Below are 144179 nucleotides of genomic sequence, written 5' to 3'. Positions count from 1 at the left end.
GATAGCAATGAGGGGGTCAGGCACAGTTGTTTCTCATGACAGCATGTTAAAAATGGCTCTTTCCTGGATATTTTTTTTTAATTCCTCTAAGAGAGGCAGGCAGCAAACATGACATAATGCACACCAAGGCCTGACAGCAGACAGGATGCGTTGCTGTTCTCCATCACTGCACGTGTTTGGTTTTGTGCTGCTCCAACAGCTGCGTCCTCTCTGTCTACACATCTCGTGTCAGATTAAAGAAAAATCAATCTGAGAAAGAACAAAAGTGCCCCCTCACACACAAATTGCACACTGATGGGAGGGGTGTGGTGTGCAGAGAGGCAGCACGCTGTGAGAGCTGTGGGTTTGGAACTGGACATTAAATGGCCTCCACCTCCAGCAAGGCAAACTGGAAAAGTGAATGTACAGCCCAAAGAAAAGCAAAACCAGAGCCTTCTTCAACAGGGTCCAATAACATTAAGTGGGATGAATAATGTGAACAAGAAGGAATTTGTGTTCTAGCTTTCTGCTCAGAGAGGTCTCCTTTGATTTCCCAAAATGGGACCTTGGTAGGGTTTTTCTCTGTCCTCCAGGGGTAAACTTCATGCAGGAAACAAGTTGCTAGGTGCGTAACAATATTAAATTGTTGCTTCCATAGAGCCATTTCAGTATCTTTTTTCTACTCCATTTTGACACCATCCCTTGTCAAGGCTACAACCATGAGAACATGATGACAGAAGACATACCAAAACCTTTTGTAAAGATTTATGGTCACTTTGAAGCAGAAGAAAAGCATGAGAAGCCCATCCAAGTGATCTTTTTGTATCTCCTACAACAAAACTGCAAATTGATTTTGCCAGAAGATGAGTAAGCTGTTACAGCTGGTGCTGAGGTTTTGCAGTGTGGAAGTGGCCCTCATTGCAGGGCTCCAAAAGCCACCATGAGCCATCCTGGAGCCTGCAGAGAAACCCTTGCAGATGTGGGACCCTCCTCAGCACCCAGGGGAGCACATCAGTGGATGGAGGAACAACTGGGAATAGCATTCCACAGCCAGAAACTAATCCTGAACTAGTGTAAAGTGCTGAACTGCTGCTAACTGTGTGTGTCCTCACTGTGTTGGCCTCTCAAATTGTGCTCCCAATCCCATTTATCGGATGTTGGTCTTTCCAGACCCTCGTATCTTTTTGGAAAAGCTGCAAAGGGCATTCAGCTCTTGCTCTCAGCTCACTGGAATAAACTAAATTAAAAGAGGTGTTTTAAAAATTAAATTAAAAAGGGTGTGATCAGCCTTCCCAGCTGCAGCAGTGTGTACCCACAGAAATTATCTCCTGTTCTTTCAGCTCCAAATCCAGGGCTGCCTTACACTTATCACCTTTTCTTTTCCCCACAGAAGGAATTTTTGAGCACTCCATTTAGCAAAAGCATCACAGAGAAAGTCTGTCTATAAAACCCTATAAGCAAACCCTCAGAACTCTGTACAGCTTGAAGAAATTCTCCTCTTGCCAATACACTTTGTATAGGCAACAAGTGTTTGTGTGGACAAGGACTGGGAGTCACACTGCACTACTAGCAGGCTCAGGTTAATTTACTTATGCAATACTTTTTTTTTTTTTTTTTTAAGATACTCAGCTTCCTTTAAATAAAGCAGAGAAAACAAATAAAAACACAGTCCAGATGGAAACAAAGTCTGTTCCTTCTTCATTAGCCAAGCCACAGACAAGTTATAATTCACATCTCCCTTGAGCCTCATCATTACCCAAATTTGGAAAACAAGCATAAGGGTTAGGGGGTAATGGTGGGGGGGTGGGAGGAGGGGGTGCAGCTCCTTTGCCAGCAAATTACACGCTGAATTTCTTTGCTTTTAATTGTATCCGAAATAAATGAAAAACTTGTTGTGGTCCAAGTCATGGGATTCCTTAATCAAGAGGATGGAGCTGGGCTTGCAAAACTGAAATCCCTGAGGAAATGGCTTCACTACTGAAGGAAACAAGTGACTCAGAGCCACATCCTCAGGCTCCAAGCTTTTCTTGTCATGGCAGGGATTGCCCATACACAGGACTGGGAGCCTCAGACACTCCTGGTAGGGAAAGTTCTCAGGGCTGAAGGGTAATATCACCCTGAAAAATTATTATCTTATTATTTAAAGTTATAAAAATAATAAAGTTTTTGTTTGTTTGTTTTTTGTTTTGTTTTGTTTTGTTTTTTGTTTGTTTGTTTGTTTGTTTTGTTTTGTTGGGGTTTTTTTGTTTTTTTGGGGGGGGGGGGTTTAGGAAAAAATATATCATCAAAGGATGGGTCTCTAACAATGGCTCCAGCCTTCTTAACAATTAGAACTGTTAAGGGTGGAATTGTATCTTATTTGCCTGATGAGCCTCATTTTTAATGCGATTAGGCAGCCAAGGTTTGACAGACTAGACTATCAGAGAGCCAAAGAGCCAAAGGGAATTTGCATATATTAGAAAATAATTGGAATGGCTGGGAAAAGTAAGAACTAACCTGACCTAAGCCTTCACTCAAATAGAATTGTGTGAATAATTGATTTTCCACATTCCTGGCTGAAAAAAAAATAAGGAAAAAAAAAAGTTCATCAGAAAGAACAGGTTTTCTAATCTGTGACAAAAAAAATTAAAAACCACCTGAATGTACAAAAAATATTAAAATTAAATGCGCATTTGAAACAATACAGTGAAGCATTTGATTTAAAAGGTAAAATATTTGCAGCCAGAATAAGCCAGCAAAATGAATATTTTTAGGGGAAAAAACTTTGGACTGAAAAATTTCACACATCTTTAATCCAGGGGAAAAAAAATGGACACTCAAACGTTCATTTTTTTCCTTCGCAGAAAAAAAGAGCAGATGCTAAACCTATTGTTTTCCAGTAGTTTTAATGACACTCTTGTCAAGGATGTATTATCAACTGCGAGATTTCCAGTCAAATCCAGAGAGTTTGGAAACACATCCCACATAGCAAATAGCAGACATTAAAATCTCTGTATCCCACATCAGGTGAAAATATCTCCCAGCTATTGGCCACTCCTCAGCATGGCACCCGCTCTTCCATTCCTGAACTTTGAAAGTTCTAAACATCTTCTGGATTGACAATAAACTTCACAATCTTCAAATGGTAATCGTTAGAAGAAAAAAGATCCATTTCCTAATTGTGTTTATGTACATTGTTCTGCTTTCCAAACTGCAGCCTTTATGCTCATGTCTAGGACACGAGTCCCAAAATATCAGGAAAAAATGGATTTTGGCAAACTTCCTGCTCTCATCAGAGCCAAAAGGCTACCAGAAGAGGAGAGGGGAAAAAGGGGAGTGGGTCAAAGAAAACAGAGCTGGTGTCAACCAAATATACGGAAAGGAAGCACCTGATCTTCTTTACAACACTTTAGTTGGACCTGAGATTTTACATTTCACCTTCTTGTTATTCCAGGACATAAATAGAAGGTAAATCCACTTTGCCAGACTGTTTCTACCTTAACTCTTGACTGACTTCTGGAGCTAAACTGAAGCATACATTATTCTGCTCATGCAGCTTAACTCTTCACAGAGGTCAGAGGAGCTCATACTATTAAATAATGCAGGCTAGACGATGCTGACTTAATAAAACTCACGTGTCATTTTGTGTTGAAATTGATTTTCTTACTTGAGGGCCGCTTTAGCTTGCAAATCAAAAGTGTCTTGTGTTGGTGCTTTCAAAGGGATGCTGCTGCAGCCCAAGCTTCCTTCAGAAACAGAGATTGATGGGCCCAGCCTGTGCTGGGTCAGTGTCTAATGGCCTCCTCTCAGGGGTCTGAATTATTCATAAGTGCTGGAGCATCTCACCATAACGTGTACCAGAGGATGTGTCATAGCTGCAGCATCAAACTGCTGCTCTGCATTTTGCAGGCAGAGTTTCCTCTCTCCCTCCCTCCCTCTCTCCCACTGCAGATCCAACAAACATCTTTTCCTAACCTCAAATCATCCCTAGGCAGGTGGACCCAATTTCACTAATTTCATTTGGATTCTTCACACAGTTATGTAGTCTCATTTTGTAGCTTGTTTCATCCCAGGCTTCTTAAACAGTGGCTCACCTGTATCCACCTGAGCTCCAAACTTACTAAGATCACCAGACCATTCCACAGCAAAGTGAAGAATGCATTCACTGTTCTTAAAAAATAATCCCCTCCCCACTTGCCCCCTTTCATCTATCAACCAGTAAATTTTCACTGGTTCATTTTCAGAATTTAAAAAAAAGGCTTCCAATTCACACATAGGATCCAGTTGCACAAGAAGTGAGACTCTTGCCTCACAGGCTGTAATATCCATGAAACAGGAATACTTTTCTCACCTTCCAGCCCTTTTCCTCTGGGCTCTGCCCACTGCCAACAGAAGAGCTGGACTTTAATACACAAATCCTACACCAGCTGTAGGCAGCTCTGACTATCAAACCATGGCCTGTTGGCTCAGGAAATAAGCAAAACCCAAACAGAGCAAGAACTCTGAAGGGGAAAGCAATTAAACCACTTATTCTAGAATTAATTATGTTGCACTACCATGTATTTTGTGTAAAAGGTGGTGAGTTCAAGCCCAGGAACATGCAGAGTGGCCTGGGCCTCCTGAGAGGTTTGCAGGGGGTGGAATGCAAGGTACTTTGCTACAAAGCCTGCAGGTATGAGACAGGATGGGAGAAGGAATTCTGCTCTCATAAAAAGAGGCCAAATGTCACAACCTCCAAACTCCTTTAGAATCTTTGAGGAGCTAATGTGCAAACAAGTGAAGGAGCCTTTCCTAGACCAGAGATGGACTGGCTGGAGAAACTTGTTTCCCTTCCCAGCTTTGCTGCAGACTTCAGCAACATGAGTTTGGAAGAATAATTCTGAATTTCTGCAGAAAATTTCTGAAAATTTTTCCTTTTGCCCTACAACACATCGCATCCCAGCTCTAGAGCCACTCTCCAGCAGGTGTGAGTGAGGTTTGCAGCAGCTGAGACATTAATGCACCTTTGGTTCCTCACAGGTCCTGCAATAAATCCAAACCTCATTCAGAGCAGTGAAGGAGGCAAAACAGCGATGACAAAACAGGAATCGATGTTTAATGCCATCAATTGCAGCAATGACATTATGTAATTGGAAAAAAGCAAATTACAGAAGACAGAACAGATCATAAGTCCTTCCTCTGATGCTCCCCACTGAACTTTTGGTTGATGGATTAGTTATGTGCATAATTGCAGCCATTTAAATTCTGCAGAGCTGAATCTTTTCGGCTGCAGCCCAAATTAGCCTAAGAAAATTCAACCTATTAAAAGTAAAAAGGAAAACAGGAATAGATATTGAGGTACAAATTAGAAAGAGGAAACTACTTATTCAGAGAGACCCAGCAAATTAACTTTCCTGTGTGCTGAATTGTGCTTTGCCTGAATTTGAAATGATAACTTTGAAGCCGAAATGAAAACCCCCAACCTATTTAACCTACTTTATCTCCACCAAGTGAAATCCTTTGCAATCCCTTCCCTGACCCACCAGCCAGGTGAGCAAAGAGACTCCAGCACAAGCCCTGGGTTGAAGAACCTCATTAGCAATTCATATTTCAGCATTTCTAAGTTTCTGTTTATTGTCCCCAGAGTTCATTCTGGATGCACTAGGCCAACCTCATGAATTCATGAATAGACACAAAAGACTTATGGTCATCATTAGGATGTATTTCCCTCCAAATAGCCCCTTTTTAAATGTCACTAATCTTCCTCAGGTCTGTAGCACAGAGCACCTAATTTGCTCAGGAAGTTTGGGAATGCAGAGTCCAATCAAAGGCAGCATGTTAAGTGTACATGCTTGAATTTTATGAAATCTAAACATTTGCAGAGTCATTTATATTCCACTCTATCCTTGTGACCTTCTGGGCTGACAAGGAAAAAAACCTTTCCCAACCAAGAGAGGTAGAAAATACTGATTTCATTTACACAGTTTAAAAAAAAAAAAAAAAAAAAAAAAAAAAAAAAAAAAAGGAAAGAACAAAGATCAAGCTAGAAATTCCACTTAATAATACAACTTTTACTAAAGCTATGCCTGTGTTTAAGATGTTTAAGATGTGAAGCTGCTTCTTGCTCATTCTCTACTAAATTTGATTTAGTAATTTCACCCACTCTTTTCTGCTGAGGGGTTTATATTTGATGGGTTCAAGTTGTCACCTAACGAAGTACGTTAAAATTAATCAAAAAGATAAAGTGAAATATGTATATTTTTGAAATTAGAAATCCTGAAATAAATTACTGAGCAGGCATAGGTGATCTATAAGGAAAAGATGAAAGAGCACAGAGTATGAAGGGGATATCAGGCACAGAGGGAACATGAGCAGGGTGTGCAATGAGGCAAAGATGCCAAAGGAGGAACAGCACAAAGAAAAATGAAAATACAGAAAGATAAATAGTAGGGTCACAGACTACCCTGAGGGGGAAAGGAGCATGAAAAAAACAAACAACCCTTGTCAATGTGAAAAGAATAAGGCAGAAAGAAGGTGGGGAGAAAAGGCTTCGGGAAGATCAGAAGAAAATCTGACAGAGTGACAGGAAAGGGTCTCCCACCTGGCAAGGATGACTCTGTCATTAAATTAATGACTAAAAAAATGAGAGTATTCAGAAGGGCTCTGAAATTTCCAGGAAGACACTACAATAGCTAATGCAGCTGAGCCTGGGAAGTGCCAAGGGAAGCCTCTCTGTGCAGAGTCAGGGCAGGAGGGATGAGGGAGCAGACTTTGGGGGGAAGAGGCTGGGGGGGATCACAGCCTGTTTGTGCATCCTCAGCCCCTCTGCCACTGTCACCACACCTGCAGGGAGCTGTGGGGGCTTTTGTACCAGTATCCTCCCAAGGAGAAGGGATTACAGCACCAAGGGAGAGAGCAAAACTCATAAAGGTGATGGCAATTCCAGCTCTGCTCAAGGCAGAGACCCCACGGGGCAGAGGGACAGTGGGACAAGGCTGGGGACAGCCTCAAATGCTGGGGCTGCCACCTCCCAGACCAGGCTGTGCACTGCAAACAGGTTTCCTTGAGAGCTGCAGGGGAAGGAGAAAGGCAAGATGTAAAAGGGAGGCTGTTGCTTTCTCTGCAATACAGGGACATAAAAATTTCCCAAGGAGAAGATTTGTTCTCAGAACAAAGGCCTGGTACATCACTGTCTGCAGTCAGAGCATAGCAATAGATGAGAGCTTTTATTTCTTATCAGGTGCTTTTATTTTGTTTCTAATTGCAGAAGACAGCTTGGATGCTTTCAGCTCAGTGTCTCAGTGCAACAGGAAAGCTGCACCATGCTGTACTGTTCTCTCTTAGCTGGGCAGGGATTTTCATGTCATCCATTATTCACATCACAACTTGCTGCAGTGATTCCAGGAAGACCTCAGAAAGTGCCCTGTTCTCCTGTCAGGAAGAGAAAGGGAATATGATTTCCCCATACAAGGGCTCAGGAATCTGGAAAGGCAAACTGTGCCTCCTCCCTGTGCACAACCCCGTGTTTTACAGCAGGGACAGCAACAGCAGGACCAAGACAAGCATTTTGAAATTTAACTGTGGCATCAGGCAAAAAGAATCACATCACTCACAAGTATTAATCAATGTAGGGTAAGAGACAAGCTATTTTCTTTGCCACACTGCTAGACAGGAATTTGGGAGTGGAAGACCCCTGTAGACATCTCCCCATAAAGATGAGACATGAGCAATAAAATGACTTTGTCAGCCTTGCTCTGAAGGAACTGAGGGTGCTGGTGCCACTCACCCATCAGGGCTGACAACAGGGGCTTTAATTGATGTGGCAAGGTGGGGATGTGATCACAGCTGCCCCCTCACCTCCCTCTGCTCTTGTTTCTGACCCTTTCCCCCTGGTTATGGCACAGATCACACGTGACCTTAAAAAAAAAAAAGCAAAGAAAAAAGAAAAAGAAAATGAAAAGCCAGCACACAGGCTTGCATTTGTGTTTGGGATACACTCGAGAGCTCCCAAGGAATCCTGTGCTGCAAGGCACAGGCTCATTTAAAGGGGGAAAAAAAAAACAAACCAAAACAAAAAATACTCTTCTTACTTTCTAAGATATATGTTTCATAACCTGACTGTTCCCTAATTAGCAGTTTAATTAATTTAAATTGACAAAAGAAAACAGAGTGGTGGACAAAACTGAATATAGGCTACTTCAAGTCCTAATTTACTTTAACTTTTCAAGAAGTTTTCCTACTTTGCACTTCCTGCACCCACTTTTTCCTACATTCCCATTCTGCATTTGGATCAACTCCATTTTCACTGAAGCAAAATTCCCTTTGGCTTCAACAGAACCTGACTTTAAAGAGGCAGAAGTCTCTGTTTCTCTCTCTGGCTCCAGGAAGGTAAAGACTATTTTTAATGCTGCTTTTGTCATATTTGGCTTGTGATTTTTCAGGAGAGAGGAAAGGGTCCCAGATGAGGAGTGGATCTGTATTGACTTCTGCAAGGAAGATTTGGGCCCGTAAATAAGTGACATTTTAATTTAATGAGAGCATGGAGAAGTTTTGTGTGCTGCATTGTGGCATTATGCATTTCCAATCACTACAACCTCGTTCAGCTCTTTTAGGCAGGACATTTATTGCTCCTTTTTATGGTTATTTGTAATGAAAATGTTACCCACGAAAAAGTTATACAAAAAGGAAAGAGCAAACATGGAAATACACACAGGAGAGCCAAAGCATCACAGCACAACTGCTCCCACATCCAGCTGTTCCTGGGTTAGGGCTCAGAACCCCACACAGTTCACACTTTCAATAGACAAGATGGGGGGAAAAAAATCCATTTTGGGAAATAAAAGCAGCAGCACTGGGAAATAACAGGGATTCCCACACCTGAGCTGCCACCAGCTGGGAAGCTCCACCCTGGGCTGTGCTGCTCCCCAGGTGAATTTGATGCCTCAACCACCACTGCCAAAACAACCTCCCTTATTTGTGATTGACTGGTGCAGCAAAGCAGGACCCAGCCTGCAGGTAAATCCTGCAAAGCCAGCTCCAGCTTTAAGGTAGTAAATATTCAGCAGGATTCTGGAGGTTCTCCTGATTTTTCTAGTAACTTCCTGGAAGACACAGATGGGTCAAAGGCTCATTTGTGTGAGGCTCATCTCCACACAGAGTCACCCCAGGACATCAGCACAGCTGGGGGAGCAAAGTTCCCTCAGGGTCACCCATAACCTGAAGGTGAAAGAAGGATTTTCCTGTGTTTTTTCCCAGAGCTGACAACGTGCTGCTCAGTTAGAGAGGAGGAATCCTTCAGCAGAGGTACCAAAAAATAATCCCCTTCCTGAAAAACAGGGCAGAGACTCCACAGTTGTACCTTGGAACATTTCTTCTAGTTCAATCATAAAAACAATAAAATAAAAATATCCAAGCCTTCTACAAAAACTGCTAGAGGGAAAACAGAAACTGGCTTACAACAGAATAAATCCTTCCTCTCACAGACAATATTTCATTATAGCAGCAGCAACTGGCCCACTGCACAGGATTTGATGATACTTGAAATTATGAACATGGCACAAAAGTTCACAAGCTGATTAACACAATTACTATTCATTTGATCCTGATTGCTGCAGCAGGGACTTCTGATTAACTCAGGCTCTCCTGCAATTTCCCTGGATTGTCTTCCGTGCTTTGAATACCATGGGGCAAATATCCCAAATGCATCCTGGTTGTTTTACTTGGTGTGCAGCGGCCTCAGCAATCCCAATTAATGCATTTATAAGCATCTATTTAGTTCTGCTCCCCACAAGCTACACGTTCATTAACATCCCTAAGGTTAACTATGTAAGTCACACATGTCCAGTCTCAACTGGAGGTTTTCACCATCTTCTCACATATATTGTGCTGAAAACAGAGGCTCAGTTTAACCACAGAGAAGGATTGAAGGTTCCAGTTAGGAAGAAAAATGAGAATTTTCTCTGATGTTAGGGAGAAGGAAGGCAAAAAATAAAAGGAAATATTTCCTTTGCATAGCACCAAACCTCTCTTAGTTTGCAGATCCCCACTACTCATATTTCCACAGAATTAAAATAGAAGAAAAATAATCAATCTTCATATACCATCAGATAATAAACAAATTCCCTCCATTTTACACCCTTCCCTACACCCACAGATGTTTCAGATCCAAGGTTTTGCAGTTCCAAACACCTTCTATTCCCTGCAAATTAAATGCTGAGCTCTACTCAACAGCACAGAAAGAACAGGGACCTGAAAAAATCTTGGAGATGAGATGCTTCAAGAGGAAGAAAAAAAATGGTGTTTCTCTTTATTTTTCCTTGTTTCCCCCTTCCCTAAGCCCCAAGTTTTGGGTGTGATGATATCCTGCAGCCACTGTCTGTGGAACTGGAGCAGATCAAGACAGGGATAGAGGAAATGGTGTCCTGATAGGGTCCTGGAGCATCCCTAGTGAGAAGGGATACAGAAATTTCTCACTGCCAGGGGAGCTGTTTTATTGAGCCTACCTGCAGTTAAGTTCAGGCATGTGTGATAAACCCTATATTTTAATATTCTTACCCTATTCCCCCCATGGGACGTTACTGCCTCCAAAACTGCTTCAGCTGAAAGCCCAGAAAGCTTCAACTGGCTGGAAATCTCTTGACAAGTACTAAATAATCACACTACAAAATAACAGGATAAACGGAATGCTGTCTTCTTGGCCTTGTGTATCTGGTGCTTTAACAACAATCACATTTTGCCTGCAGCAAATCTTGTGGAAGCTAAGTAAGTATTGTTTTATTGTGACCTAGAGAAAAACTATGTTTAGGTTTTAGAACTGAAGATGATCCTTTTTCACAGCAAAAAAAGGTAGTTGGTTTTCTGCCTTTTTTAAAAAATTTTGTTTTATTCTCTGCTCTGCATTATTATCACTTCAAACCTCCCAAATGCAGGTGTGTGTTTGATTCCAAGGTCGTTTCAGGCCAATCGTTTCACTTAAAACTGGCTTAAAAGAACAAAATACCCTCAGGTAGGCCAGCTCCTATGAGCAGCTGAGGTACCAGATCCATCCATAGCATTTCTATTTGGAGCAAAAAACCTTGCAGGATTATTTTCCCTATCAGCTTTTCCTTCTTCTAGGTAAATCATGTAGCCTATCAAAGCCATTTCTGTGATCTCCCTCAACAATGCATTTGAAGGCAATATCAAAGAATTGCTGCTGGTGTTACACATATTACAGTAAGCCCCCGATCGCAGATGTTAATGCATTTTATGATTGGGAATGTTGTCTCAAGATAAAAAACGGGCAGTCTGTGAGAATCAGCAAAAAACCCACTTAATTTCACACATGTATGGCCACTGACGTGTGTGCAATGAGATTAGGCGATGCCCTTGTCAGCAAACTTATCACAACTTTCTCCAAACAGCAAATCTCTAATTAGTTTATCCTGTGGCTTTGCAGAGGGTAAGCATGGCTGGAGAAGAACAAACCAGCTGATTTCACAGGAACATGCTTGCTTAGCCACTGCAGGAAAGTAAATGCCGCGTTGAGAGAGAAAAGCGCCTGAACGGAAAGATTCGTCTGGTTTGTTTCAGCAAGGTTTGCAGATTTATCTAGAAACTTCCCAAATCCCCAGCATCTTAATAAACTGGAGGGGGACTACATGCTTGCCAGAGGCTGCCTCTTAATTTAGATGCTCTGTTGTTGAAAAACCTATTGAATTTTGCTACTTCCTGGTCCTTTTTCCCATCCTGTGGCATCATTTTTATTCAAGCGAGTTCATGTTGTTTACGCCTGGAAGAGCAACAGAGGAATATCTGTAGCATCCTACTTCTGAGGAAGCTATGGCGGGGGGAAAAGGAAGAGTCAGAAAAGAAAGGTTGAGTTCATTTCTGCACACAGCACAATGTCATTCAAATTAGAGGAGAAAAGCATCTTTCAGGACCTTCCAGTGCCATCAGACCTGGGGAGTGAAGTGCACGACTGATGGTGGATCAAAGTGATTTGAACAGCCTTTTCTCAAAGAAAACTTCCTGGAGAGAGGATATAAAGGTTGTGGTGGTTCTGCAAATGAGTTTTTAAGGTCCAGGGTCTACTGTCATCACAGCACCAGGAGATCAGAGCAGGGCCAGCAGCCTCAGTGACCAGCAGGAGCATGAGGAGAGCAGAGAGATAACCACTGTAAATTATTGAGTGAACTTCTACATGACAGTCACACTGAGTTGCATTAAGAATAAAGTATGATTTTGCTTTGATGCAGAAAAAAAATAAAATTTCTGCTCTGAGTATTCATTTTAAGAGTGAAAACCATCTTGAATAACTGTTGCATTCAAATGTGAAAAATCCATCCTTCAACACCGTAGAATCAGCTCCAAGAGGCCACTCATCTGCCTCCCTTCAATTTCATGTATCAGTTAATATATATCAGATAAGTGACTTCTAAATTACTTCTCAGATCCCTGCATTTTCAGATGCAAACTTATTCCCTATGGTCTCCCTCTTTTTAGTACATATAGAAATCTATAAATAAGAGACATAATAGGGAATTGGAATGGAAGCATTAACTGGGCTATTTATAGTTTTATCTACTAAATAGTGTCCCAAATGTTCTGATTGTCCTAAAACCACCACCTCCCAAAAGCCCCAGACCTTCACCCCCATTTGCTGCAGCCTCCTCAGGTCACCTGTGCAATTGAATCCTGACTTTTCTATACAAAATGAAATTAAATACATTTTAAAATAAATTTTTAAAAATAGTAAGTACAATAATATATATATTTTTAAATCCAGTTTCCGCCCCCCCTCGAATTCCTGATCCACTCCTGGAAGCATCTCTTGGATATAAAAACTGTATATGCAAGGAAGTATAATTTTCTCTAGTATCCCTCAGTCTCTACCTAAAGAATCACTTTAAATCACAGTGAAGCACACAATGACTAAAGATCAAATTGTGTTTATTTACTCATTGTAAGATTATTTGAAAGGTATATTTTCTTTTCTTCAGCATAGCAATCTATTTTTTTTTTAATACACTGACAAATTATACTTCTACATAAAGAATTTATATCTCTTTTAGAACAAAGTACTCATAGGTTCAAAAATTTCTATTCTAATTAAGAGGGAAAGAAGAAAAAAAAATCACCTTCTGCTTGACTCAAGATCATGAGAAAAAACTTCAGCTGTGTCCAACAAAAAGGTCCTGTTAACAGTTTGGAAGCTTTAGCATAGTATTTGAGAGGACCTTACATTTGGCATTTTTACCCTCCAAAAATAAGGGGGTTTTAGAGCAATAATGTGCTCCTGCACATCCAATGAATTTAAGGGAAGACAAAGATAGTGACACAACAAAGTAACATCCACAAACACAATTTAATTGCATTTTAAGTACTGTAGTAATAAACCAAGTTTAACTGTAAGATACTGGAATATTCTTCACATATTGTCTATACCCACATCGCTCATGTAATGGTTCTCTGGAGGAACTTCACTTTTTTATTATTATTCCAAGTCATATTGTTCAGCACCAAGGGAAAGAATATGTAAATCAGAAACATAAATGCACCAGTTAAAGCTGCCAGATTGAAATAATGAGGATGTTACAGCAATGACACAGCTACGTTTTGATATTTTTTAAAGAGCTAATTAAGGCTTCCTAATTACCCCAACCAGTGAGAGTACTACCCTCTTGAATTGCTGTGAGTAATTAAGTTAAAACAATTTTCAAAAGAAAAGTAATATAAGCTTCAGATAGTTTTTGAATACCACAACAGCAGCTGATGGATTTTGTGGGAGAAGGAGCTGTCCTGGCAAGAGCTTCAGCTCCTGAGAGGGACACACAGGAAATATCATTTCAACAACCTGGGGAAGGTGAATGTGGCATTTGAACACAGATTGAGAACTGGGTTTCTATTCAGTTTTCACGAACAGAAAAAGTAAAAATTCAACCAGTACCATAAAGTCACCAGTGGGTTTCTGTGAAAATATCTAAAGTACAAAGTTTATTCTCCATATGGAGGAATTTTAAGATTAAAAGGACACGAAGAAAGACTCCCGCCCTCTTGAAAGACAGCAACAAAGGTTTCATAAATACCATCATGTTAGATAAGAAAATGCTCTAAGCAGAGCATTCAGAACTGTCACAATGGAACAGAAAATGCCACAGGGAGTTTGACTTGTCTGAGTTGTGCTGAGGGAATTAAGGTTTGTCTAAGTGTGCCTAATTTAGAGCAGCCAGGTCCCACCTCTACACTTGCATGAGCCAAAGCACCACATACATCCAAACCATTCCCTTCATCCAGGGTTAAATACTCATGGTTACAATCCAAAGCCCTTTCTGACTCCTACAAACCACAGAAAAACCCTTCAAAGTCCTTCAGGGAGGGGAAAAATACAGAATATTTTAAATTAGCTACTTCTTAATGAAAGTTAGAATCAGCACATCGGTGAGAAACTGCACAACCAGACATTTGTATCTGTGACATTTGTATCTGTGGCTTCTGCAGAGCACCTCCAAGTCCCTGTGCTCTCTGCATCTCTGTGCACCAGCAGCAAGAGCAGGGCAAGGTTATCGAGCCATAATTCTCACAGAAAAACTTACCCCAGGTCACACCACGAGTTCTGCATGGAGCCAAGCAGGGAATCCAGTGCCACCATGAAATCATCCTGCTTCAGTGCCTTACAAATGTCTCTTCTTTTATCAGGGCTGCTGTTTTGCTTCATTTCTGACTCTGCTGCCAGCCCACACCCTTTGCCATGTGCACAGCACAGAAGCCAAAAGGCCTCATCTCTCCTAAAGACATTTCTGGGAAGATATGTTTTCTTCCCTAAAGCAAAATAAATTTTACTTGTGAGTGCTTCAGCTCCTGCCCTGAAGCAGAGGAATAACCTTCTCCTCTACCACTCAATTTGTAAGTCTTCCTGCTGCCCTAGTCCCAGCTTCCCTGAGTTACCAGGCTCATTCACCAGGTGGTTTGGGTTGCTCTGAAGTTCAGGGCAGCAAAGGCTGATGTTTTGCTTGGTTCTGAGTATCATTTTGAAGGCTCAGGAGAACATTTTCCCTGCAGCTCACTTGCCAGCTTCCTCTGAGCTCAGCCAGAGGGCTGGTGTAGGAGATGGTCCCTTATCCTACCACTGGCTGAGCTTTACTAAAAGCTATTTAGAACATAAAGAGGGGGCATGAGACAACTAGAGAGTGTTTCAGAGTATTTGACATGGGATTAAGCCATGTAGAACAATTCTGGCAGGAAGAAAAGTTCTAAAATAGAAGATGGAGCTTGGGAGACAATGTGGAATATGAGTTTATAGACATACACACAGAGACCTTTCCCTGGAGCTTTCAGAGAAGCTGTGGGCTGTGAAGAGCCCAGCAGAGCTCTCTACCAGAGGGATGTCACCAGAAGACATCACAGAATGGTTTGGGTTTGAAGGGCCCTTAAAGATCATCTAATTCTGGCCCTCCTGCCATGGGCAGCGATAATCTATAATATATAATACCTGTGACATCTATGACATTGACTGTACAGAACTCACATACCTCATCCTGACACCTGCTCCTTTTGGCATATCACTGCACACCTCTGATGAAATTTGATTAATTGATGGGAAGTTTCTCACTGCCACTCCTGCTCTGTCGCAAACACTGTCACACCCAGCCCTCATGCTGAAACCAAGGACCACTGTATCATGCCAGCTCTGTACCCAGGTGCTGGAGCAAAGATTGTCACAGTGATTAGCAGAATGAAAAATGTGAGATCCTGCTGTGGAATGAAAAAAAAAACACCCAAAAGTTTGCCCTGTAAGCAAGGAACAACTTTTATTTTTGTGTGCTGCAGCAGACTCCAAAAGGTCTGTTTTAGGCCCAGGGTATAAAATATAGGAGTCAGCTGCAAAGAAGGAATTAAATCCAATTATATCCCTCCTTTCTCATATACCTGAGAGGAAAAAAAACCCAATAAGCAGCCCTGCACCAGTGACTGTGCCTCGTGCATGTTGCTATTCCAGGGTTGTTATCAGCAAAGCTTGAGTGTCCAGTCACTGCAGTGCTCATAATTGTTTTTATCCCCTTGAAAACAACCTGGTTAGGAGCAGAATTAAATTGATTTGTGAACAATGTTTACCCTTTTTTCCTCGCCACCAAGCAGACAACCAATTAATGGCATTAAAAATTAATTAACGGGGAGGCCGGTGCACTACCTGCCAGCCTGACAATTGTGTGTGGTGTTACATGTTCTGCTCTCTGCAAGACAAGTACCTGCAGTTCTGCTTGAAGTTTCTCTTTTGAAAAACTAGAGTGCAGCAAAATTGTGGAAAATGGATTAAAGAAAAACAAGAAAGAAAGAGAGGTTATGGGATGGTGGGTTTTCAGCTGTTACTTGCCAGTGCCTCATTTGCAGGAAAAGGTGCAGAGTGCTCAGTGACTTTGGGAGCGTTTGGCCTAAAATGGAGTGGAAATGTGGTCTGAAGAGCTGGGTGTGTTTGTGTAAGTTGGAAGGAGGGAGAAAGTATATATTAGGCATTTTCATACACACATACCCCACACCTGCTCTTGACAGCTTGTTCCATGTTTCCTATCAAATGTATAAATAAAGTATATACATTTTACTTATAAACCCAGGAACACAAGCCCTGCCAACTCTCCATCTGTATACTCAGACACAAAAGCACAGACACAGAGCTAGAAATTTTCATGGATATACAGGGATATACAGGCACCCACTCAACATTTAAATCCTTCCCATCCTGTGAAGTTGCAAAACAAACCCTTCTTTTCCCCTGAGGTAATAAGTCTGTTAATTATATTTCTTGCTCTGCTTTTCCTTTTTATTTTCAGACCAATCTAGTTTTTTTCTTTTTCCTCAGATGTGTGCTAAGTGGAGGGTTTATTGGGGTTTTTTTGCTGCTGCAGGATGTTGAGAAAAATTTGCCTAATTTTTTTTTTAAGTACTAAAGGGACTAAAAGCAAAATCAGATCGTGCCTCCTGCTTTCCTGCTCCAAATTTTCTATGCTGACTTTGTCCAGTCTAACAGGTTGCAATTCTGTCTCTCTTTCTCTCTGCTTTAACCCAGTCCACACTTGCTCAGAGCTGTTCCCCTGAGCACAAAAAGCAAGCACAGAAACAATTCTTGCTGTTTGAGGTGAGGGAGACCAGGTCCTGGCCCACAGCCGAACCCACTGCAGCTGCTTGGCACAGCCAGTGGAGTGGGTAGTAGAAGTGATTAAGAAAAAAGGAGGGGCACAAGAATTTTGGGCAGGATGTGAAATAGCTGAGCAGTGCAGCCAAAGGCTTGGTAACCCACTGCAAGCCAGCAGCAAAGTGATCTGAGGGCTGGGATCACACAAAGCCAGCTTGACCCACTCCTGCAGGGGAGGCTCTCATTGTACAGAGGGTCTTGCAGAGACTCACCATCTCCACATAAAAACCATCCTGTGCAGCTTGGAGCCTGGCTCCAAATCTTCATTCCTCTTTCGCTTTCCCCCAGCCATGGGACACTCATACTTCCCACACAGGGTAGACTTGCCTCAAGTTCTGCTTGAAACACGATTCCCCGTTATCTTCATGTTTCCTTGCTCTGAAACTTCCCTGCTCTCCCTGTTTGCTCATCTGGTTCCTCTCTCTCTCTCTCCACCAAGGCCTTGAGGCTGCACCAGAGCCCAGAGTGTATTTTGTATATGTCATGTGTCAGATGAGGAAATCACAGTTTATTGCAGTTTTGGGCTGAAAGTGGCTCTGGGAGATGCTCTCATGCCTGGAGGAGAGTTGGGACCCAGTGCAGGTGCTTGTACAGAGCTTTCACTGACTCAGGCTGGCAAGGTACAGAAGATTCCTCTGTTGGAGTGAGGGCAATGACCTCAGGAGTCAGCACAGGTGACTCAGAGGCTGTTTCAACATTTTCCAGGAACACAAAGAGAGAAAAACAGCAGCTGCCATAACAATTTCATTTTTCAATTAAGAAACACATGCATCGATCCAGCTACAAGCCAGAGGACTTGAACAGGGAGTTGGGTGACATCCCATGGCTGGCATGTGCCTCAAGGGAACAGCACAGCAGCCTTCTCTGGCTCTGAAAATCTCAGTGCAGACTTGAAACAAGTGTCTCTGAGTGTAGGAAAGGGACTCCAAACAGAGGAAGGTGGATTGATAATCAACCTCTAAGGCATCACAGATCTTCCCCTTCTACAGTGGGACACCTTCACCAGCACAACCATCACCACAGAATGGTTGGGGACCTCAAAGATCATCCAGATCCAGCCCCCTGCAGAGGGCAGGGACACCTTCCACTAGGATCAGGGAGCTCAAAGCCCCATCCAGCATCTCTTCCCACTTTGGTTTTTTCTGGCTCTGGAGCAGAGGAGCCATCCAGGCTTTCTGTCCTCTCTTTGTATTCATCAGCTGGAGAGATAAAGACAGACTCTGATGATTGCTATTAATTATCAACAACCTTGTGTTCATTTCAAGACCTTTTTCAGATTTGACAAGAATCAGCCACTGCTGATGTGAATGGTGTGAGGGTCACCTGGGCCGAGGGAACCTTTATCACTTTCTCTCCCATCTCCAGGGAGATAATAACAGCCAAGATTTTAGTTTAAGCTTATTAAAGTGCCCAGTTATCTGTTTCAGCATGGATAATTTAATCAGACAATTTAAATATTTATGAGGCTGCACTTTATTGTCGACGAAAGATAAAAATGTGCTTTAAGTGCTATTCAGAATAAGAATTATAAGGATGATTAAAAAAAGCCATTGCTAATGACACTTGATATTATTATTGTTAGCTCCTAGGATTACTGAACCATCACAGAGGACTGCAAACAAGAGCCCAGGAGCTGGATTGAAACCTGTTTCCTATCTCTGTCCATGCAGATCTTGTGAAGAGATCCAAGGCTCAACACATCACCCAGGCACACAGCCCAGAACTGTATTGTGTGCACTCAGAGGATAAAGCCAGCCCAGCAGAGGAAAAATCATTTCAGCCCCTCCTGCCATCATTTAAAGACAAAACCCACAGGAGTGACCCTGGGAAAGGAGCATTGCCCAGACAGGACCCACAGCTGTGGGCTGCAGGTCACCAGAGCTGCAGTGCAAATCTGAGAGTCCAGCCGTGCCTGTAACACCTCCCACCCCTCTCAAAGCAGCCAAAAAAAGCCACTTACACACACTTTCAACCAAGGAATTGGTTCATATTCACCCTGGGCCCTCAGGAAGGGCTATTTAGCACAAGTTCTCCATTACAAATGGAGCCTGAGCATTTCCCAAGGTGAACAGCTTCACTCCTGGAGGAGCAGAGACTTCAGAGTTTCTGCCAGAAGAGACTTTCATCAGCAGGGTGTTCACACATCACACACTGAGCACATGGGCAATGCCCATTGATTTAAAACAATGGTAGAGCACATTATTTATCCGAGGTCAGAGCTTCTGAACCAAACATTTTGCTGGAAGCAGACCCATTTTAAAAAAGAATTAAATTAAGAAAATGTGTGTGGGGAGAGCCCTGCTTTCTACTTCACTGGATTTTAATTTTTTCTAATCTTTATGACCATTAAAGCTCAAACAATTTGAAGGCATATAAACCCTGCCTGCAAGCTGAATACACAGAAAGCAGTGCAGCCTGCCAGCTACTTTTGTTCTGCCTCACCTAATTTCAACATTTTTAAATTACATTCACTCCCTTTCCTAATGTTCAGATCCTACTGGGTCACTATTTTATTTATGAGTGCTGCTATATAAGCAGGTGGCAAAAAGATATTTTATTTATGAAATATAAATAAGCAACAAATCTGAATTAACGGGTAGAAAAGCTTTCACTTTGGGATTTTTTTTTTATATTTGAGCTCTTATTGATGCTACATTGATGTCATGTATCATCTTCTCATATAATTCATGGGGTTGGAAGTGTGACATAAGTGGAAGATGGATATTAATATTCCTACCATTATTTCTACCTTCCCTCCTAATACTGAAGACTACCACTTCCACTAGAACAGAACAGACAATAAAAGCCATTTGAAAACAGCCTGTCATTTATTTTATTTTCATTATTTTACATCAGAACCAACAATACATATTCTCTAAAAATTTTGGTGGCATGGCAGGTAATATTTCCAGCTGTTCATTAGCTTAGGTTGGATTTTGGGGAGGGTGCCTGGTGTTAATTTGTTTGACAAAAGACATTATTAAACACTCAGTACAAAAGGTATTTCACCTTTTATTCTCACTATTCTCTGTCTCAAAAGCAAACCAGATACCTCATCCTGCCTGTCACACACATGCACCAGGTGTCCCGTGCATAATTATGCAGTGTTTCACAGAAACACTGAGCCTGAAGGAACTTTTAATTCTTTGGAGGTGGAGAGGAAAATTCTCTTGTCTTCCTGATCAGATGAGGAATCCACTTTCAAGAAGGAAGGAAAAAAAAATCATTTTTTAAGATTTAAAAGCTTTGACTCATTTTCCAATCAATCATTTTCATTAACAAGTGCCTCTAAAATGCTGCTGCTACAGAAAAATATTTCAACCTGTCAAGGGCTTTCTTTCCTTCCTCCCTCCTGCACCCAATTAAGGCTTCTCCTGCAGTTATTCCACTGTCTGCAGAAGGCTGAGCCTTTTTCAGACACATCCTTCCCTGTGGAGAGCTGCCATTTACTTGCAGCTCTGAGACACTAAACCACAACAACTCCTATTTAAAAGCTGTGAAAGCCCTTTTGGAGGCAGAACTAGGGAAAACACAGCCCAGCAAACCAGTTGTTCTGTCACATATTGATGGGATAAAGCTGCACGAAAAATTGTTTTAAAAAAATAAATTACTGAAACCAAATTCATGTAACTTGTTGAATCAGATACTAATAAATAGATATTAATATACAACAAGCTCTCAGTAAAGACAATGAGTTTATGTCTTGTATTAAAGCGAAACTGAGTCCCAAGAAGCCCTTTCCTAAATATGTGAAAAGTGAATTAGAGGAGTATTTTCAATGTAGATTAATTCAAAACTTCCTTCTAAATTCTACTTTGCTTGTTTATTTACAGGTGCCTCATTGTGTGGTTCCTGATCCCTTAGCAGATCCTATTATGCTTTTGAAACAACTTGGGAAATAATAAAAGATTTTTTGGGCAGTGAAAACTCATGGAAGTTTGCAAGATTTGGTTCCACCAGCTGTCATCTCTCTCCCTCGCCCCCAGCTTACATGGTCAAAATGTTGAATCAATTGAGAATTTATTATTTCCAATTTAATAATTTCAGTAATTCTCTCAAACACAGCAAACCACTGAAACTCTCTCTGAAACCTCACAGATGTTCCCTTGGGTCCAACAAATACTCCTCACACAGCCTTTCTTCTGGCTCTTCACCAAACCTTAGCCCCAGGGGCGATATTTGGGGTCACCATCTCCACAAATGAGGAAAGAGATGCTGAGGAACAAATCCTGGCTATCCCTGAGACCAAAAGGGAGCAAATCCAGCCCTTCCCTTTATTCCAGCTCCTGTGCAGAGCCAGGGTCTGTCCCAAGCCAGCAAACTTCATGTGGTCTCCTTGCACAAGCAATGTGATTTCCCACCCCAGGTGAGGCTCTGTGAATGTGGAGGTGAAGCGATGCTGATACAAAAGTACTGGAAGATCTGATTTAATATTTCCATTACTATGAGTGAGATAATAACTTGCTTCTGGGTAAGGAAAAGAAGAGGAAAGGGCAAAGCTGGGGTTGACTCTGATTGCTTTGTACATGTTCCAGCAGGGCCTGTTGTGATAGGACAAGGGGCTATTGTTTTTAATTCAAAGGAGATCAATTTAGAACAGATGTCAGGAATAAGTTTTTTAGAATGAGGCTGGTGAGGCACTGGCTCAGGCTGCTCAGAGAGGTGGTGGATGCCCCATCCCTGAAAATATTCAAAGTCAGATAAGATGGGCTCTGAGCAACTTGATCTAGTGGAAGATGTCCCCAGTCACAGCAGAGGGCTTGGACTAAATGTCCTTTAAAGATTTCTTCTAGCCTAAGCAATTCTATGATTCTATATTTTTAAAAAATAATAATTAAATATATATACATATTTGTATAAGCAGCTCAGGAACTCTTCCTCTCCCACCTCTCATCATTCACAAAGTACACAAAGTACACAAAGTATAGAGCACTGAGACCAGTGCCCTTATGCATAATGGAAATGAGGCATGAATAGGAAAAAGACAGGTTTGTCTTCTTTGTTAACAATCTACCTCTCCCCCTCAGAGGCAAGATGTCAGCTAGATAATTTATTAGAAAATATCACCTTAGTGTAATACAGTATGTACTGTCCTTTGGGGGTTGAAAATCAAATATCCACTTGTCACTGGCAAGGTTGATTTAATTGATACATATAACGATTCACCCGCTCGCTTTAAATTTTTTAGCAACGTGGGCTGGATTTTTCACGGTAAGAAGAGGTGGGGTTTAATTCAGATAACTGGGAGCAGTTACCAGAGTGGCATTGCAAAGGTTCATGAGCTTCAGACCCCAAATGCCCCAAAACGAAGCAGCACCTCCCACTCAGATGGTGGCTGCAGCCACTGGCACCTGTTTGCCAGCCCATGGGATCTCCCCAAAATCGGCAGCAGCTGGTGAGTGTCAGGCACTGAGGAATTCCTCCTCTGCCCCATGGCCAGGGAAACAAGGGCAACAGGCCACGCTCCTGAAACCTGAGATTTCAGCCAAACCCAAGGAGGATTTTGAGCCCAAGTGAGACCTCCCACAGTGTGCAGAGCACCGTGTGCTCCACACCAGCAGGGAATTTGGACTTGGGGATGAGGGATGGGGATTTTTTAGAGTTTAATGAGTTATTTCTTAACTTCCCAGTAATCACTATGGCATTCAGAAGGCAAAGGCACACAGCCTAAAGCACAGATCACCCATGCCAGGGTAACCAGACCTCCCAGAGCAGAGTGTGCCCACTTGGTTTGTCCCATAACCCAGGAGGGCCCATCCTTGGGGAGCAACAAATGACAGAGAGGTCACAGCAAAGCCTTCCTCTTTCCAGGGATTTACTCATTCCCCCTACCCAGGGACAAGATGGATGGGGGGAGGAAGCTGTGTTGAAAACATTTTCATGAGCAGGTGTCTTCCTGCCGGCAAGATGAGTCTGGACTGGAAAAACTCCTTCCCTTCTGCCGTGGGCAGGCATAAAACTATCCTGGGTTTCACCTGCAGAGCTGGAGACCAGCAGAGCCAGTGCCTGGATTTGATCTCTGACCAACACAGAGACTAAACTCGGGGACTGTATTTAGCAGAGTCAGGCAAACCAATATCTGTAACTTTCTTACAAATGTGTATTTCAGTTAATCAAAATTAATCTGCGTGTTTCTGTCAGTGCCAGTAAGTTGTTTTGATGGTGGAAATATTTGGTTTTGAAACAAAATTAAAAATCCATACAAGCTGAAACAAAAGTGTTTTAAATATGCTTCTTTTTTTAGATGGGAGTGACCTTCATTTTGTATTTTGTGTTTAAAACAAACAAAAAAAACCCCCAAATATTTCATTTCAAATACATAAAACCTTAGACTTGTTTTAAAACAGTGTAAGGCATTTTTATATAAGGGAGGGAACAGAAAACCCAAACAAATCCATTTCACAGTAACCCACAATGAAATGTATCACTAGTTTTCACTTGGCCAGTGACCTTGAAAATCATAACTCCAGTTTAGGGTCTGTCTGTCTCTCCTCTAAGTGACAGCAAATGAATCAGATATGTGTCCTGGCACAGAATTAGAACTACATCCTTTTGATACTACAACTTTTACAGACACTACTTATACAAACTCACATTCTTATGCTTCTTGAGGTAGTGATTTTTCTGATGGTGTCATTTCCAACCCGTTGTGTAACCAACTCCAGCATTTAACTGGTGCACTGTGTTTAAGGAGGGAACCCAGCTGCATTGTTGGGCTTTTTTACAATCTCTTTCCAGGCTGCATCTGCACTGCTAATGAATAGTGACATCAAACACATAAATTAGACTGTAGGCTGAAGATAATTAAATTGAGAAAGTTGACAAAAATAAACTGTATCAACTAAATCCCCATTTGCAAATTATTGTATGCAGTCTTCAAGGTTTCAGCAGAACAATGGATATACAAGGGGAGGAATACAGCAAGGTTTAAATTTCACAGGGATAATTTGATATTCTATTTGTGCTGTGAGCAAGTCATGTTGCATCAGATCAAATCCTGATTTCATTTCATTGTGAAAAAAAATCTATTGTTGCCACTCTTTCCCCTACTTCTTCATTATGAGGATGTAATTTATCGAAGTGCCCCTGAGAGTTTGCAGCAGGGAATGGCTGTAGCTTTATATATTTCAAATAGCTTCTTTGTTGCAGAGTGCTAGTAGTTAATAGGAAGATAATGAAAATATGGAAATTAAATTAATTTGGTGCCAGGGCTGAAAAGAATACTCCCTTTAATTTGCAGTACAGCAAGGTTATGAACAAAATTTGAAGGAAGAAAAAAGGAAACGGGATTGCTGCATTCTTCTAGGAAAGCTGGTAGGGTGGGGATTATCCTGCATTATCCTGAGCTTGGAGAGAAATCAAGTGTTTTGCATATCGCTTACTAATGGTAAGGATCTAGATTTTGGATAGCATGGGAAAAAATGTTAGTTAAACAGCATGATATGGGAAGGCAAGATATTGATCAGTGACACTCCGAGGAAGGAAACCAAAGTTTGAGTCAATAAAAAGCAAAAGAAGTGCATGGATGGCCCTAAACCCCAGCAAGATTTATTACCTCTATGAAACATAAATTCTAATTAAAGGCAAAGTTCTTTCTGGCTTTTTCAGAGCATACCTAATTAGCCCAGGGAATTCAAAATTCATTATTGGTGCCAGATACTAGTTTCTGAATTAAGAAGAACTTTGCAAGACTGTGTGGAGTCTCGTTTCTGGGTGTGAGCAGCAGTGAAAGAGAAAGCACATCCCATGGGATGCACTGGGGTGTCAGCAATTCCTGCTGGTCAAGGCCACTGCAGCTGGATACCATCCTACACTCGACATGATTCCCTTCACTGGGTCAGCACAGAGCAATGAACTCAATCCCAGCAAGTCAGCTAACCCTTGAATGAGCCTGCTCCATCCCATCACAGCATGATGCTCCAAGACCCCAACAAACTTAGATGTACCATTTAAGCCCCATGATGAAGATTGGACCAAACCAACTCACCCTCATAGACATCAAAGCACGTTTCTTGCTTGCCCAATATGATCATATTGCTCATTGAGGTGCTCAGCACAACATTTCCCTCACTCTCTGACTAAATAAATATCCTGACGGTTTGGAGAGAGATATGACACACCAGCTTGCATCCTTTAGGCTTCTGGCAGGCAGTTTACTGAGTGCTAAGTGAAACACTAATCACTCAGGCAGACAAAACACCACTGCTATCCAAAATCATGTTTTTCTCACTGTAGACACAAACCAGCTATATTAAACCTGTAAATATGACAATGATCAATAATGCTGTGAGTTCATGTCTGCTCCCAGCTGCTGTTAGGAGCCAGCTCCTGCCTGTTGAGGCACCTGTGGCTGCAGCCCCCTCACCTCAGACACTTTGGGTATCCTCTGCTGCTGTCACCTGCTGACACCTTGCAAACCATGGGTCTGAGTTGCCCAGTGCTGCCCTTCCCTGGATTTATAGTGCTCACATGCACCCATACCTTTTATAGAGTCAAACATTATGAACATGCCAGGGTTTCTAAAGCTGGATGAGAGACTGTCCAAACAACTGCCTCGCAAAGATTTCTTCCCACAGTTCCAGAAAATGAGAAATGCAGCAGATTAAGCTTGACAGCTTCTTCTTTCAAGTGTGATTTCTCTATCTTGTCTTCCCCACAGGCTTCCAAGAAGTGATGCATAAATATGAATAGTAAAGAAATCTCTAAACTATGCCAATAGAACAAAAGGAATATGGAGATGATAAACCATTGTACTTCAGAAGGAAAAGCCAACGACTTCCAGCCAAGTTTTCAACAGGGCAACAAACAGAGCAATTTGTTTCAGAGCTTCAAAGGGGACATGAGCTCATCTCAAAAAGCTGGCCTTGGGGTGAGGGAGAAATCCCCTCTTCCCTTATGGGCACCCAACATGGTCCATGAGCACATCTGGGACTTCCCATGGTCGAGGCAGGATGAAGCACCAGATGGATCCACATGAACAGAGAGATGATTATTCCAACAGGAATAATCATATCTCTGTTCGCAACGTGGGTAGAAGTGCAGGATAGAGAGCAACATTCAGCAGAGCTGCCTGTGTCCAAAGGGGAAGGACAGACACCAGCCCCCAGGCAGCAGGAATCTGTCACCACCTTCAGGCACAGTCCCAGGCAGGAGACAGCACTCGATGGGACAAGAAGCTGAAAAGTTAAATCAAAGCAATTAGCAATTAGTGACTTTGCTAAACTCGGCCAGGATTATAGAGCTTGTTATTTCCTGATAAGCCACAGGAACAGCAGGACCACAAGTAGTAAACACGACTCTGTGGAAAGGGTACAAACAGCTATGAAAATGTTACAGCAGTTCTTTTGTTTTTTTTTTTTTTTTTTTTTTTCTTTCTCTTTCTCTCTCCATGATTTTAATCCTCATTTCTTAGAATCTTCCTCAGAATAGTTTCAGTATGAAGCAAGGATTGGCAGGAGCACCTCTGTACTTTTTCATTCCCTTCATGTGGAAGAGCTGCTTGTACAAACTTCATTACACATTGGTGGAACAATTCTGGAGTTTGCAGACTAGAGAGAACCAGTGAAACCTTGACTCCATCAAAACTAATTGCAAAACACTTGTTGCTGAAATAAATCCTGGGCCTATCTCAGAAGTAAAGAAAAAAAAAAAAGTTAAAATTATGGCAGGAAACCGCAGGGCAGAAATCTCATGTCTGGGAACATCACATATCAGGAGAAAACTCATGCGAGGGTTTTATGAACATTAACACTTCTGTCACGATCGTTATAATGAGAGAGTGAGACTCTGATTTAGTTAAATCAGGCAAAGATATCTATCTGGTTAGCATATTCGTGACTGCAGCACAATATATTTCAACACTGTGGTTGCAAAATAATCTTTATTTTTTTTCCATGGGAGATTACTCAAACCGCGATAATGCGTTTTTCCAAATTAAATAGATAACTTTACAGACTGCTGGGTAATAAAATACAAATAAACATGGAAGACATACCTTATTAAAAAATTAGCTTGTCATTTTTCAGCCTCTTCTTTTGATTTGCAAGTTAATAAAAACCACAGCCAGTTGCCATAGGGAGGATAATTAATTATCCATCTATAAAATTAATGTTGGGGGGTAAGGAGGCTTTCATTTGAAATATTCATGGCACATATATTCCAGCAGTAGAGATGGTGTTAGAAGTCTCCCACACGGTCTGACAACTAAAACAAGTGTAAGTTGAGTGGGTTTTTGACTGAAGAACAATTCTGATGGTGCTAAAAAGTGGTCCAAAGAATGACTCAATTTACCAGCTCTCCTGCCAAATGTAGCCACATGTCCTCCTCTGGAAGGACAAAGAATTGCAGCGCTGGATTCAGACAATGAGAGCTGCAATCCCTGTTCTCCACCATGTTTCTGAATGGGGCCAGTGGCAGTCCCAGGTCTCCCTGCAGCACATCCAGAATCATCCAAGGAACCTCCTGCTGCTCACACGGACACCCCAGGACCAGCTGCACCCAGAGAGCCCCTGGGAGTCCCCTCCAAACACGGCTGGGTGAGCACAAGACTCCCAGAGATGTATCTGGGCACCAAGTCAAGTAAATCTCTGTGGTAGATCCCAAAGATCAGCTGAAGAGAGGTCAGTGAGAGAATTCAGTCCCCAGCCCAGTATTGAGTTTCCCACCCAGGCAAACCAGGAAGCCAGAAAAAAAATTAATAAGAGGAGATAACAATGTCCCCAAATGCTGTGTGAATATTTTAAAACCCAATATTTATTCCAAAGTAGATTAAGGCAATTTTAACTTTTTATGAATGCTTCCCCCCAGAAGGTTTGAATAATCCACTAATGTGGAGATTTAGTTAATTTGAACCATTTTCTCCATACCCTTTTCAGAACATTACCACGTCTTTAAATTTGCTCTGATGCTGCTGGTGAGAAAGTCGATAGATGTGGAGTAGTTCTTGTGACTGAATGTACTCCCACATCTACTAAAAAACTGACTAAAAGTCATATATAATTAACTCATTATCTCATAGGACAGCAAAAAGTTGCTAAACAAGTAGCTTGGTTTTGAAGTCTTATTTGGACCAGATTTAGACATTAAAATAATGTGAATATTTGTCTTTCAAAATTCTTCAGATATTATTGTCATGAATTTTGCATCACCATCACAGAATGTACTGAGGCCACCCTGGCCTGAAAGACGTCACCATCCAAAGGCAAGAGATGACAGGAATGTGCAGAAAGTGGAAAAATTACAAGGAAACAGCGAGATCAAGATGATGACCATTGCATGCACCTTCCACAGACCTAATCATTATCATCAGGCAATGGGGTAAAAAGCATGGACTCCAAGGCTGATAATGGCACTTCTGGGGAGGGGGGGAATGATGGTGGCTTTCCTCCAAGAGTGAAGGATTGCCTGAGAGAAAGGAGCAGAAATGTGTGATTGAAAATGTAATGAGCAGGTGATGAAGGCCAGCATTATGGGCTGATTGGAGGCAGGAACTTTGATCTTGTTGATACAGACTGCAAGATAAGTGGGGAAGAGTCTGTGAAAGCTCTGGGAAATGAGGAAAAGCCATTTGGAGGATTAGAGAGAGAGGAATGAGTACATAGGTAGCACAGTCACAGTGATATATTCAGTTCCTATAAATGAGCCACACGGCATCTGTCAAAGCCAGAGGAAAAATGATGTTGCTGAAATGAAATAAAAGCTACCACCTGGACATGAGTTTTATTTAAACCAGTAGATAGAACAGCCTCAAATATTACACAGGACGTAGACAAAAATGTAGATGTAAGACTTTCAGAGCTACAGGAATTTAAACATTGCTTGGATGGGAGACATCTGTAATGAGCAAAAACATGATGGTGATGTTTCAACCATAAAGGCATTTGGGACTGTGAGTTAAGAAAATTTCAACAATCTTGATCTGATGTCTAGACATTCACGAGGAGCTGTTGGAGGCCCATATTTTAGTTTGGCAGGAAGGTCTGCAGAAGACAGTTGGACGAGCTGTCACCCAGAGACAACAGCATCATTCTGTCCATGCTTTCCCTTGTGTGACTGCCTTTTCCTGCCACAGAGCTGCCTGTGCCCAGACAGAGCCAGCCAGAGATGCTCTTCTCCCCATCATGTTTTCAAGCTGTCAGGGCTTCACTTTGACAAATGTTCCAGTGGGAATAGCATCACGGTGTCTCACAGTAAGAATAACTGCAATCATCTGTGAAATGCCTTAGAAAAAAAACAAAAAAAAAAAAACAAAAAAAAAACAAACAAAGCTCTGCTGCACTATTTGGGCTCCTTCTGGAGAGGACATCAACTGCAGTAAGAGTGTTATTAATTATATCTCATAAAAGAAGGAGAACTACTCTGGATGATAAAATGTTATTTTTTTCCTGTAGTCTCATAATTTCACACTATTTTAAAAGTAAATAAATGAGGCTGCCATTCTGAGAAAGAAGCCACAGTTTATTGCCATAATTAAGCCTCTATTTATCACAAAACTTCTGGTTCAACCTCCCCTCACACTAAAATTATGTTATAAATAAGAATCTGAAGATCCAAATCCCACTTAACTCTGCAGTGATTTATTTTGCTAAACTGCTGTTACCTGAGGGTAGACATATTTTAAATCACACTGAAATAATTACTAGGTCCTTGTGGTGTTTCCTGAAGTTGGAAGCAAAACATAAGGGTTGACATTTGCTCTACAGCAGGACAGGTAAGAGCCCACCACAGCTTCATAAGTGAGAAATTCTCACTAATCTGGAGCTGCTTGGGCAGGTTAAGTGAAGCAGAAGAGAAAAACTGTGTGTTCCATCACTGATCCAATGGGTGACAGTGTCCAGCCTAGAAAATACATTGCCCTGGGGATGTTTGCTGTGACAGTCTCCATTTTTGTCTCTAAAAGGGCCTCTATTCATTTACCAAAAATATTTCTGTGCAATACCTCATCCCTGATTGCTAAAGTGGCATTTACAAAATGCCACGAGTCCTGGAGGAAATGTGTCAGGATGACAGCTTCACAGATGGAAATCTCCTTTTCTGACCCTTAGGATTCATATAATCTGGAAAACAAAGACACTAAGATGAGGAGGATTTGGAAGTTTAAGTACCTGATTTGCAAGCACAATTAGGTATTTACATTCCAGAATATCACAGAATTTCAGCCTGCAGACAAAGATAGTTGCAGAAAGAAAGGCCTTGTAGAGACAGATAACAGGAGGCTAAAATTTGTACCACTATTTGGCAAGACTATCAAAACCCTCTGCCCAGAACAGTATCCACATTATCATTTACTTCTGCTACCTCTGAAATCCATGCCCAGATACTTTGATCAATATTTTTCCCAGGTGACAGTTGCTAGATCCAGCTTAAGGAGAAATTCATCATTAACAATGTTGCCCATGATTATTCATTAGTTTCTTCTGCAATAGCTTTTCCCATTTTCCCAGATTCTTCCAGCAATGATGTGAAGGAGATGCCCAGCCTGCAGTGACCAGAGCCCTGTGATATGAACCTACTCCCTTGAGAAATAAAAAAGTAAAAACAATAGAGTTTATATGGACAGCATCACTAATCATATTGCTCATCTGCTGCTCCTCTCACCACCATAAAGGATTTTTCAAGGACATGGTGAAGGTTCATTAGCAAACACTGCATGAGTGAAAAAACCCAGGAGCCCACAATTCATCAGCTTGCACTTACACTGGGAGCAAACAGAGGTCTTCAAATATCTGCCTCAGCTACTCAATCAACAAAGGATTTACTTTAAAAAAAAATAAATTAATTTGCAGGACACTGGGATATTATCCAGCAAGGACTGTTCCGCTCTGCTGGATTACAGGGTGGCTGTCCTTGCTCACTGACCCCTCACAGCAACACCCTCTCACCTTCTCTTGGCAGTAACTCAGCAAGACAGGCCCACATTGAGCACTGGTTAAGTCAGACAAGAAGAAATGGAAACATTACACTGTGTTTTCTGGACAAATTAAGATTTCACTCCTGATTCTTTGCAAACCTGAACACCAACTACTCCACTCACTCTGCCCTGCATGGCCAATGGATATGGAGAGATGTGAGCAGCAAACCACAGTCTCCCTCAAACGGGATGGATGCTCAGCACTGCAGAGCTAGAACATTTAATTTCTTATCCATAGGCAGAAAAATCAGCAGAGAGAGCAGCTCTTCTTCCCCACCTTCACCTCCTTGGCAGAAGGGACCAAAGGAGTCTCATGCTGGACCATGAATTACTCTTCTGACTGAAGAAACATGGAATGAACCAGGGCACTGACTTAAAAATGTCTACAGGGACTTACCTAGCAGTGATTTGGTTGGGGTGTATCTAAAAATTTAAGTCCATAATTCAATATTCAACCTGACCAAGGAACAGCTCAAAAATATTCCTTCTATAGAGGCCAAAAACATACATGCTGTTAAATCTACAAATGGCATTCCCCTGTATTTTGTTTCATGACAACAGATGCCACTCATCCTCCCAATTCTAATAGCCAGAAAGGGTTACAAAAAGAGGGATAAAAAAAGATAAAACATTGGCAGAATAAGGTCTCAGTTTGTCTTGCATGGGTGAAAACATGGCTGAATTATTATAAACCTCTCTATCTTTTGTATTTCTGAAAGATTTCTATATTACATTCATGGCTGTCCATTTCAAACAATTTTTAAAGTTTTCTAATTATTATTATTATTACTATTAAAATAAATCAACCTGTAGATGAGAAAATCCCCCTGCCTCCACGGTGTTGGATCAGATTTTAAGATGTGCAATTGAACAAATGACTAAACTATGTCTGTATCTCAGCATTGTACTCTCTGAGACAATAATTCATACACAAGTTTAATCATAAGATAATAGAGTTGTATGGGACCAAAGCAGTGTCATTATATATCAAAAAACACTATGGAGAAAAATGAGATCCCACAGTTAACATGGTTCCCTACACACACACCCCCCCCAGGAAATATCCATAAAAAGAATGTTTTCTATATAGGAAAAGAGTACCTTATATAAACTGGTTTAAAAAAAAATCCTCAGTCCTCAAGATTTCCAAAAATCTTACAGATTTTTGCTGAAAACTAAAGACCCACTTCATTTCATGACAGGCACTAACAAGCTTGAGCTCCTTCTTTATAAGTGTCATCAAACCCAGAAATATTGATTTCCAGTTTGGACAACTCATGTCAGATACAGCACTGTGCTTTCATGTAAAATTCATCAGAGAAATCATTGCAGCCTTCTGATTAGGGTCTATGTATATCTGCCTACTAATAAGTGAAATTACTTATGTCCCTCAGAAATATAAATAGTTGTTGACTAAATATCAGCTTTTAGTAATCAAATGCAAATAATCTTTTCTCAATATGAAAATTGTTGCTGTTAATGACCTCTGGCAAACCACCTATATTTGCCTGTTTACACATATACACTTAAAATGATCCAGAGTTTTAAGAAAGAGGTAGAAAGTGGAACCCGTAAGTTACAAATAGCTCAGTAAAATCTCCCTGAAAATAGACAAGATATAAGGAGAATTACATTGTTTGAGACCATGAAATAGCTGGGAAAATTGTGAGATGATTCAAAAAGAGATTTAAAACCTAGATATAATTCCCGAGTGATAGACATTTTGTTTCATCATTGGAAAATTCCAGGAGGAAAGAAACTGAGCTCACATGGAGGAATGGGAACACCTCAGTTCGGTACAGAAAGCTGATGTGAAATGGTTCACACAGATGTGTCAGCAGATCCAAGTTTGCACCAAGACAACATCTCTGAATGCATGATCTCACTGGCTATAAAACCACTTGCAATAGCGGGAGGGACAGGGAACAGGGAGGAAGGATGACTGCAGATTATCTCATGGAGATGTTCAGAAATATTAATCAGGTTCAGCTACCTCACCAGCCCCTCTGGTTTGCACTAGAGAGTTTTCTCAGTACATTAAAAAAAAGACCATATAACCAGAGGGGAATCAAATGAAGGGAAATTTGATTAGAACTGGAGCAAAGAGAGATGAGTGGCCTGTAAGAGTGTCCAGCCACAAGACAGTCTATTACACATGAAATTTTGCAGTGTAAAAGAGGCAAGTGGACTGTGTGAGATAGCAGGAGATAGGATCATGAAACCATCAGCAATTGTGTGCAGGTGCAGGATTAGGTAACCACCAGCAGTTGCACATAGCTGCAGGGAGAGGCTCTTTGTTCCTTATATTACCTGTGGTACCCATTATCTTTGGGATGAACTTGGCTAGAGCCCCAGAGAATGCAGAAGGTGCCATCTCAGCTAAATGAAGAGATCCTGTCTGTTTTCCAGTAGCTTGTGTATAAAACAACTGGTTGCTATTCCATGGACTAGCTCCTCTCAAGGCTGTAATCAAACCCTAAAGCATTTCTGGAAAGGAGAGATTTAAAAAATATACATAGTTTCAATAAAATTCCATGCAATCCAAAAATGTACTTGATGGGTCCCCATTCCTTGCTGGGTGCCCATTCCTTGCTGGTAGGCTGAGTTGAGGCAGCTGAGTTAAGGTTGGATGATGAAAACTCTCGTGAGTACCTGGATGAGCACAAAACACAGAGAAGATGGATTTTAAAAGGAGTTTCATCCAAGTAGAAACAGGAATTTATCTTGCAGACTCTCCCTGAAAATGCTGTTTCCAATCATTATTAAATGACTAGAAGGCCAATGGTAAAATCTGTTTTGTGAGCCCAGAGTTGTTTGCCACAAGCTGAAGTTAAAACACTTTGTGACAGAAGCAGCATTGCTATATCAACAGCCTAACAGGGTTTTATTAACACATCCACAGCCTCATCACAGCCTGAATCAATCTCAGCTCAATCAGATATTGCATATTTTATAAGACAGACCATCATGGAGAGATCACCCAGAGCGCCTTAGCAGAGCAAACAATAGGGCAGGTTTACAGGGCTGTCATGGGATTACTTTCAAAGAAATAACCCTAAAAGCTTGAGGGACTACTTCACACCCAAATCCCAGTGTGGAACACCATAAATTCCTTCCCTAAACTCCAATTTCAACCTAACCTCATAAACCAACTCTCACTCCTGCTCGTGTCAAGCACAGACAGCCAAAGAAGCAGTGCCACATGTTCTCTCCCCAACATTCCAGAATTGTTGAGATTTTTTCCAATTACTATTACTACATTTATCGTTGCTATATGTTGGCAGATTTTGCGGGTTTGAGGTTTTCTTTTTAATTTTATTGTCTTGTTTGGGTTTTTTCCTATCTGGAACTTGTTGTCTCAAGTACCATTTTAGTTACTGCCTGAGAGGGCCATCTGAATATGCAAGTTCCCAAAGCCAACTCCCTATTTTGCAGGTCACTCAGCCAAGTTTTGGCTATAAACCCAAGTCCCTGTGTGGTTGGGTTATTCTCCCCTTTTCTGCTCCTCTCTCAGAGCACTTCCCAGATGAGAAGAGAAGCTTATCCAGGAGATCTTTCCACGAGGTCTCTCCACCCAGCTCTTCCCTTCAGCTAGGGCATACTGCAGTCTGCTGCCAAAATCAGCAAGATGCAGCATGTGAAAAAGCACTGTTCATTTTCTAAGAGAATAACTGCAACCTGTATTTTCACTTCCTCACCCTCCTAAATGCTACAGACATCCCAAGCTTATCCAATCACACCTTTCCAACTACACTGAACTCTGCTGAAGGAGCCCACAGGAGGGTACACAAGAAGAGTCGTGTTCCACTTGAAATATCTGCAGGGCCTTGAAAATTTGATTTTTGTACTGAACTCTTTAGGAAATAACTATCTAGGATTCACCCATGGCGACGTCAAAAGACAGATGGCCCATACAAGAGCTGCAAAACATTTTCTCTGTGAACATTTATACTATAAAGCCTTGACTGTTTATTGTAGAGGTTAATGAAGCTGTGAAGAGAACATGGTCTTGCTGAGATTATTGCTTCTGGGCAACACAGAGCACCAGCCATTTTTAATCCTAACGAAAGCCATGACAGATAGACCAATTAAAAGTGTTTCCAAACAAGCTTTGAGACACAGGGCAGCTGTAACGTGATTATTTTTTCTAATCCCCCTATCCCACAAACACTATCTAATTGCAGTGCCTCGTAGCCTCTGAATTCAGCACTCTCAAAAAGATTTGCAGTGCACTGTTCCTAAATCAGCCCAGTCCAGTCACACAACTCAGGCTCATACAGAAGCAAAAAAATTCCCCATCAAAGAAAATTTGCTGCTTTTTTATTTATTTCTTGCCTCAGCAGACAAAGATTATTTCTGAGTGCTGTCTGGGAAAAGCACGAGTATTCAGAAAACTGCTGCTATCCAGTCCCCTTGGTAGCTCAATATTTTTCTTAAAACATCACAAAAGCTTTTTATCCTGCAGAGAGAGCCCATATGCATTCATGGCTGTGCACGTATATACACACACTGCTTGGGTAACTCTCCCATAAATATTTTCTCTGCTTTGGTATAATATCATACAAAGGTGCATCATAAAATTCTCTCTGAGAGAGAAGTTTTGTTCTCAAGTATATGGTTTGCCTTAGTCTGTCTAGATGCACAGAAAATCCAAAAAAAGGAGAGGGGATACAACCTCTATTTATAACAATCCTGGATTTATTATTAAACAAAGAGAGAAAGGAAAAAAGAAGTAAAAGTTTTTCCCTCTTAAATCTTCAAGTAACCATTCATATTCCTTTACAGATCCTTGCCTGGAGGAGCAGAACAGGCACCTATAGGACTCAGCAGAACAGGGGCCTCTACTAAATGCAGAAATTGGAGCTATGCCTGGAACTACATCATTCCCACCATCCCAGAATTACAGGCTAAACTCAGTACATAGATGTTGGTCAGTGAAAGGCAGGACAGTACATTCTCACCCTTGCAGATTCTACCTGCTACTGGTGGACCATTAGCACAACAAAATGCTTCCAATCCTTAACTGACTTTTTTTCTTGACTGTTCATTCTTTTGCATCTATTTTGCAAGTATGGGCTGCTCCAGATCTTACTGGAGAAGCAGAGCAGAGTTCAACATTCCTACTTTCAAACAGATATTAAATCCTGATGAGCATTAATAAATGTGAATGCGCAGAAATACCAAAAGAGGAACAGACAAACTTTACCAGGAGTTCCTGATCCGGCCTGACCACACCTGAAAATCTTCAGGAAGGACTTGAGCTCAGGGGGAGCAAGTGAAGGGAAATCTGTGCTTTGGAACTTGCCTCAGACTCCATCAGTGACTTTGAATCCAACAGGGCAAATCCTGGGACTTTTTCATCAGTGACATCAGTTCAGGATGTCACAGAGTCTATCACTGGAATATTCATCTCTATCCATCTCAGCTCCCCTGCTGTGCTGCTGCTATATTTTCTTTGCTGCTGTCAGTCATTTAGGTGTCAGTTTGCTCAGAACAGGACTGACACAAACTGCAGAGTTATCATTTCCTTAAAAGATTCTTTCTTGAGCTGTGCTGTACTTTAGCATTCCTTCAGCAGTGGCCTCAAATGATTGTGTTTTCCCACAGACTGGGAGACACAGCTAGAGGAATATCAAGACTGTGGAATTTAAACACCTGGTCTCCTCAATTCATGGATTAACCAATCATAGAAAAATAAAACTGGCATCTGAGCTGCACACTGCTGTTGCTTTGTGATGTATTTAACCCAAACTCCCTAATCTCATATTCCATTAATAGAATAACCAAGATCATAATTTGAGGAAGCTCCAAAGACAAAAGCTTGCTGGCTCTATGTACTAATGGGATATTATTTCAATGAGAAAATTGAATAGATATATAGAGAAAACCATATATACAGCATGGCATTCATTTTACATGGAGTTTTCTCAAGGAAAAAAAAAATACCTTTTTCTGTTGTTTTAGAGGTAGATTTTTCCATGGAAATATATTCCCTCCCTTCTTCCTGGCTCTTCTCCTCAGATTTTCTGGTTTTCTTTGCCCAAAGGTGTTGGCTCCTTCTCTGGCCTGGCCCTCTATGGGTTTCAAGATTATTCCAAGTTGTTTTTACACAGCCTTCTGGATCATGTTAGGAAAAGGTGCTTTAAAAACATGTTAAAATAATGTTATTTTTAAATGGAGTTCAGGACTGACAAAGGCACTGGGCTGACTGACAATCCAATTTATTTCTCTTGGGAATTCATTACCAGTGGGGCAGCCAAAAGCATGTAGAAAACTTTTATTGACATTTCCATGTAAATATCTGTCATTAGCTTTTCTTTAATACAACCAGGGTCCAAACCACGTGTGCTTTTCAGCTCCTTCCCATTCGAGCAGTGTTGGAACCCTGAAAGCTGAGAATTTCAGGCTTTCTGTGCTAAAAAGCACTGACCCTCAAGCAAGCACTACATTTGACCTGATGCTGTGGAACAGGCTTTCAAAATTGGGTGGAGGCACTGGGATTATGGGTGTGGAGTTTGAGTAGAAGTGTGTGATATCACAGGGCGCAAAACTTAGGATTTAAGGGTTTAGTATTTAGTAATCTATAGAGAGCAAGATGGAGGATTTGGGGTGTTGGGTAAGTTCTTCTTACTCCTCCTTCGTGGGTTTGGGTGGTATTTTGTAATTGGGTGAAAAGGTCTGCATTGCGGACCTTGGGTGGTCAGTTATTGGGTTAAAAGTAAAAATAATAAAGGTGTCATCTTGTAATTGGACAAATTATGCTTAAAAGACCTTGGAAAGAGATAGAGACAGAGCCATTTTCTACCTTGTCAGCTAGAGCTCAAAACCCATGAGACTGTGCTTTAGACAAGAATTCATAAATGTCTAAGTCCAAACACAAAAAGCTGCATCTCCTGTGCTTTAATCCCAGCTCTAACAGGAAGAAAATAAGATAAAAACTTCACAAAGCAGTCATTTACTCTGCACCTTGCACGTGTGTGGAGGAGCACCAAGGCCAGAGCCAAGCAGGAGAGGTTGTGCACGAGCTGCCAAGGAGCCCATTCCTTCCTGCACCAGGGCTGGGAGCAAAGATCCCGGGCACAGAAGTGTCTCCACACACACCTCTACACTTTGGCCAAACTCATTTGGTGAGGTTTTACTGAAACAGGAGTTTGATCATCACAGGAGGTGAAGTAAAGGATGAACTTGTGCCCTGCTGGCTCCTGCTCAGGGGCAGCTTCCCCTGCTTAGCCTCACAGAGTTAAGCCACAATCAAATCTTGGCAAGACAGGCTCAGACATGAAGACACAGAGCAGGAGGAAATCCACCCACAAAGAGGGTAAATGCCAGCAAACAGAACAGCCCTCACCAAGGCAATGACATGATGTCAACAGAATGTTGCCCAAACCATCCTTGGGTACATCCTTGTACTCCTGAGAGTAAACCTGGTCCCTCCTGTTCTCTGCCATGGGTTTGGGCAACCAGAACTGGGATGTCACGTCAGCTGTGACTTCAGCTGGGTTCCAGAGACACAAAAGGCTCAACATTCCCTAAAAGTCAAGTCCCAAGAGGAGCTGTGCAGGTTTCACAGACACACACAATAGCCACAGCAGGACAATGCCTGCTCTTGGCCATCAGCTCATCCCTGCAGAGGAGAGAAAAGCACAGAAATCCCCTTCACACCCCCTTGGGTTCTTCAAGGGTGTGTTTCTTCCTGACTTGCCTCCTCTCCTTTCAAATTACACAAACCCCAACTTCCTCCCTGGCTGTGTGTTCAGTGTGTTTTATTGTGCCTTCATTGTTGTGAATTGTTTGCTAATTTCTGGGCAGCAACTCCACTTTCCACGCCACTGGGATAATGTAAAGGAGGCAGAGATGATACAGAGCCTTTGGTCATTCACTTCTCAACAGGGGAGCTCATTGATTTAACTACAAAAGTTTGCACTGTGCTAAGAGCTCTGAATTTCCCCATACCACAACCTCAAACTTTTAAAAAGATTACTATCAACATTGCTATTAAAACACACTTTATGCTCTCAGAAGAGGAGAAATCTGTCCTAACACAATAAACTACTGATTGTTTTGAAAGCTTGAGTTGAAAGATATAGCACTGCTAGCTAGCCCCTGGACAAAACTTAGAGACCTAATAGTCTCTGAATTTCACATGCCTCATACTGAGAAAAAAAAAAAAAAAATACACTTTTTCAAATAAAACTGACCATTTTTTAGAAAACAGTTTACTAAGATACCAACACAGAGGGTAAGATTCAAGCCATGTGATGAAAAACTGGCTTCTTGATACTTCCTGAAGTTTCTTCCACTTCCTGATCCAAACTCCTTCAATTCCAGTACCATCAGAAGAAATATCTATCTCTCCCATTAAGGAGAAGCCATAAAAGCTCTAAAATGGAGCTTATATAATGCATGGTAAAAAAGATTTTCTGAATGTACATGGAGAGCATTCACAATCAACACTTCAAGATGTGACTTAAGGAAGGAACAACAACATATCCAGCTACAGTAAACCCAGAAAAAAGGGGTCTCACTCCCACAAAATTCCTTTGCATTGTTTCAGCAAAAGAGAGTAAAAATTGAAATAATGCAAATGTTTAAAACATAAATAACTACTTGGGTTATTATATCTTTTGGCTCCTGAGTGAATTTGCCCCACCACTGTTACATCCAAGATACAGCTCAGATCTCCATGGCTCCAGCCAGCTCCCCTTGCTGTTCACAGAGTGCACAATCCCACGCTGTCCACCCAAGCCTCAGCCAGCTGAGGACTCCTTTTGGGCTCAGAGGCAGCTGCATGGCCAGAATCTCACACAACACTTAGCAAGAAAACGTACCCCAGATAATCAGTGCATCTGACAAACAGGAAAAGGGTCACAGCTCTGAGAAATGGGTTCCCAGTGCATTCCCTTCACACACACAACCTTGTTCTCCCCAGCTGAACAGCTGGGAGCCAGCTGAAATATAAGAACCTCTCTCCCCCTCCAGACTGTGCTCTCTGTTCGGGGTTTAAGACAATTACACAGTTATTTGGTGTAAGAAAAGTCAGTCAAGGGGGAGACAAATTGTTTTATTTCTCACCCAGCTACATAATAGATTTCTAGGAGTGCTAACTCATCTGTCTTCCCACTATTTTACTTTCATTATAAGGTTGGGAATGGGAAGTCATTTTTCACGGGAAGGATCTTTAACTGGTTAGAAATTAAACTGCCCAAACGAGTGTGTCCTGCAGAATGGAACATCTGTTATCTGGGGCCCATGCTTTTGGTTGCACCTTATTTATCATCACAGCAGGTCCTTCTCCAAACATAGCCTCACTCACCAAGCCCCCAAGACACAAAGACGAGTGAAAGACATGTGACAATGAGACAAAAAGGTCCAAATCCAAAACTTCATTATAAAATAAGGCGGTAGAGTATCAAAACTGAGCAGCTGTGCTGAGAGAAACAAGACTGTCTCCCAGAGCAACCCCATCCTCCCAAGCTGAGTGGGCAGATGTGTCTTTCATCATCCCCAGCCTCTCCACCTCAGTACATCCTCCACTCAAGTGCTGCTGCCAAGCTCCTGTCCTGTGAGTAATAAACAACACGTGGGCATCCCCTGTGACCCGGTCCCAAGAGGATCAAAGCCATCAACACCTCCACAGCAGGTTCCTGTCCCAGCAGGATGGGACATTTCACCATGATGACTGTCCCCATCACTGGTGAACGTCCCAGGCCCACAGAGAGGACCTGAGCTGGAGAGGGTCTGGCTAAACGGCAGGATTTTCCAAAGTGCACAACTTAGTCTTCCCCAATTCTCCTTCTGAGCCTGCTCAGAATGGACAGGGCACTGTTAACATTTTTACTCCTGGTGTGTAGGGAATATTTTAATTTTTCTTGGTAATTTATCTATCTTTATTTATTTATTTTACTTCTTGGTACAGCAGGCAACTGAGCTGTGCTTCATCCTCTCAGATCTTCAGAGCATGCAGAGGGTGTTTCATTGTGACCTCACGGGTAACACTTGCTGCCATAATGTTGTGCAGGTCTCTGTACTCTGCTGCTGGCTGAAACAGAAAATTAGATTCTTAGGAAAAACAAACACATGGGGTATAAGCAAGGTTTCCCTGCAAGGATATTGCCACCGAAACCAATTTGCTCTAATAGCAAACTTAACCACTGGTAAAAAGTTGCAAAAATAATTTTTTTAAAACCACCCTCTTCAGCTGCTACCTGTGAATGTTTCCAGAGTTTTTACCCTTATAGTCAGTCTTCTGTTATGCTTTCAAATAGATAGCTCTAGGTTATTGATTTTCTTCAAAAAGTTGATGTTAGTAATAATCTGATTTCTCACTAGGGGATGAAATTTTAAGACTCATTCATGTCACTTCCATTTTTTTACTGCAACAACTTCCTTTAAAGAAGAGGAAAGCACTTCATCTACGTGCTCCAGAGGCAAAACATATTTCCAATACCTCTTTGCTTACATGTCATGCAAGCTCATCTACCCTCTCACCCACCACAGACCTTCTGTTTTCCAGTCTCAGCTGAAAACATCTTACAGAATCCAGTGGTCCAGGGCTGCTTCCCTCACTGTTTAGCAAGAGTTGCAGTAACTGGCATCTGCTATTTGAGACTAAAGCTCCAAATAAATTGCTTCTAAACACTAGCAGCACAATCACCAAGAGTCCCCATAAGTAATTACAAGGATTTTATAACCCATGAAAGAATTTTTAAAAATTAGAGGTAGAACCTTTTTTTGCACCAGAAGTTTGCGTCTTTCTTTTTTTCATAAGCAAAAGAATCCCAGAGAGATACAGGCTGAATTACTGGGACCTTTCTGTCTCCTAACTTTTTAATTAGTAGAATTGCACAGCTATGGCTTAAAATACTGTCACCCTGAGACTAGGGTGATTGACTTCAAATTTACTGAACGTGAAAGGTGTATTTACTATATAAATTGCAGGTCTGTGCACTTCTGAACGACACTTACATTCATCTGAATGTCACACATCAGACCACTTTATAAACACGTTATTTAAGACTCACACTATGCCAGCAAACAGAGGCAGAGGTTGAAAACCTTCTCTACTTCAATTGTTTCAATTGCTGTCTTCATCTTCTATTTTACATCAGCAAAAGCTGGAAATTACAGAGCACCAAAGACTCAGGAGCAGAGTGCAGGGCTGTGAGAACAAAAAAAAAAAAAAAAAAGTAATCAAGATAAAAGCCAGGATATTTATTGCCAGGAAAATCTATCTTACAGTAATGGAGAGAATTGTTTTCACAGGCCAACGACTAACTTCCGAGAACAAATCTCAGCTCAAATAAATTCACTGGTTTATACAAAAGTTCATAGCTTACACACCTGCACATACCATGACAGCTTCTCTTTCAAAAGGTACCTCAAATATTAGTCAAACACTGCTCAGTAAAACAAGAGGTAGGTCTTGGCCTTGAGCTATGACAACCTTTTATTAAAAACCTTTTCACATGTTAGTGCCCTGCTGAGAGAAGTAAATACCCAAGGACAGAGTTGACCACTATGATGTTTCCTTAATATTTCTATTTTTCATTCTGTCAACTTTTGGCCATTAAAATCAGTGTATACACACAAACAACCTGAATAAAACCCACAGGTGCAAACCTCTGTTTCTAAGCCCCCTGCCATGGGTGCCACCAGACCAGGTTGCTCCAAACCCCATCCAACCTGGCCCTGAACACGCCCAGAGAAGAGGCATCCACAGCTTCTTTGCTGTTGCAAGTGTCTATCTAGGCTGTAAAATGAATGAATATTCTTCAGGCAATGCTTCTGGGATCACTGACTTAACTCACAAACATTTCTCACGCTGTCTCTAGTGCTCAAGCCAGCTTTGAGTTGGTTCATATATCTGCCAAAGCACAGGTATTGCCTTTGCTGGGGGGACTCATGAAATTCATTACCACGACCTCGAGGATTTATTAGAATTTCTTTCATGAGGTCAAATCAATCAGAGAGATTTGTGTGAGTTTCCACCCTTTGAGCAGCACTGGGGGTGTGGGGGCCCTGGCTCAGCTCCCCCTGCTAACACAACAGAAACCCAGTATCTGATCTTCCTAAAGGAACTGAGTCATGGTTTCAAAAACCCCATCCAAGCTTTACTGCTCACACCTGCACCAAACACTCAGAGGTGTGTTCTGCACACATACCTTTGCCATCTCCTCAGCATCTTACTCAACACACATTTCCCAAAAGTGCCCAACTGGCATCAGCACGTTCCTCTGGAAGCCAGACCGTGCTGCAGGGTGGGGTTATCCCAGGGAAGACAACTCGTATCAGCTGAGAAACTCAACTATATTTATTTACCTGCTTAACTTTGGGCACCCTATAACTCTGTGTCTTCATCTGCAACAACCTGATCTGTTAACTACATCCCTGTGCTCCAACCTGCTAGGAAAACTCATTTTTAGTTCTTTCCCACTAAGTGCATAATCAGATCTTTGCCTCTACTGTGTATAGGGATGGGTGGAGTGGGGGGAAGACTGAAAGAGGGGATGTATTTTTTTTTTAAGAGGTGTGATGTGATTTTTATTGTATGACTATTCACCTGCTTTCTGTGACCTCCTAAGCGTATTTAAGAGGGAATTTGACACTGCGACCAAACATGAGGCTGGGGGAGAAGTCAGCTAACAAAAACCACATGTGCTCAAGCATTTTGCTTTGCCTTGCTAATATTGAGGAGATTTGTTTTGCTCGGTAAAGCACTTGAATTTCAGCTCAGTCCTGCAGGGAAAAAACTAATCCTCGAGTTATGGCAATACAGGCAGTTGATATGGGGAAGGAAGGAGGGGGCCAGAGAACCACGGGAAGGAGAAAGGAAGGATTCAGCATTTTAGCCTGACCTGACTCCAGGTTCACACGAGAAGAGGTGAAGCTGCAGCTGTCATGCCAAAGGGAAATGCAGTCATTTATAAACCCAAGGAAGTCTCCTGGGAAAGAGAAGTAACGTTAAAAAAAAAAAAAAAGCATGCCTCATGACTAGAGCTAAGGGCAGGTTTTTCCCACCATGTGAGAGACCCAGTGCAACCAGACCAAACTCTGGCACTACTCTCAGAGCAATTCTGGCCAAACTTCCTCCCTGCCCCAGCAGGAGCAGATGCCACCAGCCTTTTCCACATCATCTGTGCAGAAGACCTCCTCCAGTGTGAGAAGCTCCATCATCAAAGCACACAAATCCATCCCTTTGCTAATATAGAAAAGATCTCATGGGAACAGCTACTGTCCAAAGTGGCTGAAGGCTGAGAAAAAAACCCCAAATTTTATTTTGACTCTCCTTCCCTCCCCCCATCCTGAGTATCACTTTCACTTGATGTTTGACTCATATCTGCTTTTGGTGAGCATGTGAAAACTGTTGTCCGTTCAGCTGGATGGGGAATAACCACTATGAATATGGATGATCTGATATTGGTACCTCTTCAGGTATTTCAGCACATCTCAGAGGTGAGAGAGTGAAGCAAGACTGAGTACTCAGGAGGTTAACAACCACAGCAAACAGCAAATCATTCAGAAAAGCATTTGATCAACGCAGAGACAGAAAATTGTATAGCAAACTGGTCTGTGACCTATAGGGCAGAACAACTCAAATTGCAAGAGGGGCTCGTGGGGAAGGAAGAAAAAAATACAGCCAGCAGGATTCCCAGGCTAAAATAAAAACTACAGCTGCCAGCTGGTTTGTTCACATCGAATATCCAAACTGGGCTTTCTGCTTTCTCTAAAACTCATTTCACGAGGAAAAATAAAATCGGGATAAAAATAAAATTCCTTTCTTACGGCAGCTACTTGGGTTCATGGTTTCTGTGACCTGCCATTGAGAAAGATGTGATGGGAACGCTCCTCCTAGTGCTAAGTGCTCTGGCAGCGAGTGCTTAGCCTGGCAGGGGAGCCCAGGGTTTCACCAAAGGGCAAATTATATCCTGCTAATTGAACCAGCATAGTTTTAGAATCTCCCCATGAGCCTGTCAGGTTTGTGCACGGGCAACTGTGAAGATCTTAATGGACCTGGGAGGTTGAATCAAATAGAAGGACCAGGCAAGAGCAGAGAAAATGGGACACAGCGGGAGGGTATCAAATCCTTTTGGGTTAATAACGCACCTTCCCGGGATGTGAAGCAGATGCCCAGAACTCGGGGCTGTGTTAGTTAATTACCGTACATGAGAAAAACCCAGCAAGGCTCCCAGCACACACAAAGCTTTGGCAGAAAGAGAGGAGGGGCAGGGGAAGGAATCCAGCCCTCCCCGTGCAATGCAATTAATACATTTGCTGCAGCTTTGTGTCACGTTCCCTCAGCAGCACTCAGCTCCAGTTGTCAGCATCTGTCTGGAACGAGCTGCTCCACGCATGGAGAGGCGAAGGGATAAGATTTCAGGAAGGGCTGAAGTCCACTGCTAAGGGATTCGTCCCATATAAATTGCTTGTCAGCTACAGCTGAAGCACAATGTTGGCTGCCCTTCTCCTGGTGAGTAATAACAGGACTTTGCAGAATGCAGAGGTACCTGACTTCCATGGAAACCAAAGTTTAGTTCTGATCTGATGAGCAGCTCGCTCAGTAAAATGCAGCTCCACTTACTTGTGAGAGGAGGGACCAACGATGAAACATAAAAGGGGACTTAAAGGAGTGTCTCTGCTTTTGCTCCTGAATCATCTCTGGTCAAGAGTACTCTGCAAGAGTACAAGCAGAAATGCAACAGCAACACCTGAGTGCTGGTAAAAATCCTGACAAAATCAAGTACGTGCACAGAGAAGCAATTCCTTTTTCTGAGCGTGAGGAATCAGAGCAGAAAAAAACAGATAAATAGGATTTATTTTTTTTTTTAATTGTCCCAGATGTACTCAGTAGAGGATCTGAGGCCCAGAGAAGCTAAAGAACTTGCTTGAGATGAAATAAAGGCTTGGAAGGTGGATCTAGCATACAAATTCATGTTATTTGAGCCTATTCAGTACTCTAACCCTGCTTTCTCTCTCACATGGTAACTCATAAGTAGGCTTGGGTGTATACCTCATAACACCATTTATTACATACATACATCTTCCAGCATAGGCAACCCAGCTCCTTGTGGGATTTGACTCCTGTGTTTAATTGGCAGCCCTGTTTGTGGAACCAACAGGTGCATTAGAAGTGAACAGAGAGCACATTCTCACATCACAAAATATGTGCTGCAAACCGTGTTATGAGAGACTAAGCCAGGGAGCAAACACAAAACCATCCAGCACCGTGCAGCCCCTCCAGATGGCCAGGAGCCCAGGGAGGAGCTCAGTGCCCTCCCAACCTACAGCCTGGGATGCCCTCAGGCTGCCCACACAGGCACTCGAGGAGGGCTTGAGTCATTTGCACCATCTTTTCTTTACCTCTCACACCTCTCCTCATCAGTGATTAATCCCAGGGAATGAGTAACAGGGCTTTCATACTGGATTCACTTCGGCCACAAGAAAAAAAAATAAAGTACCAGAAGGAAGAAGCAATTATTTGGAGAAGGCTGTGGCTGATGTGGAATATCATTGGCCAAACATTGTTCCTGATTCTTTACTCCTTTCTGTTTGGTTTGAATGAAGGCAAGGAGCATCTGATGCTACCAGTCTGTGCAGACCCACCTATACCTCAGAAGATGTAGGTTTGTGATAGGGACTGGAAAGAAAATTGTCTTTTAATTCTCCAATTAATTTTGATTCTGTTACCTAGTGCAAAAATCCGGTCTCATTATGGCTGATTCTAAACCCCTTTTTAAAGGAAGAGCCACATTAAAACAGCTGAAAAATTCCCTTGTCCTCACCTTACCAAAATGATTTTTTTTTCTTTTTAAATTTGCTACAAACAAAGAGAATGGTTCAAATGGAAAGAATTTATCTCCATCGATTAAAAAAAAAAAAAAAAAAAAAAAAAAAAAGTCATGGAAAGCTTTGGGTCAAAGAAAAGGTGACGTCTTCAAACTATGCATGTGACTGACACCTTCTCTTACCAGACCCAGATGGGAGTGATGCCTACAGGAGTGTTTAAAATTAGTCTGGATAACAGGACTGCTGCTACTGTTGTTGGGAACTGTCCTATAGCCAAATTTATTTCACTCTCAGTATGTTTTTCCTGATGTTCAGCCAAAGTCTGTCTCTTTGTTTCATTGTTAAGAGTGCCTGTATCTCTGTACCACTCAGTGCCTCCCTCCTGGGAGTTTTTTACCCTCCATAATGTATAGTTTATTTATTGTGACTAATGTATAGTGTATTTACTGACTCTTCTCACAAATGTAATCATGGCACTGGGTGAAAAGGGTTGGGAGAGGAAGATAAAGCTTAGCATGTGTATCTTAAGCCTCATCTTTCTCTCCAACAGAGAGGTACTTTCTCATCTGAAGACTAAAGATACCCAGTCTGACACAGCAGCTTTTCAACAATCCCAGGAGGCAAAACAACATCTCATGAAACCTGGGACTACATCCCACTCCAAAGGACAAAATGACACACTCTAACAGGATTTTACCCTGTGCAGGACTCAAGTCAATCGTTTTTCCCTTGAAAACAAGCTGCAAATAATTGGATAAGCAGTCTCCTATTTCCAGGGTATAGACCAACATACTTGGAGTTGCTCCAGCTCTGCTGCTGTGATAAACTCAGTTTATATTATCCCTTCTGCACACACGGCTCACAAAGAGAAATTGGATTGCTAAAAGCAAAGTAAAGGTAAATACCAGTTTTGGAAGTTCCACTAGTGCTATCCAGGATTCCTCCCCACTCAGTGGTATGTTGGTTGATTTTTAGTACACATTCTCCTCTTTGCTGAAACATCCAACTGCTGTTCAGGAAGACCCAGTTATGGAAAAGAAAACCTGCCACAAAAATACACAGTAAATACACACAGAAACCATTTTACAACAGCCTCAGGTCAGTCACACCTTCCCAGGATGGAATCATCCCCAGCTGTGTTATGGTTGTCCAAACCACGCTGCTGGTCCCAGTTAGACAAAAACTCCTCAAGGCTTGAATCGACCTCATCTAAGTTTGTGCAGATGCCAGAAGGTTTCTCACATTCAGCAAACTGTTTCCCTTGGGCAGAAGTCTGACTACACTCTTCATCCACCACTGCAGCCCCCAGGGTGGGTTCTTTTGGGGTGGACACCATTGTCTGTCCCCAGGAGCTGTTCATTCATATTGACAAATACTGATTCAGTCCCCCAGGCCAGTCTTCCTGACACTGGCTTTCAAGAGGGCCCTAAGACAAAGCTAACATAAAAAAAATATTTGTGAAAAAGAATGTTATCCAATTGCCAGTCTTCCAAACATTCAAACCCTTTCTTGAACAAACTTTTGATTTTTTTTCCCCTCTGACTCAATTAGAAAGCTGCACTCATTTTTCCCCTGCCTTTAGCATCTCCCTCTGGTTTCTCCTTCCAAGTTGCAGCATAATCTGGCAGCCCCTATTAACAGGAGAAAGGAGCACACTCTGTGATCTTACAGGGGTTTGGACCTGTGATTACTCTGAGCACTGCTACGGAGAAGCTCTCTCCAGGTGTGTTGTGCTAGACACAAATGCTCTCTAAGATAGGGAGGACAGCTGGTATTTAAAGTGCTTAAAGCCATAGGATGGCACCAACAAATTGGTCGAACAACCCAAGGATGAGGCACCAAGAGAGGTTTGTAGCAAAGGTGGAAGTCTCCTTTCTGAGTTTTGGGAATAACTGCCTATATAGAATTATACCTCACATGCCTCCATCAGCATACAGCAGCAGGTTTTTAATTTCTGGCTTTTTGAGAGGAATGCAGTTGATTTTGGCTCCTCTGTTCTGTCTGCTGGGTGAGGAACCTGAAGAGGAGCTAAACCCAGCCAGTCTGGAGCAGCCACCAGATGGGCCAGCCCCAGAGCTGCCTTCTGCTGGGGAAGGCTGCATGTCCTATGGAAATCATTCCTGCCAGGCTGCCCCAAAGTTGTCTTCCAAGATCCATACACACAGAAAAACTCCAGGAAGGTGCCTCAGTCTAGCCAGGCTGTTCTGGATGCTTTTAAGTTCTCCGTGAAGCCCTCAGGGCAGTGGTAGCCCAAGGATTGTCCAGCAAATGGGACCCTTTTATGGGAAAGTCTAGACTTCCTAACGACCTTGGAAAAGCAGCCAAGTGCTCCTCCACCCAGCCAGTGCTGCCTGCAGGCTGCTGTCTCTGTCCCACTGCCTGGGGAACCTTCTCCTCCCATTGCTTCATATTCTGCAGCTGCTTTTGGTCTTCAATGCAACAAATCACTTTTTTCATAGACTTTCCTCCTGTGATACTCCTTATCTCTTTGATTAACATAATAGTCATTCATATCTCCATCACCAAACAGGTACCCTTGGAGGTACCACACTTCATGCTGTTGGCCAAACACATTTATTTTCTTTTAAAAAAATAAATTCAAGTAACTAATAAATTTCCTGAGTAGTTTCTTAATGCACCTTGCAACATTTCCTCTTTGCCAATATTAGCTACACAGCCAGCACAGCTTCCACTACTGCTCCCCTCCTCACACAGGCCTCAGACCAACTCCCACCACTCCCCCCACATACTCCTGGTAGGTTTTATTCCTCTTTCACCTCAGCAGCACACTAGATCCGTTTTCTCAGCTCCAATAGGAAAACTAAAAAAACTAGAATGCAAAAAACCCCTTTGCAATCTTCCCCTCAGCACCCTTGAACTTTCATTCCCTATCCATGGGCTTCTAACTCAAACCACACAGAGCAGACCCATAGAATGGTTTGGGTTGGAAAGAACCTTAGGGATCATCTCATTCCAACCCTCTGCTATGGGCAGAGACACCTTTTTCTAGACCAGCACCCCAAGGTGCTGTGGATGTGTACAGGACACATCCTCATACAAACTCCTCTGCACTGAGTGGTCCTGACCCAGCTTTTAGGGAAGGAGGACACTCTCCCTACTCTCCTGGCTGTGAGGCTGCAAACCTCCACACACACATTCCCTCTCTGCACCTTTAAACCTGCTGAATGGCTCAGTTCAGCCCAGGAACAGAGTGTTTGACTCCAGTAGAATTTAATCAGAGGCACAATTCTTTTGGCTCCTCCAGCACTGACGCACAGCTCTCTTGCATTATGTTCCCTAATGAGGGCCACCTGAAGCCCAAAACGATGTCTGAGCACAAAACAGTGCTTTCTTTTCATCATGAGCTAACAAAAAAAATTAAAATAATACTCTGAGTATTTCTCGCTCACAGATAAACTTGGCCATGGCACTAAGGAAATTAAAGCAAATAGAGCCAGTCTGTCAACTGGAACACTCTGCCTGCTGCCTGCCCTGGCTGTTACTTTACATGGGCCTTAAATTAAATGTCAAATAGTGTTTGGCACAAGAGCCTTGCGACTGCCCTTAGAGAAAATCTGACACCTTTGCTAACTGTTTCCCACTTCTCTCTACTGCTTGGCAAGGAGTAGGGGAAGTACAGACTGTCTTGCTGCTCTCTATTTTTTTCTCCTCTATTTTTCTCCACAAAGAATGCATGAAAATAAAGAAATTTTCTTCTGGTTATTCAAAGCGACTGCAAGGAGTGCAGTGTTAAGTGACATCAGGCACAATTTGGGGCATTTCCTTTTATTTGCCTTCCTGGCACTTCCACCCCTGTTAAGCTGACATAAACATCAGTGCTTTCTCAACTCTACCTGCTCCTGTTTCAGTGCTTTTGACTCTGAGTTTTAGAATCTTTTAGCAAAACAAAAGCTCAACAGCTCTACCATGTAACATCACCCTGTCACCTTGCAGTGCCAATACACCTGTGCCAACCTGGTGAGTTCTCCTGCTACAACTTTACCAGCACCTGGATGTTCCTTCCTGCTCCATGCCCAGGAGATAAGCCATGCACTACACACTGGAGACCTCCCAGGAACTGGCATTCCCTAACACTGGGTTAGGACTGGGCTTTGAGACAGCAATTGGGTTATTATAACAAAACAGCAGTGACAACTGAGCCACAGCAATTCTCCATGGGCACACACAGAGCCAAAGGGAAATGGAAATGGGATTGCACCCAGCTGAGACCACCCAGGCTGCCTGCACCATGCCAGCCTTTGTGTCTGTCCCCTCTTGCCATTCTCCAGGCTGAGACGCCAATCCAAGCAAACTTATCCATCTGCAAGGATGCAGGATTCCCTCTGTCCCATCAGGAATTATTGAGGAACAGAAAGTGTTTAGCAGGACAACAGTTCATGGAAGCAGAGCACCTGCTGTGAAAGGACAAAAGCAAAGCCAAGTTATCATTAAGTGTCTGGATCTTGTTGCCTTGTGTTTGTCTTTTACAGCAGAATTGTGCTTTCCTTCAGGGTTTGGATGGTTCTGGTGTGTCTCTCCATGATAAAGAGATAAGTGCCCATGGCCACAGACTGTGTAAGTATATATACATATTCTAAATTCAGCTGAAGACTGAGTACACTGTTCCTCATACACACCTGGAATCCAGTTTGGGTTCACACACACTTCATCTCCACCCTATTGCTTTAATCCCTGCAGAAAGTTCCTGGCAGCATCAGTGAGGGTTTCAGCTCTGCCTCTGTGCTCTGGGAAGTTCACACTGAGCTCAGAGTGCTGCTGCAAGGGCTGTGAGAAGATGAGCCTTTCCCATGGACTTGTTACTATTCCATGTCTGCACCCAGCTGGAGCTCAGGAGCTGCAGAGAGGAAAAACAGGAACCAATATATTTATTGTTTTAACCCCTCACCTCCCAGAAAAAAAAAGGGAAAAAATAGAAGTAGCCTGTGGGCTGAGGTGAATTCTGGGCAAAGGCTGAAGGGATGTGAAGGGAAGGTGGTGAATGGAAAATATGAGGAAACAAGAGAACCAAGAATAGGATCACACTGGCAGGCAGAACTTACATGATGGTACTGGGTCTGTCCTGAATTTGTCCTTGCCCCTGTGGAAGTAGAAAAGATTGCCAGGGATGGGGAGCACAAGGGGCTCCTCCTCTTTTGTGGTAACTCCTTCATCAAGACCAAACCATGCAAAGCTTGTGCCAGTCAGATGTTCAGGGGATGTGTGAAGCTGAAGGTGCCTGAAGACAAAGGCATAAAAGTAGCTCCAAACTCTGCACTCACCTGCAGCAGGGAAGGCTGAGCTCTTGAACTAAGCTGAAATACATTTGTTTAGTCAGCAGTGCCTTTCATCCAAGCAACTTAGCTGATATGCACAGTGTGAAGTACTACTACACACTCCAAATCATAAGCCTGATGCAGAAAAATCAAGTGACAATTATCCAAAGTTTCCCCAGCAAGCTCTTGGAGCTGATGAGGGAGCACAGACTGGTAGACACTTACCACTTGCCAGCACTTCACTATCAAAGGCAATCTCAAAACCCATTTCTTCTCCTCAGCAGTTTTTTGCTATTACAGAGTGTCCTGGGTTGCAGTGTAGGATGTACACAAAGTATTTATTCTATCACCATCTTCATGAACTGTTGAAACCAGGTGGGCTAGTGTTTTCCCAAGCCCCCTGCCTTTTCTGCTAATGGCCCATTAACGCCTTTGGGGTGTTTTTCTGCTAATGACTTCTGAGGTGTCTCCTGCTAATGGCCCATGAGTCACAGGTAACTCCCTCCAGGGGTTATCTCTGTTAATGGGCCATCAAGGACCCATTTCACACTTCTCATGCTATTGTGAGGTGCTCTGCCAAGGGGGAGGAGCCAAGCATTCTCACCTGGATATAAGCTGGGATTTGGGACAGTGCAGTGGGCACTTACCCACTGGATTCCCAGAGGACCAGAGCTCCCACACCTCTCTACAGGATCACTGCTTCAGGAAGAGCACTTCACCTGGACTGCTTCCACCATCTTGCTCAGGTTGTATTCTGACCCTGTCAGTGATTCTTTGTGTTATTGCATTTATTTTATTTTATTTTTACCTTTTTACCTTTCTTCTCATTAAATTATATCTCTGACTTGGAGCCTCTCACTTGTTTTGTTTTCAAACCACAACACAGAGAGAGAGCACAGGATCATCAAGCAGCACAGTGACAGCTGACTGGAAACACAGTAGAAAATAAGTATTTTCTTCTTCCTTTTTTTTGCTTCCCCAGGCAGCATGCAGCTCTCTGTGATGTCCTCTGCTGATGGGTCAAGCAGAGCAGGAAAAACCCTCAGTACTTCCTATGCAAAAGGGAAGCCTAGTGGGATAAAAGAGATGCTCCACTTTTTCTCATCCTTACGTCTCCTACCATATTTTCCAACACATAAGTCCTTGTTCTGAATGAACTCCTGAACTGCTGTAAGGCTCTGCTTAATTTCCTACATGCCCCCAAGGCCTCCCAGGGCTTAAAAGAAGAAGAAAAAAAAAACCTTTAGAAATTATCAAATGTAGTGGAGGGGAACTTCCATCCTGTGAAGCAGAGTTATTTGTAAACTGCTGTGCAACCAAAGTGCTGCCTGGGCACAGCAGGAGCTGAGGGGAGTGTGCCATGAGCTGTGCCTGGTACATTCAGTCTGAGCCCTGTGTGTCCACTGTCCTCACCAGCTGACTGAGCTGCCAGCACTGGGTAGTGTCCATCTAATGGGAGAGAACAGTCTCATCAAGAAGGGGGTTAGAGGGGCAGAGCTGTGGGAGGGCAGCACAGGGTGGTATGTAGCTCACCTTCCTAACTGCAGTTGTCTCTCCATGGAAAAAATCCTCTTAACTCCAGATATTTTGCTCATCCAATGACATTGTGAGACATTTCCCTTTTCCTCCAAAAATCAGTCTCCATCCAAAATGCAATACAGGAGCAGGAAAGACCCCTCCAGCACCATCCCCTGCAAGCCCCATTGCTCCAGGATCCACAGAGAACACAGCAGTTTTCATACCACATTTCCATGAGAGCAGCGAGTGGTGCTGCACAGACAGAGGGTCATCACTGGAATGCAAGTGTGGGCAGAGGAAAGTTTGGAAAGGGAAAAAAGAATGCCTCTCCTGCCATCAACACTGTAGCTGACAGAAGGGGAAAACAGGAAGAAGGATGCCAGCTGTTTTGATAGCTGTTCTCAGTTTAATGTTTCCTCCAAGGTAAATATACTCTCCTAAAGGAACAAGATCATAATTGGGCCTGTGAAAATTTGCCTCTCAAAGCATTAGAAAACCCAGAGTACTGTACCACACAGCCAGGAAAGAAAGGCAAAGATAGAAAATGCTGCTTGAGGGCTAAAATATATTAAGACCTGACAGGAGAAGAGACATCTCACACAGCCAGGGAAGAGTCATTGGAAGAAGAGCCAACAACAATTACTGAGGTGATGTCTCAGTCTGTAAGAGAGGACTAGAGAAAAGCCTGGAGAGCAAGCTGACTCGTATTTTGCAAGAAAAGCCTCAGCCCTGATCGTGTTTCACTTGCTTCACGGGAGGGTTGGCAACCCACAGCTGGGCCAGACTGGCAAAGATCCACCAGCATTTATCCAGCCTTGCCCACTGGCACTGGCAGCCAAGAGCCCCACCATGGGGACTGCAGGCATTTACTGCTGTGCAGGGCCAGCCCTTTACCACTGCAACAACAGAGAACCTCAGAATGCACATTCTCTCCTAGCACCTATGGGTAGCAAAGGATTTAACTGGAAAATGCTAATCCCTTTTAATAAGATGACCTTTATGGTCTGTACTTTGCTAGTTTTAATGAGCCCGCCTGCGAGGGTTGATTGATTTACTTGCCTGGTGCTCTTAGACTCAAATTTATTATAATTAAGTTGTTAGTTAAAGAAGTTTGCCTTGCTCGCCATGCCTGGGACCTCAGGTCATTATTATTAGACTCTCACATGCATCACCCCCATCATTCTGCATCTAGAAATTAATGAGAGATTGGCAGTGCAGCTCCCCTCCCCTCCCCGGCCCTGCCGTGGTTACTTTGGCAGCAGAGGGGCATGAGCAAATGGAAAGGCAGCTTGGAATACGGGTTTCTGTGCAAAGAGAAGCGCCTGACTCACAAAACCTCTTGGAGCAGAGCGAGCAAAGGTGAGGGCAGCCCTCCAGCTGCAGGCACTGCCTGCTTTCATGGCACCCCAGGGCAGGGAGCTGACTGGATGGTGATGATGCACAGAGCCTGGGCAGATTTCTGCGTGCTGGATGAGGGAGGAGGGCTGGAGAGCCATGCTTTTATTTACCTAATCAGTAAAACAGCTGTTTCCCCCTACCCCTGTCTAGAGAATAATGGGGCATTATGCTCTCAGTGCAATAAAGGGGCTGTGCTCCCACGATTACATCACATTGCCAGGCAGAGCCAAGGATGAAGCTCAGGAAGCCAAGGATTCAGCTCAGGAGGAGCCAGCAACAATGGCTGAGGTGATGTCTGCAAGGTACAGACCTGGGGAGGACACAGGACAGAGACTGCTCGTGTTTGGTGAGCTCCACCAGAGGCCAGGGGCTGGCAAACAAACCTGTTCACAACTCCCCCTGCACTCCAGGGATGCAGTCTCAGAGTCTGTATCTATCAGGGAGCACCTACTGTGTGTCTCAACCTTCCTTTGAGCAACAAAATGTCTTCATTTCTCCACTGGCACTGTGTTTCTTTCACAAAGCACACAGATGCACGAGCTTATTGCTGCTGGGCTCAGCCTGGAGCTCCCTTGCCATTGAGAGTGTGTGACATCCAGATTATAAATTCCTTTGGACACACACTGTATTTTTGCTGCTCTGTTCGAAGTACCCCTACCCTAGTGCAACCTTAATCAGTGATTAGATTTCTCAGCCATTACAGCAAGCAAATAACAAGATTTCATTGTTAAGAAATAACAATAAATAATTTTCCAGAGACATTTACCCATCTTCCAACCTGGCCAGACACAAGCCAGCTCCAAAAGTGAAGTTGTGTAACTGGATTATGCAGTGCCCTCTGCAAGCTAATAAATTCTGCTCGAGTTAACTCTGGCCACGTGGCATTTGGCCAGGTCAGCTCACAGCAGGTCAGCTCAGAGCTTGGGTCGAGAGAGCTCTTGCAGGGAGGAACAGGCTGGGTAAACCCTCTGAGCACACTTTGAAGGTGGATTAAGCCGAGGCACAAAAGGGTTTGCACCGTTCACCCTGTGGGAGCCTGTTGAGGGAGAAGGACAGAATACACATGAAGTGTGTGCTAATGTCACTGTCTGACAGCTCCAACAGGAGTCATCTGGCTCACCATCACCAAAACATCTGGCTGCATGCAGAGAAGTGGCCACATCAGCATATTTTGACACAGAACTACCAGCAACAAGGTCACCATACCCAGTATCATCCAGAGAATGAGAGGACCCTTGAAAGCAGGAACAACTCGAGGAACAGAGCAGCCAGACCAAACTGCTCTATAAAATTCCTGAAGGAATCAGATCTGTGAAATTGCCTGCGAAGGTGAGAAACTCAAGGAGAAGCCCAAGCAGAATTCCCTTGGTGTGCTTTTGGTTTGGACACCCTTCTCTGAATGAAGCAGTCAAGATCTCAATCCCTCTTCTCTTCTAATCCAGTCATGGGGCTGCATAACCTTTTCTCTGACCCTAACTGAGGCAATGTTTTAATGAGATGCTCTGGGCCATGGTTAAGTCTGCAGACATGTTTATGCACCCTTCGTGAGGAGACGGAAATGATGGGAATGAGTCATGACAGGTGATGGAATGATTCAACCATCCATCCACCCGCTTTCCACCAACTGTATCACTTCTGAATGCAATAAATTGCCCATATAAAAATAATGGGCTGTTAAATTCCAGGGCATCTCTCAAAGTCACAGACTCCTATTTCTAGGATGGTATTTTCAATAAGCAGATTTATTTGAGAATTGGAAAAAAAATGCTCCCTGGCACATTTAAGCCCAGTGCAAGCACTAGTGCTGCTATTTAATTAATTAGATTTTAGCTTTATGGACTCCCAAGTTAGTCCAGCTCAGAGCAGGCAGAGACCCACAGAAATGTGTTGCCAGTGAGGTGAAGTTCATAATCAGGCTTAACTATCACACGTGTTAATGGCTGGAAAAGCTGTAACTATTAGTTCATTTCTGTGCTTTATGAGATGTATTTACATGTTAATGACTATAACAAGTACAGAAATCTCTCTGAAAATTAAAACATTCCTGTAGAGAGGCAGTGAGGTCCAGACTGACAGTGTGCTAAGGCCAACAAAGTCATCAGAAAAAATGAATAAATGTGTTACAGTCACTTATGTGACGAATATTCTGGATTTCAGTAGCTTTTATGGATGTCTCTGATTCAAGATGAGATTTTGTGACCATGCTATAAAAAAGTAGTCACGAGTTATTAAATTTATCCTGACTGGTTATTAAGGACTGTGAACGACAATCAAGGGAAAGTACTGGCCCAAAATTTTTTGGAGTCAAGGAGAATTCATGCATTTTCAAGGGAGGAAGAAAACCTCCTTGATGTTTATAAATGGGAAAATAAAATCCAGACCTATGGCAGGTGGTGCTCCAAAATCCTCTATACCACACTTGAAGTATGTTTTTCAAGTCCTTTGTAGTGATGCTCCAGCCAATGGTTGCCCACTTTCTAACTCAGGTCAGCTCCTTGTTTTCCTGCCAGGAAAAAACATCAAATAGTGCTGTTGTATTTCTTTAAACAGCATGTCCTACCCAAGACAAAACAGCAGGAAAGCTCAAAGTGCACCTCGGTGCCTTCTTTAATGGCTTCAGTACTCCTCACTCACTAAGTGCAGGTTCACTGAGGACATGTCTGTCCAACACCTCTCAAAATGCCTTAAATCTCTCAGCTTATGTCAGGGCACAGTTTAGTCCTTACAGTTATTTCTTGGGTGAAAACTTTCCATTTCAGGGGTGGCTTTCCCCTGAAGCCAACACATGCATCTTCCTGCTGTCCTCACCATCCACCACTGTCTTTTTCAGGTCCAGGTCCAATTCAGCAGCAGAGATTTTCTGTTGGTTCCACCACTGATGCAAAGGCAAATTTCATCTGCAGCAATGCTTGATTTCCATTCTGGAACACAGATCCCTCTGCAAGCCTGAACCATCCTCCTTTATAAGATATTTTCAAAGTACTCTTGAAATCCCTTTAATCTTACCCTGCTCTGAAATAAAGTCCATGATGTCTTTCCCTGCTATCTGAAGAGCAGTCTCGCCAAGAGGGTTCACGTTAGTCTCCCACAACACATGTAACTGATTTATGCTTTCAGAAAGTTGCTGTATTGATCTCTCTACTGATAAAAGAAAGCATGTTTAAAGACATTTTTTACTGCTGACATGACTGCACAATAAGCAGAATAGGATAAAAAACTTGTTCTTCCTCGCTAGCAGACAAAGAGAATCCCTTGACTACTCTCACAATGGAGAAAAGCAGATCCTAATGTAAAACCAATGCATTAATCATGTTTGATTAGGTAAACAGCAACTATGCTACTGTGGTGGCCACATGTCATTTGTAATATAGACTCTCTGGTCTGGTTAAATGAAAACTAAATGGGGCTAAACAACTAACTCTGCTGTCTGCTTTCAGGCACATCCAAGGGGGGAAATTCTGCTAAAGACAGTTGTTTATGTTTCCATCCTACATGAAGTTAGTTTATGTATTTGTGTTTACACATAGCTAGGTATGTACATTAATGATGGGCTGTGTTGATTAAAATGTAGGGTTGAGCTGACCAACAAAATAAGCATGGGGAGAGGAGGGGAGGGTTGGATCCCAGCCCAGGAAGATCTATGAGGATCTCCCTTGTGCAAAATAGAGATTGTGCCAACTTTGTGGTCAGCTGCCTAAACCATATTCCCCCTTTAATCAATGCATTTATTTTAAATTCCCCCAGCACCCTGAACTGCCCAATTACAGCTCTGACTTTGACAGATCAGACAGACTCAGTATCTAAAGCTAACCCAAGCCAGATCCAAACCCAAGCCAGATCCAAACTCAAGGTGGGCATGCTCATCCTTCCCTTTCTCCAGGTTTTTCTCCATGACCCCCATGCCCATGGCAGCAGGACTCCCAGCAGAGCAGTGGATCCCAGTTCACACTCAATTCTGTGGCTCAGGAACACCAGATATCCCACCTGCCTCTCCAGCTTCCCACTCTGGCACCCAGACTTTGGGTCAGGGCTGTCACCCACATTCTCCCAGTGTGCCTTCCAGCCCTGGGGCAATGCCAAGGACTCCAGTCCACCGAGGTCAATGGAAATTTTCCTTTTGGCTTGAAAGAGTCTCCTGATCCTCAGGGGTGGAGATGGGAAAAGAAGCCAAGTTGGAGAGATGCTGACCAACACAGGAGCTTCTCTTCTTCCAGAATCAGCTGCCAGTCCTTCAGAGACTCACCCATGCCCAGATTCTCTTTTCCTATTACTCCATCATTTTTTCATACCCATCTATACTGTCACCTAAAAGCTTATAATTTTAAATTAAAAGCCTATAGAATTCTTCCAGATAAAATTCCTTACTTCCCTATAAAAAACTGAGAACTCTGGAAGACATTATTGTTGTAGTAGAAGATGAAGCCATTAATATTCCAATAAATTCACTTTTCCTTGAAACTATCTACCCTTTTTCTCTATTTTGACACCTGAGCATCATCTTTGGCAGAAAGGGGAAAATGCTGCTGTTCTAATTAGGAATTAAATTGTGACTACTGTACTCTGATGTAGATAATTACAGATATAGCAAAGAATTATGAATCAAGAACTCACAGGATAAAAGATGAACGGAGGAAAAGCCTTTCTTCAGAAACTGAAGGATTTTTTTATCCACACATACTGATCTTGATTACTTCTACTGCAGTGAAGGGAATCCACACTGCCCAACCCGCACAGCAGTTTAGCTAAAGAAATCACTTTCAGCTTCAAAACCGTCTGAGCAGAACAACAATCATCATATAAATAAATAAACCTCTTGGGGCTAAAGCTATCTCAGTTTTGGCACCATTGATAGAGAATTTCAGCCTCTCTAATTTTCCACTCTAAATTGCAAGTTTCTGGCAATTTCTCTCATCTTCATGTGCGTTCAGTTAAAGACGCCTTGAGATAAACTGCAGGATTTCTGTGAAGCATTTGCTCAGCTCCCCCTCCTATCCCTGCCCTGCCAGCATCACCCTGGGAAAGGAGCTCTGGTATCAGGCTGAGAGAAAGTCAATAGCTGACAGCAAGGAAATAATCTGAGCCATTGATCGTCACTTCAGCCTTCGGAGTCAATACAAACCAAAGGGAAGACACATGCGTATAAACACACACAAAAGGGAGTGAATATATTAACTCCCAGCATGCTACAAAGCCTAGGAATGGCTAATGTGATTAATGAGCACAAGAAACACCGAAAAAGGCACCTCCAGAGAAGGAAGGACTTGCATATCAAGCCACGAAAAATATATTCTGAAAGGCAAGAGTCAGAGAACAAAGTGTTCTTCCATGAAGGCCAGGTTTTCTATCTGAATGTCTAAATTTATATGCATAGGATATAAGAATAAGTGTCTATATACCCTCAGAGATGGCCTATTTCATGTCTGCCTAGGAGAAAAGGTGGCAAAAAGTCAGTTTTGACTGATACTCATCCCCTGAGGAAAGCTGAAGTCTCTTAGCAAGTTCCTCACCAAAAAGCATTCAAAAGAAAAGAGTTCAGCACTGAGAAGGGATGTTATTGCACATTTAAGCTTGCCAAGGATGCCCTGATCCTTGGCAACAGATTTTTCCTGGAAAACAACTACATCACTCAAAACAATGTGACTCACTTTAAAAGTTATTCTTCATTCTATCATCAAACTCATCTTTTACAACTCTGTTTTGCAGATTGGTATCTAATCCCATAGTGAGGCCTTTATTTTACACAGACCTCATCTTTCTATCAGATTTTCACATAAAATTCCAGTGTGCCATCAGAAGATGAACTACAACACTGAGACTATTGACTATATATGAGATATTCTTCATAATTAATCCACAGAGCACTCTGAAAATGAAGAGTCTCAAGGATGTATTATGGTCAGACAGTATCCACCACCACTGAAGAGTTTGACAAGAATAAGGCAATATTGATGAGGTAACTCTCAACTTAGATACACTCATATTTACTGAGAAATACCAAAATTTATAATTATTGGAATGATATAAAGCATGCTAAAATCACATCCGTAAATCTAATATGCATTGCCCAATTATCAGACACACAAGCCTCCAGTGCTCAGGGTCCAGTCCTGCACGGAGTTTCATGGTCAGACATAGATCATGCAACTCTATGTTCTGCTCTTTCTCTTCTTAACCCCAGATTCCCCTCACCAGGACAGTCTCTAGTGCCTGCACATTGCCAGATAAATCTGGACACAGCCTTTCTTTTGGAACAGAGATTCAATTAAATCTCACTTTCCAAAATGACCTGTGCATGCATCTGTGTGCACCTCACCTGTGCTACAAATAACACCTGAAATTGGAAAAGATCATGAGTGATATTCTTGGCAGCATTAATCACACTGCTTTATTGACATCAACTTGTATTATACTGATCTACACCATCTGGTCCCAAATCTAATTTGCTTTTCACTGCTGACTTGCCAGTGGTTTACTTTCAATATTTTCCTGAGCTAGTGGAATGAGAAAAGACTGTTCTGCTTCAATTTTAATTTGTAGTCCGGCTGCCTCCTGTCAGCTTCACTTCTGCCATTCCTACCCAGGATAAAGTTGCAGCATTTCTTATGCAAACAAGCCTTACTTCTCTCAATTAAAAGGAAAGTAATGCTAAAGAGAATGTGCCATTCCCCCATATTGAGTTTGAGGGAGAAGGATAACATCCCAAAAGTCTGGGTTGGGACACAACTTCCATGCCCCTGATCTTGGCAGCTGTGGGTTGTGTTTAACTTAGACTCTGTTGAGCTCTGTGTGAGACAGATGCCATCTGAAGGATCTTTCAACACCCCTATTGCTGTTTGGGGTTGAACCTTATGGAACAGCTTGATTCCAGGCACCAGCAACCCCCTTCTGAATCTCTGTCCCATTACCCCACCTCTGAAATGGCTTCTAGCAGCAGCCCAGTTCCCTGCCTGCTCATTTTCCAGTTATTTCAGATCTATGAGTGCAGTATTGGTTGATGGACTCCCAAATTAATGCCTGCCAGTTTATCAGCCCTGGGGAAATTCTATCCATTTTCTGCTGAACGCAACAGTTTTGAAAATGGTTTGTGTGAAATATTACTACCCCTTACACATAAAGTAATAGGATTAGATCTTCCTATGCATATTTGAAGAGATTATAAAATAATTGAAATACATTAACTCCATTTCTTTCAGCATTTTTTACCAAAAATCAACACACCTTCTATTTACAGATTTTATAATTGCTAAATCTAAAGGTAGACCTGTTTTTCAAGGCTAACTCAACCTTCTTATGAGTCTCCATCTTCCTTTGGCTGCAGTTATGTGAGATGACAAGTTTATGATCCTCAGTGCATTCCAATTCTCCTTCTCTGGGATATTATTAGCCCCTTTGTTACAGAGTCTTTCCTGTCAAAATGAGCTCATAAGAGTTTGAACAAACTGGATCATCTTTATTAAAGTGAGTTAAAATCAGGAACAGCCCCATGAGGGGCTCTATGGAAACCAGCAAGGGATAGACACCTCTTCAGCTCACAGAATCAAACTTAGAAAATGAGTAGTTTTGTGGGGGTCTTAAAGCATGATTCATCTCCCAGTTCCACCTTCTGCTTGCATGGGATATTTTCCATTTCATCACAGCCTCCCAAGCCAACCTCTGCTCCCACCAGTCTGTCCTTGCAGCAAGACTCATTTAAAGGATGGGTCAGAAAGGGCATGCCCACAACTACCCTTAGAACACTCCAGTCTCCAGGGCTGGGAAGGGGGGTTAGACCTGGCCCAGCAACAAGCTAATTCTCCCACCCACTGCTGGGGTGATGCTGTGCAGGCAAGACAAGCCACAGATAACACCTTCTAAGTCCAAATAAAAATAGGAGGTTGAAATCCTGCCTGAGGGACCACCTCTCTCTCCAAAAGAGCATTTACAGGCTACCCAGGCATTTCAACATGAATGGGCTCCTTGGCTGCTCCCCACCTGCTCAGCTGGCAACATCACTTTGAACTTAACACCACTTCTGTGGGACATGAAAGACTGAACGATCACATCCCACAGTGACAGAACCTGATAAGCGGCATCACTGACTTCAGTTTGCCTTCAGCTCAATTATTCATGCCCCAGCTAAAATAACTCCTAATCTTTGGGGCATCTACTAACTAAGCATTACCCAATAAACTCTGACCCTGTTACACTGCACTCCAGGGAAATTTATTTCTGACAACAGTTTAGAACCATCAATGTGTTGCCTTTAGCCTTTTAAGTTTAGAAACCAAACTAAAGCCTTTCTGAGACTACAGGGTATGTGCTGCTGTGATTTGGAGTGAAGGCAGAGAAAAGCAGGTCAAAAATCCCATGTCTGAAAGGGAAAAGAAACACTCCCAGGGAAATCAAAACCCAACACTGAATAGCAATTAAGTGAAACTGGTCCATCAGTTTTTTCTTGGCTCAGGCTAAATCATGTGTGCCCTGAACAACTATATAGCAACTACTGAGTAAAGCAAACCTCACATTAAAAATTGGGTTCTCCAGAATAATTTGCAGCCTAATTAATTATCACCTTCATTCAGCAAGGTACTTAAACAGCTGAGCAATCCCATTAACCTCCCTAGGACTACATAGAAGATTGATGCTGGGTGAATGTGTGTTGCTAGACCTTGTGAGGGTTTTGCAGCTAAGAAAAAGTCTCTAGGTTATCCATCCATCTCTCTTGGCCCTCGATCTTGTGAATATATGGGCACCCACATATCTCTGTGCTACAGTATTGCCCTTCCAGTCAAGTAGAATAGATGTCCCTCTGTCTCCAGGTGAGGAAGAAAGGAAGGAAAAATGGATAAAGGAAAAACATGTGGCTGAAAAGATCTCAGCTGCTCAAGAGGTTTATCCAGCAGCAAGGAAGATCTATGGGCTTTACTTGTCTCTCCTAGAGGCAAGATTTCATTTTTAGATTAAAGACTTCAACACCCACTTGCTGTACGTGAACAGCACATTTCTCCCGTGGCTAAAATTGATAGTGTGCCATGTGCTGTAAAAGGTTAGCAGCAGCACTATTGTAATCCTTGGCCACAACTTTCATTTCCTTAATTTGCTGACACAGGGTAATGGAGGGCTGTGCTATATGAGAGAATACTAAACAATCTGAGTTACAAATTTTCTCTGAATGTCTAAGCTGACCTTTGAAGCTTTTAATAAAAATATAATTTAAAGAGGGAGAGAAAAATTGTTAACATGGAAATGGAATTACAGGAACAGGACCAAATTCATTCCTTTGACTTGGTATCTGCTCATGTTTGATGTCAGCTCTATAATTATAGATCACAGCTTGAGTGAAAAAGGCATTTGGTTCCGTGCTAAAAGCAGGCCATGTATAAATGGTTTATTAACTGGAAAGGAATCAACAGTGCTCAAGTGTTTGGGGACAGCACTTCATTAACAATATGAGCATCCTCCCTCTCACACAGCCCTGACTGCTCATTTTGGGCTGTTTTACATTACTCTGTGAGAGCACAAAGGGAATTCTGAAGGCCATTTTTATTTATATCTACTCTAGGATGCCATGCATTGCTGAGAGAGGTGAAATGTGGCTTTTGTGTACATGACAATGTGGCCTGTGGTATTTTAACAGAGAAAATCTTTAAGAGGAGCTGCCAGGATGAAAGAGAAGAGTTCCTTCATGCTTAGGGACATAGTTTCCTGGTGGACTTGGCAGTTCTGGGTTAACAGTTGGACTCTATGATCTTAAAGGTCTTTTCCAACCTAAACAATTCTGTGATTCCATGATTAATATTCTCCAGAGATCTCGGGGCAGACAGTAGCTGACATGGGTATGCTTCCTCCAAATCCCTGTCAGTTAGCAGTGCTGCTTCAAGCACAAGGGAAGTGTTTTATGTGTGTGTGAAATAAGGTCAAAAAACAGGAAAAACAAAGCCACTCTTGTGACCAAAAGAAAGGGAGCCTCATTTTGGGCAATAGGGAAAAGAAAGTTGATCCTTAACCTGCAGGAGAAGCTGACACAATAGAAGATTCCTTGCAGTGAAAACAGATTTCTGCTCATTCAGAGAAAACCTATAAGTCAAGATGTTGGATGAACCAAGTTACTAAGAAAAGCATACCCTGGCTTTGAGAGGGAATAACAGCTTGAGAGTCAATATCCCAATCCCTTCCTTAGAGCCCTTTCAGTAAAGGCTAAATATGATCAGCTTCATTCCCATCACAAATTTTGCTGCTGTTCTCCAGTAAGAACAAAGCCAGGAAGGGAAAGGAACACATGTAGGACATCACTCAAGCAAGGGTGGAAGCACCAGTGGATTCCCTGATCCAAGGCAGCAGTTAATAGCTGTGTTCAGTCATTCCAGCACAGAAAGGACTCACCTCCAGAGCAAAAACTCTGTGCTAGGAAAGGTTAGCTGCTCGAATCCTGCTGTTGGTCAAACAATTCCCTCTTGGATCACTGGCTACAAGACCCAGCACCACTATCCTAAGAGTTTGGAATATTTTCCTCCCAAATCCAACCTGCTGCAGGAGCAATAGAGAAAAACAACTCTAGGGGAGTTACTCACAGACATCCCTAATATTTGCCTTATGGAAGTCCACATTTTTCCACCTCTCCCTAGAACACCATGAGATGAATATGGTGGCCCTCAGCTACAGCAGGTCAAGATACTTGATGCAGAGAAAAACCCCTGAAATCATTCCAGTCCAGTGACCTATTGCAAGGGAGATTTTAAAGCTCTGCCATAGTACCTAAGCACACCACAGCTTGCTGTAGAGCAAGGCAGATTTCCATGGTCCAATGGCAGTTAATTTTCTGAAGGTCAAATTTTACATGTTTGTTTTGCCGGGTGCCCTGTGCAATACAAAGGCACAGTTATATTAATAGCTGACAAATTAAAAGCTCAGCTCGTTCTGAGAGACTGTGCAGGGCTTTGCTCTATTTCATCCAGAGTGACATTTCATCCCAGAAAAGGCCAGGGCAGCGTCCCAGCACAGAACATCTGGTTGGCAAACACAATGGAGCTCAGCACCTGCAAACACGCTCAGTGTTTGCTTTTGCAACTATTTGTTCCCCCATCCGCAGGAAAAATATGTTTTTAGGCTGTCAAAGTTCATTCCTTGCCAGGGGAGTCTGGTGTGATAATGCAGCCCGTTTGTCTTGGAAAGTCTTAATTTCTGGGCCACGCATGGCTAAGCCAAAATTTCTGGAAGGTGAAAGGGGGAAAAGAAGGTTTTCTTCCCTCTTTTTTTCCTCTCTGCAATTTTTTTCCTAGTTTTTGCAGCTTTTTAGACATTCTGCTGAATGTCTAGTGGGATCAGACTGAGCCAAACAGCACAGTTAAAGAACAGAGATGGATTGCAGCAAGGTCTGTGGTTTAAAATCTACAATCCAGGGGCTAAGGAAGTACAAACAAACTAATAAAAGCAGAAAATTATGAAATCCCGGCTTTAACTGCAAGCAAAATTTCTTAATTTAGGGTTCTCCTAATGGCTGAAACCACCACCACCTGACTCTGGGGGACAATCTCTCCTCCTGCCAGACCCTTCCTTTGGAAAGGAGAAACTCCAGGATCCCAGCCAGCCTAAGGTGTTAGTGGGGGAAGGAGGTTTTCAGGAGGAACAAGGCTGAGGGAATCCAAAAGTCCTATAAAAAGTCCTGCCAGACGGGAGGTGCAGGATTATGGCTGAAAGTTTGAGATACATTGTGTAGGCTTTGGTCAGCTGGCCAAATTCTCCACCACTCCATATAGGCTGCAAAAATAGAGCAGGACTGATCACTGAAAAGTCTACCCAGCAGTCTGGAAGAAGCTCCCAGAGGACCAGACCTGGCTGAAGATGTGGCCAGCACTGTGATGTGTCACAGTCTGGGGACACCAAGGTGGGACAGAGTGATGAGCCCACTGCTGGCAGTTCCCAGCCACATCAGCCAAAGACTGATCCAACCAACTCTTCCTTAATTTTATTTTCTGTGTTGTAAGAAGCATTTACTTCCAATGAAGAAATAATGAACAAACAAACCTAGTTTTTGTCCTTTTAACATAAGACAAGCCACATCTAAAAGGCCATTTCTCCTCCTACCCCACTTCTTTAAACCTGTAGGAGCTGCTGACATTTTGTGCCACTGAGCACCTGCCTCAGTGGTGGCACAACAGCATCATTATAAAGGACATTTACAGGAATAAAAAATCCTATGCAAGATACTCCTCCTGGCACAGCCATTCACTGTGTGGCCTTCAGCAAAACAGTTCAGCCCTTCATATCATAAGCTGGAAAACTGAGTGAGAAATATGAATCCCACAACAAAACAAAACAAAACAAAACAAAAAAAAAAAAAAAAAAAAAAAAAAAAAAAAAAAAAAAAAAACTAGATGCTACATTTTAGCTGAGATTCTTAATGGAAAAAAATGTTAAATAGGACAAAATTTCTTCTTAAACAGGACAAATTTTAAGGTACACCAAGAAGGCAAACTTGGCAAAGCCTTCACTCAAGAAGAATCCAGCTGATAAGACAGAGCTATTGAACAAGAGCTCAGGTTCAAGAAGGTTTTTCCTTTTCTCTTCATTTCACATTATCTCACCTCCACCACCCCAACACAGAAGCTGCAGCCATGTATGAATGACAAGGTTTCCTCACATACACAGGTGACACCTGCCAGCACAGGGGGGTGAGTGGAGCTCCCTGCCCCAGCTCACCAAAGCACTATCCCATGGTTCCAACCCATGGCATGGCATTGCCTCTGCTTTGTGTTGGGAGCCTGAGCTCTTCTGTGTGGATGGAAAATGAAACAGAATTCAAAAAAAAATGCTTACTGGGGTTGCCAAAATGTCATTTGAAATCAGATTCATACTGCAATTTGCAAATACTCCCCATCTCAGTAGCCTGTCTTAAGCACTCTTCTAAATAATTGTAGATTAAACAAGGCACAAGTCAGAGCAAAGTGTCAAATGAGTTGTGACATCTATTTTTAATTAAAAATAGCAGTAATTGAAATGTATTTCGCTCCACTGAAATATTCTGGGCTGGCAGCCTCCGGGAAACATTCAGCACAGGCAATGAAAGAGCTCAGAGTCGTTAAATTCTTACCTCCTTTCTGGCCTGCTCCAAACCTTCCCAACAAACCACATTGTTACAAACAATGAGAAGATCCATTTAATGCAGTCCTTGGACATCCCACAGAGGCCAATGGCCAGAGTGGCCATTAACGGGCAAGGACAGGAGAAATGCCTTTTTAGCCTTCTTTGTAACCTCTCTTTGTCTTGCCCCTGCTATGTTCCATTCTTCCCATCCCCTCATCCCCCAGAGGCTGGAGGAACTGACTTTTCAATTTCCAGCTCCTTCCTGAGCATATCTGCTGTTTGTCAAGCACAGGCATTAAAGTGCAACATTCTTTTGTCTTACCCTAGTGAGCGTGTTTCCGAGGTTTTATATGAAAGGTAGGTACATGTGTGCTTAATACAGTCATTTTTCATAGCAAGAAAGACATCATAAGTGATTAACATAAATCAGATATCATTAATTATATGGACAGACTCCCCAAACTACTGCTGAAAGAAAGATGAAGAGGAAAAATAGTTATCCCTGTAACAGAAATGAGCTAATGATGTATATTTCCTTCTTGTAACATTTTTCAAATTAGAAGTTTGCACAGAATTGCTTTTGACCTGTAATTGAACCATCTTCAAATTCCCAGGGACAGAAAACTTAGTTAAATTCTCAATGCTTCTTCCCTGTATCACGAGAAAGCCAAGCAGCCCTGCTCAGCCCAGGAATTTACATGCTGTAACACAGATACAGGGGAAAAATTGACTTCTCCTGATGCACAGGATTTACAATCCAAGCAAACCGGAAAAAAAGAAAGCAATTGTAATCAAAGTATCTTATCTGAAACACAGTCTGTTGATGCAATGAGGGACATAAATTTAAGAGTTTCCACTCCCATTTGGTGAACTGATTGCATTTAACCCTTGAGTTGTGCCATAAAGTATAACACACAAGGGAACATCACTAAGCGGATAAAGGACTTAAAAACAGTTCCAAATGCTGTGATAAATATTTAGATTATTGACTATAGTCTCATAGCATAATAAACCCACATATTTTAGGCTAATGTAAGTGATTATCTATCTCTTCTCTACTATCCACAGATCCTTGAGCAGAGAGGTGCTATAGGTATTTTCATTATGTACCTATGTGAGGGAGGGTTGCCAAACAGTCAAAGAGAGCAGTTTTCCAAGTTTCATAATTCCCTTAACCTGCATTATTTCCACTTGTGATTTTAGCTCTCAGTCTCCCAGCCAGACTAAAACCCAGCCAAACATTTAAATGTAAACTCCTCAAGATGCCTCATCTCTGTTATTTTCCAGTGAGGTGTGGAAATTAATAAACTCCTGTTTCTACTGGAGCCACGCAGAGAGAGAAAGCTTTCATATCCCAAGCCTCAGGCAAAGCCACCAGAGCAAGATGGAATTACTAACAAAATCCATGGGCCAGGAGACAAGGTGAAGGCAGAAGATCAGAGCCCTCAATGCTCACTTTGATTCACACACTCTAAGGTCAATTTTTTTTTTCCCCTGCTGTGTTGGACACAAATGTCAGCAGATACTTTGGCATCGCTGGCACAACAGAATTTCACTTCTCTGCAGCTGCAGGATGGATTCTTGAAATGATTTGTCTCCCAGAGCAAGTGTAATTACCTTAATAGCCTTTAATGCAAATGGGTGGTGAGGAAGGAGTTCATCACCAGCACATATGGTGTGAGGAGGTTTCTGTTAAAAAGGCTCATTTAGGAGAGTAACAGGAAATGGCATACAAAAATATACAGAGGTAGCATAGAAACCAAAAACAGGATAAAAATGAAAGATGAAGAAGCAGAAATCCCTGACATCACTGGTGTGTTTATCCTTTCCCAGTGGATTCATTCTAATAAATCTCTTTGCCCACACCTCCCAAGTGATCAGTGTGAACTTTTTGGGACAATGTCATGTTGGCCAGCCCAGGATGGGAGAGAAGTGGCCAAAATCCTGCAACAGCAGCTGAGGCAGCTTCCTTCAGCCAGGAAAAGAATAGTGTCCATTGCCTCTGGCCACCTCATCCCCAATCTTCACCTCAAGCTCTCAGTGTGGACCTGGAAAATCCTATGATGATGCCCAAAAATACTGGGGCATAATCCCTCCACCACTTCCTTCATGGGAATAAATAAATTCATATGCTGAAGGGTCAGAGATCACTACAGATCCTCTCTGATAAGGACATGAACAGGTCTATTCAACTCTGAGTAATGAGCAAGCCAGAAATGTTAACTCCTCCTCCATTCCTCACTAATGCAGAACATTTATCACTAAGTGTAATAATAATGAAAAATCATTAATTCCACTGGCTGCAGAAACACTGGAGTAACACAGATGGTAAAAACATCATTTTTCTCCCCCAGGCTTGTTACACCTGCAAGCATACCAAATTTAAAAACAACGATGGATAATATTAGGTCCTAAAAGATATTCTTCTGATTCCATCTGCACAAAGAATGAAGCACTGAGCAGGAAATTCACAGTTCTCCATTGTCCAATGGCACAGGAAAAAGATTAAACAGGCCCAGCAGTGAAATGCTACCCAGGCCTGTCATTTGACCAGGAGGGAATTCTGATATTTACAGTGATGCTTCAGGTCTGAGCTTTCCATCCCACTCGGCTCACATTCCTCCTGAACTGCCTGCCTTGTTCCCTCCAGCTGAAAGGGCACTTGCTAATCTATTTATGCAGGGCTGACAATGAAAGCAACCAGATCTGCTCCGAGAGCAAACAGCAAAGGGCTTTGGGACTGGAAGTCCCTCTGTGGCACGTTGGATGATGCTGGAAGGCATCTGCAGGGCTGGCTGTGCTGGCAGAGCTGCTGAGTGGGGATGGCTGGCTGCCTCCTGAACGGGAGCCAGGCACCATCACGGGTGTCTGCTGCTAACAAGACAGCAGAGGATCCTACTGGGGCTCTTGTCAGGCTGAGCCCTGCACACAATTCATCCCTGCAGCAGCCTCCCAGGGTGCCTGCCGGGTGCTGAAAGGGCCTGCTGAGCTGAGGGTGCCCAGAGAAAGGAGGGGAGAAAAAGAGCATGATGCTCTGCTGCCTGGCACTTCAGTTACATCTTCCTGTGCCTCCAGCTGCTTGTAAAGTCAGGGTGACACCACACGTTTCAGAGAGGTCCAAGGAGCCCACTCCTGCCTGCAGCTGCCACAAGCTCTTTGGACGCCAGGTCATGAGCAATACAATTCACCTTCTGCATGGCTTGAAGCTCCTGCACAACATTTCCTTATGCAATACATTTAATTCAGCATTTTAATGTGTTAGTATCAAGGAATGGAACCTCAAATAGGACAGTAAAGAAGGGCAGGGCCAATGGGTACCTCTGGTTGTCAATAAAACCAAACTGCAGCAGGCGCCTGGGAAGCCCAGAAGTAACTTCATGGCAGAGAACATGAAATATAATTTCCACTTTAGCCAATTACCCAGTCTCTCTGCTCACAGGGGCTACTGGCACGAGTCTGATGTCACTGACACCCAACCAACACACCACATTCCCACCCAAAGTCATTTCCAAGGAAAAATTACTGTACAGTGTGTTGCAGGGATACAAGAAGAGAAGGAAACAGCAGCTCCTCAGGATATCTCAGGGTGACAGAACCATTGTTGGCCAGTTGTAACAACACAAGACCAATTCTGAGAGGGGTTTTCCTCTCTCTTTACACTTGTGCAACTCAGCAGCCCACACAAAATTAATTGCACACTGGACATACACGTGGCAGTTGCCTGCAGCCAGCAACTCCAGAGATTATTTCCAAACTGCACACTCACATTTGCACACATCAGGCTTTTGGCATGGGACCTTAAGAAACTGGATTGTTAATATCTCAAGTTCCTCTGAAGAAACCAGGAAAACAAGCAAGTTTAGAAAAATAGCAGTGAATTTTGATCGGTTTTGCAGGTGTGAAGAAAACATAACACAGAAAAAACCCACTAGGAGGTGAATAAATTCCAGGCTGATACAGAGGAAAGCAAAAGGAGCTTTCTGCCGTGATTAAAACTTTCCTGCAGCTCCAGGAAAAGGCTTCAAATCTCCTAAGAGGAAGTTCTCTCCCCAGCTTTTTCAAACTTCTCAGGTAGTTCTGTTAAATATTGTTTTAATAGTTCCAAGTCCAACCACAGCCAGAATTTAACAAAACAGGCCATATTCAAGGCATTAAAAAACAAAGAGGAGAAAAAAATAATCAACACACTGACTGAGGTTTTCAGAGGCCTCAAGAACAAAACCAGAAGTGAGCAAAAAGCCCTAATTCCTCCTTCCTGAAAGAACTACAATTAATGACTAGTAGTAAATAATTAAACAACTCAAGACCTAGAATATTCTTTAAATGCTTATTCCAGGCAGGGGTGATGTGGATGTTCTGGGATTACTGTGCTGATAATGGGAACAGGTGAAGTCATTGGCCAGCAGAAGCAGCCCATTCCTGAGGAACCTGAATGTTATCAACAGGGTTTCTGCAGCCACATCTCAACTGCTCTCAGGAAGAGACTTCAGCTTCAGCACCTCTTCAAAACTCACTTTGGGTTGGAGTCTTTGAGTGTTTAACCAAATCTGTGGGAAACAACTGACTCCAGTATAAAATGGGAGCTGATTTCTTCTTAAGAAGCCTTTTCAGCTGGGAATGAAGAAGGAGTGAGACACTTGATGTCTCTATTTCAATTCATTCAGCCATCCCAAATAACAAAGGAGGTTCAGGGAGAAGAAAGGGGGGAAAAAAATCAGCCTTTATGAAAGAAGTTTGAGTTACATCTAAAGGCAGTCTCACCTCACTTCCCATGGTGCATTACTGAACCATCCCCAGCTTTATGAGGTATTGACAATCCAACTCTTTAGTATTATTTACCACTGCAAAGTCAGCAAGGGCTTTAACACCAGCTCAAACCACAGACTATAAATAAGTTCATCTCAAGGGCTGGGTGGAGTACTTTCCTTTCCATCCCCAGCACCTCTCTCTATCCACTGCTCCCATGGCCAGGGAAAAGAAATGCTTGGGATGCAATGCAGACTTTGGATTTATGCAACAAGAACCCATAACAGGGAACAACCCCGCCAACTTCTCCTTGCAAATCTCTTCCTTTGGCCCACCGAGCCCCTAACAGAAGCATCAGTAACCAAAAGCTGTGAAAAAAAAATATTTTTGTTTTAAATTTAGTCACCTTTCACTTGTCTTGGCTACCTTTTCCCACACTGCAGCCTTTTCACAAACTGGTAACTAGAACCAGTCAAGCAGCCACATTTCAGAAGTCTCTTGAAATCCACCTCCTTGGCAACCCAATAGCTCCCTATTGATGGGAGACCAATAGGAAATTGATGTACTCGGCCTAACCTGAGGAAGTGCAGAACAGGGAAGGCAATGGGTCATTTCAACTTGTCATTTCTTGGCCTGCATTTCATTTCTGGAGTTAATTTTATATCACACAGTATCAACAGGTACTGGGAATTTCTTAATACCACCTTTCTTCACCCAAGCTCAGTGTTCTTGTAGAGAACACATATAAAAATAGGTACATAGAAGTTCTGTATTAGCAGATCCACTATATGAGCCCCTGCTTCATTTCACCACATGGCTCCAAGCTCCAGTTAAAGTGCCAAAAGATTTTAACTGGTTGCTATCACGGCACTAAGGCAGAGCCACTTGTCTAAATACTATTTTTTTTTAACCTCAAGAAAGCAGCCCTTACCTTTTCTCTGTATTTTCCCTGATTTTTGAGCTTAATCCCTTTGGATCTTCACAAAGGTCTGTGGGCCGACATCATACCTAACAAGCTGCCTGTGGAACAACATACCAGCCCAAAAATTTGACATGAGAAAACAGGACCTAGAAAGGCAAACCACTCTTCAGTGCTCAAAATTACCTTATATTTGCACTGTGAAAATAAAAGGAATCAAAGTGTTTGATACAAGACAAACAGCATCTATAATTCACTAGCTTAGGTCAAGGACACACTTGTTAAAGAAAATCATCTCAGAAAAATGTTTGTCTCATGCCAGATCTTTTCTGTAAGAGGAACAACAGGTAATTAAGGCTTCTATTTTCCAGCAAAGGTGACATCAGATTTACTTTAGCTCCTAAAAAAATCTAGTGTTCTTTCACTGATGCTGGAGTTGTTTCACTGTGACACATACCATACTCAGCCAACATGTCAACAAATGCAACACAGCAGCTGCTAATGGAACTTTATGTGTTATCTTTTCCTTCAAGAAATCTCAGTCTGACTTTGTTTGCCCATCTGCTTAAAAAAAAAAAAAACAAAAAACAAACCCCAACATAATTACCACCTACTACAAGAGCATCCCAAACATTGTCCATTTTCCATGCTCCTGAAGGAAGACCTGCCTGGGATTTGAAGGACAAGCTCCATCTTTGTAGTGCTGCTCCACAATTAACCCTATTCCCTTCTCTGCTATAAGCAGCAGATCTGAAATACCATGGAAAGTCCTTATATGAGCGATCAAAAAAACCAACTGGACACGTCCTCCACCCTACACAGACTTCTGCTCCAGCAAGGCTTCTCCTGCACACCTAAAACAGGGTCACAGTTTCAACCACTGCAAGAAACAGTTTGGTCCTGGCCCAAATTCCACCGTGTCAGAGAAGATAAAATTATCCCAGTACAAGTCTGTCAGCAGGGTTGCAGCTGTGAGAAGAAAGATTTCATCTATTCTGAACCCCACTAGACTCCTCCCAGCTGCACTTGTTTTATTTGGGCACCAGTCAGAGATAAGAAGTCAAGTTGAAATCCAGAGTATTTCTATATAATGCAAAGGACCAAGCTATTTCCCCACGGGCGAGGCCAGCAATCAGTTCCTAGCACATTATATTCTCATCCATAACCTCCAGATATTTTATTGGCAGGTTGGTTCCATCTTAGGAATTACAGGAAATGGAAGAGATTGAGAAATGCAACATAAATTAAAGGCATATGGCATTTTCGTGGAATTCATTGGAAAGACTCCAGGAATGGCCCAGGTCCTCTGAGCTTTCCATGTGGTGAAATGCTGTGTAATTCAAATTTGGGAAATGCCATCTATGAAACACCAGGATGAAGAGCCAAGGGTTATTCACTCTGCAAGACAAACCATTTTATGAGCTTTTTGTTAGGGAGTAGGAATTGGAGGGCTCAGGGACAAATCCTTCACGGAAAAAGATTCTCCAATCGAGGAAAGCATCAAGGATGCACCTGGCTTCTCAAAGGGGCCCAGATAACATTTTATCACTTTCTGCCTCAACTCAGAGATTGAGTGGATATACATACGAAAGAAGAGAATATTTTCGTTGCTGTTGATTAATGTCTTCATAGTGTTTTAAAACCTACAGGAAAGGTGCTCCAGATTTTTGCAAAAAAAAAAAAAAGTCCCCCCAAAAAGCTCCACAAACAGAGAAAACAGGATCAGCATCTTAACATCAACTGCTCACCATCCACTTCTAAACAAATTCAGCATAGGAAAAACATGCAAAAATATTCTAAGGAAAGATGGATCACAAGTTCAGCCTCAGGAGAGACTGTTCTGCCCAGATTTCATAGTTTGAACATAAGCTTTCCTTCGATTCAGTTCTCTCCACCCCCCCACCCCCCCAAAAAAAATCATAATCTCAACCAGTTTCAATGATTTTTGTAAAGTTTCACACCTTTACACATCAGGAACCAGATTTAGAAAAGACCCTCAGATTCCACTGGCCTCCATAGCTTTGATGCAATCAGAGCTGTTGAGAAGCTGCTTGTCCCCATTGTTTCCTCCCTTTTTCTCTTCATAGACTCAGAGGAGCATAATCCTGAATTGATAGCTTCTCCCAATGCTCAGGCCATGATTTATCAGTCCAGGAGGCTGCAGTGGAGAAGTAATTGCATTAGCACTGCCACTGATAAATAGTGCTTCCTTCAGACTTACGAGCCGCTGAGGGCTAATTACTCCTCAGATTCCAGATTCCGTTTGGCTTTAATCACAGGGTGAATCATCTCTTTCCAAACATGGCAGATATTAATGGTGGCACACTTATCCTAATTAATCTTCCACGGGGAAGGCCTTTTCTTTTTAATTAAAGACACGAAAATGTGCAAAAATGACAAAAGAGCATGTGGCCAAGTAAGGACAAGAGTCAAAGCACCGCAGAGGATGGTGAGGATTGTTTTCACAAGGAGATAATGTAATGAGCCATATTCATCCCTGGCATCTGGATTTTGACCTTACTAAGCTGACACATTGAGACAAATTCATCTTCAACACTTCAGCCAAGGGAAAGTGGTGTTGATGAAGGAATGGAGGACCAATTCCAGCACCTTGGGCTCTGTGGCTCAACCATTTATACTCAATTCCCTCAAAGACCTACAGCTCAATAATGAATGAAGATACGGAAAATCCAGAACATCAGCAAGTTATTGGGTGGGCTGCAGAAAAAACTCTTGCTGCCATCTCTCTAAACATAAGACAAAAAAACAAACACCAGAGCTTGAGACATGGCAGAATCAAAATTTCAGTCAAATCTAAGCAAAAAGTCATGTTTTAGTAAATGGTTGCTAGTTCTGATGAGATATACTTTGAAATATCAAACAAGTTTATTGGATATATTATCTCAGCTCTTAAAAGTTTGCTATTGGGAACACTGCTCACAAACACAAGTTCAAATGCCAGTCAGCCTGCAGTGAACTGGTTGCTGAAAATATGAGTTTCTTTCAAAGGCAAGTTTCATACAGGATTTCTGAGGACAATATCTGAAATATCTTCTCTGAAATACATGTTTGTGTAAATAATTGAGGATCCTGTCTAGGTGATGATGTTTTCCAGCATCAAGAATTCCTTTGAATTAAAGGTCTAAGGGGATCTATGCTCATGGTACAAACCCACCTTTGGGTAGACACAACTTCTCTATCCCGTATCTCAGAGAGGCTGTGGAGAAAAAAAAACAGTCAAGAATGGCAAGGACAACTCATCAGTCAGCCTTATTACATTATTTGGAGTCAATTGTCAGATTGCTTGCCACCCTTGAATGGTCAGTTGATAAACACTCAGCCAGGATCTGCACAGTGGGGTTACAAAGAGGCAATTATTCTCACAATGGGAAGAGATAAGAAGGTGGGATAACATTTTCTTTGAAATTTCTCAGAGCGGATTTACCGAGGAGCTGTTTTGCTCTCAGAACCTCCAGTAATTTCAAGGAGACCCTTACAAAGTGCTGTCCCTGGGGATTTCACCTACATTTGTACCTTTTGTCTCCCTCTAAGCAAAAGGCCATTTGGGCTGCATGTGCCTATGCTGCTCTTTTAGCCGACAAAGAGAAGAAAACCATGTTCAAAGACCCCCTGAAAGGAGACCGAGGTGCGAAACAGTTCCTGCCCTAACCTGGCATATTTTAAATATCAGAGCTTCAGTCCAACCTGAGGTTCGTGGTGTTCCCAGGCACTGAGGAAATGCACCTACTGGTACATTAAGTGAGACTGCAGTCGATACCTCTAAAGTGCCTGTTTATGCTGCAGCAGAGAGCTGATAAACAGCCTTGCTTCTAGTTTCTCTTAATTTAGAATTCATTACGTCTCTCTTTCAATGAAAGATAAACCAATAGCTGCCCTTGACAGCTGTTTTCTTTGGGGTCATTCTCTCTATCCACCCATCTACTCTTTCTTCAGGGGGTTTTGCTCGCTGTAATGCTAGCTCTATCAATTTCATTCAATTCTTCCAACACAATCTACAGGGACTGAGCAGGACAGCAAAGCCAAATGCATTTAACCATTTGGGAGCCAGGCATCAGTGTGAATTATGATAGCTAAAGGAACTGTGGCAACAGCAAGAGCTCTATCACAATGAGGAGCATGAGTAAATGAGAAGATGATGCCAAAAGGTGAGACACTCAGCAGGATGCCAGCTGGATTGACTTGAGAGGCTTTATTTTAGCTCAGCTAGTATTGCACCTGGCTGCAAGCTCTGCCAGGGTCTCAGCTGGAAATTCAGTTGTGTTAGTGAGCCAGATATACACACGGGACACATCCAGTCTTTTTAGAGTGATTATTGCTTTCCAGGACTCAAATTTATACTCAGGAAAGGACAGATATGATTGCCTGAAGGGCCTGAGAAGTCCCTGTTAGATCAGTGGTTCATGTAGTGCAATCTCATTTCTCCAGCAGCAACCATAGAAGATGCTGTTGACAGAATATGGAGCCTGTGTGATCCCTTTCCTCAGCAGATTCCTCCAACTCCCACAGTCATTGCACAAGGGACCTTGAAGAAAACATCCCTGCCCACTCCTTTTAGTATCCAGTCAGAGAGCAGTTACTTATGAAATTCTCCTTCTCAAGCCTGCTGAGGTTATTTAAAAAGCTGCTCAGGTGGGAAGCTTATGAAAGAAGGTAAAGATGAGAACAAAGAGGGCAGTGGAAGATGAGCAGCTTAAACTACACCATCCTCACTCCTAACTCAGTAGCACAGTAAAACGTGTCCTGGTGCCAAAGTCTGGAAAAAGAGTGATATTGTACAGAGGGTTCCCAGGGGCCTGCTGAGGATTTAGTGTCTTCATTCCTATGGTGGCACCACACAGCTAAGACATTTAGACTATAAACACCTCAAAGAGGAAGCAGAGGCAGTAACTTTCATACTGCCCCCCTGTGAAAAATTCAGTGATATTCTTGGTAGAACTTTCCATGATACTGTAGGAACGTAGTGACTCCTCATTTTAGGAGCTGCCTGTACGATCCACAGGTTTCTCACATTGGTCCTCAGCCACTTATTTAGCATTACAAAAGATGGGATACAAAAGAAATCCTCAAATTACTTTTTTCCTGTTCACAGCTGAGTTTATTTCTGCTCATGTGCTGTGGTCAGCATTTGCTCACTGAAGCTACAAAACCTTCTATCTGCAAAACCCACAGTTAGCAAAAGGTGACTACAATAAATAAGTGCAGAATGGCAAGAACAATATCGACAAGTCTTAGATGGTCAAAGTCTCAAAATGCTGATAGCAGCAATAGAATTGAATTAGGTTTTTTAAGTGATCAGAAAACAAAGTGAGCATCAAAAGGCTTCCAACTATACCAGAACTTAGAAGGAGAGTGAGCTAGGTCTTACAATTTGTTATTCTTCAAGCTGAAGTGACTTCAATAAAACCACTATAGGCTTTCTAAGCCGTTTTGTCAGGGACATCCCAGAACTCCTTCCTGTCATTCCTGTAACAGTTTATTCAAGCATTTTTCTCTGTCTGGTTGATTTAGACTGTCTGATACTGGCTCAGTTCCCAGGCCACACGGTTCAGAAGTTTCTAGGGGCATGGTGGACTCCAAAAATCCATTCCATGACCTTGCACCAACAATCCCATGAAAAGTCTTCAATGTCAAGGGGTAGCAGCTAAAAAAACTGGAGGAGCAACCTCTGAGCTAATCCTGGTGAAGTTTCTTTGGCAGCCCTCAGCTCTGTCCCTGCAAACTAATGTCTGGACATCATTTGTCCAATCTGGGGCCATCAGCCAGAAACTGTGGCCAGAAGTCAGTGGGAAATAGAAAACAACCATTTCTGGCCTACCACTGTCTCTCCACCAGTGGATCCACTTCTGACATTACCAAACTGGAAATATTGGCCAAAAAAAAGAAAAACTTTCTGCCCCCTCCATCCTGTCCCCCAAAAAATGAAAGAAATGGCACCAAATTTTAGAATTGGGGATGATAAATCCACCTCAGCAAAGCAGAAGCCTGCTATGAAGAAGCAACACATGGGGAAAATGAACCACTAAATGAGCCAAACCTGCCCTCTCCCTCAACCAAAAGGAAGCAGCTACTGTTTCTATGGTGAGTGGGAAAGACATCTACTGCAGTATGGCACTGGAAGGAGCCCACATTCCCTGGCAGCAAAGCTTTCCCCTCTCTTCAGCTGTAATAAAAAACCACCTCTCCCTCTCTCCTTACCAACCTCTCATTAAAGGTTCAAATGATCCCCAAGCAGAGAAATGTAATTAGGATCCAGCTCCTGGGAACTGCTATCAGTTTGCTCACACTGGCTGGGATATGGCTGAACATTTCCATCCACCTGCAAAGCCACGATAGAATTTCCAGTGGCTTTTGCCACTGTACTGCATGGTGGCTCCCAGAGCACAGGAGAAATCCTGCCTGCCAGCCCTCAGCACAGCCCAGCTCCCACTGCTCTCCTGATAATGCAAACTGCCAGCCAGCAGTTTTAATTGGAAAAGCAGCTAGGGTGGAATAAAGTCAGGATTAACCCATTGAGTCACCCTGCCCCATGTCCCCACAGAAATAAACTTGTGTAGAACCTCCTTTTGCTAACAAGTGCCAAAAAATCCCAAAACAGCAAGAAGAAAAAAAAAAGACAACCAACATTTCACTGTGTAAACAACCACAACACTGCAAGAAAAACACTCCTGTTTTAAAGGCAAGTGGTGAATGGTAGCAAGGGCTAAGGGAGAATTCTTCAGCCCTCCTCAGTCATCCAGATGGAATAAGCCTGGAAAGCAGAAAGCTTTTCTTTCCATTAAAGCCAGGCTCTGTGTGACCTCAGTCATGTCCTTTTGCCTTCTGGACCTCTTTTTCTATCCAGTGATTGAGGAGTGGTTGTTCAGATAAAGGTCCCAATGTGCTTTCAAAAATACCACATCAAATGCTCAAATCATTAAGAAAAAAAAGGCTCCTGTGCTGTTTGTCAGAGATCTAACCAGTCCACACCACAGTTCCCTTCTGGTCTGTTAATCTGGTTTTTCTTCCCATTAGAAAGGAAAATGCATTCGGCCATGTGTCTAATGCAGCACCATTGTTGGGAACTGGGAGCCCTGATGTTCTCCAGCTGTGACATCTTGCTCCCATGACATGGATTTCATTCTTAGTTTCGTTTATCTTTGAATCCTTGTGTCAGCTTTATTCCTCATGTTACTCCACGAGCCTGTCCTGTTATTTATATTATTGTGTGATCAACTGCTGCTCTGTCATACTGATATCCAAAGGGGTTTTTGTTTTGAAAGGGTGGGCTGACCTGTCCTGAAATCTACACAATGAGGAATATCCAGAAATAATGATGGCACTTGCCCTGGTTCAAAATAAAATTCTGTAAAATGCCCAATACTGGGTTTATTACAGAGATCAGGACCTTGGCATTTCCAGCAAACCTTAATCTGAAGTGAGAGAAGTGTGTCCCATCCTTCCATGGATCCACTTCCAAGATTGTGTAGAAAACTGATCTACAAAGGCTGCAAATCTTTTCTTTAAGGATCATTTTCTTGGTTAAAAAAAGAGATAGAATGTGTCCCAGCATTGCAAGGGGTGAAGAAATGAGAGCACAAGGATGGAATAAAGGTACTGACATGTTAGTCTGAGGACTGGGCCAGAGGTCAGGATGGGGAGGTCTCCTTGTTTATGGAACCAGAGTTCCCATTACTATGAACATTTTAAATCAAACTGCATGAGGTATTAAAGCAAGCAGGATTAGAAAAACCTCAGAGGGCAGAGAACTGACCCAGTTCATGCCTTTCCTTTGAAATGTTCATAATTAGCTTTTCCCTTTGCCCTATTACCCTTCATTTTATTATTTTGAGCCATCGCAAGTATATTCTTCTCACTCGTTTCTCTGAGCACAATTAAACTCTACTAAAACCTTCACTTTAACAAGAAATAGACAATAAAAAATCATAATTAAAAAAAAAGAATCCACATCATCTACCTGTGCTGCCCTCACTTGCTTTCTCTGCTTCAGCAGATAGAAAACCACTGAGCTCAAACTGACAGTCAAGATGTTTTCAGCTTTTATGAATTACATCTTTAATTTCAGCTGCATCTGGGTTCAAAGAAACATCAGATTCCCATCTGTATTTTATATCTCAGCTTCAAACAAGAGCTCTGGGTTAAGGTGAGTAGATCCTTGCGCTGTCTTTTGTGCAGGTATTTCTCAGGGCATCAAAGTTTCATTTGAAGAGTTACCTCGGAGTCAAGAAAAATATTGCTTATGGATCTCCAGGGAAAATGACACAAGTAAAAGTTATTAAGTGCACAGCCTCAATATTTGTCCATCCCTTCCCAAAGAGACACGAGACAAGGCTACTCATTTCCCAGACAATAAGTGGTCAATCATTTTAAAGCCTAAGGGGGAGCAAAAGCACCAACTGTGCTCTTCAAGCAAAGCTCTGACAGCACGGCGTGGTCATGGCAGCAACACAACACAGGGGGAATATTTACAGCCAGCATCAGTTTATGCACCCAGCAGATCTGTCCCCCTCTCCACAAAGCCAGGCTCTGAGGTTTATTACACCTTAAAAGAAGGTCAGAGCTAGAGTTATAAAACCTGGGGACCTTCATCAGCTGCTGGCTGTGCACATCCTGAACTGCCAAACACAACCCCTTCTCTGGCTGTGCAAGGTGGGCAGAAATCCTGCATTGCAGAATTCCAGCCAGGTGTTTTAGTAGATTTTTCAAGCCTAATGGCTTTAAACACACACACATCATTCCTCCTCACATTCCCCCAAAATGCAAACCTGCGTGGAACTGGCTCAGTAGCAGCATGACCTTGCTCAGGAGAATTTTGCAAAGACATGGCTAGAAAATAAGTTGTTGGCATCACCATGTATCAGTGGGCCCAAGTTCAGGGGTACCAAAGTCTGAAATTTCAGCTGATTTGGAGATATTGTTGAATTTTACTATGTGCAAGAGGCAGCAGGCACAGAGATGACAAACCTGACACTAAAAGCACAGTTTAGAAAGCAGGAGAGTGGAAAGCTGGTTGGAAATTTTAGCCACTTGGGTATTTATCACACCCCTAGTTGGTAGCTGGCAGGTTGTCAGCAAAATACAGAAGCACACAGCAGATTATTTTCAACCAGCTTATTTTTGCAGTCAGGAGAGGACAAGCTTGACAATTAACAGCATTCATGTTCAGAACAGATACCAGCAAATTAACTCTATTTTTCCTCCTTGCTATGCATTGCATCCTAAAGGTCTGTGAACGCAACCAGAGAATTAAGTGAATGCTGAAGGGAAAAACACAAGGTCTCATTTTCAAAGCAGTCAGGAGATCTGTAGGAAAGGGAGGATAAAATATTTCAAGCTAATTGCAGCAGGGAAATGGCACGAGCCACAGCAATGCTGCTGGGTAACAGGGAATTTATTTAGAAATTATGAGATCTGGGAAGTCTGTTTCTTTTTTCTAGTGGATTTTTGTGTTCCCAGCCTTTTATTTTATGTTTAAATACCCTTTTCTTTTTAGTTCTTTTTTGGTGTTACTTCACAGTCAGGTTCTGTCAGAGTTACTCTAGCTGGTTTGTAGCTAAGTGTTCAGAATTTCCTTGAAAAAAATCTTCATTTAATTAAAGGGGTGCAGGGAGCCATTACAGGGAAAGAGGACAGAGGAGGAAGAATTTATTCCTCACCATCAGAGCTCGCAGAAGAAATTCTCAAGCTTTAAAGGGAGACAGCTGTGCACCACAACAAACACAGACTTGGTTCCACTGAGCTCAAAGACTGATCAGCTCCTGCTTCTCACTCAGTTCACCACCTCAACTCTCTTGGGACAGCTCTCCCCGTCCCAAATGCCCCAACACCCAATAGAGCCATAAATATCTGAGGGCTGCACACAGACAGACAGTGGGAGAAACAACTGCAGCACTAATAGTGCCCACTCCTGGCAGGTAAGTCTTAAAAAAATAGAAAATCAAAGGGATTGCAGTCCAGAGAAAACTTTCAATGTAAATTATTTTTAAACAAAATCAACCAAACCCACACTGTTCTTTGACTTGATTTTAAGCTGACAGGGTCCAAACCTCTGGTCATTTCCCCAGCAAGGACTTCACATCCCTGCAAGTGAAATCCCTTTACAAGCTCAGGCAAACTGCTATTCCTTATTACCACCAATATCCATTCCTGGCACGCAGCTCTTTTCAGTACTGTCGTTGCAGGAAAAAAAGAAAAAAAAAAGTCATTATGCATGTTGAATCTCCTTGTGACCTTTAGTGTAAACTTCCCCCAGCAATAAGAACTCCCGAATTCTCTCTGCCAAGGCACACACCATCCGGCGCAGGATCCGGCTGGAGGCTCTGCCCTTTAGGCTCCCATCATTTATCAGGAGAGGAGGTTGTCAGGCTTCTCCCTGACATCCACCGGCTCAGGAAAGGGAAGTGGTGGCAGTTTACACGAGGAAAATAATAGCATATGGCTGGGTATTTTGGCAGGAGGGAGAAATATATATATATATATCTACACAGTAAAATTATCCTAATGAAAAATTGGAAATCCTCGCTGAGCAGAGGCTCTCTGATGGCAGACCAGAGAGGTGATTATTCTGACCCGGGGGAAGCATACCCTTGAGAGCAGTTTGGGTGGGGGGAACTGGAAAAGGATAATGAGAGAATGTCTAAGCCTATGTTTAATGCATTAAGAGATTTCAAGCCATTAACACCTCATATCCCCGTTACACTCATGTTCTGCCTCTCCCAAAGCACCTGATTTCCACCATGAGCTAAGGAAGAGAGGGAGGAATATTGCCTTTCGAGGTAAAAATATCTTTCCCTTCCTTGATCCTTTTTATATCTGTATATAAATACAAAAGCTACTTTTGATATTTGCTAAGGGAGTGAAGGCAGGAACCCTTCCCACAGCAAACAATATCACCTGGAGCACCTCACAAAAGCTGCATCAAACTGGGGAGGGATTTATGCCTTTCCTCCCTGATTTACATTTCACAATACTTTACAACACAAACCCAGAATTCCTTGGCATATACTCTGTACCCAAAAGGTTAAATAATTTCCTTCATGAAGATGTTTGGGGTGTGAAGAAAATAAACAGGTGCAATAAAAATAAATCAGCTCTTGCTTTGCTGGTTAATGTGTGTTACCTTGTCTATTGCCTCATTCAAGCCCCATCCCCACAAAAACTTTGGAGAGCAGAGAGGCAAAATTAAAATAAAAATGACAGTGGAGAGAGCGGAAGGGGAGAGGAAAGGAAGGAAAGATGAGTTCTGAAAACAGATGGGGAATGACTGAGGCACAGAGATTCATTGTTCTTGCAGAAATAGCTCTGAACAGATTATTAAAAGCAGCCCATCTTCTACTGTCACACTGCCTTTCCTAGAAAATCCAGCAGCTTTCTTCCCCATTCCCAGCTCACAGCTTTCTGCCATCAGTTCCACAAGTAACCACATCCTTTCCCTTGAGATCTTCTCTTCCTTTTTGCCCCTGCCTTCTTCTGGCCACAGCTGGGAGGGTGAACTCAACCTGCCCCATGCCACCCCTTTTCTGCCTGATAGTCCAAACCCCAGGGCTGTCCCAGGACACTGGCTGGCAATCCAACAAGCTCAGCACATAGTGAAGCTTTTCCTTGTGCTCAGATGCACTACTGGAGTATAAGAACATGTGCAGCAACTCTTAATTCCCTGCATAATTGATCACAATTGACTCCTAAACTATAGGAACACCAGCTCAGAACTGCCTGACAAAGCATAGAAGCCTCTGGCTTGACTGATGAGCTTTTCCCCAGCTAAATGAAGGTCGAGACACACATTTTGCTTGCCCATGTTGTCCATCTTTGCTAAAAGCAAACCCAGTTTCTCCTGAACTGGAAGTAGAGCTTTGATGGCTTGCAGAAAAAAAAAAAAAAAAAAAAAAAAAAAAAAAAAAAAAAAAAAAAAAAAAAAAAAAAAATCCAAACAAGAGAATCAGAGCTCCTCGGTCAGGTTTGAGGGAGCTTTAGAATAAGACTTGGAAATGCAGTCACCAGCAAGACCCTGTAGATATTTCAGAGAAAGATCCACCTTGCCTGGATTCATCCCTGAGATCCAGGCTTTGCATAGATTCTTCATGAACCTGACTCTGCTGACCAGGATCTTGACACTCCTAAATAAATTATGGTCTAAGCAATGAATTTTTTCTTGTTATGCCTTCAAACGTCCTCAGAGGAGAACACAAGCTGTGTTTACAAGTTGCTGAACTTATCCCTCCCTGTGCCCTGAGCTGTGTTTTAGCCACCACTGGAGTACCTCTATAAATTACACTAAGTGAAACAAGACCAGGTATAAGCATGACAATTTATTAATAGGGGATTTTAAAGCGACTTTCACTTGTTATATGTGTAAAGTCCAGACTTATTTCAGTTTTTCTGATGAAGGGTTATCTTCCTGGAAAGATTTAAAGCCTTTCAGATAAGATTTTAACACAAAGGAGCAGAGCAAAGGAGACATTCCCCCCGTTCCTCCCCAGTCACACCAATTATGATATATGGCAGGTGGTAAAAAGTCACTTTTAAGACCATCAAATATGTTTTTGCTCAGAGCTGCATTGCCTGGAGTTCATTTGCCAGGTTCCACCTCAAGCAGCAGATTACCACCTTACCTGGGCATTTCACATGCTTTGCATGGTCACTTAAGTCAAAAGCAAAGTCCTTTTTAAATGCTCCAGAATACACCTGAGAGGCAACTGGCAAGCCTCAACAGCTTCAGGGCATCTCTGCTTGCCACATCTAAACATTGCCTTAGGTATTTACTTAATATCATTTCACAACTATTTCAGGAATGCCCTGTGAGTTTGAGTTTTAAAGCTCTCTGAGGAATTTTATCTTTGCGATTGGACAGCAAGTTCCACCAGAAGATCTAGGGCTCAAGCTTGGCACCATGAATGGTGCCCTCAAACTGCCCTGGCACACAGCTGAGTACTACTAACTCAGAGAAACACAGGCACAGGATATCAAAGACCAACTTTGGATATTGCTCCCTAAAAATAAAGGCTTAAATCCTGTCAAGGCACTTGGGGATGCCAAGAGTGGACCACAGGATCACAAAGGAATTGCCTCAGAGGCAGAAATACCACCCATATTTCCAGTATCTGTCCAAGGCACTGACCTCTCCCATCCCTGGGCGTGGGATAGGAGGGATAAACCATCACTGACATGTCCAGACCAACCTCTTGGATATCCAAGCCTAGGCTTGGACTCTTTCAGGAGACATCTCTGGAGATAACACGCTGGAAAACAAATTTCAGCACTAGAACATTAATTAGCTCCATTTTTCCAAGCTGGACAGGGAGCTGAGCACCAACCACCCTTGTGGATGAGCCTCATAGGGGGTGTCAGAGAAGAAAAAGCTGTGATGGATGATTTCTCTGGCTTGAAAATACAGCTTATCAGTGCTATGATGTTGTCAGAGAAAAGAAAGACTCTGCAGAGGGAAGATAAGTAGGAGGAGAGACGCAGAGGGCAACTCCTCAGGGCAGTGCCAGCTCTGAGAAGGAAACCACAAACAAAAGACCAACAGCTCGTAGCTGCCTCCCTGCCCTGTGAAATACAGAAAAGCTGCTTGGTGTAACAATATTTCATCATCATACATGGAGGTCCTCTGAGACCTTTCATTAAGACCAACCTTAACTCCTAATAGGCAGGAAGAAAAATATCTCCATTCACAATGTCAAGTCTTTGCCACACTTGGCTGTAGAAAGTCACCTCAGCTGTTAGATACAGGCCCAGAGGGGAAAAAACATACTATTGATGAGCAGCTATTAATTCTTACACTGTGATCTCAGCAATCTCTGCTTATGTTCCCATTTTTCTGTGAAAATCATACAGAGATTTAACCAGAACAACAAAATCATTTGCTCTCTCTGGGACTATTCAAGTGCCAGCCTGGTGCTCTGAGGGGCTGAGACAATTCAAACAGCAGTGACTGATGAGAGGAAGAAAGGAAAAGGCTGAAAGGTGGAATAGGACCAAGAAAGGAAGAGCTACAAGGCATCTGCAAATGTTCATTAATCATATTTGAAAGTAACATCTCTCCCCACAAAATCTAGAAAAAACATGGAAAATATTGCTTTAAAATGCATCAAGTTTTGTTGTTTTGTTACAACCCTTAAAACTTCTGCAGAAATACCTGAAAACAGGATTTTAGGCCTCTTGCTACAAAGATGGAAGAAGTAAAACGATAAACTAAGACCAAATATATCAGGAAAGAGAAGATTCAGATTAAGTTTAATTGAGTGCTACTCACTTGAGAGATCCTTTCACCCAAGATCTGTTTGAACTAATACATTTTTACAACTAGCAGCTTGATAAATTTACCTGGGGATTTGAAGTTTTCAGGTTAAGTGCAGTCCTTAAGAAAGAAATTTTCCTCCTGAGAAATTAGTTCCTCTGGAAATTATTTAATCCTTCACTGTTTTTTTTTTTTTAAAAGTCATGCTGCAAATATCAGTAATGGATTAAATCCTATCTCATGAACAGTCATAAAAATAGCTGGGAAAAGCACCTTAAAGTTGTGTGTGTCTGCCAGGAATCCTGTTATCTGGCACCACTCAGCTGAGATCATCACTTGCCTCAGGAGTTACTCAGGGTTTTTACACTAGCACAGAGTATTTGGATAAATACATATAGCAGTATTCTTCCTGCCTTTATTATTGTTATTATTATTATTATTATTATTATTATTATTATTACTGACCTTGATAAACCTGGATAACAAAGGCCACATATTGCTCCAGATGCACCAAGTTACACAGAGATCACCAAAAACCCTAAAAAGTTCTAGCAAGTTGCTTGGGGTGGGTTTTTTGTGGCCCTCTTACACCTGTAAGATTGCTTTTCCTTACGGATTCTTATTTTTCTCATCCTCATATACTACCAGCCTCAGTCCTGACCATTTCACAGAGCACTGACTCTCCACTCTCAGGTGCACATTTCCACTGCCTGGCAGAGCCAAAACAACAATGATTTTTCTGCCATAAGCACAAAGAATTTTGAAGAAATCCCCCAAAATCATGGACTAAGCCAGAACTAAAAATAACACTTCTAAGGAGCTTGAGGTCTGTGGTCCAACATAGTCCTTGGCACACTCTCAGCAAAACCAGCAATGGCCACTTCATTTGCTGTGTGAGGACCCTGACATGTCATTGGGTGAACTTTCTTCAACTTCATTTTCACTCAAAGACTCAGATCTGTAAAATGCTCTTTTCCTCCAAAAGCCTCTGTAAGTTCTTGAAGTTCACAGACAAAGGTGCAAGGTAGTCACATCTTAACTATCACTGGGGAATAGTCTGTCTTCCAACAGCACAGACCACAGAAATGCTGGCCAAACAAACAACCAGGATGAAAAAGAAACGTTCAGTGAAGAAATCTTCAGCTTTGCTGCGGGAAAAACCTTTGACACAGCTTGCTATAGACACCACTGTTCCAGGGAGCTTATTTTATCTCACTGACCACTCCAGACACATGCATGGACAACACACGCTGAGCAAAATACCCCTGTGGGATCCCCTGCACCTGAATGGAGGGGGCTTTGCAGTGCCTGCTCCAAGGAGGGCAGCTGGCTGCTGGGCAGGTCCATTGCTGACCTCTCATGGTCGGAGCCAGACTTACATGGCCAGGGACAGTCCCCAGGACAAAGTGGCAGGGTCCCCCACCCCTGTGCCTGTCACTCCTGCAGTGCACAGTCAGGTCCTGAGCTGTTTGTCTCAGCTCACCCAGTCATCAGCAACAAGTTCAGGGTGGGAAAACCAACCTGAGGAGCAAAACTTTGCTTTAATCCAAGTGACTCACCTTTGCAGAGACCAGTTTGAACAAAGTCTTGGGCCAGAGGGGTAGGACAAGGTTGAAAACTCAGTGGCAAGACCACCCTTGAAAATGGAATTTAAAGTCCCACTTTTCTCTCAGCTCTCATCTGCCCACAGTGGGTATGTTCACAACACACCCATGCCCTGACAGAGCACAGGGGTTCTTGAGTGTTCATCCTTCTGCCTGTTCAGCCACAAATCCAACACTGACACTATTGCAGCTACTGAAACCTCCTGTCCCAGCAACCACAGTGGGCTCAGGAGCTCCAGTTCAGACACAAACACTCAAACCGGGATCCACCGTGACTGATAATTAGACATGGCCACAATTAGTGCTCCCTCACTGCAAAGCAACCACCCCAGAAATCTTTAAACAGGAAACACTTTGCAGGATGTGCTGCTGGAGAGGGGGTGAGGCATTTCAGACCCTCCACACCCTGTCCCTCCCCTCTCCCCAAAAACCATGGGAGCTAAAATAACATTTCTTTCAGCAAGTGTCAGAAGAAGGAACTTCCATGACTCATCAGCTGTTGTTTTAGCCTGCAAGGGACTATAAATTACACTAATTAGAACATGGTATTTTTCTTGCAGTTATACAAAACACTGTCTCTTCCTGCGACATCTAAGCACGGAGCCATCAAGCAGGAGCGTGCTTCGTACATGTTTTAACTGGAATCCACGATTCACTTGCATGAAAATCCTCCTAGCAGCAAATTGGGGAGAGCTGGCAGAGCACATCAAGAAAGCTGTGCTGAATTATGAGAGGAGGGAGAGTAAATTAGCGGCCAATCAAACCTGTCCAACCAGAAAGAGTCATTCCTTACTGTCAGGGACTACAGCACCGGTATCACTTTCACTCTGAGCTGAAAAAAGGTAATTTATGTGGTCTCCAGTCGCTCACACCATCAGCCCATGCAGATAATAAGTTTAGCACTTGTGACTGTGTTTTCTGGGAGCAGCTTATTTGCATTTAGCCACGTAACATACAGTGCACAATCTTGGACAAGCCAAACAGAAAAGCCTGGCTATAAGCTGTCACTTCAGTTTTCAAGCCTGAATTAGCCCAGCAAAGTAAAAGCTAAGATTTATTCAGAGCCCAACATCTTAAATCTGGTAATTACAACAGGCTCCTGCAGAGCCATTGCCCTGATTCACCTTCCAGCAAGTTTCCTTCAGGCACGGATACAAAAAGGGGTTTTCTGCCCTGCTCCTGGAGCATGGCAGCGCTTTATGGAGCCCTAATCTGCCCCCAAGGTGGGCACAGACAGGAACAATGCCCATGCCATAACAGCACTGATGAGGAGCTGCCCTAAAGCAAAGCAGCTTCCTGCAGTGCCCTGTTCCTCACAAGAGAATTTGAGGGCTTTGGCTGATTTTGCCTCTTCAAGAGGGAAGAGAATTGCCTAACCTATGAAAGCTGATGGAATTTAGTTGCACACTGATGTTAGAACTCAGCCCAGGGCTATGGGGAAGGCTGGAGGTGGATCTGAGGGAGAGAGAGACCTCTACTCATGGCCAACTAGATCCAGTCACACCTAGTCACACTTTTTTTCTCAGAAATCTGCTTTTCCTCCTGGAAAGACAATGATCTTCCTCAAAAGAGGACTCCCTGATGTTTCACAGCTTTTTAAAGAGTTTATTAAGTCAAACACTTAGTTACTTTATTGATTTTTTTTTTTTTTATCAAAAGCTCATGTGTTACTGTCTAAAAGCAACATAATGTCCTCATTTTGTATTGCCACCAGGCTCCTCAACAATTTGAAAAGTCATTTAAAAAAAAAAGCCTTTATTATTATTTATTTTTTATTGAAGAACACCATCTTGGTTGCAAAGGCAACACAACCCAGAGCCCGAGGCAGGACTGTCCCTCCCTCCTGAAACTCCAGACAAACTCTCCAGCAACATCGTCCACTTGTGCTTTGCATGGAGCCCGTGGGCTGGAGGGGAGCAGGGAGGAGCAGAACCTTCCCATTAAAGCTACGCTGAGAAATAAAAGCCTTTGGCACCGGGAAAACCCAAAGGAGCCTTTCCCCAGCTGTCTGGAGCAGGAGGCCCGCAGGGGTCCCTGGTTCTGCTCTCTGCAAGCCACCAGCGCGGCGGCCAAAAAGCAGCTGGAGAGAGCGAGTGCTGCGGGGCAGCTGTGACAAGAGCCCCCTTCCCCTCCCTCTCGGCGGGCTGGGGGGCAGAGATGGACCCAGCTGCCGCAGATGCCTCCCCCGGGGCCGGCCCCACAAGCGCTGGCTCGCTGCCGCAGCGCCGCGGGGTGTGCGGGCGGCTGCTCACCTGCACCGCACCTCCGCAGGGAGAGCGGGCCGAGGGGCGGCCCCGGCTCCTTCTGACAGGGGGAGAGCGGGCTGAGGGGCGGCCTCGGCACCTCCCCGGCGAGTGAGGGCTGAGGAGCGGGGAGAGCGGGCTGAGGGGCGGCCCCGGCTCCTTCTGACAGGGGGAGAGCGGGCTGAGAGGCGGCCTCGGCACCTCCACAGGGAGAGCGGGCCGAGAGGCGGGGAGAGGAGGCTGAGGAGCGACCTCGGCACCTCCCTGGGGAGTGAGGGCTGAGGAGCGAGGAGAGCGGGCTGAGGGGCGGCCCCGGCTCCTTCTGACGTGGGGAGAGCGGGCTGAGGGGCGGCCTCAGCACCTCCACAGGGAACGGGCCGAGGAGCAGCCCCGGCTCCATCTGACGTGGGGAGAGCGGGCTGAGGAGCAGCCTCGGCACCTCCGCGGGGAGAGCGGGGCGAGGAGCGGCCCCGGCTCCTTCTGACGTGGGGAGTGAGGGCTGAGGAGCGGGGAGAGCGGGCTGAGGAGCGGCCTCGGCTCCTGCCTCAGGGAGCGGGGCGAGCAGAGTCCTCGGCTCCTTCTGACTCAGGGAGCGGGCCCAGGAGCGGCCTTGGCTCCTCCTGCCACAGCAGCCCCGCGGTCTCTGGCGGACATCTGGCCACCTGGATTTCCAGACAATGACTCATGCTCGCATCCTGGGACAGCAAAACCTGCGGCCTCGCGAAGGGATATTACTGGAGGTCCCGCACTTGCTCTCTCTTGGTTGTGTAAGGTTTAATTGGTGCCTGAGCCTCGTTAGGGCTGGTTTGAGTGTTAGAGTAGCCCCCCAAAAACAGCCCCTCTGGCGAGGCAGGAATGCACCAGCACAAGGGTCTGCAGAACACACAGCTCCACGGCCAAGGGAGCAACACGCCGAGTTAGAAAATTAATTCCTTACACAGAGGAAAGAGTCAGAAGGTTTGTTTCTGCAGTTTGCCGTGAAGCACAGCCCAGGTGTAACACAGGCAAATCCCCTGGGCACAAGAAGTCGCAGCAGCCTGGCCTGGGTCAGCAGGGAGCAGGTTCTTGCCCTTCACACTTCACTAACACGACGTTGTTGTCCATGAGCTATCAGAGTCTGGAGAGCCCTAATCGACACCAACACTTCTCAGCCAGAGGATTATGAAAGACAAATAGGACACTGCTAGGTGCTGGAAATATCATTCCTTTAAGTACAGAAAACATTGCTATACCACAGCTGGCCAAGATAGACATCATCTTTTTAAAGCATGTACAAACATAAATGGGCCCAGCATTTTCTCTCTGTGTTGTTTCAACTCTTAACTTCACAGTGGAGTCCAAAAAAAAAAAGGGAAAAAAAAAAAAGGGGGGGGGGAAGAAAAAAAAATCTTTGGTTTCTGTTAGGGTATCATCACCCCAAAGAAACAGAGATATGTGGTAAGGACAGAGCAGCTGGAGGCACAACCAGATAAAGCCACCACAAACCCATGGAATAGTTGTCCTGTCTTGACAACAGGCCTGCTGCTCCTCAGACTGAGAGATTTTCAGCAATTTCCAGCAGTGCCTGTCTGTTTATCCTAAATGGTTTATCCTAAAAAGGATAGAGCCCCCTTGCTACCCCCCAGCCCCACCCTGCCCTGGCAAGAGAGCACAGGTCTCCTCTGTGTGTCTCCCTCAGTAAAACAGACAGCATATGGCATCCCACCCTCAGCCCCATGATCTCATCTTGTCTGACTGCTATTTTTACAGCTTGATATTAATAAGCATAAAGAAAGAATTTGAGGTGCTGTTGTGTTGGATATTCACACACTTACAGCCCAGATGGTGCTTTATCAGGATTATGGATTGCCAGGCAGAGGAGCTTGCAGAGGGGAGCCACACAAGGCTGCCCACGAGCTCTGGTGCTCACTCCCAGCTATGAGCAGGATAGGGGTAAGACAGGACAACACAGCAATAGTCCTGTCCCTAAGTGAAAAAAAGACCTATTTGCTAAGCCACAGCACAATCCTACCTTGGTAAAGTGATGGAGGATGAATTACAGTTTGCAGGTCCCACCAGTCAGCAGCCAAACCAACCATCCCCAGGGCTGGGTGGGGGTATGTACTCTCTGAGCAGGGGCATCAGCTCAACACCCGATCTCTGGGACTTCAATTATTTCCAATCACCCTTCCCAAGAGATAGCTGAGAGGAGCTGCCTGTGGGTAGGTTCACCTGTGACCTGCTCTCACCCTCCCCAGAGTTACCAAACCCCTCACTGCCTTCAGATTTCCTCCACCAGTAAACCCCAAAGCATGGCTGAGGTGACAAATTGTGCAAACTTCAGGCTCCACAGCATGAATGGAGGAGAAATCTGCTCATGGGACTCAAGAGAAGGTCTGGCCCATTGTTCCACAGAAGTGAATAGACTCATGCTATAAAGGACATGAAAACATCAGGGACCTGCAGCACAGATGCCCAGCAGTGGCTGTATCCACGCCAATCTGGGTTGTTGCCTAGAATCATGGAGTCGTAGAACAGAATCATGGAGTCATAGAAGGTTGGAAGTGACCTTAAAGATTATCTCATTTCAACCCCTCTGCCATGGGCAGGGACGCTGTCCACTGGAGCATCAAGGTCTCTTTCTTAGTGATCTCAAAACCTACATTTCATCCATCAGGTTCTTCTAGCTTGAATAGACACCAAAGTCCCTGGGGGCACTGAAGTCCTACCTAGGCTGGTTTTTCCATGATCACTCTTCCTGCAGAGGCTGCCCCAAGAGGGACTGCAACAAATTCCCTTTGACCAGGGAACAAAACCAGTCTCCTTGGTGACCTCCTGACCCATAGACATTGCAGGAAAAACCCTGCTCACATAATTTTCTCAAGTGTTTTGACCTGCAGATATGAAGAACAAAATCTCTTTGAAGTCAGCTCTATCCAGAGAAGAATGAAAGGGGAATAACACCCTCCAACACATGCAAGGCAGCAGCTTCCAGGAGCCTGACAGGAGTGGAGAACACAGACCACCGAGGCATTGGGGTGGTTTCCACCCAGATAAGCAAACTCAGGCCAACCTGTGGCTGCAGAAATGCCTTCATCCAACCTTGACAAAAATATGAATCTGGGAACAGAATTGTGTCACAGATGACAACTAGACATAAGTGTCCTAGAGATGGGAAAACATCCTTCTGACCTAATTGCAAAAGGATGTGGAGAAGAAAAGTGCAGAAACAGGTCAAGGAAGGCAAAGCATAAGAAAAAGGCAGCAAGACGAAGAACAGGAAGAAGGGTTTAAGGTCATACATAGAGAGAAACGAGGCTGGCTGAGAAAGGCAGTGGGAATTGGCTGTTTCAAGCAGCCCAAAAATATTGTCCATCTGTGCACAGCCCTGGGGCCAGAGGCCAAGGCTGGGTGCCTGGCTGTGGGAGGAGGGGGAGATGTGGCTGGAGTGGGAGAGGAGGGGCAGAGAGGCTGCCAGCACCTACAAGAGCTTTACGGACCTCATAAAACAGGGCAGGCTCTGCCTGTTCCCTGTACTCAGCCTGACACACAGATGCCATGGGCTGTTCCTGTACTTCCAAAAGCTGGGGAATAATGGAGATGGGTGAATCCCCTGCTCCTGGAAGGCCAAGGTGCAGCACAGGCATCAAGAGAAAGTGTCCATCTGTGTGGGTGGGTGGGTGGGTGGGTGTGTGTGTGTGTGTGTATCTGTGTGTCTGTGTGTGTGTGTGTTGAAACCCTCTTGGTGCTCCCAGGTGAGCAGTGAACAGAGCCGTCCCTCCTTCCCCCTGCCCTGGAAGGGTGGTGGAGCTTGGAAGGGCCTCCTATCTCTAACTCCTCTCTCTGCCCTTCACACTGGGCTATGTGTGTTGCTGATTTATTTCACCCACCAAGGCTCTCACTGTTGCAATGCCTTAAACCCCAGCACGTTTCTGCTGCATGCAAGGTGCTCTGCAATGTGCCCTGATGGCCAGGCAAGATTGAGAGGGAGCCTGCAATGGTTTGATTTGGGGTTTAGTTTAAAAAGATTTTTCTAAATGGGCCCAGGATTTCCCCTTTTTTTGTTTGACTAATCGTCCCCAATTCCTTCTAACTTCCAGAGGAGCAGAGGGATGAGTTTTGACTATGGAGGACAGCTGAGGGAATAAGCAGGTGCAGAGGAGACAATGCAGAGAGGAACAAGAATTACAGGATCATTTAGGTTGGAGAAGACCTCTAAGATCATCAGATTCAGCCATTAACCCTGCACAAGCTCACCACAAAACCATGTCCCCAAGTGTCAGATCTACGTGTCTTTTAAATCCCTGCAGGGATGGTGACTCCACTACTTCCCTGGGCATCCTGACAGCCCTTTCTGTGAATAACTTTTTCCTAATTACCAATCTCAACCTCCTCTGTTACCATCTGATGAAGGAAGTCTTGCAAAAAGTGGGTCCACAGTACAACCCTATCCCAGCTACCCATCCCTGAAGGAACGAGCATCCTCAGAGGTCACCCAGGATTTCCATTTCCCTTCCATCTCCTCCCTATCCATCGGGGCTGTCCCAGCCGGCAGAGAGGAGCTCCCCGCCTGCAGCTGCTGCCTCCCACGGGGCTCTCTCCTCCTCTCTCCCAGCTGGAAATCACACTGGGGAGGGAGCTTGGGTTTGAAAACAGAAAGGAGCTTCTTAACGCCCCATTGTTCAGTGGGTAATTGCTTCCTTTCTTTCCCTCTCTCCTAGTAAAACCACGGGGCAATTCCTTCTAGCTGGAGGCAGCCCCCTCCAGGCTTCTGCTTAAGTCCTTAAAAGAGACTTTCCAAAGAAATAATTGCTGCCTTTCTACTTCACAGTCTCAACGAATATCTTTCGACCTCATTTCAACACTTAGTGGGTTTTATTCAGGTGATGAAGGGATTGTCCTTCTTTATTTTTAGCTCCTGCAGTCTTTTCTCTTTTATCCCTTTCTGATTCTTTTCCCTCTTTCATTCTCCAAAAGTTCTCAGTCCACACAAGTTTTAAGCTCAATTCAGAACTATTCTTAGGATTCAATGTTGTGCAAATCTGAAATTATTTCCAGCAATTATGTTAAACTCTGTAAAATAAGGTGTTTTGGATCAAATTAAAGACCTCTATGTAAGAAATATTAGTTTATCCCCCAATATATCCTCAGTTAATACAGGCTAAAATTTAAATCCTTGCCCCCAAAGGACGAAATTGTCCATCAGATTCTTTATTAAAGCCTATAAACATCTCAGGAAGTGAACAGGACCCATCAGCTCAACACATCCAGCAAAATGTGGGGAAACCTCCGAGAAAAATTGATTTAATAAAGCAAATATGGTTTCAGGTGGATGGCCTCACTGTAGCAGCACTGACAGAGGCTTCTTCTTCATGCATGGAAGAACTGCAGCCTTGTATTCAGGGAGGTTTGCAGAAGTGAAGATCAGGGAATCGTAGCCCTTATCTCCTCGGGAGCAGGCAGGAGGTGATGAGCTGTGAGGTGGGACTGGAGCCCGTCCACCAGAGTCAGCCGCGGGGGAGCTGAAGCCTCCTGCACTTCCAAGAAAACCCTTACATTAGCTCACTACATCTTTAGTCTCCTGAACAAAGTATATATTCAATGTCTGGGTTTCCCCACAGGTTTCTCCTTTAGTCCCCAGGACTTTCTTGCTGGAAACCACTGGATGGTCCCGTTGGTGACAGCATCTGCCATGGGATGCTCTGCAGAGAAAGGAAGGCTGAGAGACAGCTCCTCCCTGGTGGGAGAGATGGCGTGGGAGAGATCCAGGGTGGGTTAAAACCAGCAGAAAGTGCAGTGCAAACATCCCGTGTCATTGGTGCAGAGGGACGAGTGCTGTAACCTGGGCCTGAGGGCACAGCTGGGGTGGCCCCTTCACCGGAGGAAATGAGGTGGGCACAAGGCTGCTGGGAAGAATGACTGTGGTGACAGTCCCCGGGCACGACCGGCTTTTGGGGCTGTCTCGGTCCATGACAGATAAGACAGATAAGACTAGTGACACCTCTCATTTCAGCGTTTTGGGAGATCCTGCGGGACACAAATGTGAGAAAATGCTCGTGACAGATATTCCATATAGTTCAAGTAATCTAAAATCACAGATGCACTGAGGGCTGAGAGAGACCTACTTGAGAGCTGATCCTTGACAGCCGTAGCAATCCAGCAGGCTGACCATCTGTCCCAATTTTTTTGTCAAAGCGGTCCTGAAGTGCTACATGCTGTCAAGAGCTGAGCAAAAGCACCTGGGGCTTAGGAGCCCTCGTGTTGTCTAAAGCCCATGTGAAAAGCAGGGAAAAACCCGCGAGGATTCCTTACAGAGTTCAAGGAAACATCCGAACCCGTTCCAGCCAATACACAAGTTCAGAGCCAAGCAAATATTTCCCAACACCTCGGTCTGTCACTTCGGTTTTGACTCCTTATCGACTGTGGATTGGCCAAGTTACATTCCTTCCGCTGTCCAAAAGGACAGGAATAAATCACACGTGAATGGTTTGAATACCTGAGACTTAAGCTTTTGCCTAAAGTTAAGCGTGTGTTTAAGTGATTTGCCGGGTGAATTTAAGCTCGGGAGCATTTTGCTGAATTGAGCCTAATGGGGTAGTCCCGGTGGAATAGGCAGATTTGTAGAAAAGATAAGAGGAAAGAGTTCTTAAATAAATCACAGCATTGCAGAAGTTCAAAAAGTACTAATTTTTTTATGCTTCAGGTATAGTTTTGCAGGGAGGGTGGTCTGATTTTATCAGGTGAACTCATTGTCCCAACGTTTATGGGCAATTTATACCTGTGAATTGGCCCTTTCTCTCCTCCCTCTCCAATACACAACTTCGGATAATCTTCTTCTGAGTGAATGTATTGGCAGAACAAAAGACTCCTTGTGAACAATACGTTTATTGTTCCAGTTTTAAAAAATAAATATTTTCTTTACAAATAGAATTTAGCCAGAGGGTTGGAGGGAGGGGATGTAAAGGGATTTGTTTTCTTGCCATCACACCTTCTCAAATGAACATTATTGCTAAACAAAGACACATCAGAAGACACTTTTAATTAAATTGATTTATGGGAGAAGTCAATGGATTTCTGCCAGTTTACACCAGCAGAGAATTTGACCCTAGGTGATTCTGTGTGTGAGAGATATTTGTACTTCTGAGCTGGGGGGCTTCGGGGGGGATATATGAATTTTAGATAGTCAATCTCCATTTGTGCTTATCAGACAGCACAACCTTGAAATGTCTTTATGGGCTGATCACAGATTGTGCTTATTTGAGATTATTCTTTCTTTAAATAACAAGGACCTGAAAAAAAGCCAGAACTTGTGTATCTTTGGTTGATACGTGCGAGCTGTGGGGGCCGAGGGTGGGGCAGTGTACCACTAGCCTGAAAATAATTCTGATTGGGAGCAGTGCTGAGGAGAGAGACCAGCCTGAAAGCTTTGCATGGGAATATCCCTGCACGCCCGAAAATCAGGTTCAGCCTTTGGAAGTTTTCCTTTGGCTGAGCATCCCTTCACATCTGGCAGCTTCCCCCGCCCAGCCCTCTCCCCAGGACCCTCCTGATTTTTCAAAAGAAGGGCGTATGATCCTCAGCGGCCCCTCCCTCCTCCCCACTTCAAGCCACTTCAGAAACCTCTGCCAAGAGCCTGCCTCACAGGCTGCGGGCGAGACCAGATGTCCTCTCATCTTTATCTGTGCATCTGCAGGCTGTGGGTCCTGGAACCTCCTCTTCCCTGTGCCACTGTCAGGCAGATACTCATCTCATCCCAGGGCTGAGAAAAGCGACAGGAAAATGCAGCCTGCCAGCACTGACTGGACTGACTGGTTGAGTCAAGGTAGAAATTGGAGAGGGATTGCAGAAGGACGCACCAGCTGGTGTTTTGGGGAGTGAGTATTTTCCAGCAGCTCGTTTCTGCATGGTAGTCCTGTCCAGTTTCAGGAGAATATGGAATAGCTCCCACAGAAGTGTATTTCAGCACAAGCAACTCTCCTCACAGCCTCCTTCTCTGTAGAGATTTTATATTGATAGGAAACAGTACAGTTCAGGAAAAAAAATACTTAAACCAACATCATCTTCCACAGGCAGATGAAAGTGCCTTTCAGTTTGTTGATTTAGATATGAATGTATGACTACAGTTGCACAAAACATTCTCCCACTAAAGGAGGTCATCCATCGTTCTAGGCACCTTTCCATCAAATTAAAATTGAGGAGCCAACACCTATAACCTGTATAAGTGTGGTCTGCTTATATGATCATGAAGGAAAAATATGCAGGCTTTCTCCTTCTTACCCGCAGTCCCCTCTCTCCTTACATTTCTCTGTCCCTTATACCTGGGAAAATAAATGGGTCTGTGCATCACAAATATTGTTCCAGCAAAACATTCAGATGTGGAAGAGGCCCCAGGACTCTGCCCCCTTTGCTGCAGCCAGAGTTACATTAAATGGTGCAAAAGGAGACTTGAAAACCTCTCTCTGTTGCCATATGTGATTTGTGTATCACAAAGTACCGATAGTTATAGTCTTCAGGGTTGTCACAGAAGCCCAGGACCTGTCCTGCATCTTCTCTTGGCACCAGCCACAACAGGAACGTGCCAGCCCAGGAGAAAGGAGACAACGCTGGATAAAGTCTGTCTCTGCAAAGGAAGGTCTCTGTTTCCTGGTGTTTCTGCACTCCATTGTCCAGTTAACATGTCTTGTCCACACAAAAAGGCAGCTTTGCTGTTTTCTTGGAGCCTTTCCCAACACATTGGCTGCAATTCTCTGCTCTGTTTTTGTTCCCTCATTTTGAACCGATGATGTGACCCCCTGGACTTCACCAGGTACAACTTCTGCCACTCTATGATGGGACTCTGAACCATGTGGTCCTCTGCCCCACTGGAATTAAACGGCCTCACAGGATCTACACAAATGCACTTCAAGTGGCACAGCTGGATCAGAGTCATGAACAAAGAGGAAGAAAAGGAATCATGCCAGGGAGAAAAGTGTAACTGTGTCCAGGACATATAGATACTACTTATATTATTATTTTGTATTTTATATGTTATATTAGATGTGTTCTAGATTATATATATATATTTTAATATCGTGTGGAGCAGGCTGACGTGCCTAGGTAAAGACCTCTGCTTGCCTATCACATATCCAGAGCCCAGCTGTTTTTGAAGATATCTATATCTCGATGTATCCTTCAGATCCTAGAATGGGGGTTTGGTGGATGCCCTTTTCTCCTGGACAGGCTTGGAGAGGTCAGGGAGCAGTGGGGAACACTTTCCCCTTGATAAAACACTGTATGAAGCTCTGAGGAGACCTCAGTCAGTCCTACACTCAGGGTTTGCATGGTTATTCCTAAACCCACTGAGCATGTTCTGGTACCTTGCATGCCCCTAAAAGCTTCAGAGAAATATTGTATTTTTGTTAATTTCCAGACCAGGAAAGCTCAGTGCTGAGCAATGCCAGCATTGTTTGAACACTGTTCATCCTCCACCCCAGACATTACTGCATTTCCACATTTGTTCCTAAAGGATGATTTAGAGGTGGTTTTCACTGAAGATACCCAAAGAGTGAAGCACTGCTATTGCTGAACCAAGTCAGGTTTAAATTATGCAGAAAGAACTTATCAGGGTCATTCTTATGAAGTACTTAAGGATTACATCTCTCCTGAAAATGAGATTCAGCCTTACTCTGAGGCTTACAAATTGTTTAGTAATTTTTTCTTTTTGTTTCCTTTAATTTCCCCAATAAGTAACTTAACTGTTTTACCACTAAATACTGTAATTTTTATATTAAAAAAGTTGTTTATTTGGGTTTTTAAAAATAAATAATCTCACTATGAAACCCCAAATGCACAAAAATTCAGTAATGCTGGAGCCTCTTCCCTCTGTCTCACCCAAATAAGCATTCAATGGGATGTGCACAATCCTGGAGCACACTGAGCCTGGGACAGAAATGCCCTCTCCAGCCACATCTGTGCCATGGGGTGGTTCTGTCATGGTGTTTCCATCATCTCCACTGCCAGAAACATTGCTGTAATTATAATTTACATTTACACACACAGGCCCTTCATCTGCCAGGACCCCAGAGTATTTTTGAGATTGGAAATGAAGAGATAAGCTTGCCCTCAAAAGCAGCCCTCCCTGCCCTGGGTTTCTGTAGCTCATTAAAAGCTGTCAGCACTGTGCAACCCTCCCAGCAGGACACCAGGGATGAGGGGACATGTGAAGCAGAGCCTACAGAGAGTTATTTGTGAAGGAAAGGTGTAGTACTTGTTTATGGATGCTGTGGAATCTCAGAGAAAGCAGAACCTTAAGTCAAGAGAAAGCTCAACTAAAAACCAAGTTGTAGGTGAAAAAAGAGTTAAAGAGTATGAATTTTCATTTGGAGCAAATGTTGTTCTTGGAATATATGAGACATCTATTACCAGACATCAATTTCTACCATATGGCACATGCATTACTTCTCCTGCTCAGCAGACTTGTACCTCACATCCAGCCATCACATTGTGACACAAAAGTCCACTTTGATGAAGTGCATCAGTCTGGCGAGCTGAAGGTGTTCACATGGTGGTGTGGAAGTTCCCTGAGGCTCTCTGTTCTTGTTAAATCTGTCCCTAAGTACTACAGCATGAGCTTGCAGTGTGTGAGGGGAGTGAACACCTCCAGCCAAATTATCACTAGGATTAGGCAAACTAATTCAACTCAGATAAGTTCTTCAGATCTTTTCCAAAGCTCCAAGCAGGCTCTCGGTGAGGATTTACTTTGGCAGGTCTCAGTCTCTTCTATCTCATAAGCCTGTGTTGCAATGGAAAAGAGAGATTCCAAGATTCTTTTTCCTGGCAGTTAAAACAGGAGGGAGGCCTCTCCTATTCCTTTGCCATTTACAGGTTGCAAACATTGGATCTGGATGATCCAGTCATCTTTTATTTCTTTAACCTGTGAAAGAAAATGTCTTGCAACATTTCCAGTGCAGCTGGAAGCAAAGACTGGTGGAATTTGTATCTCAGGATACATCCAGCTTAACTTCTTTGGAGGGATAAATGAGGAAGAGCAGAAGTGAAACCAAGCATGAGTCACAAAAATTCTGAGCAGTGAAATCCAGCTCTGAGCAGGTGTTTTTGCTAAGTGAAAATACCCACCCAAATGTGTCTTAGTGCCTCAGTTTGGCCCAAATATACAGGAAGAAACCTTGTGCATTTTTCTCTGGGTCATGACCCTAAATACACTCAGTCCTGCCTAGGATCCCAAATACACTGAGAACGAACTCACAGCCTTGATGTGACCTCCTGAGATTTAATTTCCTTTCTCCCTGACAACAAGATCATAATTATTGAGGTTTTAGCTGACAGCCACTGACTGATTAAATCTAAAATAAATACTAATTGCAGACACATCATTAAAAAGGAGAGACACTATCTGACTCTAGGTCAGACACAAGCAAAGATCCACTCAGAATTAAATACAAACCCCAACTTGGTGATGAGCTTGATGCTCTTGCTAAAAGTGCCAGTTTGTAATAATGAGAAGCCTGAAATTTAGCTGAGGGCATGAGCCTAGAAGTGTTCTGTCACCACACCCATCCACATTTACCACACAGCACAGCTGAATGAACTGCTCAAGTCCAAGGTGACACTAGACAAGTTCTCTGCTCCTCAACCCATCACCTGCCACATCCCTCACACACTGATACAAGTCTGGAAAGACAATATTCACCCTTCAAGCTCTGCCCCTGCCTCTGTGCCAGGCTGGGCACAAGCTGAAAGCCACAAGCATCATTTTGTGTCAATTTTCAGCCCCGCTTCCTCATCTCAAGTCTTGCTGTATCCCTGTGACATTTTACATGCAAATGTCAAAAGGTCCTAATCAGGAATGAAAAAAATGCCAGCACCTGTGACAGCTTGCATCTGGGTTTGGCTCCATTTTTTTCCTGAAGCTTTTTCTTGTCTTTCAGTATGGAGCTCAAGCCCATGTTCCTTTTTCCCGAAAACTGATCCAGCCACTTACGGGATTCTCAGTGAGATCATTCAGGAAATATTTCCAGTTGGAGGTCTTTGCTTGGGGATTTTTAATTTTTTTTTATTTATTTTGTCCTGTGCTTGGCATCAGTTACAGGTGCTTTTCCTATTTTGGATGGAAAGGATATTAAGCAGTATTCCTAAAGGTCCTTTTGGCCTTTTTTTTTTTTTTTCATTTAATTTGCCAAAAAAGCTTTTGATGGAACATCCTCCCCTGGCCCCCAGTCTGACAGGATTCCCCGACCTGCATAACGCTGTCCAGATTGAAGCATGAGAAACATTTTGAAAATGAACTATGCTGGAGTCTGGGAGTTATTAGCTGCCAAGAAATCCCAAAAGCTTTTAAACCTTGTTTGCAGCTGCAGAGTAGGAAACCTAGGTGCTATTCATAGAGGAATTCAACAGGAACTGTAAATTCAAGGCAACTTGCTGCTAAAATACAAAGGTAAAGAATTAAAACAGACTTAAGAAAAGAGCAACCCAAGCCATTACGATGCCAAAGTGACTGATTGAAAAGGAAGTTTGAAAAATTTCAGTATGCCTGGCTGGGATATAAAACTCACACTGAGGTAAAACAGCACATTCTCTAAAATCATGTGTCCTTTGCAGCTGGTTGTAGACCAGGGCTGAAAGAGGAGGTTGAGGAGCTTGTTAGGACTCCAGGATGGGAGATTTTTGCTATGCAGATGGAACAAGAGAAATGGGGGTGGTTCTGGGAAAAGACCAGACTCAATCAGCCAAAAACTGCCCAAATTTTCATCCTTGGAAATGTTCAGGGCCGGGTTGGATGGGGCTCTGAGCAACCTGGTCTAGTGGAAGGTGTCCTTGCCCATGGCACAAGAGCTGGAAGTGGGTGATCTTTAAAATTTCTTCCAAACAAAACTATTCCATGTTTCTATGACTAAACATCTTTATCAATGAATCAAACACTTCTCCAACCCCAGTCACGACACTTTATTTTCTGTACCATCAGAAAACTGCTCCTTCACCATTAAAAAAAAAGAGGTGAGTTCATAACTAAGGGGTTTAATGAGCACTGTCTGATGATGAAAAGTCACTGGAGGATGTTGGCTGTATAGAAAGTGTTCACCAGCCACTGCTTGGGTGTCTTCTCCCAGCCCAGACTGTGAGAAAGGGCACAGCCACCACACCATGGACAAGTGATTTTCACTTCCCAAGCAGGCAGAGCAGGAGCAGGTACACAGTGAGTTACAGCAGGTCAGCTTTTCTCTTCCAGTTACAGGCCTGGGCCCCTGCCTGGTGAAAAACACCCTCATTCCCTGCAGAACAGACAGCAGCCCCAGCCAGCAAGGGAATCAACTGTGAACACCTTTTAGGGAATGATCTCATCCTGAACAAAAGTTAAATAAAACAACTTGATAAATCACCATTCCCTCATGTGCACAAGCACACAAAAAACCAGAGTCCTCCTGTGAGCTGAAGTGAGCAGCTGCTGCAGGGTTTGAGGCATTTTTAGGGGGAGAAGAGCTTGATTTTCAGATAGATCCTTAAGTGCAGCCTCTAAAAAATCAGGTCCCATCAAGTTACCTTATGTTCAAACCCCTCAACAGAAGCATCCCAAATGAACTTGTCACTTGTCACCATCTTTTCCAAGGACTCCAGAAGGAGAAACAAGACTCTTAAGGCAGGAGAATACTTTTGCACACCTGGCTTGTACTACTTTAAGGAAAATTACTCTCAAGAGCTAATTAAAATGCATTATTTCCCCCCTCTAGCTGTATAGATTAATCTATTTCATTTTCAAAATCTCATTTTTTCCCATCACTTCAAGTATTCAGGAGAGATTACATTATTACAATCACAACTTGGCCTCAGTCCCAGAACATAGAGATGAAGAGAGAAAAGGCTTTTGTTGAGGACACGCACACACTCACACACACACACTTTAGACAAAATGAAAGCACATTAATCAGCTAATAGGGAAGGGGGGGGAAATCTAAATTCTTATGACAGAAGCCATGAAAATGAAAGATTTATGCTGGAATGTATAGTCAATGCAAAAGCAAAAAGAAGACCAGGGAGGGAATCTCATGAAAAACTTTGAGGCTTTTTTTTTTTTTTTTTTTTTTTTTTTTTTTTTTTTTTTTTTTTTAAACTAGGGAAGAATAGAGATCTTGGTCTCTCAGAAGCAACCAAATGGAAAGGACATTTTTCAAGGGCTCAGCAGTGGCACTGGGCAGTTCAGGGCAACATTATGTCCAGGTGAAATCAAGATCATTAAGATAATATGAAGCCCAAAGAGGTTAAAAAACTACTGTTATTGTGGCTAGATAGAGCAGTTTTCCTGCAGTAAAAGAAAGAGCTGTGAGGGAAAAGAAAAAAGAGAAAAACTACATGGTTTATTAAGATGCTTCATTAGAGAGCAGGTACTCAAACTTTCCCTGGAAGAAACAGATCCCCTGAGGTGAAGGGACAAGATTTTTTTTAGTCAGTTATGCCAAAGTGCTTTCTTTAAAATTAATGTAAGCTCTGGGAAGTTCACACAGTGAAACGAGAGCAGAAGTGCTGTCCCTGCAGGATGCCTCCTCCCAGCACTGCTTCCCCTCTCTCTGCAGATGTTTGGGGAGGGGGAGAGGCTCAGGCTGTGGTTGCACATCTATTAATATCACATCTGCTGTACTCTGAGGTTTTTTTCGTGGCAGGACAGATTCGATCTGGATCAAGCACAAACACATTTTTGCTGAATTAGCCCGAGCACATGATGTGATGTGCTCCAGCTCTGAGTTAGCTGGCCACATTATGTCGATCTGAAGCTGGCACACAGCTCTGGACTTGGCAAAAAAAGGTTCCCAGGATCAAGGTATGTCACAAAGCTGTCGAATGGATTTGAACCAAGGGGTGAATTTGTACCAGATCAAGAGTTTCCATCGCAAGGATCAAGCTCCTTTGATCCACTGCTGGACACCTTAAATCCAGGTGTGTCAGCTTGTGAAAGCAGCCTCTAAATCCTGAACCCATGTGTGCAAGATAGTCACCATTCCCCAAAACCCAGTGCCCAGAAGTCAAAGAAAATGAATTGAGGTTAAATCTAAGTTTTACAAGTCTTCCTTTTCCTTGCTGCAGCAGGGGCTGATTCCCTGTTGGCACAGGTCAAGGCAGGGATGTGATGCCTTCACTGTGCCCTGACTCCACATCTCCCCACGAGCCTCTGGCTGAAGAGCTGTCTCAGGATAGGGGCAGCACATCAGAGCAGTGAGAAATAAATAAATATTATATTTTTGTTGGAAAGGATTTGGGGTTTTAAATTATATATTTAGCGAAAAACACAAATAATTCATGAGTGTTTTCAAATACATGAATAATTCAAGCTGGAACCGAAATAGCTAAATCATCAGGGCCATCATCCTCATAGAGGCATCTAGGATAGGTTATTTCAAGTACATTTCACTGCAGACTGGCACGTGCACAAATTCACTAATAAGCAGCTGCATCCGTGTCTTTCAGCTCCCACAAACCCCAGCCAGTCACAAATCCCTGACTCAGGATGCCAGCCCTAGAGCTAAGATGCATCTGAGCCCTAATTGAGCCATGGCCTTAAGAGTAGGGACAGAACCAGTTTGAAATCCCATTTTATAGCTCCTCAAACCACATCTGAACCATGTGGTGCATGTGTGGCATTTAAGAACAAATTATCTGAGCACCATACAAATGTTCACTAATAGCTAACTCCAAGCTCTAGCAACCAGCATTCTTGCCTGCATATTTGTGGCTGACATTGTGTAGACTTTGAGGCATGTATATTTGTTAATTTGAATTCTGTGTATTTTGTGGGCATTGAGGGTGTAATACTGAAACCATAACTTCATTGTGAAAAAGTTTGCATTTTTGTATATATAGGGAAATCTGGTATGAGCTGGACAGCCAGATATCTTAGCGAGAATTCTCAGAACAAGAAAATCTCAGATTTTTAAGCAATTTTGTGGCATTGAGGGACAAGTCCACAAGTGGTGGACTTGACAGTGCTGGGTTAAAATGGGCCTTGATGACCCTAGAAGTCTTTTCCAGATTAATGATTCCATGAGTCTAAATACCTTTTAATGACAGTTCCCTTTACCTTGATCTTGACACCAAGAGATTGAACATTTTTTATTACTACTTCTCAATTTTTGTCTTCAAAAATAACATTTAACTTCAAACCCATTTCAATTAAAAACTGCACTTTAAATTTCATGGATCCCAGCCCATCCAACAGCACCACTTAAGGCCTCTCCTAATTTACTGATACAAATTGAAATCCTATGGTTGTGTTATCAGGTAATCAAAGAAATGTTTAGCCTGCTAAAACTGCAGTAGTTTATAATGAAGGTTTTAAGGTTAAAATGTTTGCCAAAAAAACAATCCCTGCTTTGACATTTCACTTATTACTCATTAATGCATAATGCCAGAAGTTTATTCCAGTGCATCAATCATCCCACCTCCAGCCTCCCTCTTGCCCTGGCCTTTACACCACACCTGGTCAGGCTCCTGCCAGGGAGAAATTCCAAACTCAGACCTGGAGAACTGGGAATTCAGCATCAGGCTAAGAGTCAGCAGCTGTTGTCACCTCAAACTCTGCTAACACTGACCCCAGAGAAAACCCCCACCCCATGGCAGGGGGGGTGGAACTAGATGATCTCAAACCTCCTTTCCAATTCAAACCAATTCTCCAAAGTCAGTTCTAGGAGTCCATGACTGTGTGAAAACCAGTCACACTTCACCATGAGCTCTGTGCAGGACCACAATGTCAGTTCACCCAGGATGCTGAGGTAGGACCTGGATGTCATCAGCCACCACAGTGCATAAACCAAGTGGAGAGTCCCAGCCTGGGAGAATGGAGCTGAGCATTGCTGGCTGTAAACATCTTGACAAAGAACATTATTCTGGTTCCTGAAGCCCCAGTGCATCACCAAGATACCCCTGTGCCAATGGGGACATGTCCCTCCGTGCTGCTGGCGCAGGGTGACATTGGGGCACCCAATGGGCAGCACCCCCAACCACCCTGGGTGGCTCCAGCCAGAGCCCTGAGCAATCACCATGGGGGACAGGCAGCTTTTAGAGAGCAATAATTAAGTAAACAGCTGTCCCATATGCCCTCCTGCATCCCACTGCAGCAGAAAGTTATTTGAGATGGGTTACACAGCTGCTCTTTGGCCAGAGACAACACTGACAGCAAGAAAAAAGTTTTTGGAAGGAAGCTGTAAGTCTAATATTTCATTGAGAGGAAATGAAGGAGCTACACTGTGGTATTGACTTATACAGTTCTATCTGATGGCATTTCACATTCTCTGCTTGTCACCCCAGCTGTGTCTCTGCTTTGGGAAAACCTGGGGCTCAGAACCACCAGCAGAAAAGTATTACATGGTAAATGCCTGACACTGAGTGTGCTGGAGGCATTTTTCTGACCCTCTGATCTTGGGACACATAACGGCTCATTCATTCTCTCTCTGTTTTTTTCAGTTTTTTAGGAATTCCCCCATTGTAAGGAGCCCTTGACCTTACCCCCATTCCTTCTACCACTGCCTGACATCTTCCCATCATATGTTAACAGTGTGTGTGTCTTCAGTGAAAAGCAAACCATTGCTGGTGCTCTCAGGCCCCAAAGAAAAGCAACATGGAGGAAGAAGAAAGAAAGAAAAGAAAGAAAAGAAAGAAAAGAAAGAAAGAAAAGAAAGAAAGAAAGAAAGAAAGAAAGAAAGAAAGAAAGAAAGAAAGAAAGAAAGAAAGAAAGAAAGAAAGAAAGAAAGAAAGAAAGAAAGAAAGAAAGAAAGAAAGAAAGGAAGAAAGAAAGGAAGAAAGAAAGGAAGAAAGGAAGAAAGGAAGAAAGAAAGAAAGAAAGAGAGAGAGAGAGAGAAAGAGAGAAAGAGAGAAAGAGAGAAAGAGAGACAGAAAGAGAGAGAGAGAGAGAGAGAGAGAGAGAGAAAGAAAGAAAGAAAGAAAGAAAGAAAGAAAGAAAGAAAGAAAGAAAGAAAGAAAGAAAGAAAGAAAGAAAGAAAGAAAGAAAGAAAGAAAGAAAGAAAGAAAGAAAGAAAGAAAGAAAGAAAAGCCTCAGCCTCAGTAGTTCTTCCCAGAGATCTGTTGCTCCAGCAACTGGAAGTCAAACAATGATGTCAAGAAGACAGAGCTGAGCACTTTAAGTGCGGCGTCCAGTTGCCACAGCAACTGGTTTTAAAATAAGTGATGCAGAGAGGTTTTCTTTTCTCAGTAGCAGAAAAAATATGAGAGAGTAAATGAGTGTAAAGGATGTTTACCTGGGGCTGGGGGTGTTAATTTAGGGGGCTGGGATGCAGCACCCTGCCAAAGGGCCAGGGAAGGGAGGAGGAGGAGGAGGATGCTGTTCCCTCCCAGCGGAGCGGAGCAGCTGCTTGGAAAGGAGTTGCTTTGCTCTTCCTTTCACCAAAGGAAATGCCAGAGAAGCAAACTCTGCTGCCAGATGCCACATGGACACCAAATGTTCCCCACTGGCTCACACCAGCCCCACTCTGCAGAGGGGAGGGCTCCTTGTCTGGCTTTCATCCCTCCTGCCCTGAGCTCCCTCAGCTGTTGCAGAGCCATCAGAGCCCCGAGCTGGGCAGCTCACAGGCTGCAGACAGGGAGGACAGGTGCTGGGGGGAGCAGGGAACCCTTGGCCACCCCTGAGCATAAGCCTTTTTCCAGCCCCTGCTGCCCTCCAGCCCTTTCCCCAGCTCTCTGCAATGGCTCTTTTGTTTGGGACCAGCACTTTGTGGCTTCCCAAGAGCTGAAATCTGTGGCAAAAAAGGTGCAGCTTTATGATTTCACTCCAATAAAAAAATCTCCGCCAGCCCTTTGCCCCCAAAGGGCTAAGAGTTAAAGCTGTTGGTGTTTCTGGGGGACAGGATGTGGCCAATTTTGGAGGTCACAGCCAAGGCTTTTGTTGACAGAGCATTTCCTCACAGAGCTGCTTGCACATGGAGCACTTTGCTTCCCAGAGCAGCCACCCCTGTGGATCTGGGAGACAAGGAGACACCTTCAGCTCTGGTCCATGCTTGAAAGACACCACAGATCTCCTGAGGAGCTGCTTTATCCCCACGTGCCTGGAAGGAACAACGTGATTAACTCTTGCACTGATTCATCCTTATCCATTTATCTAATACAAACCATTTCTTACTCCATTAGGCCCTTGCTCTCACTGAGTAATCCCTGGTTGTATCATGCCTTGGAATTAGTCTGGAAGGTCCTCAGGGCAGGGATCATGCCTTGGAAGGTGCCTCCACAGACTTTAGGCCATGGCTAAATTAATAAGAATGTAATAAAAGTATTAGAGCTCTACCGAGGGAGGCATTGTTATGCCCCAGAGGCAGCATATCTGGTTAACAACCCTGAAAAGAAATGCCAACAACATTAGCCTCTGCCCCTACATCCCTCCACCTAATGTAAAATTAAATAGCTACAAATTACCTATCTATTTTTCTATCTGCCTAGGCAATTAGCCCATGCTCATTACTGGACATGTGGGGATACATCCAAGCTCACCAAGATGGGAGGCACAACACAAAACAAGGCAGGAGGAGTAGATGCTCTGAGGGTTCTGCTCCCTTGTAAAACACACCATTAAACCACAACACATTGGACCATCAGCAGAGGTCAGGAAAAACCTGCAAAATCTGGCAAGAAAAGTGTCCAAAGAGCAAACTGAGAGCCAAGGGCAGCAAACAGGCTGTGAAAGTGTTCTCAAGGGTGTGGGCAGGACAGAGAGGAGCAGCCAGGGATGTTTATTCATATGGGAAAGGCAAACACCGAGCTATAAGCAAATGTGGCGTTTATTTGCAGTTAAACTGGTGCATACATCTCCATGAATATGAGTGCACCCCACTGACAGGGAGTCGGCTGCCAATGGGGCATTGTCAAGGATAAATCCAGGGAATTGCAGCGAGGAGACAGCTGAGCATCAAGTCAAACATCCTGGAGGAAAATTCAGGCTGAAGTTTTTCAGTCAGCAGCACATATAGGAGTCCCCTCCTATGCCTGAGCTGAATTTGGGAGCAGAGGAGCCCCCACACCTCCCTCCATGAAGCCAAGAATGCTGCCTCAAATCCAGTGCCTTAATCCAGTTAAGTTCAAGCCCTCTGCTCCGTTTGACAGTAATGCTATATTTTTATTCAGGGCAGGATCAGAGGTCTGATGAAACCTCATGTTGCCAACATGAAAGTGGAAGGAGCTTTAGCTAATCCCAAGGAAAATGAAGCCCACCTCTTCCACCCCACACCCCTCCTGCAAAGAAAGAAAATGCAAACCCCACATTTTACTCTCTTGGAAGAGAAAATTCCCTGCTGTCCTCAGATGGTTAAAACATGCAGCTTTAGTGAGCTGCAGAAGGAATAGCAATTACATATCCTTCACCTCTTGCCAGCTTGAGCTTTTTTCTTTTTTTTTTTTTTTTTTTCTTTTTGGGTGGTGGGGGTAGTTTTGTTCTAAATCTTTCAACTGTTTTTGTGGGGTTTTTTCCCAGCCTTTCTAATAGAGGGAAACATTCTGACCCTTCATGAGAAAGGGTGGTTTGGAGGTAGAAGAAAACAAGAGACGGAGTTCACAGGTTGCTTCAATGTCACTTAAAAAAAAAATTAGAATAAAATAGAGAGAAAAAGAAAGAGAAAGAAAGGCCAGGTCTTCAGTGGAGTTCGCTTGGTCATATTAAAGGAGCAGGTGTTGTACTGAGTTAATTTATCTGGGAGGAGACCTGAGCAAATCCCAGCAGCCCTGCTGAGAAAAAAGCTTTGTGTGCTGACACAAAGCCCTCCCTGCTGCAGCACTGTTCTTGCTGTCTTCCCTTCCCTCCTCCCCAGCTTCTCCTAATTGCAGGGCTAATGTCCTCTGACAAGTGCCTCAGATGGTCCAACAACAGCCCTATCACCCATTCCCCATCCCTGATTATTATTATTTTCACAGCCCAAATCCCTGCCGACCTCAGGCTGCTGCTCTTGATTATTCTCCAGCACAACCGTGTCTGCTGAGGAGCTGCAAAATATTCCCTCCGCCATGCTGAGCACCCAGTTGCTTGGCTGCTGTGACACTGCTGCAATTTCTGGCATGAGGAGCAGTGCAAACGGGGTTCCAAAGATTCCTCTTTTTGAGGCTGCAAGCCCAGGAGCCACATCAAAGCTGGGTGCTCGTCTGATGTTTGCTTGGAGTGATGGTGTTGGAGGGAGGGGGCCGATCTGCCTGCCATGCCTGGAATATGTGAGCTCTTGGCACAGCCCCCAGCCACACCACAAGCTGGGTGTCAATTAAAACGGGGATGATCTGGAGAGCAGCAAGCCCAGGCAAGCAGAGATGGGGAGCAAGTTTATTAAGTGATTAAAATAGGTGGATGGTCTTCACATGAGGTCGAGAGAGGAATAATTTGATAAAATCTTCTGTTGACAATGAAAAGAGGTTCAAGTTCAACAAGAGTCTGAGCATTTCTCACTCCCAAATACATGCCCAGAAACCAGTGTTGCCTTGAGATCTCGGGCTTTTACACAAAAACCACAATTTCTACCAGGGCCACATCACCCACCTGTGATGCAGACCACTTTTACAAAGCCCAAAACACTGAGCAAATATCTCCAAGCAGCTCCACTGTGCTTTGAGGCTTCTCTTCTTCTACTTGGAGGACTTTCCTCTGGGGATAGGGGCAATCATGGCAGCAGAAGGGAAGCCAACACCTTCAAGAGCTGATTTTCCCAGTAGCATTAAGATGTGCAACAGCCTCTCTGCTGCTTGGCACCACAGTGAAATGGATGCTCTGGGAAGAGAGAGGGAACAGACTCATATCCCTGCTCCCAATATCTTCAGCAAATGCATGGAGTGTTATTTGAATAACGTGATATCCACTCAGCCACACCAACTCAGGTGTGGGTCAGACCACAACAGCCACCATGGGCCACAGGAGGGGACAAACAGGGTTTGGGAATGGGGTCCCCTGTCCATCCCCAGCTGCACACACCCCTTCATGCCACAGGGACAGGAAATTTATAACTGGGGTCTGCAGAGAGAAAAGGTGCCCATCAGGCCAGAGTTACCCTGCACCAAAGGATTCCTTCAATGGGAAGGAGAGAGGGAATCTGGGCAGGAAAGATTTCAGGGCACCAGCAAGCAGCAAGGGGCATCTCATTCAAAAAGTGCCCAGCAGTTTCATTGCACAAAGCAGAAATAAAAGACACCTTTTTAAAATGCAGTGAAAGGAGAAGTGTGTTGGGGAGGAAAGGGAGGGGCTGTGGAAAGAGATGAGAGCAGCTGGAGAGGAATTCCAGCGGGACAGATAGACAGGCAGCCACAAAGTCTGTTAATTATTTAAAAAATAAACTAACACAGAAAAGGACGTCCTGGGGAGGAGGAGGAGGAGGCAGAACCTCAGGGTACCCATCAATTATGCACAAACCAGCTCGGGGACACTGTGAAAAAGGGTCCTGTGGGCACCATCACGGGAATGTCACCAGGAGCTGGCCCCAACCCACTGCCGGTGACACAGCACGGTACCTTCGTGACCCTTTGTTACCCCCGGCTCATTGTGCTTTGTAACTCGAGTTGGTATCCACAAGAGGAAACAAAGCAACACAAAGGCTTGGCAGTGGTTTGTGTTTCTAATTGCATTGCAACCACGTTTTCACCTGGCACTCCCCTGGCATGTCAGGAGCGGGACAGCCTGGAGCCTCCCTCTGCTTTTTGAAACAGTGACCACAACAAACATTTGGGTGTTAAGTAGAAGCCAACTGCATCCAGGTTGGTGCTGCCAGATCAAGGTAAGCAAAGCTACAAGGCGGGAGACACAGGAAATAAATCTGTCCTTACTGATCACTTTTCCTGACTGGAGCTTGGACTGATAGGGAGCATCTCCTCCAGAGCTGCAGATTCCAAGTTTTTAACAGGATCATGTCACACACACCACTCCTGGGGACTACACAATGTGATTTTTCTTGGCTGAACAGCCACCTACACTGCTGGCTTACAGATATTTTTTTTTTTTTTTTTTTTTTTTTTTTCCGAGAGTTCCATTAACAGAAAACCACCAAAACATGACAAAGTGGCAAAAGTATTTCTTCCCAGTTTTAATATTTTTCTTATAACTTGAGCCTTGAAATGATATCCCAATACCTTTAGTAAAGCTCTGGCCCAGAAAGTCTGAAGCTGAAGAGGGGATAGAACCATCTCAGGTTCAGAGTGGTAATCCTGCATCCTGTGTGCATTTCTATTGTTTCTTGCTATGATGAGAAAATATAAAATATTCCCTAGAAACCAAAAAACATTAACTTGCCTCATGCACACTATCAAATAGACATTGAACAATAAGAGGTTTGGCTTGCAAATGGGTGTTGCTAGAATTCCAGTTTTCATCCTTGTCCTGCTTTTAAACCACAACAAGCTTGTAAGTATGAGGACCCAAAGCCTTACAAAATCTTAACCCACCCAGGTCGTCCTAATTCCTCCTATTCCTCCAGCCTTTGTTTATCCAAAAATGGCTTTTCCTTGCATTGAGCTGCTCCTTAAATCCTACAGAAACATGCAGCTTGCAAGCAAGAGGGGTGATGTGTGTTTGATAGAAACCACCCATATAAATGGAACCACAATTTTTACGATAAATCAGCAGATGGGCAAGCACGCAGAAACTGTATCTGCCATAATGATTTATTTTAAATAAACAAATCCAGCTGTGGTAAAATAACGAGTTCTCTGCAAATGCACACACAAATTCTGGCTATTTCATTATGAACATATTAAATCTAGTCCCTCAACTGCAGCTCTTGATGATAATTAAATACACATAGATGTACTGCAGTGGATTTGCTCCTGGTAATTTGCATAGCAGAAAATAATTACTCTGGCAATTAGATACAGTGCAACGTGCTGCTCCTTTATGTGCACCACAAATTTCTTCTGATGTTTTGGCATCACCCTTTAAGAAATTAATGAAGGCCCCTTTCCTATTAATAGCACACTGCAGTGGGTTCATGGTGGCTTTGCCTCATGTGTTTGGAATAACTTTTGTCCTTGTTGCTAGGGCTGGTGCTGCAAACCTCTTGCTGCCTTTAAATAGCCCCAGCTCCTTTGCTGGCAGTGGTGTTTTCCATTTGTTAGCTATTATATTGGTCATTTGTCCAATTGTGCTGCTCTTGTCCAGTGATCAACCACACAGTGCCAGGGCATCCTTCAGTTCAAGGGAAATAATCAGTTTGTTCCCCTCCTGCCCAGGCTATTTGTCCTGTCATACACGGGGATGATGCATCTCTCACAGAGGAGAAAAGGTGCAGACTTGAATCTGTTTAGGTGAGATTCCTCATCCCAGGCTAAGCTTTAAAGTCCACAGGCTGAGAAAAGCAGTCCCCAGGCACCAGCAGGAGCAAAAGGGAAGGATTAGGTAGAAGAGGAGCGTCAGGGAAAACAAAGCCACAGAACGGATTTGCAGGTCTGAGTTGTGTACAGCCAGAAAGCCCAACCTTTTCTTCTCTAAAGGCATTTCCCTTTGAACACTGGTCATAAAAGCCTGTGAGAAAGCCTTCTCTCCCTCTTGAGGCTGCTGCCTGAGCTACAGCTGGCCCTGCCAGCAGCTTTCCCTGCATTTCAACCCTGAGCCCGTGCTGGAAGGGAGGGGATGCCTTAGGTTACTTCCAGCACCTCCGGGTCTCCAGAGGGTACCACAGCTTCATTGTTTAAAGATGGGAGGCATACACAATAAATTTTGATTAATCAAGAATTTTGATAAATATTTGAGAACCCATTTGCTGCCAGTGCACATCTAATAATAAAGGGAGAACAGGGAAACATTAAAGGGAAAACAGACAACAAGAGATGTGTGAGAGGTGAGACCATCCCCATGGGGAACCTCTCTCCTCACCCAAACAGCTCCTGGTCCTGCTTCCTCACAACCTCAAAGCATTTTTTTTTTTCCACTGGTGCTGCCATCCCTGCCCTGTGCTGCCCCAGCTTCTCTCAGCTCTTGCCCAAAGCCATTTCTCTTTCCCCTGAGCAACGCTGCCCCCCTTTCTTTTGTCCTTCACACTTTGATTTTGAGTGAGGTTTAGTCTTCTTGCACAAACTGCTGAGAGAAAGGATGGCCCAGGAGGGAGGGTGACAGCCTGGGCAGGGGAGATCCACATTCAGTTCTCTCTGCCACTGACTTCTCACCTAACCCTGAACATCCTATTTCACACCCCTTCCTGTCCACCACTCCCTTCTTCAAAGAACTCCTCAGAGATATCTCTTAAATGTTCCAAACACTCTGAACTTTATGTCAGCCACCAGCCACTCCAAAAAAATCCTGTCAGTTTTGGCTGGATGTTTATCCTGAGCTGAAACTGCAATTCTGCCATCACCCACAGCCAGACTCTGTTCTTCTGCAGATTCAAGCAGGCTTCACCCTCCCTCCCTAAGGGTCATGGCCAACTCTGCAGTCTGACCCAGCTCCCAGGGCACAGACTGTGAGATGAACGTGCAGAGGAGCTGCAGTTCTCCCACATAACCCCCAAACCCATTTGGAGGCCAGGCAGAGCTGGGAGGGTGGGATAAAGCCACCCAGCACTTTCTAGCGCTGAGACCCACTGGCTGCTGCTGGGGCGTGAAATGGAAGAGGAAAAATGCAACAAAAGGCAAGAATAAAAAGATTTCCATTCCAAAGCACAATTAGGAAGAATGCACCCCTTTTTTTCTCAGGGTTGGGCTTTTTCTCTTTTTCTCTCTTTGGCCTGGCTCACGGCTGCCTGCAGATCCCTTTCCTGGTTGCCTAGCAGGGCCAGCATTCATGGCAAGCTGAGGTACACCATGGATGCTGCCTGGAAGCAGGCTGCTATTTCCTACCCAGATGTCTTTTATTTCAGTCAGTGTCATTGCTTGAAGAGCAACAAAGGCACTTTATTTCCGTGGCTCTCGTCTTCCGATAGTCTAGTGACAGCCTTGCCTTACCTTTAGCTCTGTTGTGCCCTCCATGAATAGCTCATACAAAATAATTCAAAACAAATCAAGGAGGCTAAACCTGTAAATCCTCCCATTCTGCAGGGCCAAGGGGTTATTTTACAAAGCACAAGCACTCAGGCTACACGGTTCTGCTAAAGTGCCCTGTAACAGTCAAGAACAGCTGAAGCAATTATCAATGCCCCATCTCCTCCAAAAGGCACAAACTCCAGGGAAGGAATCAATAGGAAAACTTTACAATACAGAGCCCTTAACTCAAGACACGTTTTAGGGATAAAGCCTTTAAAAGGCAAGGAATAAGATGCTAGACTAGGACTTAGGAAAAGACTGAACTCCAGCCTTGAATATCTGGCCATGCCACAGATTCATGGGTTCCCCCATGTAAAATGTAAGATACTGATATTTGTTTCCTTAATCAAATAATTTGGAGTCCACCGACAGAACAGGCGGAATAAGAACTAAACCTCTGAGCTGTTTATACCTCCCTATTATTTAACAGAATAGTTTTAACACTGAGATGTGCCAGAGCAGACAGGGATAAAAGCTTCTGCAAACTTCTAACCACAGGCACCACATTTGCAGGATATCTGACAGGAGATGATCCATCTCCTCCTGATTAGTTTTTAAATGGGATTTGTGACATGTCCACTTGTCCAAGCAGGAGAATCAATTTGCTGATTCTTACACTCCCGTGTCTCTAAAAACTGCAATTTTACAAACTAGAAAGGGGAAATGTTCTCCTGCACCTGCTGGCTACATGATGGATGGAGAGGCAGTTCAACCTCTCACGATGAATTCTCATTAACAGAATTGGAGTGCAGGTTTCCAAAATACTGCCTGAAAGGTGAAGCCTACCCAAAGCTTTCAAATTTAGAAATTTCACCTTCTCAAGCTTGTATTTCACCTGAGATGTTAGTGATTTCTCTGTGACTTTCATCATCACACAAGCACCTAACACCTCTGCCACATAAAGCACGTAAGAACAGGATGTAGAGAAATATTGTGATTATAAAACTGATTTATTGTTTACTCTCACAGGGCCTAGTTGTTACTTCCATCAAATTCAATGGGAGTTTTGCCATTGACTTCAATAGGGTGGAGCAGAGCCAGAGACTTTTGTCTGTTAATTCCTTGTGGATCATTTACAGCTTTCCAAGCACCACTGCAAAAATAAACTTCAGATTTTTAAAAAAACCACACGCACACACAACAAAAAACCAACTGGAGTTAAAATGTGTATAACGACCCAAAGAGAACCACTGGCATAATATCCCTGCAGTATTTCAGAATAACTCATTATTTACTCATTAAATCAGCAAACGACAGCTTTATTTCTCAGCATCAGCAGCGTGTGCGTTTCTCACGCCGGCAATCAAATTATTCACAAGCCATGTACATAATTTGCTCTTGAAAATATATATATATATACATAAAGTTTAGATATAATGGGTTGGGCTCAGAGCACAGAGACATGGCCAAAAGTGAGCTGGATAAGTGACAGTGCTCTGAAGGTGCCAAGCAAAGACCTCCATGCAAGGGAGGGAATATCTCTTCTGGGAACCTTTCTAGTGTTCTCTAAGATGCCCGAGGTCCTGGTAAGGGAGACAGAGCAGGCTGCAGAAAACAACCAGCCACATTAAACAGACAAACAGGGAGCCAAAAAAAGGGAGAAAAGGTGAAAACTCATGCACTCCGTATTTCTTCCGCTTTTAAGGTGCCTCTCCAATCTTAAGGAGCACAGGGACAAAACTCAACATTAGGATTGAATTTGTGCATTTTTGCCCACCATTGTTGCATGTGTTCAGACAGAGCTCATCTGAAACTAAGTATTTTCCCTTCAGAAGCATGGGAAATGTCACTCTTTTCCAAATTTCCACCAAAGAGTCAAAAACTACAGCCGTGGACTAAAACGGGGCAACGCTCCTGGATGAACCTCCACCATCTTTCTGAACTAATTCTCATGTCAACTGCTTGGGAAAAGTAGGACTAAGACAAAGGGAAGCTGAAAGCCTGGGGCTTGAATGGAAACTATAAAAGGAACAAAAGTAGCAGCAACAAAACTCCAAGGACTCCTTTGGCACCCAAGGAGGAAGCTTAAAATACAGCCAGCATCTCTCAGCCTTTTTTCTCTATCTTCGTCTCAAAAAGAAAAAAGAAAGAAAGGAGACAGCTCTTCGAAACAATCTCTTTCTGTGTAAGCTGTTGCCAGAGTCTGAGAGAATAAGTCAGGGTTTCTGTGCCAGCCCATTCACATGGCCAGGTGAAAAGAAACTCATTCCTTTACAGCCTGTGCTGCCCCACACAACATCTGCTGAGAAAGTGGGATGGGAAACACCAAAAAGGGGAGAAGAGAACAGCCGAGGCCTTCAGGTTAGAAGGGCAGCCTGTTCCCACCAGGGAGTCCCTCTTTCACTCGCAGACAACTGCTGCATTTGACATTTCAATGGGAACTGAGGCAGAGCAGGAGGGAGGGCCATGGAGGAGGGGGCGGTGGGAGAGAACATAAAGGGACCCGAGTGAGAAAGGCACAGAGACAAAAATTCTGCATCTCTTTCATTTCTGCTTTCAGGGTATTTTTTCCTCCCCATAATATGACAGTCAGGAGAAAGAGGAGAGTTTCTTTTAAAATCACACAGATAGCCAGAGAGGGTTGGTCCTGCTAAAAACTTCTTCAAGATGAATCAATTTTGTGGGACTTATAGAGCAAAATTCTTCTCTTTTTTTTTTTTTTTTTTTTTTTTGGTCATCCCTTTTTTTTGTTTGTGTTTTCAATGAGAAGGAAGAAGGATTTACATAAAATAAACAAAAAGAATGAATAGCAGCAAATCCTGCCATGGGCACCAACAGTGGATGCTTTTAGAAGAGTTACATGAATATTGTTTCAGTGTTCAGCATTGTCTGAGGGTTCAACACAGACACATTCATCCTGGGAAGTAATTCTGGGGTCCTGATCACTCCATACAAACTCCTCAATGAGAGCTGCATGCTTTTTTAAATCTGCTTTATAGAAACTTTCATCCAAACACATCAGAGTAATTGTGTCAAGGCTTCAAAGCAGCCCTGTGCCCTAAAAGGGTATTATCTCCATTTTACAGAACAGGAAACTGAGGCCCAGAGGGAATCAGGCAGGCAGCATCCAGAAATGAATCACTGGCAAAGCCTGGAATAAAACTGGTTCCCTGGAGCACCACACTCATCTGCAGTGAATGCAGAAATGGCCTTGGCTAAGCAAGAGTCTCTCTGCTGGGTTTTATGTCAAGCCCAAATATGCAAACCAAAAATAATAAAAACAAGGCTCAAACCAAAATAGTGCTTTGATATGTACAATCAGTGGATGTGGATTCATAGAGAACACCAGTCCATGTGCTGGGAAGCGTGGAGGAGTCTTTCAGGATTTGGAGAGGGGATACATGAATGGCCAAGGTGGGAGAGGAGAGCCCAGGAACAGCTTCTCAGAGGGGAAACTCAGGGAGGTGAGGGCTGTCTTCAGGACAGTGAGGTGAAACTGGGGTTCTGCTTCCACAAATCAAAATGGGAAATGAGGTAGTACATCCACAGTTTATAGATAACTATGAAAATTGTTTGGGTTAGAAGTGACCATAAAGATCATCTTGTTCCCACCTCTCTGCCATGTGCAGAGACACTTTCCACAGGTTGCTCCAAGCCTCATCCAACCTGATTGCTTTTCTCAGTAAGAATTCCCAGGAATTCCACTTCTGGTCAGTGAGGGAGGCAAAAAAACCCCAGAGTTTGAAGGATTAACACCACACTCAACACTCAGCACATGCTGTGCAGCAGCCAGGGGTGTGTGTTATTTGCTTGAGATGAGGGTCACACACAGCAGAGAATATCCAAAAAGCCACAAAGCCCTCAGTGCTGGGGCTATAACTCAGAAGTGAGGATTAAGAGGTTAAAATGCTTTGTGTTCAGCTGGAATCAGCCTAGAGAGAGTTCAGCATCACTTACCCTTTTATGTGTCAAAAATAGCCAATCTTTGATCCTCCTTGACTGCTGTGACTCAATATTACTTCCTTTCTGTCTCTGCTCCCCTCTACACACAAACCAGTGGTTCCTGTTAAAGGGCCAGTTTGCACTGGGACAGATTTAAGGGTGATGGAACAAAGCCAAGGGTGCTTCTCAGTCACCCTGGTCACTGTGGGATGTGTCAGATCCCAGTGAGTAAAGGCAACCTGGGCCTTCTTCCTGCCAACCCAGCCTTGTGTCTCTCCAGACTTTCCAACCTCTGCAGTGACCATTTTCATTTTTATACATCACAAGCATCTGAAAATCCATGAGGACCACCAGAAGGCATGGAGAGAACTTGACAAGTTATTTTGGAGGGGGTTGAGGGTTTTGTTTCAAGTCAGAAAACTCTCTACAAAGTCCTCTGAACTGCATGTCTCTCTTTTCCATCTGCAAAACAGAAAAGAAAAAATTCCCTCAGAAGCTGCCCACATTGAAACCCTGTGGGGAAGACAAAGCTGCAAAGCACCAGTAAGAGGTTAAATCTCTCCCTGGTGCCTCACAACCAGCTGTCAGGGAAAAGACAGCAGGAGATAGGAAAAAATGAAAGTCCTTCTCTAACTATAAATAAAGTTGCCCATATTATTATTGCAGTTATAAAGCAAGTTAGGAAAGTTTCCTATATCACATTCTATCCCCTCCCCATCCTTCAATCCCCAGGAGAAGTAAAGAATTGGGTGACAACAGAGCAGAGCCAACTGAGGGTCTCTCAGGTGATGAGGACAAGCCCAGAGGACAAATCCATCCACCTTTTACCATGTGGGGCTGGAGCTACTTCTCTGTGCCCAGCAATGAGAGGTTTCACTGTTCTGGCTGCCACGTTTTGTAACACATACTCAGACACCAGATATCCATGGGGTAACGCTGAGTAATGTGCTGGCTGCTATCTGCCTCGCTGAAAGGGTGATAAGAGTCAGCCAGAGATAGTCCTGCTTCCCAAATTAGATAGCTAAATGATCAGGCCCTTGGAAAAATAACACCACAAGCCCTTCCCCACCATTACCTTTCTACTCACAGATAAGTACTGAGCATTGCTAAGGCAATGTTAACTGCAGCCTCAGCCCCCAGTCTTTAAAAAGTCATGACTCAGACAAGATCATGAAATTGGCTTAGATTTAATGTGACTTTTTCCATTAAAAAGCTCATTTGAATGAGCTTTGGGTTTTCTCCTTGCTGCTGGACTAGAAATGGGTTTTAAAACTGAAAACGTGATCAAGAGACAAGTTGCTGTTCCTGCAGCTGTTGAACTTCAGAGAAATATTTCCATTTGCAGGAAAGGTACAACTTATTCCCAGCCAAGAGATGTGGCGACAACGTGTCTCTGTCAAAAGCATTCCTCAGGCTAAGTGAGGAGTCTTCTCTGCCCTCAGCTCAAGCCAAGTTTTTAAGCCCTAGTTCACATATATTCCCCCCAAAATAACTGCCTCAGAGTCACAGGAGTGTGTCAGCTCAAAGAACTGCTTGATGATAAATTTCCCTTGCTGCAGTAGTGGATCCACATATTCACACCAACAGCTTGTGGGTCCCTTCCAACTCAGGATATTCCATTATTCTCTCAACTGGTTTTGGCCAATAATTTCTGGCAGAGGCAGAGCAGGTGCCTGTATGGGCACTGAGGAGAAGCAGTGGCACCTGTACCCATCACTGCTGCTTAATTCAGGGCACCAGAACCGAATTCCTGAGATGTTTGGCTGCTAATTTGAAATTCCTTCCAGTGCCTGCAGCAGGGGTTTGTCCTAGAAGCAATCAGGGAGGGACCTCAGATAGTTCAGGCTGTTGGAAGTCTTGTTTATGTCCAAGGTCCTGTCCCCACTGCCCTCTTCAAGGAACACAGACATGCCTCAAGGAAGCACTGAAATAGGGTGAAGGGTTTGTTGCAGGGGGGAAGGAAAAAAAAAAAAGAAAAATATCACCCCCACTCATCCAAATGGAAAATCATTAAGAATTTGACAATAAAAGGACTCTGGATTTGGAGTTCTGGTGACACTTATGAGCTTTACCTGCTTTGGATATAAAATACTGTAGATCTCCTAAAAGCAATGAGATGAAAGATCTGTGTTCATCACTCACTGAAGACCACGTTGATCACAAAGCTGAGATCAGACTTCAGCCAAACTTTTCTGTGAGCACAAGAACATTCATGCACTGCACCAGTGCTGGTATCAGCAAGTTCCTGGAGCAAGGACCATTTTTGTACAGTTCTTAACACCAGCTTAGCATCGTTCAAATTTCCATCCCGAAAGGACAGCTCTGGTTTGTCAGGTTAATTCTGGGCAGTGCTGCACCATTGGGAGGCCTGTGAGCTCCAAGCACTGAATAGCACTGAATTTGGAGCCTTCTCTACCTATGGTTCCTTAGTCATTCCCTGAGAAATCAAGGAAGGGAAAAAAAAAATCAGAGAAAAAAAATTAAATAAAAATGTAAAGAAGTCACCTGTAAGATGTACATGGGTACCGTGCCTGGTTGCTGCTACACTTAGCAATATTTTCAACTGAGTTTAAAGCAGATGAAAGCCCTGAAGGGTAAAGCCTGCTAACCTTGCCTCCCACCTACCCACCAGCTCCAGAAATAAATCTTGTGGGTTTGGAAACAGCTCTTTCCCCACCTCTAACCACAGGCTTGACAGTCCCCGCCAAACCTCTCTACTTCATTAATTTCTGGATCATTCACACACACACACACACACACACAACTATTCACACACACTCACAGAGCTGCCCACTTACAAACCTGACAGGTAAAATTATTCCCTCCTTCTGCAAGCCCTCCTAATTGCCTCCCTTGGGTTCTTTGTGGAGTGCAAACGTCACTGGCTAAATATTGAGTTGGTGCAGTGTCACGGTGACGCCTTTCATTAGAGCAATCTCTGTCTCACAGCTCAGCCTCCACCTTCCCTCCCATTTCACTGCAAGGACCCACATGCAGCCTGCAGCCCTCCAGCCCAGCTTTAAATCATTATGCCAATTGCCTTCAGTCATTTAAAAATAGTTTTTCTCAAGGAACCATTTAAGGTTTGGTGATTTTTTTTTTTTAAACTGTATTTTTTCTAGAGCGCGTTTTGTTTTTTCTAAAAGCAGATTTTTAGACACGTTCTCTTGACAGTTTTCTCAGAAATTATTGGTAATTCAAGGCCAAATTCATTCAATATCATTAAAACAGAGTAGTGATATAAGGGTTATTAAAAGCTTTACAATATTTACCATCTTAAATCTTCACTGCTGGAGGCTTGTGATCACTCCACAGTCTCTGCATTTCTTTTCATTTTATTTTTTGGAACAAAAGTGAATTTCATGAGGAATTTTCAAAAGTGAATTTACCCTTCACAGAAGCATTGTCTTCACAAGCTGCTGTTGTTTATGTCTCCTGAAATCCAAATGAAGATCCATGCCACCTGCAAGGAACAGCAATGATTTTAATTGGATTTTAGGAACTATCAAGAGATAAACAAAGCAACAAAAATAATTAGTATCAGCAATTCCTTTTTTCAAACTGGGACCTGCAACACTTGCTCCTGAGTTCAGGGTACAAACCAGCTCTCCCCAAAGGCCTTTTGAACCTCATCCCCAGAAGTGATGGGATCTTAGAAATTGAAGAATCAACAGAGAGACAGAAGAAACTGCATAAGAATTGGACTTAACCAGAGAAAATGGAACAAATAAATAAATGTGACTTCTGCTGGCTGTGGGTTACTCAGAAAATAACAGTAACAAATTAAGATTTATTGATTTATTATCTTTAGCCTAATATTGTGCAACAGAGGGAATTAACAAACAGAATTAATTGACTCATTCAGAACAAAATAAACTAGCTTCAAATTGCTTCGATTAATGATAGTGGTGAGCAGCAATTGTATTTGTTTTCCTATTTTGAAGGTGCAGATAATATAAACAAAGTATTCAAACCTAAATGCTTAAACCTGGGCTCCTGAGGATATATTTGGGCATCCAGAGTCCTTATCCTAATTTTCAAAATGTTCTTAACAGTTCAGCACTTTGAAAACCAGACCATACTGTTCGTAGCCAACCAGGAATTTTTGAAGTTCATGATTTAAAAGGACATGACAAAAAAACACTGAAAATGAACAGCTAAAATATCAAAGTACTCACTGACTTCCCAACTGATTTCTCTCAACAGCTGAATCTGTTGGTTGCAGATTGAACAGGGAGTCAAGAAATCCCACTTCTATTTCCAGCTCCATCAGTAATGATGTTTGGGAGTGTTTCTTCTAGGAAAAATCATCTTCAAATCCTTCCATACTGGATATCAATTTGTCAGTGTTGGTTTATGGCAGTGAAGCCTTTGCATTAACAATCATGGAATCATTTAGGCTGGAAAAGACCTCAAGGATCATCAAGTCCAACCATTAGTCCAGCACTGCCACATTCACCACTCACCCACATTCCCAAGCACCACATCTACATGGTTTTTGCACATTTCCATTCTGATTCCCCACTTCATGAGGTAAAGGCAGAACCAACCCCTTGAGCTCAGAGCATGGACTGGGTGAAATTTTCCAGCACCCACCACCCCAGAGCTTGGCCATAGGGGATTTTTACAGCCCATCTGTGCTCCTGGCTGCCACAGACCAGACTGCAGCATCCTCTTTCAGACTCTAAACCAGCACCTTGGTTGCAGCAGACAATTCAGGATACAAGCAAGTCTAATAAGACCAGCTGCTACTGCTGTAATAGGTGGCTATGAATTTATATTCTTCCTTTGCATAAAATGCACGACCCTTATCCAAGAATATGGGAGCACTTCTGCTCCTCCAGACAAATACCTGAAGCTAGTCAAAGGTGCAGGAATGCATACATTTATCCCAGCTGTGGGCTGTATCTGCAGATTAAACACCATTTGTTCTGGGTCTGACAGAAAAGGGAGCTGGAGAAAAATATGTCAAACAGAAAAAAAGCCCCAAACCAGTCAGGCAGTGGCTAGTAACTAAAAGCTGATTCTCACCACAGGTGTCTTATTTCCCCTCAGGGCCATCTCTTGCTGTTTGTGTCCCCCTCTCTGCAGATGCTACAGCTCCAGCAGGATGGGTTAGTGCACAGCCATGCTCCCCTTCCTTTCCCCCTCCTCCTGCTAGTAGAGGCAGACCAGCCACAAAGCCACTTTCCTCCACCACACTTCACTTCTTTCCCCATCCCAGCTGTATAATGGTGCTTAGAACACCCTCAGAAGATGCTTTTCACTGGGCAGTGATGGACACTGCGATTAGCAGCTGAGTCCCCACCAAGGATAATGAATGAAGGAGAAAAAGGGGAGGCAGGAGAGAGAAGAGGATTTTCAGCCTCAGGTGTTCAGGCACTTCAGGGTAAAAAAACCGAAGCCTTGTCCTGTGTTTCTGAAAGGTTAGAGAAGGCACAATTTGTACAGACACAAAGAGAGAGACACAGCTGGATCCAACATGTCTGTACTCATCCCTTTCTTGTAAGCACCGGGGGAGCAGAAACCTTTCTGCAAGCTGGTCCCCACCCCCCAGCATAGGTTTTTCCTTCCCTTCTTGCTGCAGTCACACCTTGGCCACCCTGTTATGTGATGCCCAACCCCACCAAACCGGGATGAGCTGCTGACATAACTCCAGGGAGGCTCTGGAGCACATCCTTCCCTTTTCCACAGGGACAGACACAGCCATGCAGTGATTTGGAAAAGCAGAGGCACCTCAAAAAAAAAAAAAAAAAAAAATCTAACTGCTTTTGGTTAGTAATGTGGAAACAGGAGCCTGGCCAGCTCTTACAAAATACACTTTTGACACTGATCTCCCAAACAGGAACAGACTTGTTCTGGCTGTCTGTACGTGTACACACACCCACACGCACAGATGGGAGAGGAGAGCTCAGCTCCTCTGGGCTGCAGCCACCAGCCCTCACCCAGCCTCCATCCCCATCACCCACAGCTGCAGCTGGCACTGATCCCACTCTGGATAATTCCTGGGAGACCAAACTGCTGGTCCTGCCACCAGCCTGGGATGGGATCTGTCCCCATGGCTCTCAAAGGCTGGTAGGAGCTGGAAAAGTAGGGAGGAAGAGATGGGATCTGCATCCATCAAGCAAGGCAGCCAATGGAATTGCCCTTTTCGAAAGCTGTGAGTGCTCCAAGTGCAAATCTTTCAGAGTTTGTGACAATAATTCCCCCCTCCTTCCTATTAATAAAATATAATAGCAAGTCTTAGAATGATGGCTTATTATCTGAAGGCTTTAAATGACAGAGCCATCAAAAGGAAGGTGAAATATAGGGCTGGGGAATCAGCTTGAGTGGGGAGTTACAACTTCCCTGCCTGGCACATGAGCAGAGCATGACAGATTTAGTGGTTTCTCAGAAAAAACAGCACAAAACATCAGTGTCTTATTATTAAAATCTATCAAATGCACACTTTTAAATTATTCTCAGTGCACATATGTCAATTGTTTGCTCAGCTCAGAGAAATGCCCGTGACCTGCCATCCAAGCCTGAGGAATAAACAGGTTGGATTTATCCAACTCCTGCCCCTCCTACACTGCAGCTGTCACGAGGTTTGCAGGATCTGCCACCACCTGGAAGCCATGGGACAGGTGGCAGCAAGGACAGCAAGGATCATGGAGCACATTTTGGTCTCTGCCACTGTTGGAGCAGGTGCAAAATGCTATTTTTTAAGATTTTGCCTCATAGAAATGGATGGAAAACAAAATTTAGCTTAAAAGGTTAATTTCACTTAAAGGCTTAAACTCAACCAGAACTTGAAAGTCTTAAAGTTTTGAGACCAAAAATTATGTCTGACCTTTTTTTTTTTTGTCATTGAGGGGGTGGAGGTTTGGAACCAAACTATGACTAGTCTTCATTTTATTTCCCGATTTTTGCTACTTTTGCAAGAATTTGAAATTTAAGAAATGTTGTCCGAAAAGTTAATCCTTTTACCCTTTTCCTTTTTCTTCTAAGGATGCTGCCATTCTTTCTTCTCCCCTTAGCTTTTGTCTGTCTCTCCTTTTCTCTCATCCAAAGGTTGAATTCTCCAAAAGAGTCACTCAGTTACACAACCACTAACAAAAAAGCAAAAAAAAACAAAACAAAAACAACCAAACAAACCCAATGGATCCTTCCTAATGCAAAAGCTGCTTATGGCTTAATGATGCTCCTCCATGCTTCATTAGCTTTTATCAGTGTGGAAATCAGGTTTAATTCTGAGTTTGCAGACCTGTCACTGGAGATGGGCAGAGGAGAGCTGGATGCATTCCTGGTTTCCTCAGTGTAGTTGGGCTTGTTGCCATTGATTTTGGAGGTGTCAGAAATGTCACCCACAGAGATCTTCAGTGATAGGAGGCTGCTGATTTTCTGATCCAGCCCCAATTAGCAGCTGCCTGATAATTGTTGACTTTGGAGAGCCATGAAGCAAACTGGGGGCCTTGATCCAATGAACCGTAAAAAATAAATAATAACCATAAAACTACGTCTGTGCTGTAAAACCTCCCCCAGCCACGGCCAGCAACAACCTTGGTGATTTCAGACACTGCCTGGAAGGGAGAGCTCTGCACCTTGGTAAGGAACAGAACCTTTTTGGCCATCCCTATGGGAGGGTGAGGGGCTGAGCAGGGAGTGAACCCTCACTATTATCCTGCCTTGCCCCAAGTGTAACCCAAATCAGGTCTGTCATTGTATCTCTGCCCATGGGGTCTTTCATAAAGGCAGCTCTTAAGCCCTTCTACAAAGTCCCAGGAATCCTCTCCTCAAGCCTGAAACGACCTATTAAATGTGGTGGCAAATCCAGGGAGTATCTTTAAATATTCTTTGAGCGCACCTCGGAAACAAAACATGACCCCACACAAAGAGATTTTTCCTTTGATTCACCTTTCCCATCACCTTATCTTCACCACTGCTTTTTTTGCATGCATAAACCATTAAAAAAGGAGCATATCTGCCAAAATAATTTTCACATCAGAACTTCCTGAGTTATAATTGCCTTTTCCCAGAAAAGCAGACTGTGACAACCCACTTGAGTCAATCTCTGCTTGTAAAACCAATCTTGATCTCTGCCAACCCCTGGCTGTGGCCGGCTCTTAATCAGGCACCAGGCAGGGAGCAACTCAACATTCATTTAAATGAATTTAAAATCATCAGTACTGAATAACATGGAATTCTGGCCTTTTCTTTCCACCTCTGAGGCCAATCCTGTGCAAGTTGGCAGGGACCAGAAAAGCTTTCAGTGGCTTATTTAGGGTCCAGTCCTCCATGCCAATGTGTAACAAACTCACATTGCTTTGAACTGCAGAGGAAAAGCCTGAAAGTTTTCTTAGTGCTGCTCTAGCTTGTACAAAAGGAAAATTTTAATGACGTCACTGCCTCTACCAAGCTTAACACACCAGAACTTGCAAGGAGCTGTGAGATCCTGGGCAGAAGCTGATAGAGTATGAAGCTGTCATCCACAAACAGCCTATTGATGTTTTCTCCAGAGCAGCCAAATTAATACAATACCAAGTCCTTGCCCATGTTCTACGTAATTAATTCAACACTGAGATAGATGACATTTCATTTAATCAAGACATATCATATCTTCTCTTTCAGCTGAAAGAAACACTGAAGTTGTAATGAAAACTGGTCAATATATCAACTACCAGCAATTTTTCTCAGCATTTCTGCTGGTCCCCAAAAGCCAAAAAAGAGCTGATGCTTGCCCTTCTTGATCTTCTTACTCCTCGTTTGATATTCCCATTGGCACAGCATTCAAACATGCAGAATAGAGGAGTTCTCCATTTTCATTACATTTCTTCACAGCAGAATTGGCTACATTTTTTTTCCCCAACTAAAAGTGTGTTTTAATGTAAATAAAAAATAGAATTGTCACAGGAGAGCTGACCATCTGGTCCTGCATCCTGACTCTGATGGGGATCAGCCCCAGCTGTTTCAGGGAAGGTTTGTTCCCAACCCCTTTCTGCAACAAACCAGTTTGCATCCCAAAACAGGAGGGCTTCCCTCCTCTTTGAGGTTTAAAAGGGAAATTTCAGCTTTCCAAATTTGTTTTTTTGCTTTACAAATAATTCCTAAATATTTTACACTGTGCTTCCAGAAGGGGACTGCAGTGAACCAAGGTCAGCCAGCTTTTGTGGGTAGCAAAAGAGCTGACTCTTGCAGCCCCAAAGTATTTCCAGTCACTTCTGTGACAAGTTTAACAGAGGCTTCATGCTATAGCAGATACATCAATATTTGCCACATCTCAGCCAAGATTTGATAAGTTCATCTGCCTCCCTGTCACACATGAAATACCCCAGCCCCTTTCCCAGGGTGTTACTGGAATTGCCATTCTGGTCCCTGATGAGAGAAGGAACTGGAACACTGCAAACTTGCTTTGGGTAAATCAAATCACAGCTGCAGAACTTCGGAACAGAAAAAAGTGAAGAGGGGAGGAAAAAAAAAAAACCAACAAAAAAAAAAAAACAACTTCCCACCACACACATCCAAAATATAAATACTCCTGGCCTCCTCCCACTAGTAAATGTCACTTGACACTCTCACATCAAGACTGTCATCAGCTTGAGCATTTAAAGAAAACCTCTGCTGGGGTTGGCCTCGCAAATCTGTCCCCAGCACCAATTTACCAGTTCCCCCTCTATATTAATTATTCCTAAGTATGCCACAATGACACATTAAATTTGCATGCTAAAGCCTAGTTAAAGGCTGAACAAGCCAAGACCTCTGAGAAAGCACTGCACAGAAGAGAAATGTATTGTTTTAAATAACTACCCACTGCTGAGCAGGGGCACAGAACATATTTGGAGGCAGTAAAACTGCTGGAGAGAAACGAGGATGTTTTGAAAACAATACATTTGGGTCCTGCTAACACTGGAACAAATGAACAAACATATATTGAGGTTGGTATGAGGTGGTTGCAAGCATATTATTTACATAGTCTGGTGATCCCTGGAGGTGGGAGTTCTCTCTGCCTTGGTCTCAGCAAACATGTGGAAAATGCAGGTAGCAGAAACCATTCCAGGCCCCCAGAGGCTGAGCATTTGCAGAGACTGTCCAAAGCTCTGTGAAACTCTAAATCAAGTGAGCAAGTGCTGGCCCTGTTTTGCTTTGCATGGACCTTCCCACAGCCCTCCAGGATGATTTTACCTCATAGCAGACACCATCAATGCTAAGCAAATCACTTGGATAATTATGTGTATTTGCACAGTGCCATCCATTGCAGCTGAGGTCACTTGCTTATTATCATTATCCCATTTTTTTTAATCAATGGAACCTTGTATTTTTATTTGAGATTCATCCTGTAGCTGTTGTTAAATGCAGTGCCATGCCAGGTGTATTTTAACCCTTCCTTTAGTGCCTCAACATGTTTCAGAAAGGGTGGGAAAGGTGTCTGCCTGCATTCACCCTTCCCATCACATGGGATGTTGCTATTAATTATAACTCCTGTGTCATATTAATCATGTGGTATTATTATTTATAAAGCAGTCCTCCACATGCCAGTTATAAAAGGATCAAATCTTATCATGCCCTGATGAATCAGAGTTCAGTATATTTTAGGCGCCTCATAATCAGCTGGCAAAGACTTGCTTCTAAGCAAGATGCTGCTTATTTTTAGATTAATAATGAACAAACACCAGGAGTCCATAGGAGAAATAAAGAGCCACTTCTCTGGGAAACAGAGTCATCCTAAAGCTGCTGCTGGAAGTGTGGACACAACACCTACTGCTCATTAAATCACACCATCCAGCAAAAAAATGGAATTATATATGAGTTTGTCCTCACAGACCATTCCCCTTTGGGCATGGTATCACCAAGATGCTGCCTCAGGGCACGAAATCACCAGTTCACAGAGAGGAGCTACACAAGGAAAAGGCTGGCAGGGAGTGGAGAGCATCCATGGTCTGTATTTCATGAGATGATCTCAGAGGGATTGCAGGAGGTGATGTGCTGATCCACCATTAGGCAGAGCTTTACAGAAGCCACAACAATTTGGGAAGAAGGGAGGAAAGAACCTGCTCTGATCCATCACAAGCCACAGGGCTTGATGGTCTCCATGCCACTCTGTTAGCCCCAAAAAATACAGTGAAAAGCTGAAGTGTGACAAGGAAGGGGACACTCAGGAGCTGCACACCTGGCCCCCAAAGCAGCAGTCCCTGAAAAACAGGTGTGGCTGCAGTTCAATGTCCTCAGCTCTCCAGGGACTAAAGGGCACAAAGCCTTTGACCTGCAGGTCACTGGCTCCAAACCCAGACAGATTTTGTGAATGATCAAGAGTGATTCCCATCTGTGTCTTTAAGTAAGACAAATAGGAAAGTCTCACTCCAGCTCTTAGCTGGCAGCAGCCACCCTTCAGTGCTCAGCTGCAAGATTTCCAGCAGCAGTTCTTTTCCAGGAGAAGAATAAACCCTGCAGTCCAAGTGAGGCATTCTGGGGTCACCATACCCAGCCACAGCCATGAAATACTTCCCTGGAACCAGCTCTAGTATCTACAGAAGTCTGAAATCCATCATTAAAATCAAAATGAAATAAATCCAGGGAAAGACCCCATCTAGTCAAGTTGGACCAGGACTGGGAAGGTCCTTCCTCCTGGGAAGGGGATGTTTGCACACTCCTAACCCACAGCACATCAGCCTTTATCCTGCAACATCATCAGGTCAGATCCCCCAGCACCTGCCTAAACAGAATAATTGAAGCTGGAAAAGACCTTTAACATCATTAAATCCATTCTTTAAAAAGGGAAGCAAGGTGATGGCTATGTCCCAGGAGCCTGGCTCCTCCAAGAGCATCCCAAATTTAGGGCTTCTTGGAATAATCATGCCCATCTACTGCTCAGAGTTACTCTGGAACCTCTTGCTGCTCTCAGCAGCCCATGACTCATCCCTCAGAGAAAGGCACACACAATTTAGGAGCATCTGTCAGTAAAGCCACTGACAAACCACTCTCACAGCTCTGAGCACACATACTTTGGCCCAGAGCTTTGGCAACTCTGGAGTGTTTAGGAAATATGTTACCCCCAGCAGCCTCCCCCCAGCTTGTTTATCCAGTAAGAATGTTTAATAAGGAACCTGTTAAAAAGGCCACAGTTGTAGAGTACTCCTTGTCTATAGAGCAATCAGGTTGGATTATGGTGTTGATCATTAATTATTGGGGAGGAAGGGGAGGAAGAAGGGCTGGCTTTAATTAAAAGCAAAACCAGAGCTCATTAGGTACATAATAAACATGGAACAAAGACAAAGGCACACAGCTCCTCCCTGTAACCATACCTGGCACCAAGGGATCAGGGCTCTCCTGCCAATTCACAGTGCTGTTGTCTTTGAATAGTATTTCAAATTCGATTGCTTGAGAAATGTATCCACCTCTTTTTACCATCCTTAATGTTACCTTCAAGATCTCTTTGATTCCAGAGATTTAGCATGGGATTAGCAGAGTTCTGGCTTTGAAACATACAGGCATGGTCTTTGGAATCTAAGCCAAGAGGTCTCATCCCCTCTCCTCCACCCTCTTCATCCAAATAAACTTGCCACCACTCTCTTGTTTCCAGCCCTCACAGGTGCACTGCAGGAAATTCCCTGGTAACAAAAATAAATCAAACTTTTCTTCCCCCAAAGCCTTCCAGGAGGAAGCACTGCAGAGCACAGCAAACTTCTGGCACACCCAGATCTTTCAGTGACCAGTCCAGAAAGGACATTTGGCCCAAGAGTGAGTTCAAGCTCACCTCTGGACAACCCTTCCACAGATGGAAACCTCTGACTCCACCCCAGGTTCCCTGGCTGCTCTCCCCGCCCAGCCAAGGAACCAGGCCACTTTGTCATCCCCCTGGAGCCCTTGAGTACTCATTTCTTGCTTCCCACCCTGTTTTCCAAACTAAGATGGGATCCTCCTGGCTAATTCCAACAAAAACAAGAAAAAAAATTCTTCAGCAAAAGTCCCAATATCTTGGTCTGTGAAGCCAAGTCTCACTCAGTAAATGTGCTCAGAAGACCCTCAGATCTCTTGGGAGACCTTTGCTGCCAAAACCTCAGGAGAAGGTGCAGCATTCCTCAGGTCAGTGCAGAGTGCCTTTCCATCAGACCAACCTTTTCCCAGGGCTGCAGGGAAAGGAAAAAAATAATTTTAAAAAATCAGCAAGAGCAAAATCACAGACAGGTCTTTTGTCTCTGAGCTGCCTGTCACTGTGCAGCCAGAGGTGAGCAGAGTTTAAAGGGAAGGATTTATATGACTGCCTTGCCAGACAAAGCTCAGATGCTTTTGCCAAGGTAAGACATAAGAAAAAGATCGGTTTCCCGCCTTTTTTTTTACTCACAGAAGAAAAACCAGCTTGATTTTCATTAATTTTGCTCATGAATGAGCTGCACTCCCAGGGTAAAGCTTATTGAAACTTAACATAAGGTTAACAAAAGCAAACCTGTGAGTAGCTCAGGTAAAACAGAGCTGACACCACTGTTTCTTAGGGGTTCTTATTTGAAAAATAACCACAATTCAGTGCACACCATCAGCTTGAAGGGATCACTTTCCTCCTAGACTCCACTGCTTTCTGCCCTGCTCATATACAAGTGTCAGCAGAGACAAATCTGAACCGAAATTTAATGAATCTGGCTAATTCATTATCTGAAAGACTCATGTGTTTCAGTTTTGTTTCATCCTGATTTTTTTTTCCCTTCCAAGCCAAGCACACCAGATGGCCAATACCACTCTCATTTCTAGCTACTAATCAGCCACTTCCATATGATATTTGCCATGAAGAATTAATACAATTAGGTCAGGATGTAAAGACATCATATTATTCATGGCAACAAGCCCAGATTTACTTTTATTCCTCCTGCAACTGCCTGCAGCCCGGGTGAGGTCAGAATCCAGGTCCATTTGCACTGCAGGAAGCTGAACTGCTCCAGGTCTCATTGCACAGCACTTCTGCAGATGCAGCTCTGCTTTCCCTTCCCTGAGAAATACAGTCAAATTCAGTTTCAAAAGGAAACCTTGCTAAAATATCTCCAAGTACACACCTAACCAAAGGATGAGGCCCTTATAACATTTCTCAGCTGTATTTTTCAATCATTACAATCATTACATTTTTCAGTCATTACAATGGATGCAAGAAATAGTGATGGAGAATTCCTGAAAACTGATGGACAGGTTTCTGCTGGCCAAACCGTCAGAGCTGGGAGATCACAGAAGAGAGAGAATTGTGCCATGCCCTTACAGCCCATCCTGGTGTTCCTCCCAGTCTGCTCACCCAGAAGGGAATAAGTAAATCAGCTATTTGTCACAGCTTTGTTATTTTTCTTTTTAAATAATTGTTGGTTTTTTCCTCCTTTTTGTTTTCCATATCTAAGTAACTGAAATATAAATAACTTTTCCTCCAGTAGAGGTTAGCTCAGTGGCAGACCCAGATTTGTCTGGGAAGGATAGTTCCTCTCTGTTCCCCTCAGGGCACATTCCCAGTTCTCACCCACAATGCATTTGATTTTCAGGGTCTTTTTCTAGTGATTTAAAGCTGTGAGCAAAAGTGTGACTGCCCAGTGACACATGAGAGATCAAATCTTGACTCTTCACTCTGATAAAAACACCCAACAACGACTTTGGGCAAGCTGATGGCTTTCTTCCTGTTCCATAGATTCCCTCCCATAACAAAATACTCAAGCCCACATCGAGGCAGCCAAGAGGCCAAGACACCTGGTGAGACCCAGGCAGGGCTGGTGCCTCTCCCAGAGCTCATTCCCCAGCAGGGATTTGCTGTCTCACCCTGCAGGCAGCACCCATCAGGCTGCCCCCGAGGCAAATCCTCTGCAGCACATCAGGGCTCTGCTCCGCTCCCTCCAGCTACTTGCAATTCCAGACATCTGTGTTTACTCCACGACCCATAACAGAGTTGTTTTCCCTGGAAGGGCTCCATCACTGCCTTTCTCCTGCTGCCTACCATGTGTCCATTACTTTATATATATATAATTTTTTTTTTTCCCCAAAGAAGGCCTGGATGCTGCTATTTTCAGCACCCTCCCCATGTGCTGGAGGCAATTTATGCTTTGGGACACATGGCAAAGGCTGCAGAAATATTTCCTGTTGGTCCTAGGAGAGGCTTCCCTAGCAAAAACACATTACAGAGCTTCAAAGCCCCCATTCCCCATGCACAGCCCAGCACACGTGGCAGATGCAGTGCTCAGAGTTTGCTTTTGACACTACACAAACCAAAAGCCCTACAGAGACCCAGAAAGCAGAACCAAGTCATCATATCCCCTGCAACACCATTTCTAAGGCAAAATATTCTCCTTGTTACCACATTTATGCTGTTACACAAGGGGAATATGACCTTCCTGCCTGATGCCTCAGGGAGCACAGCAGCCAAAATTCACTGGACATGGACCTAACCCCCAAACCTGTATCTGAGCAGGCAGTTCAGTCACAGCTCCCATAGCTGAGCCCATGTCCTGCTGTCAGGCAGTGTAGGGATGTCCCTCCCAGGACTGTCAGCTTCACTCCTGCTCCAAATACACTCTCATTTTTCTCCTATGTGACAGCAGGATGACCAAGCTGTCATCTCATCACCTCCCTGTACAAGACACTAAGGGACACTAATTCACTGACCAGGACCAACCTCCTGAACCAACGTCTTTCACGTCCATGTAAATCCTTTCTTGTGCTCTCCCATTTCACTTTCTGACCCCGAGGGACAAAAAGGTTAGTTTAGAGTGTTTATTATTAATATCATTATTGTACAGCAGGGGAGAGGAGAAGACTGAGGCAGCAGTGGGGGCTGAGTGGAACATCCCAGCTGGGTGGATGGGAGGTGGCAGGAAGGATTAGGGGTCTGCAGGGAGCTTGGAGAGCAGCTCATAGAGGGGACAGTGCTGGACCCCAATAAGCCTTTCCAACGTGGAAGCAGAAGATTTTTCACTTCCTAAGGGATGAGATTCCTTCTGGCCTGCATTTCCCCAATGCCCTGGGTGAACTGAGAGTTGCTTGGCTGGGACTGGAGCCTGCTCAGGCTCACGGGGCCAAGCTCCAGAGCAGCACGTGTGTGCACCACTCACCCTCCCTTGTCCCACAGGCAGGGAGGGGGTCAGCCCAGGAGAGGGGCTTTGAAGGCTGACAGCCTCAGGTGTGAGCCTGTGACTGAGACATTCCTGCAAAGCAGGAGCAAAAGATTTGTTACCTGGAGAGGGCTGATGCTTGACGAGTGATATCTTCATCCAGCTGTCCAAAAGCTGCCTGCAGGCAGCTTCTGCTTCCATCAGGGCCAAGAGCCTGAATGCAAGACTTAGTCAAGTCCTTAAGACATCTGTGAAAGAGGGAGAGGACTGAGGAAAAAAAAAAATAGCTGGGGAAAGGGTGCCTCTTGTGTTTGTGTGTCAGCTGTGGAAGGTTTGCAGAGCTCCCGCCCTGTGCGCTCCTCAGTGGGACCTGCAGAAACGTGTTCCCCCTCCTCAGGAGCTCTGTCACTAATCTGGCAGCCAGCCCTCCAAAGGGGGATGGCCAAGCAGCCACAGCTCTGGAAAATAGAGACACAGGGACCTATGGAGTCGTCAGCATTTTTCTGATCTCCAGAACTCTTTTTTTTGTTGTTGTTTTTTTTGTTTTTTTCCTCCAGTGGTGAGGCATTCCTGGACAGAGAATGTTAACAACAAGCCTGTTTTTCTGAGGAACATATTCAAGGCCAGTCACAAGTACCCCATGTACTACTAGATGAAAATCAGAGGGAGGATTTTGGAAGAGAATATTTGGGTGCATTTTGGCGAGGAGCAAGAGCCTGAAGGAAAGCCCATTGTGCAGGAGAGATGGACTCCTGGGTGTCATCCCACCCACACTGCTGGAGGGCCCTGCAAGCACAGGGAAATGAGCACATTACTCTGTGCCCTGCTCCCCTTATCTGTAAATCCAGGCTGGTTCATTACCACCACATTTTTAGAGTCAACACATGAGGTTTAATTTATTAGTGCCCATAAAATCCCCTGCATTCCAGGGTGGGAGTTCTCTGCAGCACAAACCCCACTGCTGCCAGAGCACGCCTGTCACTTCTTGGTGCTCACCAGACCACAGCACGGCACTTCATGGGCAGCACCAAATCAGGCTATTTTACCAGGGTGTAGTTCACTTCTCCTTCCTCTCATGTGGCTTTTAGGCTTCATAAAACACACCTCAGAGAAGCCCATCTCCCCTGCATGCAACCACAGTGACAAGACTTGGCACTGTGCAGATCCAAATCATGGCACCTCTGCTGCACGTGAGAACCAGAGCAGTCACCAGGGGTGAGGGGTTACTGCTCATCCCAGGGGCTGCTGGAGATTGCTGGGAACAGGATGAAAGCTACTGATTATTCATAGTTCTTGGCCATCAGATGGGAACACTTTTGTGTTTTGCTCCTTACCCAGCCTAGATCCCAGTCAGGGCATCACAGCCAAGTCAGGGCCAGAGCAGTAGTCCTATGACATCAAAAGGAGCCAAGGAGACCAGCCAGAGACAAGGTGAGAGACATGAGACACTCCCTGCCTGCTCTGTTCAGGTGGAGCTGTTCAGGAATACTTTCAGGTTTGGCTAATCCCCTTTCAGAAATCCATTTCAAGCCCTGTTTCTGAAGGTCCTCGAGGCAAGACAGCTTCAGCTCCAAACCTCTGGCTACAGAGTGAAACTTAACCACGCTCAATTTACCTCCCCACCCGAGGGCATGTCAGTCTTAGACTGGCTTCTGGAGTTTCAGGTTTATGGCTCAGCAACACGAAGGACAGGAAAAATGGATGATCTTGCATCTTGTCTGAAAGACTCAAGATCAGAGGGGGTTTTCCTGGTCTACAGCAGGAAGAGGATTGTAGGTGGTGTTATGGGAAAGGGTAATTCCGTTTGTTTGCAGCACCAGAGATGCTGGGAATTTGCTTTCCAGTACATCCCAGCAGTCATTGTCACTACATGGGGAGATGCAGGGGACCAGAGAAGGGTAAAGGTGCATGAGGATCACATGAAGATGAAAGGAATCAGATACAGCCTTGAGCTTCTACAACTGGATGCCAGTTACAGGTCTTCTACTCTTGAACACTCCCAATTCTCCCCCAGCAAACGCATTTCCACTTGATGCAGTGCTCTCAAAGCCACGTCTGGAGGCTCAAGCAACCCAGAGGAGCCCAGGATTTGCACAACTCACCCCCAGCCAGGCTCACCACAGGGCACAGCAGAGGGGTTAAAAGGCTCCACATATGGCTCTCATTGCTCTTCCTTTTATCCTGGTCATGCCCAGCAGGCAGAGAGCTGGAGGAGGTGGAGAGGAGGAAGAGGGTTGGGAGAGGGTTAAACCTGAGGGAGGCAGGGAACAGCCTGGCCATGGGTTTTTAGCACAGGCAGCAAGAAATCTGCTCACCCACCCGCCTCGGGGGACTATTAGGGGACTATGGTGACTTTCATCTCCAGGTCAGTAGTTCAAATCTGGTCCAAGCCAGGGACAGCAAAGGTATTATGTGAAATTAATTGCTGCTCTCAAGTCCAATTCCTAGTACATGTGTGTCCACTTCAGTAAAACTTGCGCCAGCTAAAGGCCACTGGAGCACAAGGGCAGAGAAGTGAGGGGTGGGGAAGCTCCTGCCTCATTCCCAGCTGGAAACCCCCCTTTGGAGAAGGTCAGGGTGATCAAACAGTGCTTCTCCTGCTCTCTCCACTTCCAGAGCTGTTATTCTCACACCATATGTGCCTTTGCAGAGAAATAACTTTGAGATTTCTCAGATTCACATACATCAAGTCAATAATTCAGAGTCATGAGCATGCCTATCATGATGCTGGAACCTTTCTTTTCCAAGGGAAAAATGTCTGAGATAACAGGATGGAGTTAGACATGGAGATTTATAGGGCAGGGACAGACTTTTTGCTCCAATTTTTCACAGCCATCAGCACAACAATCCCTCCCTCATAGCACAGGACTAAGAACTCCTCACTATTCTGAAGCATGGCCAGGCAGCTCTGCTGTGCTCCCAGTGAGAACCAGTGCTGTCCTTCAAAGAAAGCAAATGAAAATTTCTGAGGGAAAGCCACTTACTACAATATTTAAAACAGAAAGTGAAATATCAAAATACTTGAAAAAAAATCATGGAAAAATGACTCAGCTGTTTTGACAGAGCAGGAAACTATGGGACACAAATAAAAACAAATTGTCCACGTTGGCAAACCAATTGTGCTCTAGATGGTTCTTCCATAGCACCACTTGGGACTAGGGGAAAACACACCAAAACCTGCCTTAGGTGTTTCTGGTGTGTCTTTAGGGTTGTACATACAAAAGGATATTTTTGTTTTCTTCCAGGACAGTGTGCTCCCACAGCCAACAGCTGAGCCATGACTTCAAGCATTTGTTTTCCACCTTTGAACTGGACAGCTCACAGCTCTGCCCATCTCCGCCAGCAGGGCAGGGCTGCTCTCCAGTCCCTAGGACAGACTCACCCCCAGCTAATGCTCACCCATGACACACACCAGCTCCCTCACTCTATCCAGAAGCATCACCATGTTTAATTCCCCTGTCAAAAATGACAGCAGATGGTCTCAGCTGGGAAATGTTGCTTGTCCCTGGAGTTACAGCCCTACCTCTCCTGACTGCTCCCCTCTCCCAATTAGGAGCAAATCTGCCTCCTGTCAGGCAGCAGTTCATTCTGCCCCTGCAGCCCACCCCATACTGGCTCCCATTTAAAAATAAAAGATTGCCTTTCCTGAGCTGCTTATTGCTGCCTGCACTGACAATAATTCTGTGGAAATTGGTCGTTGCCACCGCTGATGGCCATTAGCATGCTGACCTGCTTTGACTTCACCATCAGCTTTGAATATCAAATCAGTGATTAACGACTTCCAGTAATGACCCTGCCAGGAGCATCCCTGTGTTTCTCCAAGAAGGTATCCCCTGAACTAGATCATTACAGGAGCTTGTCATTTGTCAGCAATTTAAAAGCTGATAAGTCAGCAGCACGCACTTGGGGATGAGGCTGTGCTGCTTCCCTCGATGTCTGTTGTGCTTTGCCTTTTTCACCAGCAGAGACAGATAAAATTCATATGGTTATGGGCAGCATTGTTTTCTTAACAGCACCTGAGAGAATAAAAAGGAGAATCACTCCTTGCTTGCCCCCTCCTGACCCTCTTTCCAAAAGCCTCTAATATTGATCACAGGCTGGGATTCAAAAAGGCCACATTAAGTCCGTAATTTGTTGTGCAGTTATAGCTCAAAGACATAATGAAAAAAATAAAATAGTGTTACACACTATTTCAGCAAAAATGCATTTTTCCAGCTCTAAATCTATTGGCAGGTTAATTCTGACAGCTTAGGTGCCTGTATTGTGTTAAATAGCATCCAACTCCCTACATGTCTTCTTTCTCAGCATGCAAGGGTAAAACCAGTGCAAACATGGCAAAGATGATGAGATCAGGAGCATCAGTGACTAGTGCAATGCACAAAGCCAGTGCCAATGAGTACAAAGCACAGCCTCAGAGGCAGAGTGCTGGGCAAACCACCCCTTTGGTCTGCCCAGGTACCTTGGCTGATCATAGAGAAACAAAACTTTCACAAAGCCTGGGCCAGAAAACCCTGTCTAAGAGTTTTTAAACATCCAGTCATCCCTTTGATACTTTTACAGGGCTTTGTAAAGAGCTCCCTGGAGCTGCATCAAGCACAAGCACTGCAAAGAGCAGGTGAGCCTTGCTTGGGAGCTGCCTTCACATCTGTAAGTGCTTTATGGTCCTAGAGAGGAAGAAAGAGGAAGAGGAGATCCTCTAATGAGGCTATTACCAGTGTCTGGCACTGCAGCCAGGCTGTACAATGCCTGCTGCACTCCTTCCTCCTACAGGAAAGGAAAACCCTTTGTGGGAAGGATTTAAAGGGCTCTGACTGAGACACCAAAGGTGCCACCTCTCAGTAGAGAGTCAGGGCAATGGAGTTTGGCAGGCAAAGGAAAAGTTTCAGGTATTCTCAGCAAACCAGCATCAAAATAAACAGCAAAGAGTCTTCAGCACCAGATGTGTGTTTACAGTCTAAATTTACCTGGCAGAGCAGAGCTAATTTAGGCTTGGTGGACTGCATTTGGTGCAGAGCCTCTCCGTGCCTCAGTTTCCTTCTTATTTACAAAGGGTTAACTCTGACTCCAAGACAACCAGAAGTTCCTATTTCCTCCTGTTTCCATCTATTCCAACGGTAATAACCAGGTCCCAGGAGGAAGGAAACCATCAGGCAAAAGCCATCACTCACATCAGCCTTGCCAGCAGGCCCAGAGACACAGAACAAAAGCTGCTCTCCCTGACCCCTTTTCCCCACACAACCCTGACACAGGGTCTGAGACAGCAGTGAGCACAGAGCTGCCCCAAGCTCAAAGAGGCACCCCCATCCGAGCTCAGGGATGAGCCACATCCTCCTGCAGGCCCCCAGGGAACCCACCTTCCATCACAGCAGCCCCTGCAATCCCTGCAGGCAGCTCTGCATCTCACAGCTGTGACCCAGCAAAGGGGGAGATAGAGCCCCAGAACTATCTCCTCACAGCTTGAGCTTACACACACTCCTCTCCCAGCCCCACTCACTTGTTGGGAAAGAAGCAGAGCAGAAGAAGAAAGTTGCAGCTCTGGTTTTTCCTTACAAGTAGTTGAACAAGGGAAGCCCTGCCAAGGCTTCTCCTACCTGCTTTTGGGAAACCTTCTTTTGGGTATTTTTGTTTGTTTCATTGCAAATTCAACCTGCAACACATTTCTCCTGGTTCTGTTTTTCAATTCTTCCATTGCCTCATAGCACGTTTCCAAATCATGCCAAAAATCTCAAAACAACTAATACCAAGGAAACAAAAACAGAAGAAAGAAATCAATAGGCAAAGCCTCCCCCCTTTTCAACAACAGCTATTTCCTTTTCCAGCATCCCTTTAGTAGGTTCGGTGAGAAGCCAGCTTCCTGCAAGGCTCCCATCAGAATTTCTTATCAATTAGGGTAATTGGCACCCAGCTGAGCCTATGTCCCTGTTGAGACCCATTAACACTCTATCAAGACAAGCCCAGGCCCTGCCTTCCTCCTCCTCTCCTCTCTATCAGTGCACAGGCCTGGGGACAAAATCCTCTCGAGGCAGTGGGGTTGTCCATCCATCTCGTCAGGAAAGGCAGGGATAATGATAATGAGTGTAATGAGCAGGCAGCGCTCTCGGGGAGCTCTGCTCTGTTCTCCAGCACTGGGGCCATGCAATTAGCCTTGCCCCCATGTCACAGACAGGACAGCACTGGCTTTTTGAGGGAAAGGTGGAGATCTGGGAATTGTGGGGTGCCCCAGGCAGAGCTGCCCTGCTCTTGGTGGCATCAGATGGGGGATTAGTCCCTGGTGCCCTCTGCTAGGCACTAGATCCAGTATCTCATACTTGTCAGAACAGCAGCTCTAATTTTCATAGCCCTGAATACACCTAAGTCACCTTTTCAAGGGCTTTTTTCCTTTTATCTAATCACAAGGGTCACAAAGCAAATAGCAGCTCCCCGACATGCAGGAAAAAAAAGAGCTCCATAATCTTCTTTAACCTTGTGCTTTCTTTAAAGTCTGGATTTACTTTGCT

This window comes from Zosterops lateralis, assembly GCF_965231275.1.
Source record: "Zosterops lateralis genome assembly, chromosome: 13".
Taxonomy (NCBI): domain Eukaryota; kingdom Metazoa; phylum Chordata; class Aves; order Passeriformes; family Zosteropidae; genus Zosterops; species Zosterops lateralis.
The sequence above is the reverse complement of the archived record's forward strand: the minus strand, read 5'-3'. Positions refer to the sequence as shown.